Genomic DNA, 112,196 nt, shown 5'->3' on the forward strand with positions numbered 1-112,196 from the left:
CGGCACCACTAAAACTTCTCAACTGTAGTCACCAACCTGCCTCTCGAAATTCTCTGTTGTATACGTTTGTCTGTAGCTCGACATTTCATGGAAATTGTGACATTGATGATTTCCGAAACCTATTTGCTGAATTTACTCATAAATTTCATGTCAATACAAACCTTTTAAGATATCAGGGCCTTAGTTCGTCGCTAAAGAAATTCATTTCTTCTAATAATGTACGTGTTCATGAGCTAAACTTAACTTATCCCTACATACCTATTAAATCAGAGCTTCTTCTTAGAGAGAAAAAAGGTTCTAAATGGTTCTATGACACTTTGATCAAATCTGATCTGACTTCATCAGGTACCAAAAAGTGGAATACAGTATTTTATGATATAGGCAAACCAATTTGGGAGATATCCTATAATTGTTTATTGTAAATAATAACACAAAAGTTCAGTGGTTCCAGTACAGGGTTGTCCATCATATTTTAGCAGCTAACTCTTTCTTGTTTAAGATTAGGTTAGTTATCTCCCCTTTGTGTGTTCTCTTTAACTCTGAAACGGAAACAACTATCCACATATTATGGGAATGTTAAGAGGTGCAAAAATTATTGTATAACTTTGAAACGATACTACTAGATGCATTGCTAATCCCTTTTTCAATGAACATTTTTTCTTATCTTTGGGTTAATTCATAGGAATTATCTTCCTAGCAATCGAGTAGATAATGAAATAATTATAACCATTAAGCAATATAGTTTTAAGATGAGATGCCTGCATAGCTTACTAAATATAAATGCTCTTGTAAATACAATTATAGACATTATACAGTTCAAAAAAACGTATTGCTTATGGTAAAGATGACATATTTAAGTCTTAATTTGAAAAAGAATGGAAAAAATGGCACAGGATTATTAATCTTTAATAAACTTTTCATGTGCACCCTAGCTTTCTGTTTCTGTTTACCTCCACATACTTATGTTTGTGCTTATATTTTTATTTGAAATATATATATCTATACAAATATGTAAGTCCTTCATATAGCCAAAATAATATGTTCTATAACTTGACAATTTGTTCTCTCTTTTTAAATTTATCTTTGCATACACAAACTTCTTGGTTTATCATCTCGACCAACCCTTTTTTTCTTTCTCTTTCCTCTCTTATCTCCTTTCTTTCCTGAAGTTTATTTCTCTTTTTCTAATCTTTGTTTCTTTCATTCTTACAAAAAGCAAAAAGGTACAATGTCCTTCATGACACAGTGACTTGTGTGTTTACTGAGAAATGGATGTTGATACTTGCATCATGTACGTTTTACAGGTGCTTCCATATATTTATGATGTATGTAAGTTTGCATGTATGTACATACAATGTATGTAGTAACATATGTTTGTGTACAAATAAGTATGTTCCTACATGTGTAAGAATGTAAATGAGTGTGTGTATGTATTGTTTGTGTGTATACATACATGTATACATGTAAGTCTATGTATATGTCTGTATGTAAGCATGTACATATGTACTACATATGTGTGAGAGGGTGTGTGTGTGTATGTTTATGTGTGTGTACCTGGGTGTGCATCTGCATAAAGTCTCGAAGTTTGAACATGTAGGTGTGTTCTCGTGCATGTGTCTGTAAACGTATGTTTATTTTTATTCATGTATCTACTGTACATTGTACTAAATGAAAAGATACTACAAAAAAGTTCTGAAACCTCAAAATAACTGCAACATATAAATAACATAAGTAAACTGTACAATAAGTGTGAGTCAGGATTGATTTACAGACCTTGATCTGTCCTCTTTCGCACATATTGCAGTTTTCGGTTGGTTTCTGCAACATATATCTATATCCAAGTCTAGCGATACTGTACATACTGGAATATGAATTTGAAGAACTCAAATGTACCCTGGGTCAATCTTAAACATTTTCTAAAGAAAAACATCGTCTCTTTTTTAACTTTTGTTTTGTTTTCATTCAGTACGCTGGCACACCCCATTCAAAACTATAAGAACACCTTCATTCAATTATAATGAGCGCGTTGTTTCCATACAAATGTGCGTATTTAGTAAACAATATATGGGTATTTATTGACGATTGTTTAAATCCCTATCGAACTGAATCAGAAAGGACACATCTTCATCATAGAACTTTACTTCCAATGCAAGCAGAGGAGCGTTGCCCAAAGCCCTGAGTGACGTGACAAATGATTGGGATTCTTGGGAATATTGCATTAATTACCAATAATATGTATTATTGTTTCCTTGCAAGATGTTGACTGACACTTACACGACAGGGTTTCGAAAGGATGCAGGCTGACGTCATGAAAACCTTGGAGAGGTTTTACTGTCAGCATAAATACACTGGTACCTGATTCTGATGAAACTTGTGTACAACACGACTTTTGTATTACAATGACAGTCAGATATTCAGAGTAGCAAAATACACAACTAGTATTAAAATAAGAAAACGAAACAACAGAATCACATGTCAGGATAAATTATGTATTTAATCAAACATACTGTTAGTTAGAATCAATATGATGAAATGATTGCAAACAGTTCAAAACAGGAGATTAAATAATTAAACACACATATAGAAATATTCTATAATATTAACTTTAACCATTGTACTAAACTACACTGGATCTTGGTTAATCCCATCAAAGTCCTGTTTCTGGTTGATAATGTGTCCATTTCTATTTCAACTTCCATTTGGGAAATCAGTTTCTCTATAAGTAATCCATAAGGGAAAGATTGTAGTCACATTTATTATGAAAATCTTCATCCCAAAATCGTAAATATTCAACGATGATTATGAAATTTGTGATCCGTTACCCTGAAACTGTTTCGTCTTCAATTACAAGATTCTAAGTAGAATGAACTTTTGTGGGGATGAGAAACAAAATATTAATGAAACTATCCCTATCTTTTTTCTATCTTGATATTTCTGCATTTTGGTATTTACATGTACCTGTCTATCAATACTGTAAAAAAGCAACAGAAAATACATAGCAGTAATGACACACTAATGCTTGTATTTCTTGTACCACTAGTTTGTAAAATATTGACCCCATTATTGTCATAATACCACTATTATAATGTTTTTAACAGCTAACTATCACTTTGAATTTCCTTTCAATTTTATTCGACTTGCTTTTAAAAATTTTTCAAATGTATACAGAGACATGCATGTATACAGACAAATAAATTAGTGTGATGTAGTGAATTTGATACAAAGTACATCAACATGATAACCTTTGTAGATAATTCTGTAACTGTGCAATTTCTACCACAGTGCAATGTGATCTATTAAGATAAATAATGTACTGACAATATCAATTAAAACAATGGTTGTACTATAATTGTCATGAATTGACTGAAATAACAATTGTCACAACGTTCACATCGTCTCAAATATGATGATCACTTGTAAACATAATTTTCTTTAAATCTGCACATACATTGAAAAATAATCACATGCATTGTAGACAAATAAATCTCAAAAAAACAGGGAAGTATTTTTACAGTTAAGCAAACTGTTTCATTTCTCTCTCACTCCCTAACAATAGTTTTCTATTAAAATGAATGATTTCCAAGCTGAATTTGGCCTCACCTTTAGTGTGGTAAGTCAATGACCATCCTGTAATGACACGGAGAAAATTTTAAAATAAAGGCACAACCTATGAAGTAAACATGGACAGATTTACCTCCCGTCCATGTGCATGTATGTTATGACTTGTTAAACAAGGGTTAAGGAAATCCCCGTTTTCCACTACAATGTACTTGCATAAATTGCCAATATTTGGAAACCAGCAATAAGCAAAAGGTTGCACTAAACTATAAGCCTTGTAGGTCAGACAGACTAGGTTTGGAGTAGTTCTGTTTACTCTAAATTTGATAAGCCTCCCTCTGTTTGGCTTTCATTTTTCGGTAAAGATGATCACAGAGGAAGTCCCCAACCCAAATTGGAATGTGGGAGAAAAAGAATGGAAACATCTATGTAATCATCAAGCTGAAATTCTTCCTTAACATTCACCCACATCAAGAGGAATCACTAAATATCGCTATACTGCCTCTTCTCCTCACTATACTGCCTCTTCTCCTCGCTATACTGCCTCTTCTCCTCGCTATACTGCCTCTTCTCCAGGTTTAGAAATGCTCAAGATCTGATGGACACTAATATGATTTTCTAATTAACAAAAAGGACATTTCTAATCCATGTGTTACCTTCATTTGTAGGTAAAACAAAATCTAAGAAATGGAATACTAGACTGACACTAAGACCTTATCAACAATAATACTGTGTATGTTGTAGATTATTTATGTTCAATTAGCTTCAAATCTATTTTCCCATTAAGAATCACAACTCACAAGAAGGCATACATTCATACACATCTTGTAAAATGCCAGTTTTGCAAATACAAGTACAATGTTAACAGGAAGGTATACAACTTCACTCTGCTGATGAAAAAGACTAACTTTACTGTTATATTGTGTAAATATTAATCTCACAATATTTGTATACAATATACGATATGGTACAACAGTATCGCTATAGTCGGGGATAATAAAGAATACGAACAAACTAATCACAGAATTTACTGTCCAAATCAAAAACGTAACGAGCATGCCGTATTTACATCAAGATAAATAAAAAATCATTCTAACCAACAGGTAATCACTCAATAGTAAAATGTTTACATATTCAAACAAATCACGGGACATAAAAATATCAACAAAGCACTGTACGGTAAGTAAGAAACAGCCAGAACCTATTAATAAAAATATCACAAGTATAATCCACCAATCAAAATTCAGAACAAAATTAATGAAGGCAAGATTGTAGTATTACCTGTTAAACTTATATCTTTTTGAATTTTGACTGAATCTTTCAACTTTTGCAGTCCAAATTTTTTAACTTTATTGACTATACAAACTAGATCATGGTATCATTTGACTTTCTGCTCACATTTGACATTGGATTTTTTTAAAAAATGAATTACATCAGTACTAATAGGTATTCACTTTTTCTAAATGCTACTTTTATGTATATATACCGGATACATCTGTATTAGAATATGTTTTACTAATATCAAAATGTTCTTCTATAATTATAAAGGTAAATTGGGTGTATATCGTCCTGTGAATACATCAGTATACATTCTATTAAATTAATTATATTTATCTACTATACTCCAATATGATGAAACAATGTCTTTTGAAAATGTCTATGTTTCATAATCAATCATAGAAGCAACTTATAACAGTCTATTCATAATGAAAAACTTCAGAATAGATAACAGGCTTACAGAGACTAGCAAGAAATCAATCAACCCCACCTTACTTAATAGGGAAATTAATATGAACACAAAGCAAAGAACAGCTTAATATACCATACTACATAATAACTGATACACTAAATAAAATACTGTTACAGCACAAAAAATATTTCCTAACTCCATGACCGGGAAAGCACTATGAAAGACAACCCAATACCACATGTAAGTTACATCTACCACAGAGTGGATATACCATTATAATAACTACGATACTGTTCCACCAAACAATTAAACTGATTGATATCAAATGAATGGTAAGAAGACAGTCATTGTAACTAAAGGAGTATGACGTTAATGAAGTATATAGTTTAAGAAGTATAAATGTAGGTAAAAGAAGAAAGGTAGGTTAAGGAAAGAAGGTCATTGTATACAGGTTAAGGAAGTTTGTAGGTTTAGAAAGTATGCAGGTTGGGGAAGAATGTACATTATGTAGGTTATGGAATTGTGTAGGTTAAGGAAGTGTGTAGGTTAAGGAAGAATGTATATTATATAGGTTAAGGAAGTGTGTAGGATAAGGAAGGCTGTAGAGTATGGAATTGTGTAGATTAAGGAAGAATGCATATTATGTAGGTTAAGGAAGGCTGTAGGGTACGGAACTGTGTAGGTTAAGAAGAATGTACATTATATAGGTTAAGGAAGTGTGTAGGTTAAGGAAGGCTGTAGGGTACAGAATTGTGTAGGTTAAGGAAGAATGTATATTATGTAGGTTAAGGAAGTATATAGATTAAGGAAGGTTGTAGGTTAAGGAAGAATGTACATTATATAGGTTAAGGAAGTGTGTAGGTTAAGGAAGGCTGTAGACACGCAATTGTGTAGGTTAAGGAAGAATGTATATTATGTAGGTTAAGGAAGGTTGTAGGTTATGGAAGTAAGTGAGGTGAGGAAGTATGTAGGTTAAGAAAGAATGTACATTACATTATTTCACAGAAATTGTATCTTTGTTAACCTTTACCATTGAAACATGATGAGGATATCAAAACTGAAGCAAGTTTTCTTGTTAGTATTATTTAGCCATTCACAAAATACATGTCACTTTAAACACAGAAATGTAGTTATATTAAATCAATACATTAAATAGAAGAAATAACATTTCAAACAATTTAGTCAATTTGCACTTTACAACTTGGTTTCAATGTAAACCAATACATGAGATTCTTTAGAGAGCTGTATTCTGATTATAACACAACACATTTACTCCCCGAGTTTACAGTTTCTTTGTCATTCCTGAGGACCTCCTTTCACTGAGGACATGTTTTCATTACATTACCTTATTAGTAAGAGTGCTGCACAAAAATGGAAGTTTTATTAATTTTCAAGTACATTTATTTATTCTTGTATGAAAATAGAATTTACAGTAGTAGAACAGATTAAAATCTCACGTTTTATTACTGGCCTATTTGAACAAAACTTCCTACGGACTGCATCCTAAAGTTTCTCTTTTCAGACAAAGTGATAGTTATGATACACTTGTAATACACTCAATAATCAATTATGCCAGACTACAGTCAAGAGCTTCAGTGATGTATCAATACTGAATACATTAATGGCCTTGTTATTTATCAAGTATTTCTGGATATATTAGCATGTAGTGCAAAAGGATATACTTTCAATTCCTCCTTTCTCACATAGGGTAAATCTAAAGGCAAATAACAGTAAATTCATGTGTATATGTAACCTTAAGTCATAATAACAAAAATCAATAAATAATTACAACAACAAAATTGTGATATAAACAATTAAGAAATGTTATGCATATTTCAGATACTAAATTAAATGTGGACAGTAGCTATGAATGTAGTGTGGGCTGTAGATATAAATGCAGTGTGGGCAGTAGATATAAATGTAGTGAGCAGTAGCTATAAATGTAGTGTGGACTGTAGATATAAAGTAGTGTGGACAGTTGATATAAATGTTGTGTGGGCAGTAGATATAAATGTAGTGTGGACAGTAGATATAAATGTTGTGTGGGCAGTAGATATAAAGTAGTGTGGACAGTAGATATAAATGTAGCGTGGACTGTAGATATAAATGTTGTGTGGGCTGTAGATATAAATGTAGTGTGGGCAGTAGATATAAAGTAGTGTGGACAGTAGATATAAATGTAGCGTGGACTGTAGATATAAATGCAGTGTGGGCAGTAGATATAAATGTAGTGTGGACTGTAGATATAAATGTTGTGTGGGCTGTAGATATAAATGTAGTGTGGACAGTAGATATAAATGTTGTGTGGACAGTAGATGTAAATATTGTGTGGGCAGTTGATATAGATGTAGTGTGGGCAGTAGCTATAGATGTAGTGTGGGCAGTAGATATAAATGTAGTGTGGGCTGTATATATAAATGTAGTGTGGGTTGTAGATATATATGTTGTAAATGTAGTGTGGACAGTAGATATAAATGTAGTGTGGGCAGTTGATATAAATGTAGTGTGGGCAGTAGATATAAATGTTGTGTGGGCAGTAGATATAATGTTGTGTGGGCAGTAGATATAAATGTTGTGTGGGCAGTAGATATAAATGTAGTGTGGGCAGTTGATATAAATGTAGTGTGGGCTGTAGATATAAATGTAGTGTGGGCTGTAGATATAAATGTTGTGTGGGCAGTAGATATAAATGTAGTGTGGGCAGTTGATATAAATGTTGTGTGGGCAGTTGATATAAATGTCATGTAGGCTGTAGATATGTTATATGTTCAGCAGAATGTTATGAGAACAAAGATGAAGAAACATTGACAAGAGATTGTTTTCAGCTCATTTGAGCTTTAAATTAACGTGATAAGAATTACAAATGCTATGAACTTAAATAGATCCACTCTATTTATCAGAACTCTGTCATCATTCATTAATTTGTAATATGGAATTAAAAAAATCAGAAAGCACTGGTAATAATTTTCTTAACATGAATTATGACTGAAGGTAAAAAAAATTAGGGAGATAAGTTTTTCATTCCGTATTAAGATAAATTTGTTTTTCAGCAGAATATCTAATTCAAACTCTACAACAGCTTTCAGAAATGGAGTTGAAGTATGATACCTTTACAATACACATGTGTACTGATATAATCGGACAACAAGAGTTGTGCTAATCGTGTATACTTATACATAACCACTGTGGTACATATAATACAGAATCGAATTCCGACTTTAAATTTGTCTAATTCATATAAAATGATAAATCTAGTATGATTCTAAGTGCTTGACTTCTAATACCATACTTCTATTATATCATAACATGTCATCTTCATTTTTGCTGTAACTGTTGTAGGTGTCCATAATTTCACTTAATTCTCTTTTAAACAAATAATTTTAATATTTTGAAATTAAAACATTAACATTTCATCACAGTTCCATTCATACTTCACCAATTTGTACATCTTTAATGCATTTTCATCAAAATTATCTGCATAAACCTAAATCTTAAAATTTACTTTAAAAATAAAGTTGTTCATTACATATGAAAACTATTTTTCCTCCTCTTCCAAGTCATACTGGTCCAAAAATTCAAATTCCTCTCCAATGTCTATGTCACTAGAATTATCATCTTGTTGGTTAGATGGTCTGGTCTGTTGGTCGTTGTTTGAGGTCACATGAAAGTCTACTTCATCACCGGATTGCTGATTGTATGAAACACTTGCAGGAACATTAGATTTATCTCCCTTGTTGGCAGATGTGGTGCTAGGTTTCAAATTTGATATGCCAGATAGAGCAGACCCAACAACAGATGACAGAGTTTTTGACACAAAGGCACCAGCACCAGATGGCATGATGCCTCCTGAGTCTGATTCTGAAGACAAGATGCTATCTGCCATCAAAGATGGAAAATTCAAGTCAGTCTCCCCTTCTTCAGAGTCAGATGTGTCACCAAAATGTTCTGATACAAAGGTCATATCGTCCAGTTTCGGTCGTCTGTGTTTGGAAAGCCTTTTAGGAATATGCTCAAGAAGTTCATCATCGGTGTTGTCTAAAACATCATCAAATGAAGGCATCTCCTGGATCCCTTCCTCAAAATTCACATCAAAATCAACCTGCCGTTCTGTAATAAAAACCACATATATCAGTAATATTAACAAATAAAGATGTCAAAAACTGAAAATAACTTCACACTTACAGGTCAAATTTCTGTTCTTACACTTACCCTTTTTTTGATAATTCATAAGATGTAACAAAGTCTGATCCAAATTACAAAACCACTGGGGTTTGTTTTTTTCTCTATTTTTGTTTACAAAGAGCAAATGTACATGTATTATATATATTTATATATACAAAACAGGAAGAGTTGCCAATTTAAGTAAATACAATCATATACTTGCATATATATCAGAAAACAAAGCTTTTTCCATTTAACAGTACCGGTATATTGTTCTAATGTTGATTATGGGGTTATGGAATTGTAAATCACCACTTTGTCAATTTCTAGACCTCTAGTTAGATGGAAAATTGAACCAACTATCATTGTTAATGTGTTTGAAATTCAATGCCAAGAGACACAATAATTTCTTTACTGTTTTTTTTTTTAAATGTTAAGATTTCAAATAATATTGATAATTTCCTGAATGGTGTATGATCGCAACAAGCATTACCTTTACAGAATTAATTACTCCATCCATATAATAAAAACAACGGGTAACTTTCTCTATCCATTTCACAAAAAACTATGTCTTTGAACCAGAAAAATAACTAACACATGTACCATAATCACTTATCAGACTACGTTTCCACTTCTAGTTAACTTTTAGAAACACCTGAGCATTGGTTTGTGACTGTAAATATTGAACTAAGATAACAAACTTCAAACTTTTGATAAAAGATAACAAAACAAATACATATACAAATGGATGAAGGTTATTTTTGTTCCAAGGAATATCAAGAAAATTGCAAGCAATTTTCATACTATATTTCAAATCACTGCCCCCTGTGTTTTTTAACACATTTCTTTTTGGTTTGTAAAAAGGGTCACTGGGTCCAGTTTTCAAACAATTAGAAAGCAATCTTATAAATATAATTGAAACATAGTTTTGTTTCTTACTATTAGCTATTTTTTGTACAATTCACATAGTAACTAAACTGTACTGGTAATCATAAGCAGGTCACAACATGGCAGCAATATTTGGAAACCAGGGCACAGCAGTTTTAGCTCTTTCTTATACCCTGTTTTATCTCAACAATGGCTCTGCCAGTTGAAGTTTAATAACTGATACTATGCTGTTTACAGAAGTACCCATGTAACAAAGTTGGTAGTTATCGGTGAAAGAGTAAATGGGTAGGCCTTAGAAACTGCGCAAAGTGGATAGGCTGACAGAGTGCAAGACTACATTCCTCTGTATCGTTGTGTATGGGTGACTAATACAAATGAATTCACTTCGTCTACAGCTATAATTTTGTCACATGTTCTGACATTACAGACAGTACATCCTGGTCTGTTTACCTTGGTAATCATCATCTTCCAAGTCAATAGACGGCTCCTTGGACAGGAGAGGTGAAGACAGTGATGGGTCTGGACTCTCATCCTCGCTGTCTGTGATGGCACGTGCCAGCGCTGCAGTGGTAGCAGGGTCTAAGGATGGTGTGAACTCTGTTTCGCTGTCTGTCTCGGATATTTCTACACGGCCAGAAGAACCAACTGATGTGGATGACCGTGGAACTTTAAATTAAACAAAAGGAATGTTTTCTTGTTAGATAAATATGACCTGACTCAAACTCTAATGAAAAAGGAGCTTAACAAAACGTAAAACCTAAACTTGGCAGATTTAGGCCTCAAATAAAATGGTCTTAATAAATATAATAAGAAAATTTGAAACCATGAAAAGACGTCATGATTAGTTAAAATTAACTCTACAAATGAATACTTCTAGCCATTTTATTTACGACATGAAAACATAATAGTATTCTATTTCTCGTCTCATTGATAGACTTTTAGTGAAGATCTTGAACCATATCGAAATATAACATATATGTAAACAATTCTTATTGTAACCAGTTACCATCTGTTTCTGATTTGATGAGAAACACACATAAGCCATACACTGGTGATAAAATTCATCAATATTGATTTTCAGGACAATTATGTGTTCATAAAGTGTTGAGAAAACTGTGCAGTACATAGGACCCTATGTAGTCCGAGAACTTTTCATCAAGAATTATAAGAATGTTGTATAATTTCATCTGATATCTGATATTTATCAATCTACTCAATTATAAGAATCCTATACAATCCCACCTATAATCAAATCTAGATTACCAAAGCAACATCAGTCACACAGTGTCAAAGAAGACATTCAGTACTTTCAAAGAATATGAAATTTGCTTGCATACAGAAAGTTAGCACAACAGTTTCAGTTTCAGACCTCTATGAATTAAGGAATATCCATAATCGATTTCTATTCTGAATATAAAATTAGTATATATTATACAAACACATTTAGGGGGAATATCTCATTTATTTATTTGTATCATTTAAAAGTAATGAGTAAACTGAAACATGTCAGTACAAATATTTCTATCTTATTAATTATAACAAGAAGCAAAGTCAGTATTTTTCTAAATGTGATGATTTGAGAGAAACTATTTATATGTAAAGAATTCTCAGTAAATGAGATAAAGTTAATAAAAAAAACCCAAAAAAACAAACAAACAAACAAACTATTGAAACAACTTACCTTTGAAAGACCACTTATTCTTTAGCTTGATAGAATAATCCATTTTCATGAATATTGGTTCAAACTTGAGGTAGACTCTCTTGAGAAGATTGTGGTAAAGAACACTGGGACACAGCAACGTACTGATAACTGTAGAATAACATGTATATAAACCACGTCTTAAATATACATACTAGTGCATGACCTCCTACAATTTGACAAAGGCAAATCACTGACGATAGAAGTAACATCTATTTTCACATTATGGGGCATTTTTGCACAGCATAATACTTTTGGACAATTCCACTCCTTCACATGCTTTAGGCCCAGTGTATCCTTATACTGCTTTGGAATATTTTCTCTTTGATCTGTGTTTTTCACATTTAAAAATTCAGTAATATTCATAATTTTCAAAAGTTTCCTAATCAGGTTAAATGCTAGACTTCCTATTAGAATAAAAAGTTCATATACAATGAACATACATGACATATTTACAAATATGGGAGATTGGTAATTATTTAAGGGAATTTTGGCCTCAAATACAGGAGGTTTTTGCATAAATCCTTTGCTGACATGTCCACACAGTTTCAAAAGTCAAAATCAATTTGAATGTTATAATAATATATAGTCCATATATCAATAGAATAAACGACTTTCATTTTTTTTTATCAGGCAAAAAAATCATCAACATTTCAAATATTTTTTTTCTTCCAAAAATTTGGTTTTAAATTAAAAACATAATGACATCTTACAGTTGTCTACATATATTGTATACCGTATCAGCATTTGAAGGATAGTGTAATAAACAGAATGTTTCCTTATGGAACATGGAAGTTTAAACATTAAACATTTTAAACATGGAGTTATGCCAGTGATAGCACATGACTTGTTACTTACCTATAATATAGGCTAGCATTATCCCTGGTATATAACGTCCAATCATAGCCAGGATTAAGAAAAATGAGCTGCTCATAACACAAAACTGCAACAGAGACATGATACAATTAATATGTACGATTGTAAACATACAGAGCTGAAGATGTAAAAATATCGGAAAATCAAATTACAAATACTTTTTTTACATACACAGGAAATTTGTATCAATTGTAGCTGTAAAACCATTAAAATGAAATGGTTGTTTCTTAAAAAATTAATATGAAGCTGTTGTTTCTAATGTTTGATTCTATTCTTGTACAGGACGATTCAGAACATTTTCAATTTTCATAGAAAAGAAAGATGTGACCGTCAAACATGTGTTTACATCACATTGATGATTAAGTATAAACTTTTCCGTTCAGTAACAATTAAGTCAAAATTAGTGGTATGGTAGTCTATAACAATACATTCATTTCTAACTTCGAAGGAAAATTTATTTGGATTTTACCATCAATCATGTATGTTGGCTAACAATGAATACTTACCAAAAAAGGGTAAACTCTTCTAAATGTCAACCAGTAATGTACAATATTAGAACACGAGCACCACAGATGAGCAAGATATGTACAGAGTTCTGGTACACTCAACAGGCGGGGATGTACAGGTGTCCAGCTATAATAACAAGGAAAATCAATCAGTTTTACAATAGTAAACCTTGGCTTGTTATTTCAGATTGTTACTAATTTGTACCTAAAGTATAGACCACATTTTAGTCTCTTTAACAAATTCTAATTGCGTAATTTCACAATTCTATTAATTAAGATGACTTTTTATTTTCAAATTTGAATTATTTGTCATTTTAGAAAGGCAAGTAGTAAGATGTGAAAAAATAAACAGCTTTAAAAATAATGGAAATTAGAAAATAAGATGTTGCTTTAGAGACTGAAAAGTCAGTCCAACTTCAAAGTGAAATGGAATATTCAAAGACGTGTCAGATTAATTGAGTAATGAGTAACCACATTGTTAAAATAGAGAATATACTGTATACATGTTTAACCAACAGACTTTTCATCTCAAAATAAAAGTACAATTTTTTGACATACTGATTATGATCTGACAATAAAATATTTCTGATATATCAACTGTCCTTTACGTGTTAATATGAGATTTGACAATGTACTTACCTGTCAGGATCCTCAGGAACAGCTGGTGGTACTACAAAACATGATATAACCTTTTACAACTCTGATCCAGAAGTAAGGGTATTTCAAAAGCTTGGTCTACATACATTCTACATGTATTTTATTTCTGAACAAATTCAATGTCTATCCATCACCAGCTGGTAAATTACTACGTCTTGATTAAAAAATTTCAAATTTTTCAAATACTTTCCTATTAATATTCATACTGTATAACATTTATATCAATGACAGTCCAGGGGGAAGTAACTCTATTCCAGATAAGTACTTGGACATAAATCCAGAAAAGCTGACTAGCACATACATATTTTTTTTAAATTAGTGAATGCCAGATAGAAGACGTAAAATATGGACAATCAAAAATTGAGTTTTGCTATCTTATTTGGTCGGGAATAAGTGCAATTACATATACATCTGAAGTACATCACATCAAATTGAATTCATTTGTCGGACAGCATTCATATTATTAAAATAAAAATTCTTTAAACCTCGAAGTTTAAGCTTAGATATAAGCGAAATTTTCAGTTTCCAACAAACTTTCGTCTACATGCATTTAAGTTAGAGATGTAAAAGAATTTAAAAATTGATCAAATAATGATAAAAAAGATAACACAGAATGTGCAAAAAAGTGTTATTTTCTGATTAATATTTAATTAATATGTTGTTACATAATACAAACACAATGTGTGAGAACCAGACATGAAAACTGTGTTTACATACACATCAATATTTGACATCATGCTTAGCAAACATTCAAAGTATACGTCTGGGATATTAAACCACACATTAATCACTATTCATTACTACGTAATTAGTGCAGTTTTGTGCCATTAATGTTATTTTGAAGTTATCAACAGCCTTTAATTAAAGATATTTGCTGTAACAATGTAATAAACAAGAGGCCCAAGGGGCCTTAACGGTAACCTGAGGAATATATGTCAATAATCTGGGGATTTCAAAATGTTGCAAAAATGTAACAACACTAGTGCAGGACCCTGTGTAAAACATCTGTACCAAGTTTGAACATGATCCACCCAGTGGTTCTTCAGAGGAAGTCCAAAATGTCTTAGCCAAACAGAGGCCAGGGTGGCCATCTTGGATTTTGAATTGCCCCAAAAAGTTAAAACACTTGCCAGGACCTTGTGTAGAACATTCGTATCAAGTTTAGACATGATCAACCCAGTGGTTCTTGAGTCTTGACAAGAAGTTAAAAATGTCTCAGCCAATCAGAGGCCATGGCAGCCATCTTGGATTTTGAATCGAACCAAAAAGTAACAACACTTATGCAGGACATTGTATCAAGTTTGGACATGATCAACTCAGTGGTTCTTGAGAAGAAAAACCATCCACTGGTTCTTGAGAAGAAGTCATTTAAAGGTTTTTACTTATGACCCCTTTTACACCCCTTATGGGCCCCAAAGTGGACATTATCACTTTTTTCAACTAAATTTCATATGTACTTCACTAAGGGATGCTGTCTACCAAATTTGGTTGAAATCGGTCAAAATTGAATTTTTAACCCTTTTGAGCACCCCTAGTGGGACCATTTTTGACCCAATTTTTTTTTTCATTTGCAAACTTTGTAGACCTTGCCATAAGGACCCTAAATATCAAATATGAATTTAATCTGACTGTTGGTTCATGAGAAGAAGATTTTTAAAGATTTACCTAATTTTACCCCCTTTTTCCCCCTTCTGCGGCCCCTATTGGGGCCACACCCTTTTTCTTCACAAACTTGAAGCAGCTTCCCATGGGGATGCTTTGTGCCAAGTTTGGTCAAAATCCATCCACTGGTTCTTGAGAAGAAGTCGAATATTTGAAAAGTTAACGATGCACGACGACAGACAAATCATGATGGCAATAGGTCACCCGAGCCGAAAATGTGTTTCCTTACATCTAATAAATAAATAGAAAGAATGGCATATAGACCTCAATTTAACTTACCTCTTATTTCTGGCCATATCTTATGTTTCCAAGTCTGTACCAAATAAACAATGTAGGTGACTGTACTGACCACAAAATAAAACCGACATCCTACTGCTGCTAAAAACCTGAAAATAAACAATTTTTTTTCATAAATGTTTATCAATCAATATCTTTAAAACATTACTGGGTTACAATGTTAGTGGCTATCTAGAATATTAGATTAGTTCACAAGCAAGGGTAAATTGTTTTTCTGTAGTCAGAGATTTTCGTGAAGAGTTTCCAATTCAATACCACTACTAGGAATACCTATGGAAAAAAATAGATATATTTACAAAGGGGTCAACGAAAATTTCTGAATCTACAGATGCATTAAATAATATACATGTGTGGGTACATATAATTTTGTTACCGATAAATTTTTGGCCAAATTTTATACTTCCACGTCAGAACCAAGTACATAATGAAGAGGGTGGTACTGGCGATGGAGTAAAACTGACATCCTTTCACTGCGAAAAACCTGAAATCAATGAAACGCTGTTTTAATATCACAGGGGACAGCAATATACACCAGCTTTCCTATAACATAAAATAAATCTTTATTATGTGTGTGTATATGTTCACTCAAGATAAGTATCAAACCCAAAGGTTAACATGACTTTGGCTCTTTAGTCACAAAACAAGCCCACAGGTGTATATACAACTGATCTACTCATCAAACTCTCCTTCTTAAGCTCTCTGACCTAGCTAGTCACTTTTCACAACTAGTGCCAATGGACTATGGTAAAGGAGTATTGGAGTTACAGTCCATGATTGCCAAGTGGGGTGTTTGTTACAATGAGTTGGTATTACTAATGTTGCTGAATTGGGAGTTAACTGTTTTTGTTCAAATAAGCTGGAGCCACTGAGATTTCTGAGATAGAGTTGGGGTTATTTGTGAAAATGAGTTTGAGTTGCTGAGAATACTGTGTGGAATATTTGTTCCAATAAGCTGGCGTCAATGAGATTTCTGAGATAGAGTTGGGAATATTTGTTAAAATGAGCTTGAGTTGCTAGGCTTATTAGGTGGGGGTATTTGTTTTAATAAGCTGAAGTCACCAAGATTGCTGAGGTGAGGGATATTACTTTTTTCAATGAGTGGGAATCACTTAGACTACCGACAATGTTCAGTTTGAGTTTGGGGTATTTGCTACGATGAGTTTGAGTTACTGAGATTACTAGGTGTAACTTGTTTCAATGAGTTAGACACTAACACTAGTGAAGTGGGGCATCATATAGTGAGTTGCAGTCACCAGGATTAGTTGGGTGGGGGTGTTGTTGTTTGAATGAGTTGGAGATACAATTATTTTTGAGGGGAAAGGGGTTGTTGTTTCTGAGGCGGAGGAATTTCTTACAATAAGTGAACATTAGTGTCTGTTGATACTGGTGTGAGTAAGATTGCTGAGGCAAGGTATTACTTGTTCAATGCAAAAATCATCAGGAGCCATGATGATGCCATGATGATAACTTCAATGTGTAGCAGACCCTAGGCTCTTGACTAACTCTGTGATCTTTAGATTCAAAATATATAACATTGCATTGTATATCAGAAGTACAGCAGATATTTCATTGCCTTTATTTTCAAACACCTATCACCAATTAAATTTTAAAATTTTTGTCTTCATTTTCGTTGGTTAATACTGGCGACCACAGATTCTACAAGTTGGCTAATAATTATACCCTGCATAAGATTGTGGCATTTGTTTAACTGTGACATCACTAAAACTAAGAATGCAAAAATGTAAAGAGGTGTTAAGCTGAGAGCAGATCAATGATCGATCTGTGAGCTTTAAAACCACATAGATCTAATCTTATCACAAGACCAGTTTCTAGAATTCTACATGTATCTATGCCCCATGGGTCAGCCTCTGAATCAATATCTCTAGCCGCTGTACAGGGACCATATTTTTAGAACAAATGTTGTTTAAAACCAAAACAAAATATCCACAGCTCGCTATGTACCCTAAGCATTATTTAATTACTTACAAATGATTTGGCTGTTGTTGACAAGGATATCAGTCAAAGAAAACGTTGTGAATTGACCTTTTCACAGAAGGCCAGTCTGTACCTTTACAGTACATATTAAATGTCTATATATTCACATTTACTTGCAGGAGGACATTGAAAAAGATGATCATGTGTAGTATATTATTCTAATCAAATTCAATTTTGAAACAAATATAGATTTCCTTCAAATTTGTAGAATATATCAGGGCTCTCACACCCCATTTTGGGACAAATTTGTAGCATTTTCCTTAGAAATATATACACTTTGCATTGGGAATATCAGATGTAATCGAGACCCATAAGATGTAATACCAATCGCCAATAACTAACTACAGTAGAAACCATCTGATACTCTTCCACTGAAAGACTGTGAAACTGGATGTAAAACCCATTACGTAAACACTAGGATGCATGGCATGTAAATAGTCATGAATAACAGTAATTTTCACATAGACCATGTGTATCACATCCCTAATCTTATAAGTTCATATTCATCACAGATATATTAACTCACATGGAGATCATAAGGTATATAAATTACCCATGTAGATCCACACTTACAAACTATTCTTAGGTTTAAGACAATTTATGATCAACATATATGCATGCCATATTTAATGTACAACTTACCAAAATAACACAATATCTTTGGATGCAGACTAAAAGCCTCTATCTATATCAATGAACTTACATCACAAGAGGCCAATAGGGCCTATATCCCTCACCAAGCAAAATTAATTTCTCTTCACCTAAGAATGCTTCACACTAATCTGGTCATAGTCAAATCATTCCACAGAATGAGTAGGATTTCAATGAATTTGCTCCATTGGGCCTTACTGCACAGGGCCAAGATTCTCTGTTTATATAAATGATTCCCCTACACCCAACAATGCTTCAGACCAAATTTTGGCAAAATAAAATGATTCTTCTAGGAGTATGATTTTAAAGAATTTGCTCTACTTCCCCTATTCAGCAAAGCCCCTCCTGCGCCCCAAGGAGCTGAATCTCACCCCTTTAAACAAAATTGATTCCCCATCATTCAACAATGCTTCAGACCAAATTTGACAAAATCTAACCATTCCTACAGGAGAAGTATAGTTTGTTCTTTTTGCCATATTGGGCCCTGCCACTCCTGCCCCAGGGGGTTGAGACCCATCATTTATATGACAAGAGGCCCGATTGGCCTGCATCTCTCACCTGGTACATATACCAGCAAAATATCATACCTCTTGGCCTTTAAGTTTATGAGAAGAAGTCATTTACAAGTTTTAACAAATCTGACTAATGTAACCTTGAACATATGTCAAGGTCATTTCTTTTTGCAAACTTAATCAGGCTATATCCTATGAATATACCAGCCCAATATCATTCCTCTAGGTTTTTGTAGTTCATGAGAAGAAGTCGTTTAAAAGATTTTAACAAATCTGACCCCTGTACCTTTGAACATAGGTCAAGGTCATTTTTTCTCAACTTTGTCAGACTTCATCCTTGGAACATACCAGCCAAATATAAAAAAATTTGGTCCATTGGTTAAAGGAAAAAGTTGATCACTGACGACGCACACAATGCCACAGCTTAAGCTCACTAGCACTTTGGGCCAGGTGAGCTAAAAATGCTGTGATTATAACTGAATAAGTTTTTCTTGAAATTTTCCTTTTTTGATTTTTATTATTCTGAGCTGGAAATTTTAGCCTTTTATATCCATTCTGTACATGTTAAGTATTTAATGTGATTATCTGAATATATAATGCACGTAGGTGGTGAATCGCAACTCTCTGCTGTCCCAATTGCATGATTAATAATGCCACATTTTTTAACTCTGCCTCCATCTTGTTTTTGAGGTTTTGTTTCCTCATTGAGCAATAGCAAAAGTCTTTACCTAATGTTTACCAGTTTTACAACCTGCTCAGTATTACAGAAGACGAACAACTGGTTTGGTAATAAGTTGTCAGCTTACATGTGACTGGGTTGAAGAGCCTGCTAGTGTTGCCTATGGCAGTAGACTTCAGTGTAGTAGCACTATAAAGTCAGTTTCAGTTCCATACTTACATTACATAATTACATTAATGTTCATACCTTTATTTCATTTCACTACATTTCTTATCATTTTATATGATTCAGGTTAAAATTCAAACAGATGCTTTTGGAAACATATCAGTCTCTCTAATGCATAACAAACACAAAACACATTCATTACTTTCACATTGCTAACATAGAAAACATCCTTAAATAACCATATATATAGTAGGTGTTCATAAGTAAGTTAACAGTATCAGACCAGACCAAACCAAACCAAAACTTATCTCATATAACGACACTTTGTGTATAGGTGTACATGAAATCAGATCAGGGCTCTCGATCTGCCAGATTTGGGGCTGATATTCGGCCCCATTCCCAATGCAAAATAGTATCTTTTTTTCCTAATTTAGACCCCAAGTTTTCCCAATTCTAAGGAAAACACCATTATTATTTTTTTAAGGCTAACCAATACATTTTCGGTTAAAACATTAATATTTGCATTATATTCTTATAATAAGTTTATTTATTTTACTCTGTTCATCCGTTCATGATGTCATTGCTACTCAATAACTTCCAAGTCACCTACACTGACAGCTGTTACCATTGATGACGTAACGATTATGTTTACATTCTCGTAGGCCTGCCCAACTGTCAAAGGATTATCAACCAATCAGCGATCACCATTCCTTTCTAAAGAGGAGAACTTCCATGCTTCGTGTTGATAATACTGCGACGCCCTAAGATTGGTGCAATCATTTGTTTGAAAATGAACACAATGAAAGTGAGAAACATTTAATTGTCATGTACAAATGTAATAAGAATTCTGCTATCGAGTATATGTACACACGATCTGTATGCAAATTGCAACCTACCAAAATATTCCATGAACACAAACAAATAGCACTGCGCTTTTCCTCGGATATTCCCACACAAGTAAACTCTGAATTCTCATCACTAAAGGTTCGATAGGATTCAGAATTCTCCTGAACATGTCCTCTGCTCTTTGGACATCATCGTCACTGCTTCGAGTCCCTGGATTTTCCATGACGGACACTTATCCTTCAACACAATCTGAAACTATCAAAGTCAGTGCCCAATATTTTTGTTTTGGATATGACGTCAGACCATGTGACATTGGAGGAATTTAAGGTATGGTCTTTTTACAGATATGTCTATTATGTCACACGCAACGGATGAAGTACTAATATATACAATTTAAGAGACGTAGGATTTGGACAAATCCTCAATATTATCTAAAAATCATCAAAATTCTCGTTTGACAGAGAACAGGAAATGCAATATACTTTCTAATAAAAAAAAACTCTATGCGTGAACTATTATCCGGATGTGTTCTTTTATTTATTAAAAACTAATCGCAATAATGATAACAATAATAGAATATAAACTTGACACAGTTTGATAAGCTTGTATTCAAAAGAAAAAAATACAAGATTTTACAGTTGGTCACTTTAAATTTCGACTAAAATTTAGATTTAACTGTTAATCTATTATAGCATACTGCTGTTTCATCCTTCCATGTAGAAATATACGCGCGTGTAAGTACTAACACAGGACATTCCCAACCAACGGAACATGCTTATATATGATGGTGGCATTAGTTGTAACTCATGACAAGGGAAAACTGAACATATTTCTTTCTGTTTAAAATTGTGGGTATTCCAGGGGTCACATATCAGACTAAAAAGTAAAATATATATAATATTGTAAGTGCGTGTGTGAAGGGTAATGTTAAAGTGGAAGCTTAGTAATCACGGATACCCAAACAGCAGCGCATACATTCTAATAGCAAATTTGAAAATACCTAACGACCATTTAAAATGTTTGTCTTTCTTTTACCTAAGTTTACACTGGGTCTTATTTTCTTATTTGTTTTTCTTTCAGTGGTTATTTCACCTCTGGTTTCACTCTAAAATGTGATAAGTTATTGGTATTGCATACAGCAAATATTTTCATTAATTTAAGTCCGAGACAAAAATAACATAAGATATAGAAGTAGGCCTATTTGAATTGAATGATTTTTTCATTATTATTATTAGAAACGGTCAGTAATTGCTTATAATTATAACTTGGACAATGCGATAAACGATTGTAATATGGATATTTTTTGAATGGATGACGCTGAAGTTGAACACAAACATCTTTCAACTGAATTCCGTCAATATTTACAGTTGTCCGGTTCTATTTTTAATTGTCGCCGGAAGTAAATCTTTGCTCTGCCGCCATTTTTCGAGCAGTATCAACAAGTTTTTGTATTGGGATTCTAGAAAGAATGTGACGCTGTGACGGAATAACAAGAAATTGTCACGATGCCACGCGAAATCATCACCCTCCAACTTGGACAATGTGGCAACCAAAGTACTACACACTTTACTTAATACGTTTTCTGTATTTCAATCGACTATTTCAGCTTTATTGTGTTCACAGGCCGGAGAGATTTTCGGCCGAATAAAATAGAATTTAGCATGTTTACATAGGACATTGGTTGATTGCATATTCCACATTACAACCACTACAATTTTAAAGTATGATTGGAAATTGATTGTTGGAAATTAGACAGGATTCAGTTGGCCTGAAGGCCTAAGTACTGGGCTAATTAATACGAGTCATGTAGTTGGAAATGCGAAGTTTTAATGCCACAATGGCATCCTGGGTTAACAAAAAAATAAAATGGCAACAAATATGGTTTACTGGTTCAAGAAATGCACACAACAGCGACTGGTTGATCGTGCAAATATTTTGACGTTGATATTGTGTGTGCTTTGATAAATTTTGTGACGTAATGATGTTACTTAGCATTACATTACAGAGTCCTTTCAGAAAAAGAGAAAGTTTGAGTTCATGTCAATTTTATTTGTGTAAAATCATCTGTGTGTTAAGTATATTTAAAAGTCCAACAAATTCAGAAAAACAAAAATGCTGTCATTTTTTATTAACATTACCATTATTATGTGTGTTTTGACTGATGATGTTAATACCTATATGTATGTATATATCTATATATACAGCCTCCAATCCATTTTTTGTTCTTGTTTGTAGCATGCTCCAGTGACCTATATATGAATAATCATACCTTTTCTCCTACAACTGAAAAATGTGGCCAATACAAAATGTCTCCTGTGGAGTAGAGAAGCAAGTTTGACACCCTGATTGATTCCAATTTTATTGTAGCCTCATAAATTATAACGGGTACATTTTTGTATTGTGAAAATGAGATGCAATTTATATTTGTATCGATATTGTCTCTTTCAAATTTGGTTTTAAGAAGTCTGCAAGGTTACAGGGTATACAAGATTATTCATTTTAGATCTATATAAATCATGTTTCCTTTAAATCTGATACCAGATTTTAGACATTTTCACAGACATGATAGATGTGGACATAGCCCACTACCATATGTGAAAAGGTGGAATTCTGTGTCACACACATAGGGTTTGGACCAAATAAATACTGAACCAGTGACATCACATGTTACCTTACATACCTACATTGATTAGTGAGTTATTTATTGAAAATCTCTGGCACTTTCCTTTTTTGTCATAAGTACATCTGACACAATTAGAGTATCCGGGTACAGTGAAGAGGGACTTAACTTATCTAACTCTACTCATTTTGTTTTTCTTCTTTTAAAGCTTTAATCAACAAAAAATACATTTATACATCAACAACTTCATGCTAAATGTAGAAAATAAAAAAAAAACATACACACAGTATAAACATATGTTTGACAAAATCTTGCTCTTCCTTTTCTTATGCATGCTGTCCCAAGCTGATTGTACTGCACTGTGAATTCCACAATAGTAGAAGTGTTCTGTCTCCACATTCAGACATCAATGTCATGCAGCTACTTGTGGTGTATTAGCCAGTTGTCTTTATATATTCCAGCTACTTTAGCATCACTGCACTTTATTGGAACAGATTACTTTACTGGAGATTCTGTTAGAAATACCATGAATCAATGCAACAATTGTTTTTTGTTATTTTTTTAAAATTTAGATTGAACCCACTTTATTATTGGTACATTTAGTTTGGCCATGGCAAATCAAGCTGTTATTGCAGTTTACCATAGCTACCATATGCATGTACACCTACAGAAATCTAACATTCCAATGTTTTATTTTCAGTTGGCATGGAGTTCTGGAAGCAGCTCTGCTCAGAACATGGCATCAGTCCAGGTATTGTAGATTGTCATTTATTAATCAGGGTTTGCATTGAGTGTTTGAAAAGGGGTTAGGGTCTTTTTCAGATGATCTGGGACTTTTTGTATTTTTTGACTTTCCAGAAAGTATACATGGGTTCTTTTTTATTTCTTAGCTTCAAAATGCTACAGAAACAACTTCAGTGCAAACTAGTATTGTTATCTCAATACAGGGTATGTTTGAATTATTGTCCTATGGTGTGAAATGTAACATTTATAATTGTTAAGATATTTGAATCAGTGACTGATCTGATCATGCCAAGCTAATTGTTTGATGTATTCTCATTATACAGCAATAAAAAACAATTGATCTACATGTTTTACAAATTATTTTATTTTGCAGAGGGTATTTTAGAAGAATATGCTACAGAAGGAACTGATAGAAAAGATGTTTTCTTTTATCAGGTAGGTAGTTTAAATGTATGATTCTTTTGCAAACTAGGAATTTCAGAACTGTTGTATTATTTGATTCTGTATAAATTTACATGTTTTTTTCAAGAAAAGTAGTATTCTTATTCTTTGTGTTTAATCAAAATTCAAATGATATGTTTTAGAGAGAAAAAAAGCTACAAAACAAATGTAACCACAAAAGTAGTAAACAATTTTGTGTAGAACGGAAATAACATCAAAATTGTAATTCATAACAACCAATGTCATGGTCACCAAGTCCAAAAGTGTCAGACTCTTGTCAGATACTCGAACGGAAATAACATCAAGATTGTAATTCATAACAACCAATGTCATGGTCATCAAGTCCAAAAGTGTCAGACTCTTGTCAGATACTCCCTAGTATAAATGACTAGTATATGCAGCTCCATATTTCATATTTATGGAAGAATATATGAATTCAGAATTTTTAAGTGTTCTTTCCAATGACTATATTCATTCTTTCTTTTTCTTTCTTTCTTTCTTTCTATCTTTCTTTCTCTCTCTTTCTTTCTTTCTTTCTTTCTTTCTTTCTTTCTTTCTTTCTTTCTTTCTTTCTTTCTTTCTTTCTTTCTTTCTTTCTTTCTTTCTTTTCTTTCTTTGAAATTACTTTGTGAACTAAAACACGGAAATGTGTCAGAGATCATAATCTTGTGTTACCATGTTACAGGCTGATGATGAACACTACATTCCCAGAGCTGTCTTATTGGACCTTGAACCCAGGGTCATCAACACTATCATGAACTCGCCATATGCCAACTTATACAACCCAGAAAATGTGTACCTGTCTAAACATGGAGGAGGTGCTGGTAATAACTGGGCCAGTGGCTATGCCCAGGCAGAGAAATTGTATGAAGAAATCTTTGACATCATTGACCGGGAGGCTGATGGCAGCGATAGTTTAGAGGTTTTTATTGATTGCTGTGATATTGTTTTTTTTTCGTTAATATTTTACATTTCTTTAAGAGCTTAGAGTCCCATAAGATTTAACAGCATTGAATTTACAACTCTGTTAATGATGTTCATTTCTTATAAATGTCAAATATCTAAGGCAGAAAGAAAAGATTATTTGTACAGTGTTTAAACAGTATGGTAAAATCACTTAATGTTATGGGGCTCAATTTTTCAGTTTTCTTTTTTCTGCAAAATATGACGTTCTTGTGGACATTTGATGTTCTGGAGAAATATAGCTCTATAGATGTACTTAAACTCATTTTAACAGTTTGGAAACATTAAATTTGTGGATTTAGAGTCCCATGGAAATCAACAAAAATAAAAAAAAACCCATGAAAATAAAGGATTTTACAGTATCTGATATTTCGATACTTTAATGCAGTTTTTTTATGCCCCCGCCATTTATGGCCGGAGGCATATAGCGTTGCCCATGTCCGTCCGTCCCGTCCCAAATCAGTATATACCACCTAACAATTTCATTCGGACCTTTCACTATTATTTCACAGGGGGGGGGGGCATTCATGTCTTACAGACATTTTCTAGTTTTCATATAGTAGTTGCTAAATTTTCTTAATGCTGAAGAAGGGTGTCCTAGTAATCCGTATTATTCTGTGATTATTGAAGGCGTTGATTTTCTTTTGTACTTTGTGTTCTATTTGTATGATATAGTGTATAGTTTACACAAATATAAACAGGATATGTGAAATCTTTTCTATAGTCTAAAATATTTATTAATACTTGTTATACATGTACACTATTTCTTGATTAGAAACATACCTCCATTTAAACATATTCACAATGATTAAGATGAGTGATGTTTAAACTTTTATCCAGACTGATGTTCTATGCTGTTTCTATCTTTTACAGGGATTTGTAGTTTGTCATTCAATAGCTGGCGGTACTGGATCAGGTATGGGGTCCTACCTACTGGAGAAACTTAATGACAGGTAATTACTCTCCCTGTTATAAGAAATGAAAACAAGTTAAAAAAAATTCAGTTATTAATTTTTGAATTCTTTAAATTCCATAGAGATGAATTAAAGAAAAAGGACAGGAAACTGACATTCTATAAGTTAACATGTTAAAATTTTTTGCTAGTTAATTATAAATGATAGATAAATTTAATCTGAAAGATTAACTCCCAAAGCCTTGTTTGGAATGTAGAATTTATATTGATAATGTAGCTTTTTAGGTATTTCAGGGCTAGAAAAAAATATTTTCAGCTTCTCGTCTGTCGGGCAAGTGAAACTTGAAATTCACTTGCCTGAATCCAATATTCACTCACCCGAAGAAAAAAGGCAACAAAACATAATTTATTATCAAATTTTATTATCAATTTCTATATCAAATGTTTAAACTCAACACTTGCTTTTATTCTTTTACTCATACTTAATTCACTGTTAAGGCAAGCGAGAACATTGACTTTTTGACAGTAACTATGTACGCCAACATTTGTGGTGACGTAATAGGTTTTCGCGTAGTCTGGATCAGCCCGAGTCTTGACACATGGTGTAAAGAAGGATACTAAATTGATGTATTTGATCGACTATTAGTGGATTGAAATTATTTTTAAGAGTGTTTAAGTTTATAAACGTCATTTATTATGGAATATCCAATAGTTAGAGCAACAAACTTCACTCGCCCGCCGGACAAGAAGCTGAAACAAATCACTCGCCCGCAAGTAGTTTTGACTCGTCTTGACAAGCAGATGAGTGGATTTTTTTAACCCTATATTTACACTTTTAAGATTTCCAAAGAAACTTATACAGACATACTCTGTGTTCCCCAACATGGATGAGATCTCTGATGTGGTGGTTCAACCATACAATTCTATCTTGACCTTGAAGCGTCTCACACAAAATGCTGACTGTGTGGTGAGTTTTCTAGACTTTTACTACCATATCTGCCACAACAAGAAGTAGTAATTGGTTACAGCTGTATAAAACTATGGCCTCTGATTTTGACAAAAAATCACATTAACTTGATGCGTTGGATGGGCCAGGAACTAATTTGACTCGGCCATTGACGTAAAATGATAAACAGTTAATTGGCAATTTCAGTGTTAACTGATATATCTGTTCCATTTTATATTTTTATGTGTTATGTATTACAGTAAACAGTGTCTTCAGATTTCTTAATAGATTGGATTTGTTTTATTTCCAGGTAGTTTTAGACAACACAGCATTACATAGGATAGCAGCTGATAGGCTCCACATAGATACACCGTCCTTTGCCCAAATTAATCAGCTGGTATGAGGAATCATTTAAAAATTTATAATCCATTTGAGGTTAAACACTTAGGTTGGAGATAATTTCTGAAGCTATTCTTTTTTTTTGGAATCGATTTGTGAACACAGACACATGATTAAATTCTTAAAAAACAGAAATTTGAGGATGCGAACCTAGTGTTGTGCATTTGATATTTTATAGTCTATTATTCGTACTAAGAGTTTAGAAGTCAACATCTTTATTGTTAACACGATCAACAAAATGTTTTTAAGTTGAACATTTTGATTTAGACTAAAGTTTGTGTATTTTTTATTTAAACAGGTATCAACAGTTATGTCCACAAGTACAACTACACTGCGATATCCAGGATACATGAATAATGATCTGATTGGCCTGATTGCCTCTTTAATACCAACACCACGTCTGCACTACCTGATGACAGGATACACACCTCTCACCACAAACTCACAGGTAAAAGACTCTCAAATTATATCTACACACCCTCACCACAAACTCACAGGTAAAGACTCTCCCTCATATCTACACACCCTCACGACAAGCTCGTAGGTAAAGATTCTCCCTCATATCATACCTACACACCCTTATCACAGACTCACAGGTAAAGACTCTCCCTCATGTATCTACACACCCTCACCACAAGCTCACAGGTAAAGACTCTCCCTCATGTATCTACACACCCTCACCAAAAACTCACAGGTAAAGACTCTCCCTCATATATCTACACACCCTCACGACAAGCTCATAGGTAAAGATTCTCCCTAATATCATACCTACACACCCTTATCACAAACTCACAGGTAAAGACTCTCCCTCGTATATCTACACACCCTCATGACAAGCTCATAGGTAAAGATTCTCCCTCATATCATACCTACACACCCTCATCACAAACTCACAGGTAAAGACCCTCCCTTATGTATCTTCACACCCTTACCATAAACTCACAGGTAAAGACGCTCCCTCCTGTATCTACACACCCTCACCACAAGCTCAGAGGTAAAGATTCTCTCTCGTGTATCTACACACCCTCACCACAAGCTCAGAAGTAAAGATTCTCTCTCATATCACATCTTTGCACCCCTCACCACAAACTCACAGGTAAAGACTCTCCCTCATAAATCTACACACCCTCACCACAAGCTCAGAGGTAACGAGTCTCCCTCATATCATGTGTACTCATCCTTGGCTTCACCCCAAAATCACATAAATAGTCTTCCTTCATATCATGCCTGCTTTTTTGTTGACAGTGTCCATTTCACTGATCTAAGAAATAGTTTACATGCTCTAACCTGGACAAAGTATCTTGATCACTGCAGATAACAATTCAGCATTTCTACCAAACTCCTTTAAAGTTGAATACTACATTCTTTCAGACAAGTAGTGGGGATCATGATGGCAGGTATTTTCTCATGGATATTATTTGTAAACTAAGGAGCAAGTTCACATAGATGTCTTACTATATCAAATAAATATTAAGATTTTGATATACTTCGTTATTTTTACCATATTTCTTTTTGTTTCCAGGTTGCTAGTGTTCGAAAGACAACTGTACTGGATGTGATGAGACGATTGTTACAGCCCAAAAACATGATGGTATCAACACACGTTCATCGTCAAGCTAGCCATTGCTACATATCTATCCTCAACATCATACAGGGCGAGGTTGACCCAACACAGGTACAGTGACAGACATCCTCTGATACCTCTGAAACCTTTTCAAAGTGAAATCTCTTTATCAGGATCATTCAAAATGTGCAACTGGAGAAATTAAATTAGAGATAATTTGTAGTATAAAAGGTACATGATCAGTCTTTTGAATTCTTTAATTAAGATAAAAATAATTAAGTTCATTTTCTTCACATTGAAATCATCCATATCCCTATAACATAGATGACCTTTTATTAAGCCCACCATCATCACCCTTCATTGTTTGTCTTAAAGTAGGAAGGGAGGGGCTGTTGTTAATATAGTTATCACATTATGATGCCATGCATCTTGTGATCTTCAGAACTGATTTAATAGTAAGAACAAAATGGTTGCCTTGCAATTTCAGGAATAGAAATCTGAATTTTTCTCATTAGAAATAGCACAAAAAATGTCTGAACTCTTTAAACAGCGAACTGAACATGTTACCCAGGATAAATAAAATCATAGCATGTCTTGTGGAATACAGAGCATCTACAATTCCCAATTTTATGCTTCACTGCACACATTCAAATAGACTTTACCTAATTATTGTGATCACTTACATTTATGTCTACATCATCAACTTTGATTAAATTTTACATTCAATCTCCATCCAAGCAGGTGCAGGAATTCTGCGTTTTCTATGATCTTCAAGAAGCCTTATGATAATAAGACAGCACCTTGTCGGTATTACAACTATAAATATTTATGATGAAAAGCTAGGTTAGATGCTGATTAAACAAAAAATATACCATAGATAGATTTTTGGATTTAAAAGTTAACATAATTCATCAATTCACTGTTGATGATGGAGAGCAGCCATACTGTGAAAAACATTGGGCATTCAATTGAATCAATCTATAATAAAAAAAAAACAGAGAAAACCTTCAGTTTGATGTCTGCTTATCTCTGAAACAGCTGGTTAATTGTTTTTGAGTTGGATTTGTGGATGAAAACTTTAAAAAAAAATTCAACTGTGAATTTTCCGTCATTTTTTGGTGATGGTGGTGAGATTTGGGGATCTTGTTTGTGAATGGCCTGTTTTGATGCAGGCCATTTCTAATAATGTAATGTATCATTAAATGTACAGGTGCACAAGAGTTTACAGCGAATCAGGGAGCGGAAGCTAGCTCAGTTTATCCCATGGGGACCGGCCAGTATCCAAGTGGCTCTCTCAAGAAAATCTCCATATACACAGACAGCTCACAGAGTCAGCGGACTCATGCTAGCTAATCATACAAGTATTTCCTCAGTAAGTTTCAGAAACAATACTGTTATGATTGTGTTGGTTGAATTACTGTGATCATCAACAGTCATTGCAGTTGCATATTGCATTTGCACAAGATAATCAATTTTTAATGACAGATATCAGACTTTATTAATTTAATGATTTCATCCTATTCTTCTCTGATGACGAATGTAATATCAATTTGATTTATCCTATCCAGATAATAATACACAAATTACTTGAAGTACAAATATTTTTAATATGTTCATTGTATCATATCTTCATCTAGAAGCCGACACTGTATAATTGCTGTTCTGTAGAATCAACAAGAAAGTCTATACAGTTGTCCAAAAATAAGGTCCTGATTCTGATAATGTGTTGGCCTCTCAACTGATTTATGAAGAATTATAAATTGATAAAAGGTGTTAATTGCGTAATGTATTGAGAAATGGTATGTAATTGATACCATTGATTTAATTTTTATATTTTCAAAAATAAAAAATTTCAAATTCCTTTATATTTTCAGTTGTTTGAAAGGACTCTAAGACAGTATGATAAACTCAAAAAACGTGAAGCTTTTATGGACCAGTTTAAGAAGGAATCAATTTTTAAAGACAATTTAGACGAGTTTGATAATTCAAGGGAGGTAATTCAACAACTTGTGGAAGAGTATGAGGCTGCAACTAGACCTGACTATCTTTCATGGGGAACACAACAGGTAGAGTTATCTCTAATACTACAAATTTAAATACCCTGTAGTCTTCTTGCCTGGAGATAAATTGACAGGAAAGATTAAAAAGGATATGTGAAGTTTTTTTAATCAATTTTTTCATTAAGCTCAAAGTTGTTTTTTTTTTCAATGATTAGAGCAATATTGATATTATATCCTTTTCATGTCTTGATTGCATATTAACTTATGAAACTAAAAATTCTTAAAGCATAACTTTATAGGATAAACACTTTATTTGAAATCAAGGCGCTGAAAAGGGATAATTGAAAATATAAGGGAAATTGACGGTACATTCATCTCTAAAATCACTAAAAGCCTTAAGTGTCCAGTTACATTTCAATTATTTTATTGCAAAAAATATACATTATTTTTTCGCTGAAGATAATGGATAGATTTGTTATGAAGTAGACAGATAAACATTATAAAATTGTCCAGAATATGTAAAAAGAAAAACAGAATGAATTCACTGATGCAGTACAATATTTCACCAGTTTTTATATTTTTGTTTTATGTACATACATCTTTATTCATATATAAATTCAAATAATACTGTTCCAATGAAGTAATAATTCACAAGATTTAAAAGAAAACAATTTTTTCAATTGAAGCATCTAAATCAAGGTATTCTCAAGAATTGTACTATTCCAACTAATTTGCTTGTCTTCAGTAACTGCCTATATACTTGAGGTGCTTAGAAATCAACAGAACAGGTATGATAATTATACCTGTGTAAACATTCCTGCTAACATGGATGTTCTCTCACTTTTTCAACTGACTGACCAGAAATCTGGCCTCATTCCATCATCAACTAATTATCACTTATCTGAAGTTTGGTATTGCATATTGATGAAATTAATTTTCACCTGAAATTAACATGACCCAGTATCTACAGCTTTTAGATTTTGACGAAATTTTTAATATTTTAATGAAGATTTCATGGTAGTATTGAATGCTGATACTTTTTAATCATCTTCTATTGTGTAGTACAACATTTTGGACTTTAAAACTCGGTCTTGTAGTTATGATTGGAATTTTTTTTCCTATTGCCCATATGATTTCAATTTGTTTATTAAGTACACATTTTTAGGTATGAAACATTTTGTGTTGTGGGCCTGTTTCTGAAGCTTATATTGACTGAACGGACAATTATCATAAGATGTGGTGCACAAAGTAGACTGTTTAATTACAATGAATACAAGACTATAAAAGTTATACAAATGTAGTGAAATATTTTTTTCATGTTTTTCTAGGCACCTGCTGCTGAAAGAATATAACAGACAAATTCTCCAAATTGTCTGCATGGCAGTGAAGTCTGGCATTATGAAGTGAAAAGACACATTTTATTGAAGAGAATGTATCAAATGATTTGCAGAATCTCCATGTGCTAATTTATATATCTGAGATTGAAGGTGGATAATACATGGACTAGTGACGAAATGTCTCTTGAGCTGTGCCTTGACTATTGTACAAAAGTTCACTTGTGATTTAGCGAAGTATCTCACATGTTTATATAACATGTATACAGTAAACATGTTTAAAGTGTCACTGATGAAAAAACAAAAAAATTCTAATGTCGCAATGTTCTGTGATTTCATGCCTCAAATGTTGTATTGAAAATTCCTGCTACATGGAGATTTTTGCTCCGTAAATGGTGTTTTTGATATCAATGTTTGAATTGTAAATGACATGATATGGATAGATGCTGAAAATCATGATAATCAGCTAAAATGATGACGACAGCTATGTATAAAGTATTGACTTCTTGTAAAATTTCTTAGAACTTTAATAATTTCTGAATATGCTTAAGTTGTAAACATGGTAGAACCCACACTTACAAAATAATGAAAATTAATGGCAATATCAAAATGCAGAATGATCAGTTCATGTTTATATCGTAGTTCATTTTAATGTTTGATTAAACATTCGGTTTAACTTTCGTCCTTTTACAATTTGAACATCAGATCAAAAGATAACCAAAAAACTTTTTGTGTGTGTAATAGCTGTATGATGATACATTGTTTGAGAAACTTAAAAATACATGTATACATACTTTAATTCTTCAAGCTTAAAGGAACTTTTTATTTCAGCATGATAGACATTTGTAGTCATTCATTTTATGAATGTATATTAAATGCCCTCTATTTTTCTGGTCACAAACAATGCTTGCTTTGAAGAAAATGACTGTTGTATAGTCCTTTTTAACATTTAATCAAGTGACCAATTACATTATATGCTGATGTAAATAATAATTATTCATCAAATTTAAAGGCGGTTGATCCTTTATGTAGGACTGCATCAGATCTGTTAAAAGTGGGATACACTCATTTCAAATGTATAGTAACATAATTCTACAATAATAACTTTCACCCTAGAACATAGTTCACAGACAGTATAACATTCATGCATGTCCTTCGATTACATTATAAAGAAGCACTGTACTCAGACTTTGATGGTAATCATATCCTGTAGATAATAACCGTATTTATCTTCAATGTGATTTTCAAGACAATTGTTCAGAGATCCTACTGATAAAGAACACATATTTTTCAGAGCAGAAGTGAGTGGCACACTGGTATTGTAAATTAGACTTGATTGTTACGTTTTAGAAAGATTTTTGTCAGTTTGATGCAAATATATAAAAAGATGTTAAACAGTTTTCAAAATTACTGTTTGCAAAACTTTAAAAAGAAATAGAGGAGGGGAAGAGAACTAATATTAAATGCTTAGATATGAGATTGTGTGATGACAACTTATTGACAATGTTAATACCAGTATGCACAGTACCGTTTGTTACAAACTTGTAATAGGTTTTATGGTTAAGTTTTGCAGAAATATTCTATTCTATCTAACAGTTATCATAGCTAAGTTAGTGCTTTTTATACACAAATGTGTTGCTTTAAAGTGCTGCATGTATTTCATATGGAATCACTATTTTTCTGTATGTTGATGAATATTGAAGCTTGATTATCATGATGGATTTTATATAACCAAGGTATGTGAAAATATCTACACAGGTATACACATTGTATTAAGGTTTCTATGTCATTACGTACAGTGCAATTTACCACCATATTGTACATCTCATGTTCTCTTTCGTTTTTTGAGAATTTATTTAAGTTATGTAAATACCAACTTGAATCTTTTCATCACCCTTAACAGATATGTGTAATAATTCTAAAGATGGAGTTGGTTGTATGTTTCTTTCAACATAAAGTCAAAATAAACTTCAAAAAACCATATCAGCATTTGATTCTATTGTTTATTGAGGTAATGCAATCCTTAAATACTTCGATGTTTTGCTTCGTGTTAAACCTGGTTATCGGATGGGTTTAGTTTTATATTGGACTCGTACAGACTGAATTATAAAGAAATAATTAAAGTTAACTCAAAATTATTGACCTTGTTGAATTTTTTTATCAAATAATGATTTATGCAAAGTTACTACTATTTTGTACCATGTGAAAACAAGGAGGAAAGGAGAATGAGAATAAGGAGATACCATCGAAAAGCATACTCAGACAGTATTGGTTTAGTTACAAGTAATATAGATTATGTGATTCTGTCATTGTGTCCTGTACAGTTTGGGAACTTGTGCCTTGGACTTTGTCTTTTTCCTCTAGGAAAACCTTGTTTCGTGAAGTGTTAGGGAATGGTGTCTCCTGTCATGTCAGGGAATTGATGTCTCCTGTCATGTCTGGGAATTGATGTCTCCTGTCGTGTCGGGGAATTTGGATCTCTGTCGTGTTGGGGAATTGATGTCTCCTGTCATGTCTGGGAATTGATGTCTCCTGTCGTGTTGGGGAATTGATGTCTCCTGTCATGTCTGGGAACTGGTGTCTCCTGTCATGTCTGGGAATGGTTGTCTCCATTCATGTCTGGGAACTGGTGTCTCCTGACATGTCAGGGAATTTATGTCTCATGACATGTCAGGGAATCGGTGTCTGCTGGAAATATTTTATCAAAGAAGTTTCTTTACTTTCCATCTATAAGAGTGGGTCATTCGCAGGTTTGCGCTCATTTTTTAACATTTTTGAAAGCAGTTTTATCAGAGGTACTCAGTGCTTCCAAAATTTCTACAGATTGCCAGGATATACCCCATTTCTCATTAAGCAAGTATGGTAGATGTAGTTTTTTCTCCACTTAAGATAGCCCGATAATCCTCCACTTCTAAACCTTCCCAGTTCTGGTTCTTCAACGGCGCCATGTATCTGGTGGAATTCAACAAAACATGGACAAGATATAGTAATTTGATATGATATTGACGGAGTTCTTGTCATATTTGATAATTCAATACCAGTTTATAAAGTCTGCAAAAGATACGAGTAGATAACTACCAAATTTTATTAATCATTGCAAGCAAGACGAATGCGCTTAAAATTCCACTCCTTTTGGCAGAAAAGGATAACAATTATTATAATGACCGTTGGCACGTTTGGAACTTTGTGATATTCATAATAATAAATTGTGGCATGTTAGAAAAACACATTCCTTAAATTTTCTGTAGGTTATTGGACACGAGTGATGTCTCTCATCCATCATCTGCTTCGCAACAAAAACAAACAAAAAATCCAGAGGTTTTCAGAGCGAAACACCCCTATCTAATGCTGAAATACATTTGTTATGTAACTTTATATATAAGGTACTCTCTTACCTTTTCATAATTTCCTCCTTCGTATTGCTCTCTATGTCGGTCAAAGGCACGACAAGAGAATCTAGATTTTTCTTTGCATTTGTTAAACTGTAACAAAATCCAAAAACAAGAAAAAGAAACAGGTTATTTTTTCTGGTCGAATTGCCCACTATGTAAAGAACTATTCAGATTGAGATCCTCATTGATATATAACCAATGTTTCATCTACAATTCTATATAATTTCTATATTTTCCAACTGACTACGAACAAATCTTCTCCCGCTGTTCGATCTAAACATAACTGGAGTCGATGTAGTTGAATTCCTACAACATTCAGGCAATCTTCAATTAGTACAAGCGATGTTCAGCAGTTTAGTTTGTATACAACATACTGGCTTTCTTTATTTTCAGATTACCAATAAGACCCATGTTTGTTCATTGACATAATGAATTGTATATGAACTTTTTAAGTTCATTTAAATAAATATAAAAAAAATTTAACCAGACGAGCGCTACAGTTCCATTAGGCTTATTGTTTCATCAAGCCTGATATTAACGAAACTTTCGAAGCTCTTTAGCGTGTTCACCGATTTTATCTTTTCGCCACATATTCATTGCTTATGACACCTCCTTACAGAGCTGGTTTACAATTCGACGTTCCTTTCAATACAGCTATGAAAAGACAAACACGTACCTTGCTGAACTAAATAGTGTCGTTGCGAGTGGCAGGTCAAGTGAATAGGACAGTGCCAATCGTGAAAAATCCATTCCCAATTCCTGTTAAAAATCACTGCTTTAACGTTTTGCTAAGACTCTATTCAAAATCTTATATAATAATTATGCAGCTAGATTGGCGTGGTCTATATAATGGCATGTACTTAATAAAAATCCTTTTCACGTGTAACACATTTTAAATCTCACCTTGCAGTAAGCAGAGGCTTTGGCACAATTACATCTGACGTTTTCGGGAGCTGGGTGCCAGTCTGGTGGACCTCGATCTGTGAGTAGACCCATGCTTACTGGCGAAGCATTTATTACTCCAACCCCCTTTTCCTGTATCGGTATCACAAGGAAAATTAATATTCTAAGTTAAGTTAGCGTTTGTTTCAATAAGGTTTTTTTTTCTTAAAAATATCTTTGGAACTTAAATGCTTAGCATGGAGAGGAAAACAAGATGTGTTTATAAAACACTATGTCTCAGGTAGCAACAAACGTTAGAAGTGGAACATTTAAAAGGTTCTGTGAAAGGCATATGCTACTTGAATGCACACTTTGGGAATCATTTATGTCTTCACTGTGTATTTTTATTTCGGTTTTTTCAAATGTAAGTCAAAGGTCAAGGTCAATGTCACACGGTGAAAAAGTTTGATACTATCAGAGAGGTCTTGTCACAAGGAACACACATGCAAAATATCAAAGCCCTAACTCTTAAGGTGCAATAGTTACGGGCAAGGTTAAAACAGACAGAACAAAATATTCCTCGATCATTCGATCCGGAGTCATAAAAAAATAAAGGAATTACGTGAAAATACGGCAGGTAGTCTAGTAATGAGTTGTCATGCATACATGCTCTGCAGTATGATAAGATAGTATCCACTTTGACCACACTTTTTTCCACTACCTCCCTGCAAATTAAACAATCACAGTCTACTACTTTACGATATTTGAACTTTTAAAAAAAAATTTCTTCTTATTTCAACGCCTGAAATTGCCAACTTGTTATTTTAGCGCGTTCGTGTAAGACAAATGATATTAGCTTTGTCAAGAATATCATTCATATTTTCTGTTTCAAATATTTTTTTTTTATTTATCTAGTGTTGTGAAAATATGATTTATAAGGTAAAATATTTTGGTTTCGCGTACAAACAGATGTAAGGAACTTACTTTAGTAGATTTAATGGATATCCCGTAATCCCTATGTATCTTGCCTTTCCACTCTCTTTTACTTTTTGAAGTGCTGGCAATGTTTCGTTGATGATTATATCTGTATTATCAGCAAATTCAATATCATGTATCTACAAATCAAAGTGTTTTGTTTTATTAAAAATTAATAGAATATGAAAAAAATATTGAATTATCATTATAAAGTTCGATTTTGAACATACATGCGAAAGTCACAATCATCTTTGAAAATAAGAATGGTATCCTACACAAACACGTTGCTATAGTTTAATTAGAAAGTAAATGTTCAAACGAAGTGTGGCAGAAAAGCCAAAATTCACTCATGACATTAGTGCCTTACCGATGTGCACTTCTTTAGATTGCAAATAACATTTAGTGTGATTGAAATGGAATAGTTTTGAACCTGATATTCCTGGCTTTGAATTTAAATTTTATTTTAATAATCTTATAATTGTAATTTGATGCTAAAGTATTTTTCAATTATTGGTCAAATATACGTTTAGTGAGGAAAGTAAATCGATCATGTTAGTCTTGGGACAGTTTGATAAATTCATTAGAATAAGGATAGAAATTTACCTGTATAAGATCGACTTTGTCTAAACCTAGTCTCGTTAAACTTTCATCTACGCTCCTGATAGTGCGCTCTGCCCTGAAGTCAAACATTTGATCAATGTCCGGTAGATATCGACCCACTTTTGTTGATATGAAATAGGACGATCTAGGTATGTTCTGTAAAGCCTGATAAACAAAGCAACGGGCAGAGTTAAGTGTTAATTCTGTCTACAGCTGCGTCATTAATTAATATTCATGTGTTTGGAAATTATTGCCTTTATATTATGAAGCGGAAATGTTTAACAGAACAAAATGCTGAATTTGTTGGCATACTATTAAGCAATGTTTTTCGTAGTAAAGATTGGAGTGGTGTTCAATACAACTGAATAAAAAATAGATAAATTTGACATTCATAATTCTTGGAAATAACTTTTAATTTTTCATATACTTCAATTTTAATAAAGTACAACGATGGTCAAACTGACCATAAACAACAGAAATGCACAGCTGAAACATGTATACCGTTGTTTCTTTTCTATTGTTTAGGGAAAATATATCTTTATATCCACGATATATAGGCAGACATGACTTGTTACAATGTACATGTTGGTTAATTATTACTACTTATAGTTAAAAGCTCAGACATTGTATAGCTTTAAGAACAGAATTATGGCGATTATCCGTACTTCCAGATATTTACAATTGGAATCTGCTCTATTGAAACACAGATCAATAAATTTGAACGCAGATTTAAATTATCAATCAGAAATATATACCGACCCGACCAAGAACCTTTTCAGCTTTGCCATGACCATACCAAGGCGCAACATCAATGTAGTTCACACCGTTTTTGATGACGTATTCCACAACGCTTAATCCTTCTGCGTCATCAGTATCTCTAAAAACGCTTCCTAAAGCAGCTGCACCTGTTTAAAAATTGTTGCAAATAGCTAATCTCATATTTTCTTTCTTCATTTCTTCAAAATTAGTTTATCGTAATAACCAAAATATACTGACACCATTTGTTATGATAAATCTACATACTAGTCCCGAGTCCTGTACTCATAGAATGTTTATGGGACTCGTAGAATTTCTGGAAATACTTAGATATACAACGTTTGACCCGTCGGTTAATAGCAACAAAGTGGAAAAGGACTCATGACAATAAATTGTAGATTAACAACTGCATTTGATATGACGGGATAGCTAGTGTCAGATATGAAATAACTATGTGCTGTGAGTATGCCTACCATAACTGAGGCTTGATACCTCCATATCAGTTTTCCCTAGTCGGTTATATCTCATTTTCCGAACGGATTCTTCATTGTGGAAACCGTTGTGGAAGGTCGCTGGGAGACTGGTTGAGTAACAAAAGAAGAAAAATAGATAATAAAGTGACAACATGGCAATAAATGTGGAAAAGACTGCCTACAAACTTAAGAAAACAGTAGCGACGACCTTGGTAAAGTCTGCAGTTAACATCCAGATATGTTGATGATACCTTGCCGATTTATCTAGACTATCGTGTTGTTTTGTAGTTGTGATAATGATTTCATTGGAAAATATTCTATTTCCTTTTGCGACATAATCTAAGTTTTTTTTTTTTTTTATGATCGTAAGTATGCCTGGCGGTTTCATTGACATATGGGAGAATGTGACATCACTTCACAAGATTGATTGAATTTTCGGGAAATTTCACCTCCCCATCTGGTTTTTTGATATTCATATCGACCAACATGGATCTTCGTCAGCCTCTTCCTTAGTTTCAATGAAAAGTTCTGAACGACAGATTAGAAGTCCTACTGAACTGTTGTGTGATGCTGTTGAAAACATTATTTGGATCTGCTTTATTTATTTTTTTTCTAAAGCATTATTTAAATCTACATGTACCCAATCCAGTTCTAAACTTGTAATTGAAGGTGTTGCTCACTTGCTGTTTTATACAATAACCAAAATTTGCGTGATGCTATCGTCAATATAGTAGAAAACGCTACCTTTTTCGGAACAACTGGTCTTAATCACCGTGTTAATTTCCAAGTCTCTCCGTGCATTTATTTCTTTTGTTTATATTTTGTCGTCGCTGTGTTTGAATTAAGATTTTGATCAAATGTAAGTAGTTTCCTTGTTTTAGGATAAGTATCATGTATCAATGAATGATTTGACAGCAGCTGAATATTCATGACAATGTTTTTCTTTTTGTCGTTAAATGTTGCAATTATAAACAGCAGAGACTTTTGGGTTTCCTTAATATTGAATGTAGCTTTGTTTTGTTTTTTTTTTTTAATTTAGACTTCCTTAACTATTTCGGAAATCAATGTAACTGTCCATTATGTATATAATTATAGATTCAAGACCTCTTTGTTTTACCAAATGCTGTAATTGTAACATATTTTGGAAAATGATTTCAATGATGTTGTAATCATTTGTTTCCAAGCAGCCTATTGCTGAGTATGTCAATAAAATATGATTCAGTGAAATCAAATCAGTGTAAGTCCTGTATTTAAACCTTATTTCTGGAGTTCGTTCAAAAGATACACCAGAGGATAAAGGATTCCGCACTCAAAGCTGGTAGAGCGACATTAAAACATTCTATGTCATTTGAGCGTTTTAATGAAACTCGGACAGTCAAGCGTCAAAATGAAAATTGTGTCACTGTCGTTATACTTGGACGATTCTGAATTGACAATGTAGGCGATAATATCACAAATCAAATAGATGACATTTAACTTCTAGGTGTTCAGACAAATACTCTCTTTAAGCCCATTTATCTAGGTTATCCTGTGGACGTTTACGGCACTATGTAATACCTACCCTTTGTCCATGTTGTGTCGAGTATCCTGTAATACAGGGCTCCTCTTATCTACTGTTGGTGTTGTGTAGTACATGTAGGCGTCTGTTTCGGTGTCATATCATATTTGTATCCCTCATCATAAAAGTATCCGGACGTTTTTCCCCTTTCATGTATGGAATACCTTTTTTCTCATCATAGATATATATTTATATATATCACTTGTATTCCTTTGGTGTCATGTTACTATTTACAAATTTTCTGTTCTTTTTAATGACTATCATGTTAGCAACAAGTCAGTTGGCCATAGAAACACCACCAGCACTTCTAAATTTGACAAGAAAGCTGATTACACCTAGTCATAGTATCAGTGGGGCAGGGTCAGGTGTCAGTACATATGTAAAGTCACTGGTAGGCATTAAGCTGATTAGGGACTACCTTATGAAGATAAATATGTAACTAGGTGTTGCAAGGGAAGATTGCAATATTAATCATTTGAACATAGGAATATGTGAGTTTTCTCAACATTTCAAAATCAAAGCATGTTATTATTAAAATGAATTTTAAAATGCCATGATGTCGACTAATGTCTCTGAATATCAACCATGGATATATAATATATTGTTATATTGAATGTGACACAACATATAGATTTAATTGTCATGTGTGTTCTGTTTTAACTAAATTTCGACTGTCGGGTATTAGTTAGTGATTGATGAAGTGGTAACAGAAATTCTACACATTATTTTACACAATGGTTTGCATAATGTTTTGTATCACGATTTCAATTAGTTTATTCTTAATATTACACAGAGACTCATGCGAGTGCAAATTTCGGAAAAAATATCTATTTCATAAGCTTGAATTAGTTCTTTTTACAAAACAAGCTCACTGGCTCTAAATCTGTTAAGTAGCAATCAATTACAATTAAGTTTTTGCATTGTTCATGAAAACATAAAAATGTACTTTTAACTAAATCCCTAGAGGAACAAACACAAGAAAATTTTAGGGCAAAATTGATATCATTTGAGAAATTTTAATCATGAACATATAGCTTAAATAGGGGCAGGGTACCATGCGACACGTACTTGTATGAAGGCCTACACAAAAGCATCAGATAGAATTTGTCAAATATATATTGGGATACATCTGAAATAACACTGGATGAGATCAGTCAGATATATAGAAGGTACATATAAGGCGACCACCAGAAAAGTATCATGGAGAGCGATTTATCAGATATTTAAGAGAAAAAATACATGACGGAAATCAGAAAAGTTTGTTTTGGTCGCTGGATTATCGCCATGTGAACAGCCGAGGCCATTTTGAGTTGGGGTCTCCATGAAGAAGCTGGTAGCTATGTCACTGAATCACATACGGGAGGCTCACAGACGAGAATCCCGCTATTCTCTGACTTTTTTACCAACCTGTATCTATCGAAACCTTGTGTTGTGTGTTGCTGCCACTTATAAACACCATAGGCTGTGGTTTCAAGATTGTTGCTCTCTAGAAGGTAAAAATACCACAGGGAAAAGTTTTTATCAGCACGCATATCGTACAGCTTGGTGAAAAGCTGTCCTTGTTGATTTCGTTGTAGGGAAAGATCAAGGAAAGCAGTTGATGTAGATGAGTCCGTCGTGTCCTAGATTTCCAATTCAGGTGGGTTTACACGATGGACAAAGTCAATAGAATTCTTGATTATAAACAACACGCCATCTATATATCAGAAAGTGATTTTGCAAGGTTTTTTACGACAAGGTTTGACAAGTTCTTTGATAGCGGCAACCTCACATGAACACAAAAACAAGTCTGTTGGAAGATCTCCAAACTCGACGAAGGTGTTATTTCATTTAGCCGATACACCAGTATGTTTTCAAATAAATACAATATTTCGAGGAACTGAACATTTTCTACAGAACTAAAACTTTTAAAATTCATTGTAAAAAAATTACATCTCCAATTTACCAACCTAGATCCACATTTTTATGCCAGTCTTATTTTAGCCCTAAGATAATATGGTACCTTTATGAATGTTGCCAATTAATTGGTTTTAATTATCAGTCCTTTATCCCTTACAAAACCGCGCTAATTCAGTCCTTTTATTATATTATTAGTCACTCTATAACCGTTATTTATACCTCATCACTATCATTTATGCCTTTATCATTACATCTGTTTTATTGATGTACATCTTAGTCCTTCATGATTATGCTAGTTTACAGTGATATTTGTGATTTTTATATCATATGTGATGCTGTAATCTTAATGTTGTATATATTGTACATTTTACTGTCGACCACTTGTTAGAAGAGTCTTGTACTCAAAGTGTTATCGAGTCTTAAATAAAGTCATTTATTATTATTAATTATTATTATAAGAAGGCTGAATTAATCACAGCCTAGTCTTCAGGAATTGAAATCATTATCGTAACCTGTATGATAATGTTTATAATTCTATGTATCGTTTTGGACGCACAAAATTATTATTTTAGAGAGATAATGTGTTCTGTAAAGCTCTAAATTACAATCTGAGCAGTGCTCAACCACAAATTTCTATATTCTTATAGATTAGAAGATCCAACACGTTATAAATGTTGCAAGACGAGGTAGCAGGTATAAATGCAGAAACAGTAATAATACCTCAGATTTGTCACTGAAAAGACCGATAAGATTATGACATAACTACCGGTACAGTTTCTTTGTTTGCAAACATCAATTACTGAAACAGAGGTAAAATTAAGTACCAGTACAAATATGTTTCAGTCCTTACCCTAATTTAATTTGGTTTTATTTGTTTTCATGTTGTCAAGTTTTCCTTTACTTTGTTAAAAGTCATCATGATTCTCAGATAACTGTCATTCGTCAAGAACTTTCAGTTAAACATACGATTGTTTTGGCACAGATCAACAAAAATGAAGGTTGAGAGACAAAATGAAATTTTAATTGCTCACCTCTAAAACTACATTACATAACGCCGTGCTTTACATTCACACCATAAAAATTACATGTAAAATTTGCAGTACATATGGTACCTCTACTGTCTGTTTATTTTTTTTTTCGTGTGTGTCAATAGCATTCCTATATTTCCCTGTGATGAAACTTTGCTCTTCTGTCGACCGTCTTAATAAAGAGCAGACCATTGGGGATAGGGGTAAACTTGTTATAACGCTTTTCAAAATGCATAATCCATCAGAAAAAAAATGTCTATTTATAACTTCCAAATAAATTCGTTACTTTAAACAGACATACCTTATAAAACCCTTGTTAATGAACAACGGAATATACTATTCTTTGATATCATATGAGAACGTTAATACTATTCTACATATTTGAATATATAGATTTGACGTCAACAATATCTAGATATTGATACAAACAAGAAAGCAGATATATACAAGTGTGTAAATATTTGTCGAATGATAACCAAAAATGTTTCCATGGTAATCACTATCTTTCTACTGCTTATACATGTACTTATTGTGTTCAATGATGTTTCATACATATTTATAGCTCTATAATGATTTGACACTCCTATCATTAGGATCATGTCAACAGATTTTACGTTATTTCAAATGGATAGTTAACACAGACAATATCCAGTGAATGAATATAACGATTTTTCCTGTTTCGAGTGTTTGTATCCAGACACATACACCTGCAATCTACTATAAATTTTCTTCCCCTGCAGCAATAATCAAGCTTTAATGTCGTGGTAATTTATCTATCAACAAGATGGGAATATAATACGTGTAGATGTCTGTTTATTGATTTAATGGCCGGTCACACCGACTGGTCACCTGCTCTGGGAAGTAAACAAATTAAATACAACTTATATTAATAACCCATTAAATTAATTAGATATAGTAAGTATATATATGAACGTTACTTCGCAATTTACAGAAGTTATTTAATTTTGATTTTATTATTGTATCACTGCAAACAGCTCCAAATCAGGTAAGTTATCAAATTTACAGTACAGTACTATATAGATATATAAAAGTAAGTTTCGTGCATTTTGTACGGCTAGTAGGGCAAATATTTATATCTAAACTTTACATTTGCTATGGCAAATGCAGTAATAATACCAAAATTTGCATTTGTGGCGAAAAAAACTTCCAAATCTACAGTTTTGAAGTTTATATGAAAGTCTTGGTTTTATAAGTCGAAATGGACTACTTAAAGATATATACAATTCGCTGTATTCCGATTGCGGTTTTTCTTAGTGTTAACGTTCATCTGGAGGAAATCGATTGAAACAATAGTTAGGTATAACAAAGTTACAATGTATTTGATGTTTTCCATATCCATTGTACTCTTCGAATTTGTATCTTATTCCACAGCTTGAAAGTAACATTTTTCATTTTTTGAAAACCCGGTACAGAATTTTACATAGAAGTATATAATGACGGACGCACCTGCTTCTATTTTTCAGAATGAGAACTTTTTTAATATTGACGCTAGTAGTAACTGTTTTTGTTTGTGGTAACACCGGTAGTACCACGGAACCTACCACTGGACTTACCGGTGCCGGTAAAGATCTGAGGCATGAATGCTGGTCCCATTGTAGGTGAGTACAACTTTATTGGTAATAATTATTTTAATCAAACACGCATAACCATTAACAGTATATATGATTATGTGTACAAAGCTATCTTACAGGTAAATGGTCAATCCTTTTGAACATAAAACACTAAGCAGACACGCCGTCAGATTAAACAACAATCTTAAGTAACCTTTTATAATGCAAATTATTCCTCTCATTTGTTGTAACGTTTTTCTTGTATGGGCAAATGGGAAATGAGAAAACTGTAAAGTGGACGATATTAACCAAATTGATCAACTAATAAATCTTTGCCCTAACATGATATTGACATCCATCATGAAAATTTGATGATTACAATTATAATATAAACTGTAGATTTCATTATATAAATTCTATTCTTAGTAAACAATACAATAAATTGATCAATCCATTTTTTGCAATATAACATGGATAGCCACTAAAATATATTGACAATTAATATTACACCGTTTATTTATCTCAACTTTATCAACAGTTGTTTCTCCGTGAAAACATTCATTTCTCTCTATTCCTAACAATAAGTTCGTCCTCCTTACAGACGTTACTTTGAAGAGTGCAAGGTATTCTACAAATGCTTTATCCGTACAATGGAAGATGAACAACTGCCGTGCTCCAAGTACTGTATACAGCAAAGTAATCAGTGTTATTCACGGTGTGTTGCCAGATGAACAAAGGAAGCATATATGTGTATACGTGCATATGTATTTGGAGATTTTCTGAATCACATATACGATCCCAGTCAAACTCATTTGCTTACCAACGTTAATCTATGTATCATTGTAAAAAATGGAAGAAATAAAAAAAAAACTTGAAACATTCATAATAGCAATACATTAAGTCGTATATTACGGATGTTTTTTTTTTATTTAATTTTTTTTTTTGCTTTAAACTTTGGATAAAATTGTACAAACAATTTGAATAACGGGAAAAAACTACATCAACAATGAAAAACATAGATACAAAAATATTTAATTCTATCAACTTTCCTATTATGCTTTTGAATATATTTAGTGTAGATATATATTTTTTGATAATACTAAGGCATGATAACACTAATAATGATACAAATCTCTAGTCGGTTATGTTGTTATATACAAACAATAAACAGCAGTTAAGTAAAAAAATGAAAATTAAACAGTACACGGAAATATATGTGCTTGAAATAGAAACTGAAAATTGCGGAATCTTCGATAAAGATTAATTCAAGAACGCAATAAACAATATGAAACGCAAATTTGCATCTACTGTAGTTCAATCAACAGGAATACATATAAAAGGAGATTTCATTTTTGGTGAAGTGCGATCGATATGCTCTAGCATGTTTTTAATGGAAATAAAGCAATTAAGCATTAACTTAATTTGGGAAAAATGTCATGAGAAGTTTTTAAATAATATTTCTTTACAATAGAATAAAATAACTGAATGCAAAACAGATTATTGTAAGTGGAATTCTCATTCCAGTGTGATGAATGTTGCAATCAATGGATGTTTCCCGTAATCCTCAGGCGAACAGCAACCCTACAAGAGTAATAGATAATAACTATGTGTATTTATTATAAGACAATTAGAAAATAGCACCTGTAAAACGTCCTTAAAACTTCTATAATCCATATAAGATTATACAGGAAAAAACATGAACTAATTGTACATTTATCACACACATTTCTGTGTAGCGATTTGATAATGAACTAGAAAGGTAATTACCAGATTTACTATGTTTCTTTGGTTATGAAATTTTATCATGGATCTTGTAGAGAAAATTTGAAAATGCCATAAAAACATACCGGCTACACAAGCGGTAAGGTAGCTAGCTATTGTTCCAGCAATGAGTCCTCTCATTGCCAGTTTTGATAACTCAGCAAGCCGATTGGGAGCTAGGGCCGCAAACGAACCAAGTGATATAGCAACTGATGGAATGCTGGCAAACCCACACATGGCATATGTGGCAATCAGCTCTGAGCGGTCCTGAAATTGTAAGATGAATTGATAATTTTAGATTAATTTGTTATTGATAATGCCCGAATTTTCTTTATTTGCCCTCCCCTAAACAAAAACAACAAAGCAAACAATAGATGATTTTTTTAAAAAGCGTAAATAAAGGTCTACTTCTATGTCATATCGTTTTTGGTCAATATATCTTACCGTTAGAATTCCGTTTTCCAGTGTCGCGTTCCAGTTCGGGAGGAATATATCGCCACCAGGGGTCAGCACGGTATTGTTGTATAAGGCTGAATATTCGTTGTACTTTTCCTTATTATCGAAGTACACCCCAAGCTGTATATAGCTGAGGGCAAGGGTTGCAAACATGCGCACACCCAACATTTCGGCAACTTTCAGACAATCCACAGCATCGATTCCCATGATGAATGCCAGTGGCCAAAGGACATACGAAAATATTTTCTGAAAAGTTAAATTTCGCTTTATGTGAAATAATCTCAGCTTGACCTAGAATATAAAAGAAGGTTTTAAAATGTCAACAAAATATATATTCAAAGACTTTACTCAGAAACGTAGATAAATACAATGTATAGAGCGAGACTTTCGCACCCATTAAAACATATATTTGACCAGTTCTGCTCTTTAAGACGAAGATAGAATTCGACGTTGAAAGTAAAAATATATTATTTAATGTGACGTAGAGAAACATAAATATTGTACCAAAATAAGGAGTTAAATTAAAGGTGAAATATAAACCAGTAACCTTAGCGAATGTTTTATTATTATTGAAAACTGATTACTGATTATCGATCTACGGAAAGATATCAAACAAGGGTGAATAGTAAGACTCACAAGAGGATAGAACATTTCAATACATATTCAGAAGTAGATACTATATAAAATAATAAATAATGAATTGAATTGTATCATACAACAGTTTCGTCTTTCTGGAACTCTTTAATACGCCCTTAACCTCAGAGACGACCGAGAAGACCAGTATTGGTCGAAATTAATGAAAAAAAGGGGGCAGAAAAATCACTGACATGAAAAATTCATTAAAGTTCATAATCATAAATCTTTCGCTACCAACACATTAGGATTACAGTTATGAAAAAGAACGTTAGCAGGAAGAAGAGGTTATCGAAACGAAATAGTTAATAAATGAGAGACTAAACAAGGACTTTCAAAGTACTTGCAACGAGACAACAACAACACTGAGAGGAGACAAAATATATATCACTGTCCTTTAAAATATTTCACATTTAAAACCGTAAATCATGTTTACCTAAGATATATAATTTATACTAGAGTATCGCTGAGAGGAACAATATAAGCCTGAATCAAGCAAAACATAACTACTTAACTCTATGGGAATTAATAAAGATACGAAAATGTCTTATCAAGATGACCATTGAGAAATCGGTCGATAAATGAGGAAGATCATTTTCCCAAACTACTTCAGTTAAAATGCCACGAGCGTGATATGTTTTGATGATATTTTTCAAAACCCGAGTGAACTGAACATAACTAAAGGCAATTACTCGTTCAAAATTTATTGGAGCTTAACAGCGTTCAGGAAAACACAATTGCATACCATTATTTTAAAGAAATAAATTAAAAACTGAAGAATGTTAGAGTGTAGCTAAAAATGTTGGAAGAAATTCACAAGGTTTTGACTAAAATAAAAGTAAAGGAAGTAACACTTCTAAAAGAGTCGAAAACAAACTGCATTTTAACAAAAGCCTTCCGAGTTTAGGAGAGAACGGAGAAAATTCGTGGGAGGTGATTCCCGGACAGGTAAAACACTATGCCATAATACGTTCTGTCAGAAGTTTTGGTGGACGTATACAATCAGCTGTCATTAAAATGTATAGAATGTTTAAAATGTGATATTTATACAAAAGATAGAAATCTTTCTATCAATCAAGAAATTTACGTAATTGACTATGCCCGGCTGATTTGCTCACCTCCAGAGTAAGTTCCTCCACGCCTGCCCTGTCCCCAAACCACGTGACAGCTGCGTTGACGAATGCAAAGAGGGATATGTAAATGAGGAGGTTGACGAGGACGTTAATCATGAGTTGTAGGCCCTGCATTCCGCCTGTTGACAAGGCTTCCATGAAGCTGTTAATACCACTGTAACAGGTAATAAGGCGTACAATTTAAAAGTGTTACATTTGTAAGGACGATATAAAGTGTTCTGTGAGTGGTGAGGAACCATCAAGATCATTCCTTCCAATATGGTAAGTGAGAGATAATAGGAAGAAAGTAAGCCTCTTATAACATGTAATCGAAAACACCGATAGACAATGTATATGATATGAAACATTCTTATGATTTAGATAAAAGAAACTGCTTATAAATATAAATGTAAAATTGAAATTAAGAAATAAATCAAATTCGACTCAGTCAACGCCATATAAACAGACAAATGTGCATATTAAGAACTCACTTTACCACTCTCACCTACCTCTGGTTGCCAAAAACATATTTCTTATCGTCATCTTTGCTCTTTTTGGAAGGATACACCATTTTGGATGCTACCAGGGCGGCTGGAGCAGACATGACTGAAGCTGTTAGTAGGTACTCCACAGGAACCTAGAATGTACATAGCAGATAAAACAGACTTTTATACCGTCTCTTTCTCTTTAAAAATATTCCTCAAATGAATAATTGTAACAAAAGGCGTCGCAGGTCTTCGCCCATTGTTTAGTAACATAACACCTTAATATTCAATTACATTACAGGTATTGTTCAGGCACATTGTTAAATATAGCAATTTGTCTTAAAGATCTATACAAAACCACTACACAAAAATGTATTGGTATATGAAGAAGAACTTTGTCAATATATGTTTTTCTTACCATTCGTTTGTCGATATAAATGTACATTGATCAAATAACATATTTTGTGTACGTTAGTGTAAGCATGGAAAACTTAAAGTTATGTAGACATACCCCAAACGTGGCGAATACAACGAGAGCGGACCCCGCAATGGACGACACTCCATTAGTGTATATACAAAAGATCTGGGACGTCGATAGTGAGTCTATGTAATCATTGATGACCATAAGGGACTCGATCTACAACAGATTTACATGAAAAACTAACTGTAATCCGAACGTATGTGATGTCACATGGTTTATTATGGTATCATCGGTTTAAATGTTTAATTGAACAAATGCATATTGTGTATTTATAGATTGAAAACCAAACTTCATTTATTCTTCTGTAGGAACTTTTTACGATTTTAAGCGATAAAATGTTTGATTGACGGTCAATCAAACATGATTCTTGTTCAAATTCACTTAATCTTTTATTTCAAATTCTCTCCACGTACTATAAGTGGATATACCTACACCACTCATGAATATATTCGTGGCAGCGTTGATTGATTCCACAGGATTTGTTTGTAGACAGTAACCAAGAAAACCACCGAAGTTTCGAATGATGAAGGCCAGGGCGCCGAGGTAGGACAAAACAGCTATGGCGGCACAAAACACAATAACAGAGGGAACAGCCTGTAAAAGAACCAGATTAGTGATCGATATATGCTGAATTATTTCATTTTCTCAAAAGCTTGTTTAATCAAAACGATATAAGATAAGGTATGCCGTGTATATACTTTTTAAATGTTTATCTTGTCATTTAAGTCACATTCTCATAGTCAAGACTGTACTAAAAACAAAAAAGACTAATAACTTTTAATCCTTTCGAAAAAGATACAGAAAAGCCAAATAATAGATTGGAATGCATCATGCAACTCTTTCGTCCTTCTAATAGCCTAATTTTTGTTTAAGTCTAGATGCGACTAAAAAAACAAAGTGATAAGATATTGGGAAATGTTGATTTGCATTCGGTTATCTGAGGAAAAATTGGTAAAGAATTTCTCATTGGAAACATAAAATAGACTTGCCATTTAAGAAGGGATCAATCAATTAATTGAAAAAAAATCTGATTCAATTATTGATTTTCCGATTTCAAAACTATCTAAATTTGTACACCTATCTCATGAACTCATTGCAGAACTAGTAATGACTTGACTGGCTATCATATATCTGTAGTACACAGTAAACGAATAAAGACAAGCAAACTGCTATCAGATAATATCTTACCTTACTCTATCAGATAATATCTTACCTTACTCTATCAGATAATATCTTACCTTTCTCTATCAGATAATATCTTACCTTACTCTACCTTACCTTTCTCTATCAGATAATATCTTACCTTTCTCTATCAGATAATATCTTACCTTACTCTATCAGATAATATCTTACCTTACTCTATCAGATAATATCTTACCTTACTCTATCAGATAATATCTTACCTTTCTCTATCAGACAATATCTTACCTTTCTCTATCAGATAATATCTTACCTTTCTCTATCAGATAATATCTTACCTTACTCTATCAGATAATAGCTTACCTTAAAAATGATATCAAATTCCTTGTATTTTTCGCTGAAAATGAAAGCCGAGCCGTTGTCAGAAAAAGCAATGAATTCAGAAAACCTCTCCGTTATCCAGCGTACAGCCCCGATACCCCAGTCTGTCCGGAGAATGACCAGGGCGAAACCAAACTGGAGTGACAGTCCCCAGAACACGGTGTGCCATTTGATCTATAACAATGTAAAATATTTCATTTCTGCTAGAAACTCGAATTATATTCAATATGCCGAGTGTCCTTTTGATAATGATTAGATAAACGGATACGTTGTATGTTGATTTGTGTTTTGATTCTGCGTGACATTTGCCGGTATTTCTACTGACTGCCAAACATTGGTGAGACTTTAGTGGACCTGAGAACAAGAGTATATCTCAGTATCTCAATGTAATGTAAACTTAATAACAAGTTTCGATGTTCATATATACCTATCCAACTTGAATGTATTCCTGCAGTATAAGACAAGAAGAAACGTTGGTATCTAATGATTAAACATAACGCCATATACAGCGCTGCACGTAGCTCGAGATGGTACACTCTGCCATTCCAAAGACTTCAGTACAGTTTTCAATGTTGATTTAGTGACAAATCCACATATCTACCTTAACTTCTTGTATGTTTTCAGTGGATTCACAAGAAAATCACAAGAACGTTACACTCGAGCAATGAACCCACATCAACCTAACCAACAAAGATTCAAAATATTAGGGCAGGTTTATTGAATATTTGTGAAATATTGATTACGATCACGCTCCAACAAATTTTCGGTACAAAAATTTGCAAAGAAAAACCCATTTGTTTATCAAATCAACACCCGAAACTTCCTCGTCATACGAAATCGTTAACGGGTTTAGCGAGTGAATAATAAGGAGACATACAGACAAAATGTTACGTCTACCTAGCAAACGAAGGTCCCACTATACAACACAACCAGACAGACACAAGAATGCCACCTTCCGTTACATTATTGACAGTGTAAAGCTAGTAATCATGCTACTATTTACTATAGAACAAGTATCGTGCCAGTAATACAGACCCTTATTCGAAAACGGAATACTATTGTGTACCGTTTTAGTATGTATCTATTAAATTATATCACTAATGACATTATAATTCAAATTATTGACAATATTAGATAATTTTGTGATATCACTAATTCGAATTATTGATATCAATAAATACGTTTATTGTTATTATTAGATATACAAAATTATATATATCATTACCTACATTATTAACATCGAAAATTCGAATAATTGATACCACATTTTGAAGATAAACTCTAATACCCCATAAAATACCCAATTAAACTAGAACATGACTTGATAAAAGTGCCATTATTTAAATAAAGATCATTTCGAAGTCAGGTAAACACACCATACGGAACCATATAAACCTTTACTTACAACCGATCCATAGAATTTCTTCCTTTTATCTATCTGTTAAGTATGTCAGAATGTTAAAATTTTATGATACGTGTGATGTTTTAAGCTTTGTAGTACTCGACTCACATTTGCCTTGTTGTTGGACATGAGGAATAAGATGACGATGAAGACGAAGATCCCGCCGAGAGAGATGAGGTTTCGTGGACTCGTTTGTATAACCGTGAGTCCGATGTAGATAATGATGAGCGCCAGCACCACAAAGTACAACACCCTAGTTAGAGTGAAGGTATGGAATCACTTCCAGTTATCGTTTCATAAACATGATCAGGCAACATAAAGCACAGGTGTTTCATCTGCAAGGCATTTTCACTATGTTCTATATGAAGTAGCTGTACAATGTTTAATTAAGCCATATGTAAAATATTTTAAAATGAAATAAAAACATTGTTTTTGCTATGCAAACATATTAAGGATAATGATCGATTAAAAAGAAAACGATTTAAGACAACTTAAATACTATAGTTTGAAAGATGTTGCAACTTTAAGAATATATTCAATGTTCAGGAACAAATCATCGTTAATCTAAAAATAGAAATCTGTAAATGTGGCCAAATTTTATGTGCAAAGGAAACATCTAATTAATTGAAACATGAGTACAAATTGAAATAATTCATGGTTGAAGTAAGTGTACTGTTCCCTACATCATATAATTAAAAATCTGTGCAGTCGAACAAACCGTGATCATACTCAAGTCTATTTTTATCGCCGAATTTTGCCTGGTGGAAGTAAGAACTATACAATGGTATCATGCTTGCAATCAAGATGACGAAACTGTATGTACACTTTATTAGTATATTCACTTAGGCAAAGCTTCACCTGACAGGTCAAATACCTACTTTTTGATATATATATATATATATGTTCATGTATTACTATTTTATAGAAGGAAGACTAAGGTTGGTGACCATGTGAATCTAGCTATGACTTCTACATACATTTCTAAGATTACAATGAACACGGTATTACATGTATATTACGAAATATTTTTAATCAGCGTGTTTCCTGTAAATAATTTTGTATTTAAAATTTGCGAAAACGGAAAAGTAAGAAATACTTACCAACGTACTATTTTCTTTGCTTTAGTAATATTTTCAGGGTTCTTCGGTCCAAGAGATTTTCTAAATGACTGGTACACAGACAATGTCGTGATAATCCTCCAGCCGACGTACATCAGTAGTAATATGGTACAGATCAGAAGTCTCCAGGAACCCTCGTCTCCGAACCGGAAACTAAGGGAGTACACGACATACGCCAGATACAACAGCAGCAAAACGGCGGAAGCGATTTTTTTCAGTATTGTCTTGTGCTTTATAACAGTTGCTTGGATTGTATTAAATATTTTGTCAATGAACAGCACTTTCTCCTCTTCCGCCGGCTCATCGTCTTTGGGTATGGGTTGCAGTTCTATCTCTGTTATTGGTGGTAATTCCACATTTGTGGGAATGAAGAAAGATGACCTCCGTCTTTTCGTTGGGCTAGTGTCATTTGTTGAAACGATCGTCATCGGGGATCCATTTTCAAGGCTGCTACGTCTCGATGAATTCAGATCGAATTCCATTTTATCTGTTGAATATGCCAATATTACAAAAATGAAACGAAATATACCATATCCTCAACAGGCAACACAAAATATACCATAACGTCAACAGGCAGCACAAATATATATTATATCGTCAACAGTCAGCACAAAATATAGTGCATGATAAAGTACACACGTAGGTGGTAAACACAGCTTTACTATATAATAACTAAATATACGACAGCGCCAACACACATCGACAATACAATACAATACAAGAGCGTCAACACACGTGGACAACATACTACAACGTCAACACACACGGACAATATACTACAACGTCAACACACACGGACAATATACTACAACGTCAACACACACGGACAACATACTACAACGTCCACACACACATGGACAATATACTACAACGTCAACACACACGGACAATATACTACAACGTCAACACACACGGACAATATACTACAACGTCAACACACAGGGACAACATACTACAACGTCAATACACACGGACAACATACTACAACGTCAACACACACTGACAATATACTACAACGTCAACACACACGGACAATATACTACAACGTCAACACACACGGACAACATACTACAACGTCCACACACACGGACAATATACTACAACGTCAACACACACGGACAACATACCACAACTTCAACACACACGGACAATATACTACAACGTCAACACACACGGACAACATACCACAACGTCAACACACACGGACAATATACTACAACGTCAACACACACGGACAATATACTACAACGTCAACACACACGGACAATATACTACAACGTCAACACACAGGGACAACATACTGCAACGTCAACACGCACGGACAATATACTACAACGTCAACACAGACGGACAATATACTACAACGTCAACACACACGGACAATATACTACAACGTCAACTCACACGGACAATATACTACAACATCAACACACACGGACAATATACTACAACGTCAACACACACGGACAATATGCTACAACGTCAACACACACGGACAACATACTACAACGTCCACACACACGGACAATATACTACAACGTCAACACACACGGACAACATACCACAACGTCAACACACACTGACAATATACTACAACGTCAACACACACGGACAATATACTACAACGTCAACACACACGGACAATATACTACAACGTCAACACACAGGGACAACATACTACAACGTCAACACACAAGGACAATATACTACAACGTCAACACACACGGACTATATACTACAACATCAACGCACACGGACAACATACTACAACGTCAACACAGACGGACAATATACTACAACGTCAACACACACGGACAATATTCCACGGCGTCAACACACACGGACAATATACTACAACGTCAACACACACGGACAATACACTACAACGTCAACACACACGGACTATATACTACAACGTGAACACACACGGACAACATACTACAACGTCATCACACACGGACAACATACTACAACGTCAACACACACGGACAATACACTACAACGTCAACACACACGGACTATATACTACAACGTGAACACACACGGACAACATACTACAACGTCATCACACACGGACAACATACTACAACGTCAACACACACGGACAATATACTACAACGTCAACACACACGGACAATATACTACAACGTCAACACACAGGGACAACATACTACAACGTCAACACACAGGGACAACATACTGCAACGTCAACACGCACGGACAATATACTACAACGTCAACACACAAGGACAACATACTACAACGTCATCACACACGGACAACATACTACAACGTCAACACACACGGACAATATACTACAACGTCAACACACAGGGACAACATACTGCAACGTCAACACGAACGGACAATACACTACAGCGTCAACACACAAGGACAACATACTACAACGTCAATATACACGGACAACATACTTCAACGTCAACACACATGGACAACATACCACAGAATCAATACACACATGGACAATATACTACAACGTCAACACAGACGGACAATATACTACAACGTCAACACACACGGACAACATACTACAACGTCAACTCACACGGACAATATACTACAACATCAACACACACGGACAATATACTACAACGTCAAAACACACGGACAACATACTACAACGTCAACACACACGGACAATATACTACAACGTCAACACACACGGACAATATACTACAACGTCAACACACAGGGACAACATACTGCAACGTCAACACGAACGGACAATACACTACAGCGTCAACACACAAGGACAACATACTACAACGCCAATATACACGGACAACATACTTCAACGTCAACACACATGGACAACATACCACAGAATCAATAGACACATGGACAACATACCACAGCATCAATACACACATGGACAACATACCCCGGCGTCAATACACACATGGACAACATACCACATCGTCAATACACACATGGACAACATACCACGGCGTCAATACACACATGGACAACATACCACATCGTCAATACACACATGGACAACATACCACAGCGTCAATACACACATGGACAACATACCACGGCGTCAATACACACATGGACAACATACCACATCGTCAATACACACATGGACAACATACCACGGCGTCAATACACACATGGACAACATACCACATCGTCAATACACACATGGACAACATACCACAGCGTCAATACACACATGGACAACATACCACGGCGTCAATACACACATGGACAACATACCACATCGACAATACACACATGGACAACATACCACAGCATCAATACACACATGGACAACATACCACGGCGTCAATACACACATGGACAACATACCACGGCGTCAATACACACATGAACAACATACCACAGCGTCAATACACACATGAACAACATACCACGGCGTGAATACACACATGAACAACATACCACGGCGTCAATACACACATGGACAACATACCACAGCGTCAATACACACATGGACAACATACCACATCGTCAATACACACATGGGCAACATACCACATCGTCAATACACACATGGACAACATACCACGGCGTCAATACACACATGGACAACATACCACAGAATCAATACACACATGGACAACATACCACAGCATCAATACACACATGGACAACATACCACAGCGTCAATACACACATGGACAACATACCACAGTATCAATACACACATGGACAACATACCACGGCGTCAATACACACATGGACAACATACCACGGCGTCAATACACACATGGACAACATACCACAGCGTCAATACACACAAGGACAGCATACCACGGCGTCAATACACACATTGACAACATACCACAGCGTCAATACATACATGAACAACATACCACGGCGTCAATACACACATGGACAACATACCACGGCGTCAAAACACACATGGACAACATACCACAGCGTCAAAGCACACATGAACAACATTATCACATTTAAGATTGTGTTAGATTCGTTATTTGGTTATACTCTAGCTAACAGTACATTTGTGATGAAAGTGTTCTGTCTTTTGTTGTAGTTGATGTAACGCGGATGTTATCTATCCGACCTCAGGGCATTTTCAAGCTGTGCCTATCATTGTTAGATTCATTGTAATGTACACGGATCCCGAACATTTTGTATTGACAAAGAATGGATAGGTAAAGCATAATTTTCCTTATATTAACCTTTGAATGAACTTCACCGAATGTTTCATTTGAATTCAAACGAAACGGGCGTAATGTTATTCTTTGAGTTCTTGCACAAAGCTTTCGTTATTCCCTTTTGCCTCACATTCAATCTATCTTCTTTTTTCAATTCTTGAACGAGGTGATAAAAATAATCAACACACGTCACGAGTTATCATTGTCGAAAACCGGTTGCATTTTATCTATTATAAAAAAACAAAACTTCCAATAATGCTTTTCGAGCTTCCAGAGCTGTTATTAAGAAACCATTTTCAGCCTGTAATTAGAAAATGTGATTTTGCTGTTTTATTTTCATTCAATTATTTTTTTATTTTTGCCTGAGAGTGTGTAAGGCAACACGTAAATAAGATGATGACGTATTGTTTCGACGAACGTTTTCTCCAAGCTTGCATGTTTATGTTGCTATTTTAACATTATTTTGATATGGCTGCGAATATGTTGAACACTGATCTCAAAACTAACGGTGTTCAATTTATCAAATTTTCATTCATATTTATAATAGTATGATCATTGAAACCTCGACATCTGAGATGATAACGCAGATAACTAGATGTTGATTTCGATGTCCGTTGCGGACGCCGTTATTCAAAACTCCGTTCCCTCACAAAAGCATAACAAAACCGCTGATAGAACGTTGGATCACAACGTCGACATTTTTGAAATCTGTAAAACAAGATATCACACTGCTGCACCAGCTATATCGCTATTTGTCGTGCTCTATCCCGGCTTTACTTTACAGCACTTACCTAGTTAACGTGTTGATCACTCCAACCGATGGTTCCTCTTTACAGAACTAACTGAAGACAGAAATCGTTCTAAACATGATACTTTAAAGCATTTGTACCTCTAACAAGTAAACAGGTTGGTTTCTGTGTGTAAAAGGCATAAAAGGGGATTTGTATCTATTGAAAACAAATAATTAAAAAATCATGGAATCACATGCAGAGACCCATTATTAGGGTCCTTTCTCTTTTAAGCTAGATTTGAAAAGCTCTGTCTGTGCATACGTTTTAAAAATAAGATTTATGGAACTTGTTTCGTAAAAGTGAGACCCTTCTTTGAGCCCCATGTATTTATAAATAACAATCATTTAGTACATCAAGGCCTCTCAATACACCTTCTGTCTCCAGCCCGACAGGTCAGTGAGATGCTTTTGTCCCTCCGGCCATATCTAGATCGTGTCCGTCAATACCGGTCGCCAATAAGCTACATAAAACTACATACTAGTGGTCAAGTGTGAACGCCGTTGTGTATCATATGACAAATCGGTCATAGTTTTTGATACGCACGTTTATTAAAATCTATTTTTCTTTTCGAAAACGATGTTTTGGCACTATCACGATAGGGATTAAATTATATTTATTGTCCTTCTATACAAACACAAGTGATGCAACATCTGTATTTACACTTACACTATATAGTCTCTGTATGAAGCCAATCAAATCAAATGTTTCCATTCAACGATATTACGCATGACAATCAAGTACTCGGTCATATCACTTCTTTAATTTTTTTTATTAATGCGCGACATTTAGAAATACTTTATAAATCTGGTTTTAAATATGAAAAGGCATGTTAATTATGTTACTGTAATGTTACACGATATACCTGTATGCGAAAGGTAAATGAAAACATTCTGTAATCCATTAATCATTTGTTATTAGAACAATCTTTTTCTTGTTGGCATTGTCAATGACGCCAAAATGGCGCCATCTACCGCTTCCGGGACAAAACATATGTTAAATAGAACTCGCTGCTGTTCCAAAGTTCTGTAGCAGATAGTCGGTTTTAAACAAAGATTGTTATAAATAATGGTAAGACATAAGCGGAGTGTGTTTAGAATTTAATTTTTCTCGAAACGGTAACTGGTGTTACATCGATGTTAACATCTAAGTGAAGTTCAAAGGTTATGTCAGATCTTGATAAAGTTATTGGAGTGTCAGCGACGTTTACTTAAGAACTGTTTTTTATTTTCTTTACCTGCATCGTAGTGTACACCGCGAAATCATATCTTTTCCTGGGGGCTCTAATTTCGTGGTTTTACAAAATATACATTTTCGTTAGCACTTGATTTCATGAATAAATTTTATGAAACATCCTGTTTAGTGTCTAAACCATGTTTCATCTTGATGTGTTGCTGATACGAATCAAGTTTAGACATCACTATTTCTTTAAACAAAAAGTTTAAATAATTTTCACTCGAAGCGGCCGAACTAGGTGTCCCGAGAAAGCTTATCTACAATATCTCGGTGTCATCACCATTTTCCAGTTGAATGCTATTTACATAAGGAATATTTTCAGCAATGGAATGATGATAAGATATGTCCTCAAGCCGAACCACAAGGTAGGTATAAATGTATATATACATATATGTAGCCAGGTGTAACACGCAGGTATTAACAGAAACTGTGCATACTACACGAGTTATTAACTTTACATTGCGCGCCTTCATTTTGCACGTGACCGTAGAGTTGTCCGTGCCCCCTAAAACTCTCACTTAAGCCTAATATCTACTTGAAAATATCTTGTATGAAAATTCCTCAAGGAATTTCAGGACATCCTAACCGATGACTTGTTGAAAATTTTATACCATCGACTTGAGGAAATCTCAAGTTGAGATGTTTTAAACAAGTGGGGCCTGGTGTCCCTGGTCAGCCAATTACTGTAATCGTAGATTTACATAGATTGGGGAATCTGAAATGATATTTATCCTTTCATGCAATTTAGCATTATTTTTTATCGGCAAGAATATATCAAATAGGCTAAACATGTATAAATGTGTGGATTGGGAGTCAGTCATCTATGTACCTTGTAAGTCGCAAGCCTCAATTCCTACGACATGAACTATTATGACCCACTGTGTTACATTAAATATTATGTTACATATGTGTTATTCATTTGGTTGTCGATAGTGTGTTTTTACTCTTTCCGGTAGAAAAGGTCAACCATTAGCGTGTTACGTTGATTTCATCCTCAAAGCTAATATTTTCTTCAATTATAAATTAATTCCAGAAGATTCAATTTGTAAGTCGAAAAATTAAGTCCTCATTTCAATAATGAAAGAAACCCTTGATGAATTTGGAAATATTTTTTTATTCCATGGCATCTTTGCATTTGAGCTCCATAAAAACACCTCTACCGAATCATCTAGCTTTGCTGATATTGGATTTCAGCTAGTCAAACGTCATTCCCCTTATATGTAACGTGCCATGCGCTGTGAAATGTTTGATATCATTTTCTCTTAGACCTAGACTGGTAAATCAATTTTTTTACGGTGCGAGATTTCATTGTCATACTCTAGGGTTGAGGCGGGTGGAGGCTCCTGTCAGTGCAATGGTATGGCGTCACAGTAGCAGTTCACTGACATCACGTCAACAATTTAACTACGTCTACGGAGCGCAGCATTTGGACACCGAATACATATAGGAGTAACAATTAAAGCCAGCAGGGTGGTTAAAATAAATCATCCATCCTTTGTTGGTGAGATAGAGTGATCTAAACCCTCAAAAAAAAAAAAAAAAAGCCTCGTGTATGCTTAATTAATCATCAATCTACACATGCTCTTTACGCACTCTGAAAACAATTTAAGTGACGTCACTGATGTGACCCGGAAGTAGTTCTCATTTATGAGGCCAGATACATACCCCAGCTACTGAAACCTTTTGTTAAACTGACAAATGAAACTTCTGTGATACAGCAAGATTGAAACTCATCTTAATAAACAATTTGTTTTATTAAAAATACGTCTATATCTAATATCAAGAGTATAATTTTATTTGACGTTTCATTGGCACGTTCACTAGAATTGTATGTTGTGCAAGATTAAATCACAATGCCTGAAGTATCTGAGGGGCGGGTCTCGTCACTTTTCCTACGTGTTTTTTGTTTATACACAATACATTTTATCTTCATTCGGACAAGGAAAACAAGGTAAGAGAAAAATAACCATTCACTCCCTTTAGGGTGAGATACGGAGATCTCAATTATCATTTAGCTATCAAACGCTCAACAAGACTCGTGTTTGACAATTTAATAATCTTTCCTCTCGGGTTGGGATCTTCCTTTTAACCCTTAAGGGAATGAAAACTATTAACACCGATAGCTATCGGCAGGCTAAGACGTTGTGGGGATAGTGAGCTTGGCTTAAATTCTCAACAAAACTTCCAAGGGCATTAATTGCTAAATTTGTTTCTAAAGACGTCGTTTATATTTGTGCTGCAGTACAGCATACTCTACTGCTAAGATCTGGATCATATGCAGCGTCCCTCAGACAAACAGTAATCCTGAAATACCAAATGCAAAGTGAAAGCTTGATATATGTCAGTTTATCACACAACGAAATACATGTAAAAATTGTGTGAAGAAATTTTTAAAGTATGTTTTAGAGTTAAATACGTAGTTTTAAATCCTGAAGTAATTTGCATTAGATAAAGCTATGATCCGTCCTAACCATTTAACACTAATTTGATAAACTAAATATATCAACGTGATTATAACGTGGGTTTTGCACTTAAGGATTATATTCCGCTTGGACGCAATGAGATACGGTATCTTCTCTATATGGCCTGATTCGTAAGGGGTTAGAATGACACCCTTACTGCCTCACATTTTTACTTTAATTGAGCGGTGATCCTTCTGAGGAAGCATTGGGTCCAGTCCTCTTGATAAGATATATAAGGGGTAGTTACTCCTTTCCGCATAAAACCCAGCTTTGTGTTAGTGTCACGAATGAATAGTACAATGTGACCGGATAGGGTGTTCTGCTGGGGACCTTCGTGCGCTTTAAAATTATAGCACTTAATGTCGCTTTCAGTTCCGCTCTATCGCATGGACCGCACACTAGCACAAGTAGCTTACACAAACGCTTACAAAAGCATATCACAGAGTTCTTAAAGCATGTAACGTTATTTTGTAAAATACATTTATATTTCATGTTTAACAGGTTCATCAATCTTTGAAGACAGTAGGAGTAAGTTAAATTGAAACCTACCAGTAACACATCCGGTAAGGTAACTAGCCAAGGTCCCAGCTAATAATCCTCTGATCGCCATGGTAGATAGCTCACTTTGTCGCCCAGGGGCAAGAGCAGCAAAAGAGGCGAGTGACATCACAACAGAGGGAATACTGGCGAACCCACACAAGGCATAGGTAGCGATCAACTCTGAGCGGTCCTGAAAGTAGCAGATGATCAGAAATTATAGGTCACGTTACCATTCCTTGATATTAGAATTATTGTTAAACGACAACAGCTATATTAAAACGGTTAATAAATAATGCACAGTAATATATCTTGTAACCCGGAAAACATTGCTTGCAATTTCTGGGATGTGTCACTTATGAGCAAGTACCATCCATATAACATGTATCCGGTAGTTACGCAACCTCGGAATACCAGTTGAAACCGGTTTCAGTTTAAATGGGAGTGAATGAGAAACTGGAGTTTATTGTATGATCTCAGCGACGCTTTCCTTTTGTGACTACTCATTAACATTATGTGATTGACTTTGTAACACTGGATAAGCTTATATATTGCTCAGAAACAGTATGGTGTCTATTTGTTTCTACTGACGCGCCATGGCACACATTGGTCAAGAATGAGGAGAAAGTACTTTTTTACGCGATTTATTGTAGCACTGAAGCGGATGTGGGCATTAGATAGACAGATTCTTTGATGAAAATTATCACCAACATGTATTTTTATACTGTGCCTGTCTCCTGATCTCAAAACACAGAACTGACTTTGATATCGGTCTTGAAATAGCAAACCATATCATATAACCACACACAAGATAAAGTAATAATTAGATACAGTAAAGCTAAATGTTCCCTCAAACTGCAACAAGCAACTGTTTCACCCTTCTTCATTAGTGGTTTCTTCATCAGCTGCTTACCGCAATCGTTTCCTGCAACGAAACCAACACGGGCAGTTTTCCACCAAGCTGAATGATAAGCGTGATGATTTTAATTTTGTAATTGTGAATTTTCCACTTCTAGAAAGAAACATACCTGCATTCCCAACACATCGCTGCTGATCAAATATTCTAAGGTTTACTTCCGATATCACGATTTTTCGTGCAAAATGTCGGCAACTTACAGGCAAACTCGTTCCGAGAGAGGCAGGTTGATTAAAGATTATGGGGGACGTTTTACAGTCATCACAATGCTCTCTTTGAAAAATTATCTATTTCTTTGTGCGATGGGAAGCCGGACGTGTTTGATACTCGTGAGTATGCTTTTGATTCAATTACTTGCTCTCATTTGAGAACGCGACATTACTTGAATCGGCCAACATTTTCATTGCTAATGTCGTCGATGAAGCAGAAGACGCTTTCTCTTACGGAACGCACGATTCTATTCTCCTTCTCTGTTTCAAGAGTCCCGTTTTCATTTTCCTTTAGTTCATATTTTGCCTTTTGTCACCGCAACATTCGATTAATATGCTAAAACTTGTCGCAGTTTGATCAATTTCATGATGTTCTGCACTAGTATTTCAAAAGAATGTCAAATATTTATGCATATTTTGAATTGTGACCATGTGATTTACGGTAAACCTGTATCATTTTTGTTAAAACTACATGTCTACGAATTTTGAAAAGACCTTTTTCTGAAAATAAGAGAAAGTAAGTGAAGTTTCCTTACTGTCAAAACTCCATTTTCTAACGTTGTGTTCCAGTTCGGCAGGAAGATATCGCCACTTGACGTCAGTACTGTGTAGTTGTATAATGCTAGGTATTCGTTGTATTGTTCTTTGTTGGAAAAATATTTTGCCAATTGTATGTAACTCAGGAAGAGCGTTGCAAAGATGCGCACGCCCATCAATTCCGCAACTTTGAGACAATCTACAGAATCGACTCCCATGATGAAGGCTAGCGGCCAAAAGCAATAAGAACACATTTTCTGAAATACAATTAGGTAAGCACATGCGATAAGGTTGAAGGATGTTGGATACAAAAAACGGGGAGAATTTCTAGAAGATGTTTCGCAAATTGTGACGCGATGAAATATTTATCTTACCATCACTATAAACAGAGTTGTCAGTCCTTCACTCACTTGACTTTTGTAAGTGAGTGTAAGCAACGACAACTCTGTGTAACGATCGGTTAAATCATAGTTTGCAATAATATGTTTCTTGTATTTCTATCTTATATATATATATATATATATCAATGTTATACTGAACATAGGTATAATTTAAGTATCAGATATGCAAATTTATTACATAATGAATATTTATGAGAACTTCAGCGATGGTACCCACTTATACGCTCACCCCAAGTGTGAGTTCCTCCACTCCCGCTCTATTCCCAAACCATGTGATCGTTTCATTGACGAAGGCGAAAAGGGATATGTAGATAAGAAGATTAATGAGGACCTTCTTTACAAGCTGTAGGCCTTGTAATCCCCCTGTTGACAGGGCTTCCACCAAACTCTTCGGTCTACTGAAATAACCATTAATTTGAGTAATAAATTGCATATTTTCATGTGTCGTCATATGTAATACTTGCACTATTGATCTGGTGGACAACGGTCAGTGTACTATACTTTTAAAACGTAGTGGGCTTAACGATTGATGCGACAAATAAATATGCTAGAAAAATGTTGTTGAATCTGTTGACAAATACAATTACATTAGTAATTCTCGTGATGTTTTTCCTTGCAAACAAATATAATTGATTATTGAAATTGTATTTATAAGCAAATAAAAAGCAACAAGAAATAAAATCATGTGAAAGTTTATATTCTGTGCTAGCTTAACAAGGAATAGTTCCAAAATGTAAAATATATATGCATATTCTGGTGACTAGCTCTGAACTCTCTAACAACAGATTAGTGTGATTAATGGTAGTTACCGACTTGTTTCCATGGTTTTAGATAATCGTTTATACAGTACCTAAGATGTAGACGCTGACTTACTTCTGTGTTCCAATAATCACACTTTTATCGTCATCATCGTCTTTGTTCTCGTCAGATGGATACATCATCTTAGATACAACTAGGGATGCTGGTGCTGACATGATAGAAGCCGTGAAAAGGTATTCGATTGGTATCTGGAAAATGTAGGAGAACCAGACATATTGTGTTTAAAGATTGAACAAAAAGACACATGAGTGAATTGCAACAATTGCAAAATTAACATTTTATAATCCAATGGAAAATCCGAAAACATTATTAAAGAGTGTTACTGGCCTGTTGAAAGCAGATTCCATGTCACTTATGTCATTGACGTGCGCTAGGTCATCTTACAATGAACGAATATGTTGCTTTTGTTGCACTTTTTGCGAGCTATACTATTTGGTTACCTTGGCCCTCATGTCATGTATGAATGGTTTTCATATTACGATTTATCACATGATAAGCTTATTATTTCATAAATATATCCATGTGATATTTTTTTGCATATTACTGATCCTGATATAACTTTTTGTTACGTCATATCTAGATAATAATATGGCGCCATAAACTTACAGATTGCATTGTGATGTATTACTAAAGATCATAAATTTGAACGGCTGGAACAAGCTTGACAGAAATGTTTGCTTTATACAATATCTGCTTGAATTATCAATCATGAAATAAAAATATCCTCAATTGGTTTCCTTTTCATGAAATCTGTCACATATTTTTTTTTTCATTTTCAACTGAAACAATATACAATATCAGCTGTTCATCAAGTGCATTGTAAAAATTCCAAATATGTCCTTTGTACTTACTCCAAAGTTTGTGAACACTATTAGAGGGACTCCGAATATCGACGACACTCCGTTTGTGTAAATACAGAAAATATGAGACGTCGATAACGTGTCTATATAATCTTTGACGAACACTAGAGACTCTGTCTACAACAAATATGATAAAAGACATGCAAAAATAGTTGCCTGTAACAACGGATAGTTTTTTGTTTTTGTTTTTCGTTTTGTTTTTTTGTTTTTTATTTGTTATTTTATGAATAAACTTATATAGATGAAATGATAAATGCAGTTTACACGTAAAATTCTCAAACGCATAATATGAAAATCATTGTCTACTACAAATATCTTTTTTTTTTATTTTCATCTTTTGAAACTCCAATTCGCAAAAATCGTTATGAACACAACCAAAGAATCCCCGATATTTACAATCATTGTATTAGCACGAATATGTTTAGAAATATCATTTAAGATATTCAGATATGTATATAGGGACAACGAATCATTCCGTTTCCCCCATTTGTGATATCCCAACACAAAGGGGTGCAATGCTCTCTTTGATTTCCTAGATGTAGTTAAAGTTACATCTATAATATTCCTTACTACTTACTCTTGGTCATCTTGTTTCAAATGAAAATAATGATGGTAAAATTATTTTTTAAGTGACATATCAAAATACTATGATGAACTGAATGCAGTTAATAGAATACATATATCATTTTCAAAGCAGCTGTTTATTTTCGTGAATCTGGTATTCGGTTAAATTATACAATTAACAATCACTTTCGTTAGACTTTTATAAATGCCAATGGCATACTGACACATATAAGAGTAGATACTCTATACACAAGTATTATACGTGCATTATAGAGATTGTAGAAGAATACAGGACCGTATGGGAGAAGGTTATCTGTTTGAGTTAATCGCCCTTGAACAGCTACTGTCATTTTGAGGTAGGCCCTCCTTATATTTGCTTGTGGTACCTAACTAAACAACATACATGATACCTTTAACTCAGGTGTATGGAGCGTCGAAACCATGCACCTCGGATCTTAAAATGAGGTTTCGCGGGGAAACATGTGGGAAATGTCGATTAACCCTTCATAGAGAAACTGTTATACTTGAAAACTGCCATATATCTGATTGTATTGTTTAGCGCAAATTATTATACCTACACCGCTCAGAAATATATTCGTGGCAGCGTTGATTGATTCTACAGGATTGGTTTGTAGGCAGTAACCAAGGAAACCGCCAATGTTTGAGACGATAAAATCCAAGATGCCGAGATAGGACAAAACAGACATGGCGGCACAGAACACGATCGCAGAAGGTACAACCTATAATGAAACATCAAGTTATCAATATATTATTTATTGTACATTGTTTGGTTTTTATTTAGGCTCAGAAACATTCGTTTCACCTTTTTGTCCGGTCGACGCTGGAAGGTAATTGATAAGCCTCGAACGTTTCTATTCGGGCCAGCGAGAGGGTTTGATATGACTTGATTCATTTCTCATTAAATATTTTCCTTAATACGCTGAGATTAATTTGTACATGTATCTGGACAATTTACAATATTTCTATTGTAGAATTGTGAACTGATAACTATATTTATAAACCACAAAGACATATACATGTATTTCAAACCAATAACACCTGCTAACTTTCAACTGACCCTGAATATGACCTTAAACGTTTTGTAATTTTCGCTAAACAGGAAACTCGATCCCTTGTCGGAGAATTCAACGAATTCCCATAATCTGTCTGCTACCCAGCGCACAGCACTACGACCCCACTCTGTCCGCAGGACGACCAGGGCGAAACCGAACTGGAGGGAAAGACCCCAGAATACAGTGTGCCAATTAATCTGTAATAACAACATTTTGATTTGCTATGACAGACACACATGTAAATCAATATGTTTTTGGTATTTTCTTCTGCAACATACGTTTGTACTAAAAGGCAAATACAATCATGCAAGGAACAGTTCTCAGTCTCCTATAATTTGTTCTTTGTTAATATGATATCTTGTGTAATCTGCTCTACACATGACATTAAAATGTGAACAATGTTGAGCAAATATAACTTCCGCTTGTTATGTCAATTTGTAGTAAACGATAAAATGTATAAAATTTATTGTCATTATAATAAACATGTACCAGGAAAACTACAATAAAACACATGTAATCTATTCACTGACCTTCTTCTTATTGTTGGACACGAGGAGTAGGATGAAGACAAGGACGAAGATTCCGCCGAGAGAGATGAGGTTTCGTGGATTAGTTGGTACAACCGTGAGTCCTATGTATGTTGCTATGAGAGTAAGTACCACAAAGTACAGCATCCTTGACAAAATAAAATATGTTAACAGTAAATTTGACATGGATAGATAGAAAATAAAAAAACATAAAATCACACAATGACACTGTAAAGAATCTTTTCGAGGAGTTAAGCTTTTTTCGATGATGACCTTAAACTGCGGAAAATTGATACTCTCAAATAGGGGATAACTATACAGGCCATGACATGACATTCGCGAGAAAAAATCGTTTTGATTCAGGGGGTTAAAATCTTAAAAATTTGAACCAAAAACAGTCTTTCCATTATATATAAGAGAAACTTCAATTCAATTGTCCACACTGTAGTATGTATGTAATATTAAACTTCATGAAGTCCATATGTAACACGAAATTATCTAAAGGTCATTTCATCGTTACTGATTATACCATAAGAAGAGAACTTCCCTGTTGAAACTTTGCGAATCCACACTTGCCCTCTGCTTAATTAGGCATTAAAAATAAAAATGTCTACAATAAGTTAAAAACATTTTTTAAGGACTCATTTCCTTTGTCAAAAATTCACGTTTTATCATTAAAGAAAGGGAAAAAGAAAAGAAAAAAAATGCACCTTGATGAAAAAAATAAGAAAAGGAAAAATGCACCTTGATGATATACTAATACTCGCCATCTTATAATCTTCTTTACTGTAACCACATTGGGAGGATTCTTCGTTCCAAGAATTTTTCTAAATGATCGGTACACAGACAGTGATTTGATAATCCTCCAGCCGAGGTACATCAGTAGTAATATTGTACAAATCAGAAGTCTCCAGGAACCCTCGTCTCCGAACCGGAACAACAGAGAGTATACAACATACGCTAGATACACCAACAGTAAAAGGCTGAATAATATCTGTTGTAATATCTTTTTATGTTCCAAAGCAGTATTCAGGATCAAGGGAAATACTTTGTCAACAAAGAAAACTTTCTTTGTTTCTTCTTTATCATTTTCTGTTGGTTGCATCTCAATGTATGCTATTCCCGATATCGAAGGCATTTCTGCGTCGGGTTGGACATTCATGGGTGATTCTATTCTGTCTTTAAAGTAGAGGTCTTTCATTGAAATATCCGTTTGGACTCCTTCGTCCAAACTGTTCTGTCTGAAATCTGTATCCATATTTATTTCTGAAGAAAAATAAATGGGATATAGTGCATATAATAAGCATAGGACAAATTCATCTCGGCGTTACAGCTTACAAAAAGAAAATATGTGACACCAATGCAATCAAAGGCATTAAGTATATCATAACGTCAGAACAGCATAGAACACGACATACCACTATACCAACACACACTATACCCACCACCATCGACAGACGAATACCAAAGAATGTTGACCCGTATACATACCAACATACTGATTCTTACATAAAATATATTCTTGAATATACATATCATTGCGTGAGTAAACAAGTTTAACATATTTATGCCACAGTGTAAACTTATTTAGGTAAAATTTAAATGAAAATATATTTCAACCTCAAGGCACACGATAACGCGTCACGAAAGTAGGGGGAAATATTCCGAAACGTCAAACAAGCAACACAACACATCATTTAGCGAACTAACACGCCGACTATAGTGTAAAAACACAAGGAAAGAATGTAACAGAGCACTAACATGCACGATTTTCTACTTTCAAGATAAGATATACCACAATGTTAACATAGTAGTTACTAACATACAACAGTGTTTAAATCAATGCCCTTCAGTATTAGTAATCAGAAAGCGTCTTCTGCTTCAACCTGGCATTGCTATGCAAATGGCGGTTAGTTTACGTCAAAGCGTTGACACCTTTTCTGGTATTCTCGTGAAACCACGCATATTCATTTCAAAGACAATCTTAATAATTTAATGCCATGTTCGAAACGTGTTTGACATGTCTGTGGTCTTGTAATTATTGAATCGTCTAAAGACGAGATTTTTTTTTTTTTGAAAGACAGAATAAATAAAATTCTAAGGTCTAGTACATCGGCTGAGTTTTCTTCCTAAACTTTTTGTCTAATGAGCACCTTAAGTTAAATTATACCGGTTTTATCTGTATGTGATTATTGCTTGTCTAAATAGGTCTAAATACCAATCCAAAACGTATATCATAGATCATCCAAATGTATTATATCTAGCCTTTCTCTATACTCACATAGACGAGAACTTACCGTGTTGTGAATTCCAGAAATACATTGCGCAGTCACATAAAGTAAATGGATGTAAAATCATTGCGCTTTCTAACGAACACGTGAAAATAGAAGCTAGGAGACCTTCTGTAAAAAGGGTGCTAGCGCATTAGCTATTCTACTGTTATAACATCAATGTATATGAGGAAGACGCGTGACAAGATAAAAAAACCTTCGCGTAAATACAAATTCACACACATTATCATATTAGAAGTCGTCCGATATTATTCTCCTTTGTCCCGTTTTAAGAGTTCCCGTGTAACTATTGGTTTATATTTTACCCTCTTTGAATTAAGTTTGAATTAAGATAATTAATCTGTTTTGTTCCTTTTTGTGTGTACATTACAAGAATTTCCATTGGTTTTCATCAATTTTAACTTATTGTGCTGAGAAGAAATCCACAACCTCCATGTCTTATCTCCAGAGAGAAGAGTTCTAACGTATTATATTTTCTGGCCCTGACAATGAACTGGCCATCTTGGTACTGTTCAGAATTAAGGATATCTTCAAGTCAAACTTTAAAGAATTGTTTACATAATTTGCTATCCTATATTATATTGGAGCAGTTTGATAAGGACCATTTTATATGAATTCATACAACTTCAGAACATTCATATCTGATGTTCTTTTGTAATATAAACAAATATATATATATATATATATATATATATATATATATATATATTTCTTTCTATTTCATATAAGTTTTAATTAAGATTTATTCTGTTAACATGTCAATATTTTTTTGCGTTTCTGTTTCTCTATCGCAATCTTCAGATTTTAGGAACCTTGCGTCTCTGAATATTGTTAATAATAATATATTGTATATCACAGCGTCGTCGTAACTACCAAATATGCATTCAAGGAATAAAGAAACGCAGGGTAAATTTTGAAGATTATACTAAGCAAGACGTCGAGTATAATGTTGAATATTTTGAAGTAAGAATAAAAATTAATCCCTACAGAACAAACTGCAAAATCAACGATTTGTATCTGGTATCTAGTAAGTGATTTAGGAGTAAATGAGGGGAATTGAAAGAGAACTCTGTAAATCGGAATGGACTGATTGTGGGAGCTGACTAGTCAATACCGTGTATGTCCCTCATTCGCTCTCTCCATAACCCTAATTATCCTAGGCATGGAGTTCATGAGTGAGTTTATCCTCCTCATTGGGATGTTGGCCTATTCTTCCAAAAAGGCTTCTCTCAATTGGCCCTGAGTAACAGTAACAGGGGAGACAGATCCTTGCTACATTGGGTCGAACATTATCCTGCTGGAATATGAGGTTTTTTTTTTTTTTTTTTTTTGCAATAATGGGACAACATGGGGTCTCACTTCTATACCTAGCGGTTACCCGCTACCATAGGTTGTGGTTATTTAACTCCATGTGAGATTCCTCTTCACGCTATAACCGATCCACCCCCAAACATATCCGTCTCTGCTACGCAGCAGTTGGCAAAACGTTCTCCACGACATCGGTATACATGACGTCGACCGTCTCCTCGAAAGGAGTCGAAACGGGACTCATCAGTAAACAAGACCCGCCTCCGCTGCCTCAATGGGGATATTATGGGGCATGTGCCGCCATCCAAGTCATACAACCTTGGCGACGAGCAGCGGTAAGGGGCAGACCTACAACCGGGTGACGTGCCAACAGACCAACTTTTCGCAATCGTTTCCTTACAGTTTTGCTGAATAGCACGGTTATGAGTACCTATGTTATTAAGGGCAGATTCAGTGGCAGTAAGGTGCCGATTGCGCAAGTCCGTGAGACGTATAAACCTGTTATGATGTCACGCGTGATTGTCAGCAACTCGCCCAGTTTCCCTTAGACGTCTAACAAGACATTCTATTGTGCAAATATGGCAACCTGTATTTGCATTTGACCTTGCATAATCACCGCAATGGCCTAACCCTTCTGAACTTCTGTCAGCCGTGTCATTGTTTAATGCCATGAGAAATTAATCGAAAAATGATGTGTTTCTATGAAGACTAACTAATAGCATTACGAGCAGTGTACCTCAATGTTGCAACACTGCCGTGCACAAGATTGTCCCGTTTCGTGCATTCCTCGGAATACATTGTCACGCAGTACCATAATGTAACATTCGGTAACCAAGAGTTTCTTGATATATTCGCATTGGTTTTGAACAACGCGTTCGCAAGATATTGCATATAATATCATCCTGCCTTTCTTTATCCCTTAAGTACATATTTATATATATCAAGAGTAAATAGGTTTTATATAATGTAACCATATAAATGATCAACATTCACGAATAAACGAAGTGAGGTCTATTCATGTGTAGTGCCCGATTAGAACTTCCCGTTGCAATCACACTTAACATGTAGGAGACGTGTGCCACGTTTGAATTCATTCATTTTTTTTTCGACAACCTGCATCTTTTGAAACCCTGTGTTACGCGTTTGTCCGTCAGTTGACGATTTGCACGAAAATCATGATAAAGGAAACAGGCCCTTGAATATCAAATATATTGCGACATGTAAACACCATAGGTTGGGAATGTAGGGACGATTTTCGCACTTCCTATTGCAATGAAATGATCGACTATTATGCAATCATTACTAGAAGAGAATTTGCTGTTAATGAAGCAGTGGACCCTTCCGGAACACCTGGTCAAAGTTGTACTATAAATAAAAATCAAATAAATGGAACGTCAACACAGACACAAGGTAAGTTATAATCAACCACAACTAATACTTCACAAAGTTACTGAATGTGTAAAATATTTTTTTTCATTCTCATTATAACAATAGTTTCAATTGTACAATTATTGACTTCAATTAAAGTAATCTCATCATTAATTGTGTTAGAAATGTAGTCGGTCGAACAACGTAATGTAAAATTTTAACTGTGAAAATATGTTTATTTGATATTTGTCAATATAAAAATCAACACAGAAATGACAACGTGACGCAGCTAAAGCTAAAACATACTTAGTGCTTTCATCCATTTATGCATGCTATCATTTCCGCCTCAAAATTGACACTGGGTACATTCAGTGTCACTTAAATGAAGTCTTACTCCCTCAGACATAACTATTATATTTTGACTATACTGGATAAGCGTCATTTTAAGCAGATAACTTTACTTCGGACAAGATTTGTCAGAGAAAAGAAGTAAACATTTATTGATGTTCGTCCATCCATCAAGTTCAGAAAGTGAAAATATCTCACCGCTTGAGTAAGTACAGCGTCTAAGTATATAAAATTTTATATAGGTATCCTTTAAATTGTAAATGTCGAGATTAGTGGGTATACTTTCATGATAATTTTGATATATCAAATGTATTTGTATATGATTAACCAAATTCTAACTTTGCTTGTAGGGCTTTTAAATGTAGGTTGGTAGTTTTAATGATTTACGTCTGAATTCACCTTTCTCATACATTTTTATCATTTTTATGGCCGCATCGATAGCATCACATGTGGAAATCGTCACTTGAAATGTATGTTTTATAACAGCCTTAAACTTAAAGACGTATGTTTTGAGGTCAAAAATTAGAGCATCAACAATGACAGTTTGGATGGTTTACCTGACGGCTACTGGGCTTGTTGTAGTATCTGGTTTCGCCGTAACTCAATACATCATCCAAAAAGATACACAATCAGACATTAGAAATCCATACACAATACACACACTCGGAATCAAAAGCAACCTGTATATGTGGTGTTTAGTATATATTTACCTGTAAACTGATTAAGTAGTCAATACACGTTTATCTCTCCAGACTAACCAACTGCGACACATTTAACTTCCTGCAGGGTTACAGAACACAGTCGGTCCGGATTGAGGAAACAGGGTAATATCAACGATAAAACATGTTTTTGGTTGGATCGACGGTTGTTTCATTCCAAACACTACAGCAGGCCAATGCCAATTACGAAAATACAGGCAGTTCCAGTACCTCACTAAATCTGGGGGCGGAGCTAAAATGTACCTTTCCGCTTCAGCTGGACTTCATTATACACACATCCGTTTATTGCAATCGACTTCAAATCAAGACCGAGAAAGAGTACAGCATGCATACCGGAAATAAAACTATAGCTACGAGCTCAGTTATTTGTTAGGATGTTGTTTTTTCTCATTGATATGAATGGCACATTAAACAAGAGGCATGCTCATTTTTACATTCAAAGGAAAGTAAGTGTGTTTTTCAGCTAAATGCAAACAACCATTTAATTTTCTGAAAAACCCGAAAACGTATGATGAAAGTTTGTAATTTGATATTAACTAAAACCAATTACATATCAATGAAAAACATTACTTGCAACTCTTAAACAGAAAAAAAAATCTTTAAAAATAGAATTATCAAAAATAATAAGAAAATACCAACATGCCAATGTTATCAAACTAGGGCAAATATGAACAAAAGTGCTTAACACGGAGATACTGTAAAAAATATACAAGGAAAATCAGACCAGGTGTTCCCGAAGAGCAGGCGTCTTCTGCTTCATCGACGACAGTCGCTGTGTAATTCCTGGTCAACGAAAGCAAGAAATAGCACGTTCTCAAACGAGAACAAGGTATACAACAACGAAACCAACAGGCAAACTAATGACCAAAGAAATATAATATTTCTAAATGAGATCACTGGGACGATTTCAATTCTCACCAACATTCAACATTTGAAACCGTGCGTTACGAGTTTGTCCGTCATTTGAGGATATCTTGAGCGATGCATTGATAATAACAAAATAACGACCAACATTGACTATGTAAGTGTTTATACAATCATAGATATTTGAATTAACAATGATATGTATTAGTGTTACAAATCAGGAATCGATATACCAAATAATAAACCATCACGACAGTGATATCTCGATATGAGGCACTGGTACGGCCATAGTTCCAATTACGACAGACATAGTGTACTGTTTTCTTGTGCTACTCAAACATTGTCTTGTTACCCACACTCAAAGGTTTATCTAGGTATGTATATCCCTTCATTTTAAGGAATCACAGCAGTATTTCTTTTTTATTTACATGCATAAACATCTAAGGAACAGTTTTTGTGTTATCAAAAGTTTACTTGCAAAGAAGGGGAAGTAGTTGTACAAGATTTTAAGAAAATTATGGATATTGAATCCAATATGATTTTATTTCAAACAAGTTTAATGAAAAGAGAAAGTTTTATTTTTATTCGTTATTTACAATCTTTACAGATGTTCTATCTATATCATTTTTGGAGGAATTTTGGCTTCTCTATGTTATAGTGTTGTATGTTATCTATGGACTTCACTGTGACTTTATATTGCTATCAGCGAGTAAGTGGCGCCATTTCATCAGTATCTGCTCACGTCATAATTTGATACATTACATGTGTTAAAAATACAAAGAGACAGGATCATTCTTGATTTTCATATTAAATGTGATTTGTCAAATAATGTATGACATATGAGAGACTTTGACAAGCAAAGTTTTACATATGAAATGGAAACCACAGCCAGGTCCTTTTTATCATATGATCAATAATTTTCACTAATACAGCAGAAAACTAACTTTCCCATATCAGATCGACGTCGTTTCCTTGCCATATCAGTGGTCTCCATTGTGACGTCACAACATAAAATGTGAATTTGGACGTCATTTCATTATCTAATTGTGACATCACAATAGGCTGTTTTACATTAGACATTATGCTAAAACATAACACATATATGCATTGTACAGCACAGCAATTTTGTGATAAATAATAAGTTGTATACGATCCATTTAATATGTGACTCCATGAAACGAGTAAAAAAAAAATCTTTACATTGAGCCTTTGGCGAGCTGCGATTTTTTTTAAAAATTATTGTCTGTTATATATCGTGCACACCTCATATTTTTGTCGGCAGATTAAACATTCTAATATTTCAAAACACCGTGTTCTACCAATGAACTGATAAGGTATAGGAATGCGACAAATATGTTCAGATCACTATGGTATCGCTTAACTACTGAATACACATACATATCCATGAATTTTAATTCCAATTTTTTTTATGAACGTATAAATACATATAGTAGACTACGTTAAATACACCATACATTTACAAATGCCATATAATCCTACTATTTACACGTAACATATTTGTAACCGACACTAAATGATACGTGTACTATGCATAACGACATGTATAAACATATTGACTTTTTTGTTAAAACTCTCATCTCATCAACGCTACACGGCTTCCTCTCTTTATTACAACTACTTTGACGGTAAAAGTATCCCGCTTCTTAACCTGATATGTAAATAATACCGCTCGGAGACGTGTCCTTACATTTCTTCCAAGTCCGCCAGGTACAGCTTCACGTAAATAAATATGGATAAAAAAGCTATTTGATATACATATTATCTTTCTGCATGCAAATTTTCGTTTATGTAAATATATTATTTCTATTTCTACCACCAGTTTCCCGTTAAATTCTAAATTGAACACTCGTCTTGTTAAGCGTATGAATATACATTCATTCTATGTTGCATTTGTCTGTATATCAAATATGATCTTGTATACTAGAGTGATTTGGTCGGTGTTGGAATTAATAATTGAATATGTCTCCGAGGTAAACAAAACTGACCGCCGGTCACTTTCACTTCAGCATCAATATACAGTTTACTAATCTATAGGAAGTTGTTATACTTTCACAAAAATATAAGTAGGTTTTACAAAGTTATCAAAATTATAACCGAACAAATTTATCGTCAAACTTGTAATTTTGTCACAATATCATTATTTTCATCATAACACACTTGATTACCAACTTCTTCTGCTATAGTAGCTTAGATGTCAATCTGACAGTCCATATTACAAATGTAGAATCCGTTACAAACAAAATGTAGTCATCTACTCACAGGATTGATTTCCATTGACAATTTCCGTAATTATTCTATCCGGAAAATCGCATCAGCCCGCTTTATGACACAAAAAACGTAAATACTTCCCGAGAAAATACTAGACACATCGCCATAAGAGTTTCGTTAATTCTGACTGTGAACCACGTCACTTTTTAATGAAATATCCATTCGAAATAAACTCCTTTCCATCAAACGAACGAAAAAATGCGACATTCTGACATCATTAATCAAGTAAAATTTGTGACTACACTATTTCATACCATTGCTTTTTATGATGACACACACACACACCCTCACACACACACACACACACACACACACACACACACACACACACACACACACACACACACACACACACTCACACACACACACAATACATACATACATGTATTGAGGTATTAATTTATGTAGCATACTAACGATATTGATTAATCACAGATAACAGACCGAGGATGTTCAATACAGGTTTACCGTGTAATCACATATAACAGACCGAGGATGTTCAATACAGGTCTACCGTGTAATCACATATAACAGACCGAGGATGATCAATACAGGTTTACCGTGTAATCACAGATAACAGACCGAGGATAATCAATACAGGTTTACCATGTAATCACAGATAACAGACCGAGGATGATCAATACAGGTTTAACATGTAATCACATATAACAGACCGAGAATGATCAATACAGGTTTACCATGTAATCACAGATAACAGACCGAGGATGATCAATACATGTTTACCATGTAATCACAGATAACAGACCGAGGATGATCAATACAGGTTTACCATGTAATCACAGATAACAGACCGAGGATGATCAATACAGGTTTACCATGTAATCACAGATAACAGACCGAGGATGGAAGTCCAGAAGCTGACTACAGCATATCTGTAACAGGACCAGCTGTTTTATTCCTCAAGCAAATAGTAATCCTGAAAATTATAATTATATATGAATTAATACGGTGACATAAAGAAAACGATTTATGATGGCGATAACGCTCAAAATATATTCAACAATCGTCAGTTTGAAAACAGTAAGTATGCTAGTAAGAATCAAACACTGCCGACTGTCACAATGTCGTTATATTATTTCACTTAACATCGACTCTGACACCACCGTCAAAAAGAATTAATCACCGCCTTATTTATCAGGATGTAGCGCCGACTGTGATAGTACTGTCATTTATCAGGATGTACCGCCGACTGTGATAGTACCGTCATTTATCAGGATGTAACGCCGACTAACAGTGCCGTCATTTATCAGAATGTACTGCCGACTGTGACAGTACCGTCATTTATCAGGATGTACCGCCGACTGTGACAGTACTGTCATTTATCAGGATGTACCGCCGACTGTGACAGTACCGTCATTTATCAGGATGTACTGCCGACTGTGACAGTGCCGTCATTTATCAGGATGTCCTGCCGACTGTGACAGTGCCGTCATTTATCAGGATGTACTGCCGACTGTAACAGTACTGTCATTTATCAGGATGTACTGCCGACTGTGACAGTACTGTCATTTATCAGGATGTACTGCCGACTGTGACAGTACTGTCATTTATCAGGATGTACTGCCGACTCTGACAGTGCCGTCATTTATCAGGATGTACTGCCGACTGTGACAGTGCCGTCATTTATCAGGATGTACCGCCGACTGTGACAGTACTGTCATTTATCAGGATGTACTGCCGACTCTGACAGTACTGTCATGTATTAGGATGTACTGCCGACTCTGACAGTGCCGTAATTTATCAGGATGTACTGCCGACTGTGACAGTGCCGTCATTTATCAGGATGTACTGCCGACTGTAACAGTAATGTCATTTATCAGGATGTACTGCCGACTGTAACAGTACTGTCATTTATCAGGATGTACTGCCGACTCTGACAGTGCTGTCATTTATCAGGATGTACTGCCGACTGCAACAGTACTGTCATTTATCAGGATGTACCGCCGACTGTGACAGTGCCGTCATTTATCAGGATGTACTGCCGACTGTAACAGTACTGTCATTTATCAGGATGTACTGCCGACTGTGACAGTACTGTCATTTATCAGGATGTACTGCCGACTGTAACAGTACTGTCATTTATCAGGATGTACTGCCGACTCTGACAGTACTGTCATTTATCAGGATGTACCGCCGACTGTGACAGTACCGTCATTTATCAGGATGTACTGCCGACTCTGACAGTACTGTCATTTATCAGGATGTACCGCCGACTGTGACAGTGCCGTCATGTATCAGGATGTACCGCCGACTGTGATGGTGCCGATATTTAACATGAAGTACCGTCGACTTTGACAGTACCGTCATTTAAAATAACGTACCGCTGTCTGTTGTAGTACCGTCATTTAGAATAAAATACCGCTGTCTGTTGTAGTTCCGTCATTTAGAACAAACTATCGCTGTCTGTTGTAGTACCGTCATTTAGAACAAAACACGGCTGTCTGTTGTAGTACCGTCATTTAGAACAAAACACGGCTGTCTGTTGTAGTACCGTCTTTTAGAATCTGATACCGCCGACTGTGATATGTACAATTCATTAGCTCATTTTTAATCTACTCCGATTAATATAGATCTTGCAATATTTCAATTCTACTTCATCAATCAACATTTTGTGATTACAATAACATAAATAAATGACTAAGACGGATAAAGGACATACTCCTAACTGGTACATACCTGCGACACATGCAGTAAGGTAACTAGCTATTGTACCAGCTATTAACCCTTTCATGGCTATCTTCGATATTTCATCAAGTCGTCTCGGGGCAAGGGCCGCAAACGATCCCAGGGAGATACCAATTGACGGCATGCTAGCGAACCCACACATAGCATAGGTAGTGATCAGCTCGGAACGGTCCTGGAATAGTCAGTTTTTGATAAGTAGGAAAGGTCGAGATTGGTGTATATGTTGAAGTACTTACTTACATACAAGTCCAGTTGTTAATCACCGTACGTTTCCAATTCTCTAGTAAAGTCAATATTCTGATGATAATGACAGACAATAACCATTGAATGAATCATGTTTTTAACACTACATCAGATATCATTTGAAAACTTATCATTTAGTACGAAGATCAAAATCAAAACGCGGTGAAGTTTGGAATATGAAATAGCTTCCTGATAGTTTAAAAGCCAAATGCAATTTTGGTAAAAGCGTGATCTTGCAATATTTTGCTGCATGGATCAAGTATTTATAAAACCTGCCTCCCCTAACTTAATTTTTATCGTTTTGAAATATATGAAATCTTAATAACATTTATTTATATAAACTGTACACAAACTAGTAATTTCAGTGTTGTAGTTAAATCGGTAATCCTACGATGAAGGGTCACCAGGTTTACCCACTCGACTTTCCAAGGCACTGTTACTATAAGACCTAGTCACAAATACAGTTATATGCAGAAACACTTTTTATATAATTACAATACATTTGCGGTTTTACCAAAACCATAAAACAAAAAGAAATGATTCTTAATAAGTCGTGAAATGGATTATTCTTTTCTCCATTTATTCTGTTTTTCCTCGGAAAACGCAAAAATCAGAACCCTTAGAAAATAACAAACTGGATAGCATGAGAGGAAAATAAGGAAAACACAAATTTGCCATTCTTTTTGTTTTTGTTTTGTTTTAAACTTTATTTTATTTTGGCAGTGGCATTTCATTCAAAGCATGTTATACAAAAAGGATTCAGAAAGAAATTATAAACTTATGTTTTTGTTTTAACATTACCGTTAGAATTCCATTTTCTAATGTTGCGTTCCAGTTCGGAAGGAAAATATCGCCACTAGATGTCGTCACTGTGTTGTTATAAAGAGCTGTGTACTGGTTGTATTGCTCTTTGTTTGAGAAATACTTCCCCATTTGTATGTAGCTTAGGGCCACGGTTGCAAACATGCGAACACCCAACATTTCGGCAACTTTCAGACAATCTACAGCATCGATTCCCATGATGAATGCCAGTGGCCAAAGGACATACGAAAATATTTTCTGAAATAAAATGATCAGTATTTGACTTTAAAGCATATACTTGATGCCAGTTATAAATGACGAGTTAACGTTAAAACGAATTATCTGCCCAAACTATTAAAAATGCTCATGTCACCAGCAGTTCAATATCGGACATCTCAAATGCATGTTTGTCGTAAACTTAATACTATAACCAGCCATGGCACATTCCACCATTAAATTATGCAGTATGTGAAGTATGAAGAAGTCAAAACAAATAGTATCATGGAATTATTAAAAAATATAATCTCCTGTTGCATTTTCGTAATCATTGCTGTTAATTTGGATTTTAAGTAAAAAAAAAGATTTGAAAAAGTCATTACAAACGTGAGCACCAATTTAGAACAAAAAAGGACATTGCAATCTTGTCGCATTAGCGTTTTATACCCACCTCGAGCGTAAGCTCCTCCATCCCTGCTCTATTCCCAAACCACGTGACAGCTGCGTTGACGAAGGCGAAGAGGGATATGTAAATGAGAAGGTTGATGAGAACGTTTACCATGAGCTGTAGTCCCTGCATTCCACCTTTTGATAAGGCTTCCACTAAACTTTTGACACCACTAAAACGAACAATAGGCCTAGTGGTATGGATTGAAGTTAACGCATTCCTATGTGAAACATTAGGCTACAATATTGATTAACCAGAACTGATACTGCAGAAACATACTTTCTGAAAATAGTGACGAGTACCAAATTTCAAGGAAATTTTCACACAAACTGTTATATAAAAAATTAATCTTATCGATGAAATGACGACTCTTGGTGATAACCTGCTTTCAGGTGTAGATGCTAAATATATTGTAATCTTAAGTAAAACTTGAGTCTTAATATCAAGCTGGGTGATACATAGCACTTCAATCAAAAGCACTAAGCAATATGTTTCTTTTAAGATCTGCAAACTGTTTAAGCAATATGGCTGGTATATGGAAACCGTTTTAATTTTTCTAGATCATATTCGAGATGGAGAAATAACCTACTTAATTAGGTATTTGCCCAAAATGATTCACAAAATCTAACAAATGCATTCATCTTTAACACAGACTGCAATCACAAAAAAAAAAAAGCTTTCTATCAATGATACAAGCCTGCTCTCTATCTCACTTATGTACCTCCGTGTTCCAATAAGATATTTTTTATCTTCGTCTTTGCGTTCTTCAGATGGATACACCAGTTTAGACGTTACCAGGGCGGCTGGAGCAGACATAACTGAGGCTGTTAGTAGGTATTCTACAGGTACCTGGAATATTTATGATATGACACTTTTCATCCTGATGAAAATAAAACCCTTTTTTTTTTTTTGCAAATATCGAAATTTAATGTATGCTTTATTTATCACGTTACAGTGGTGTAGGATAGTTAGAGTTTTTATCCAGCAAACGTTGACTCATTGTTGTTTAATAAAATGGGTTAACGCAGGGTTTCATACATTCAGGTTGATGAAAATTACAGGGCAGTTTAACGGACGTCATACTGAACTCATTGAGGAATAGTCTATTTCTTTTTGTGATATGAAGCTGGATGTGCTTGATGCTCGTTAGACTGCATGTTGGTTCGGTTTGTACATTGTTCTTATTTGAAGAACGTAACATTACTTACTTGAATTGACCACAGTTTACATGACTTACTCTTCCGGAACACCTGGTCTTATTCTCCTTACACTTGTATCTTTTCAGGCTTCTCCGTGTAAATCTTTCTTTTGTTCATATTTTGAATTGTTTTATTAAATCTGAGTTTGAATTACAGTTATGTTGACAAAACTTGGTATTTTCTTGCTGTGTTATAGTCATGATCATAGCATTTCCTGGAAAGGTATAGACTCCGACGTGTTTGTTGCTCAACAGAACAAAATGTAGTTTCGCTATCACTATATAAGTTGTCTTATGATACCAACTTGATTACAATTCTTAAGCATACTTGTTATCTTTCTCCTCCAATATGTGTTTTTTAAAAAAACAATAATACTACAAAATGGGACATATAAAGAATATAGTACAGAGTTAATTGAAAATAATTCAATAGGAATATTTAAAGAGCATAAGACATGTAATAAAAATCAAAATCAAAAGTCTTATTCTTTTGGCAACTTACCCCAAAACTAGAAAATACAACGAGAGCGGATCCCGCAATGGATGAAACACCGTTCGTGTAGATGCAAAAAAGTTCGGATGTAGTGAGTGAGTCTATGTATTCATTGATGATCATCAAGGACTCGATCTACGTTGGAAGTGATAATTAGGTATTGGTAGAATATGAAACTTTATCAAATAATATAAGGCAGTAAAAATGACAATCTGTTTTAACGAGATACTGAATATGAATACATATATGCCTTTTGTCACAAGTTAATTGAATATAATGTTTGAATTAATGGTTTATATAGAAAAAAACTTACACCACTCATGAATATATTCGTGGCAGCGTTGATTGATTCCACAGGATTTGTTTGTAGACAGTAACCAAGGAAACCGCCAATTGTTGAGACGATGAAGGCCAGGACGCCGAGATAGGACAAAACAGAAATGGCGGCACAGAACACGATCACAGAAGGTACAACCTATAATAAAACACCATTTGAAAAATGAGATTTTAGAGAGAAAATAAGATACGAAAATGAAACGTGATTATAAAAGTGATGTTTTCACTTGATTTTACAAATCGGATCACATCTTATTACACTCTGGTAGATATATTGAAAACATAACCCAAGGGAGGCAACTCGTTTTACTGTTAGGTTGTCTTGTGTAAGACACTTTGTACTGAATTATTAGGGTGTAACGCGTGTTGTATTTAGTTATTACATTTTAAATCATTTAAAGACGCGTTTCCTAGATGTGATACAATTTTTTTTTAAATTAAGTAAATAGAATATTCCTTGTATCTTGGTGAATAAGAAAAATAAATGGAAACTTGGATATATTACATTCGTGTTTCACCTACTAGATGAAATAGAGTTGTTATTCGTCAAGAAATAAGGAAAATTCTCTATATTTTTCGAGACTTTTTTTAGCTGATACCTCGCTTATTTATCTATTGAAGGCTGCCTGTTTATTTTGCGTAATGTACAGAAAACTTAGAAAAAACATATTTCATCCACAACAGAGTTAAACTTTGTTTTAGAAATATAATTAACATGGTTAATTGTTTAGGGATATGATATAACATAGTTTACTCGTGTTCAGAAAATGTGATGCCAGTGATTTATCACTGATATGATGGGGATATGATGTAATAGAGTTTATTGGTGTTGAGGGGTATAATGTAACATGATATAGTCATGGTAAGGGATATGATGTAATAGAGTTTATTGGTGTTGAGGGGTATATTGTAACATGATATAGTCATGGTAAGGGATATGATGTAATAGAGTTTATTGGTGTTAAGGGGTATAATGTAACATGATATAGTCATGGTAAGGGATAGGATGTAATAGAGTTTATTGGTGTTAAGGGGTATAATGTAACATGATATAGTCATGGTAAGGGATATGATGTAATAGAGTTTATTGGCGTTAAGGGGTATAATGTAACATGATATAGTCATGGTAAGGGATATGATGTAATAGAGTTTAGTGGCGTTAAGGGGTATAATGTAACATGATATAGTCATGGTAAGGGATATGATGTAATAGAGTTTATTGGTGTTGAGGGGTATAATGTAACATGATATAGTCATGGTAAGGGATATGATGTAATAGAGTTTAGTGGCGTTAAGGGCTATAATGTAACATGATATAGTCATGGTAAGGGATATGATGTAATAGAGTTTATTGGTGTTAAGGGGTATAATGTAACATGATATAGTCATGGTAAGGGATATGATGTAATAGAGTTTAGTGGCGTTTAGGGGTATAATGTAACATGATATAGTCATGGTAAGGGATATGATGTTATAGAGTTTAGTGGCGTTAAGGGGTATAATGTAACATGATATAGTCATGGTACGGGATATGATGTAATAGAGTTTAGTGGCGTTTAGGGGTATAATGTAACATGATATAGTCATGGTAAGGGATATGATGTAATAGAGTTTATTGGCGTTTAGGGGTATAATGTAACATGATATAGGCATGGTAAGGGATATGATGTAATAGAGTTTATTGTGTTAAGGGGTATAATGTAACATGATATAGTCATGGTAAGGGATATGATGTAATAGAGTTTAGTGGCGTTAAGGGGTATAATGTGACATGATATAGTCATGGTAAGGGATATGATGTAACAGGGTTTATTCTTGTTCAGGGATATCCATGTAAGGTATCGATCCTTCTAATGGTATTCGTTTGTTATTTGAAATACTTAAAGATGCATTTGATGTATACTTTGCTAGAACCTGGATTAATGGAGAAATTACGTTTGTGTGTATATGGTGTGACTTTGCATTTATATCGGGAATATCTTACATGAATTATGTCATAAGGTGCTATTAGTTTAATATTTTTTTTTTACAACGGATCTTTTTCTCCTTGCGCTTTTGAGGAACCTCCGTGTAAATTGTTATTTTTTTTATTCTACACATTCTACCGCTGAAGCATAGCAGTACACTTATCAGTACACGAAAACATTAAACAAAAACAACATATTCAGTAAAGTAAATTTGAAAACAAAATGAATAGACTATTTGATGTTAAATAACTTAAATCTTCCCATTTCTCCTTCGAATGTATTCTTGATATCATTACCTTCGCCTATTTCACTCATAACGAACATTTTAACATAACTTCAATCTAAAGGTTGTTTACCTCTAAAGTAATGAATTTGTTTTTAAAAATTCAATGTCATTTAATATGTTATTCCACTTTTATTAAAAATTTAGCGCACGTGCTCGATATTGTTATGTTCATAACAATATGATTCACACCAAAAAATGAATTAAAAAATGAATCGCCATATTTCATGAAGTTTCTTTTTCACAACTCACCTTAAATATGATGTCAAATTCTTTGTACCTTTCACTGAAAATAAATGCTGAGCCTTTATCTGAGAAAGCAATGAATTCCATGAATCTATTCGTGACCCAGCGTACAGCACCGATACCCCACTCTGTCCGCAGGATGACCAGGGCAAAACCGAACTGGAGGCAAAGTCCCCAAAACACAGTGTGCCATTTGATCTATAACAGTGTAAACAATATTTTTGTAACAAGCTCATATTGTTGTTAGTCTTTGTGGTTGTATTATTTTGAATACAAGTACCACACGTGGTTAGGTTCTGTACATTGATTAAATACTTAAGTTTAATGTGAATAAATCCCAAAATATTAATGTGAACAAGTCCCAAAGATTTAATGTGAATAAATCCCAAAATATCAATGTGAATAAGTCCCAAAGATTCAATGTGAACAAGTCCCAAAGATTTAATGTGAATAAATCCCAAAATATTAATGTGAACAAGTCCCAAAGATTTAATGGGAACAAGTCCCAAAACTTTAATGTGAAGAAGTCCCAAAGATTCAATGTGAACTATTGTTCATGGCATATTATAGAGTATTCGTACAGTTTTTCCACTGTCCTAAGTACATGTCTGACATGAGGGGAAGTCATCCTGGGGTTAAACTTATTTCATCCGTACCTAGAGGGTGGTATCTTATTTCATCTGTACCTAGAGGGTGGTATCTTATTTCATCTGTACCTAGAGGGTGGTATCTTATTTCATCTGTACCTAGAGGGTGGTATCTTATTTCATCTGTACCTAGAGGGTGGTATCTTATTTCATCTGTACCTAGAGGGTGGTATCTTATTTCATCTGTACCTAGAGGGTGGTATCTTATTCCATCTGTACCTAGAGGGTGGTATCTTATTTCATCTGTACCTAGAGGGTGGTATCTTTTGTACCTAGAGGGTGGTATCTTATTTCATCTGTACCTAGAGGGTGGTATCTTATTTCATCTGTACCTAGAGGGTGGTATCTTATTTCATCTGTACCTAGAGGGTGGTATCTTATTTCATCTGTACCTAGAGGGTGGTATCTTATTTCATCTGTACCTAGAGGATGGTATCTTATTTCATCTGTACCTAGAGGGTGGTATCTTATTTCATCTGTACCTAGAGGGTGGTATCTTATTTCATCTGTACCTAGAGGGTGGTATCTTATTTCATCTGTACCTAGAGGGTGGTATCTTATTTCATCTGTACCTAGAGGGTGGTATCTTATTTCATCTGTACCTAGAGGGTGGTATCTTATTTCATCTGTACCTAGAGGGTGGTATCTTATTTCATCTGTACCTAGAGGGTGGTATCTTATTTCATCTGTACCTAGAGGGTGGTATCTTATTTCATCTGTACCTAGAGGGTGGTATCGTATTTCATCTGTACCTAGAGGGTGGTATCGTATTTCATCTGTACCTAGAGGGTGGTATCTTATTTCATCTGTACCTAGAGGGTGGTATCTTATTTCATCTGTACCTAGAGGGTGGTATCTTATTTCATCTGTACCTAGAGGGTGGTATCTTATTTCATCTGTACCTAGAGGGTGGTATCTTATTTCATCTGTACCTAGAGGGTGGTATCTTATTTCATCTGTATCTAGAGGGTGGTATCTTATTTCATCTGTACCTAGAGTGTGGTATCTTATTTCATCTGTACCTAGAGGGTGGTATCTTATTTCATTTGTACCTAGAGGGTGGTACCTAATTTCATTTGTACCTAGAGGGTGGTACCTTATTTCATTTGTACCTAGAGGGTGGTATCTTATTTCAGTACAGTTAAATTATGGTCAGTTTAATTTTATTATCTATCAATTTCCTTTAAGTTATGTAATAAAACATCAACATAAATTTTAATGATATTTGTTTACCCGTTCTTTAAATCTGCTCAAAGTTCTGAAAAAATGAATATACCCACACAAACACAAGCATACGTGTGATACATCATGATGTACATTCCCTCAGCAATGAACTATTGATTGACTTACATTCGTCTTATTGTTGGACATGAGGAATAAGATGAAGATGAAGACGAAGATCCCGCCGAGAGAGATGAGGTTTCGTGGGCTCGTTTGTATAACCGTGAGTCCGATGTACACGGCAATGAGCACCAGCACAATAAAGTACATCATCCTAGTTTAAAAAATAAATATTTAATTACTATTAAATCTTTATATTTTCGTGGGGCTTAATTTCCGTGGCTTTAAAAAAAACTAAATTTATTTCGTGAAAACTTAATTTCGTGGGTATATATAGTTTAATTAGTTTATGTAGGCTTGATAACAGTTCGTTGACATATAAATTCGTTAGTGAGTATCCACGAAAACAATGAAAATAAATCCCCGCCGAAATGAAATATTTTGAAGAGGATAATTAAGCAGTGTCAGAATTACAAACATTGGTATATATAAATGTATAATGTGGAACTTTATACGTCCAACCATTAGCAACTTTAGTTTTGGCCTGCAAAATATATCCGATCCATACATTGCACACTTAGCATCAATTAGTATAGAGGTAGCAGTACACAGTTTCTCGGTGTGGCCATGGGTGATTTTTTGTGCTCATTAGATTACCCCATTATAAAGGTTTTAAATAAAAATGAAAAAAAAAACCTTGCTAAAATTGGTCCTGTCATGTTTAAGTGGACAATGTGGGGTTTTATTTTTTTTTCAGTTTAATACTTTAGCTTTGTGTTGGAGATTACTATTTGGGCAGTCTCGAATCTGTGTCTACGCACCAAGAACTAGCTTTACAGGAAGTGAAATTTTCATAGTGTTTACATGTGGTCATGTTATGAAGAATTTCCGAGTTGGAATTTGCTGAAATGCAAGTACTTTGTTACCATTACAGTGTTGTTGATTGTAAGATAGGTGTTTAGAATTAAGTTTCTTCTAAAAAGTTGTAGTGTTAGGTTGGAATTAGCAGTATTTTTGCATTTTTAGCATTTTTTCAGTAGGTAACCATGACAATCAAATGTCATAAATCAGAGGAAAATTTTTTTACACAAATTTCTTCTCTCTACTGTTAATGCAATTGTTATGTAGTTTATAAATATATATACATGTAATGATGTATTTTTCATAACCAATCTGCTATACCTGTATATCTCAAACATGACAAATAATTTCAGGAAAAATGCAAATTTGGCGAGGGATGTCCTAAGTGTATGTGTATATATTTTACATATTTGATTTTATTGATATCAAAAGAAATATTTTTCATTCAATCACCTCTTGTCTTTTCCGTTTGCGGTTTAAGTTGGCCTTGCAAATTGCCTTTGATTTTTTTTAAACAATTGATAATCAGACTGTTTTATAAATGGGGCGTGCCCGGTAAAATGGATGATAATTAATCACATGTCTACCTGTTTATGATTAATGACTGGTAATGTATTTGTCTTTGTTCAAACAGCGACGACTAGCCTTGTGTAATCTGTGGATATTATTATAATTTTACGGGAAAGGAATTAGATTAAAAAGTTCAAAACTGTATTGTAAATCACATTTTCTTTCTTCAGTATTTCTGATGTCATGCTTGATTAAGACTCTTGTCAACAGTGACATAATGGGAGAGTAGACGCGAACAATTCATGTGACAAAAAATATCATTTATTCATACTTCATAGAATAATTACCATTTCGTGTAAACAATTATACAGTCAATGTCAGAGTTAGATGGTAATGTGGTAAAATGTGCAAAAAATATCAAATGTATGCTATCACAAAGGTGTGACAAAGCTTAGCGTACAAACGTTTGTTTGTATGTTTGCTGAAATTATAGCTCGTTAATAGCCAGGGTTTAATAAAAGGGCGTCTTCCTTGTAGTAGTTGGTGTCTGCTTCACTGAACAACATACGGGAGGTCCGTTTCATGCCATCCAGAATACGTAAGTGTCTTGAGTTAAGCGTTCGCCCCTGTGATGAAGGCTTTAGTCTCTGTACTGGTGTCGAGAACTTCCAGAACCTGCTCAACGTTCAGCATTGTGGTAGTGTAACGACTGATTTTCCCGTTGTCAGCAGAATGTGACTAGGTTGTGTGTCCTGATGGTTGCCTTTAGCAGTATACTTCAGTATGGTAGCACTATAAAACCGGTTTCAATTCCGCAACATTATAAGGACGCTAACACGGTCATACCACAGTCTCCCCCAAACACACGATCTCAACACGCACTCACCTCCCATGCACCGGGAGGCCGTCCTTAAATAACCCAAAGTGTTGAAATGACGTAAACAATTTAAACAAACTTTCCCAAGACAAAACCACGTTAGCAAAGACCAGTTCGTTTCCGAGAAACTCAAAATGTCTCGGAAAGAGAGTGACGAACATTGCCCATCTGATCTTAACCCGAGGTTACGTCAACACCTGATCTATTGCAACCCAGGAAATGTAAGAGTAACGTTTAAGATAATGAATCAAGTCATAAAACAGGAAAATATTTCTTTTACTGTTCGTAGGGAAGATAAGACGATCATGCAAAGGTATGATGTAAGAACGACAGAACGTAAGGACGCATTAATAGTGACTAGAAACACATTCTTCAGTCATAGCAACATGACTTGTTTGGCAATATCTAACATAGATGAAATTATAATGTTTCATGTAGTGATAACGATGAAAAATACTTACCATCGTACTATTTTCTTTGCTTTAGTAATATTTTCAGGGTTCTTCGGTCCAAGAGATTTTCTAAATGACTGGTACACAGACAATGTCGTGATAATCCTCCAACCGAGGTACATCAGTAGTAATATTGTACATATCAGAAGTCTCCAGGAACCCTCGTCTCCAAACCGAAAACTAAGAGAGTACACGGCATACGCCAGATACAACAGCAGTAAGACGCTGTATATAATTCTCTTAACTGTCTTTTTGTGCTTTAAAACACTGCCATGAATCCCATGAAACAATTTGTCGATGAAGAAAGTCTTTTCGCCTCCACCTACATTACAAGATTGTGGACCCGATTCTGCTGTTTCTACTATTGGTGGATTTTCCACATCAATATGAGAGTTGACGGAAGAAATCCGTTTTCCATCACTGTCGAGTTTATTTAACGAAATCAAAGCAACAGTTATACCATTTTCAACACGTTGTCTTGAGGCACTCTGGTCGACATCCATTGTTTTCTCGACAGAAAGACGATCACGATGACGTCAGAACAGCGAGGAAACTTAGAAAAACAGAAACAATGTGAGAGTATAATAAAACAAGCAAGTCACCGGGACCCAACATTAAAGTGAAACTACCTGATACGCACAAGGAAACCATTTCAGTGACCCTGCCCTGAACCCTCTAGCCCAAATAAAGAATGGATTGCATGGATGACCTCTTACAACTATCAATGAATGTCGAATGTGCTTTTATTTGGAAATGAAGTTTCCGAACAACATTTTATTTGACAAAACTAATAATATATAAAAATAACTAAAATGGCAAAAATTAATTTTTTGTCAAAAGTAGGTAAAATGTAAAAGTTAATATTGTGTCAAAAATAGGTGTTCATAGTTACCTACAACGCTGAGGTTTTAAATCCACGTACTTGACGACAGGCAATATATCTAATGGTTGTAAAAGTCGGAGAATTATATAACGAGCAGATGTGTAATGTAGAAAATATAAAGGACCAGACTGTATTAAGCCCTCCAGCACTGTGTATTACAAAACATTGCTTTTTCAAATGTCAGAAGAGGCAGCCGACGTCATGAAACACTTTCACTCAAAAAACCACATTTATCATCGTCCTTTTTTTTTAGGTGTAAAGTCACGCTAGTTCATCTAAGAGCTCCGTCTATCATTCTGTGTCACGTGCATTATTTTCCTGTTGTATGCAATAAAACTGACATTGAGAAGAAACACGAAAGTAAACGATGCGTGGTAAGCAAACTTTAAATAATCATATTCGTTCATCAAGGTTACAAATATGTCAAATATGAAGTAAGCTGTCAGCATAATTACAACTTTAATACATCTGTTGCTTCATGTCAAAACCAGTGTTGTTTTTTCTCCATCAAAACAACAAGAAAATACATGTCAACATTATTATACCGAACTCAAACAAAATGAAACTAAATCAAAATGTATACAAAAATAAGATTTACACGGGAACACCTAAAATGTACAAACCTTGGTTAATCCAATTAAGTAATGTCACGTTCTAAAAAGAGAACAAGGTCTACAACAGGCTACCAAACAGGCAAACTAACGGGCATCTAACACATCAAGCCTTAGAAGAAATTGAAAATTTCTCGATGAGATCACACAATGAATGTAAAACGTTCCATCATTTTCATCAACTTGCATTTTTCTTCATTTTTGTTTTGTTTTTAAACCCTGTGTTACGAGTTTGTCTGTCAGTTAACGACTTCCTGCACGAAAATTCGTGATATTGGGAATGGGCCTTTGAATATCGAAAACTTTGCAGCATGTAAACACTATACCATGGAGATTTCAACCAGAAATGGAAAATTCACAAAAGGTAAACTAAAATCGTCACGCTTATCCTACAGCTTGGTGGAAAGCTGTTCACTTCGGGATCGAGATAAGCGGCTGATTTGGAAGAGAATGTTTTCTTGTGGGTATATACGATGGTCGTAGTCGATAGATATATTGCTATTTATAAACAGTTTACGTCATTGTTTGGCTTTACTCTATTTAACGTTAAATTTACAAAAAAAACTATCAAATCTGTGTTAAAGTAGTGGAATCAATTGTATGTGGATTTTAAAGAATCCAATGAACTTTTAACCAATCTTCAAAATCCCTTCTGAAAAAAATTTCCTCTGTAAGAAAATTTATTTTTCTACCCTGTGCATCTCCACACCCAATTCTAAACTGAAAGAACAACATCGTTCCCTTGTTATTTGAGCTTTTTTTCTCCAAGAAAGGTGAACTTGATTCAATGTCATTTCTTTTGCAAACTTTGTTGGGCTTCATTCCAGGATCTACCAGCCAAATATACTTCCGTGCCCTTAGATTGATCAAAAGAAATTGATAAAAGTTCTGACAAATTTACTGTCAAAGTCGGACTCGTCGGATCCCATCCCAGAGACCAAACAGCCTATATCAAGCTTCTTGGACGTTTGGTTATTCAGTAGAAGTTGTTTAAAAGTTATAACCGATTTGTCGTGGCTTTGAATATGGGTCAAGGTCATTTCTTTTCGCAAACTTTGTCATGATTTATGCTAGGAACCTGTCAGCCAAATATCATGCCACTAAGCCTTTTGTTTAATCAGGATAATTTTATTTCAGGTTTTTAAAAAAATTGAACCCTAACATTGAATAAGGGTCATGGTCATCTCTTTTCTAAAGCATTAAGAGGTTAAGAAAGGCCTGTATCACTTCCATAGCATTAAGAGATCTAGATGCCCTATATCACTCCTATAGCATTAAGAGGTCTAGAGGGCCTGTATCACTCTATAGCATTAAGAGTTTTAGAGGGCCTGTATCACTCTATAGCATTGAGAGGTCTAGCGGGCCTGTATCACTCTATTGCAATAAGAGGTTTAGAGGGCCTGTATCACTCTGTAGCATTAAGAGGTCTAAAGGGCCTGTATCACTCCTATAGCATTAAGAGGTCTAGAGGGCCTACATCACTACTATAGCATTAAGAGAGCTAGAGGGCCTGTATCACTCCTATAGCATTAAGAGGTCGAGAGGGCCTGTATCACTCTATAGCATTAAGAGGTCTAGAGGGCCTGTATCACTCCTTTAGCATTAAGAGGTCTAGAGGCCCTATATCACTCCTATATCATTAAGAGGTCTAGAGGGCCTGTATCACTCTATAGCATGAAGAGGTCTAGAGGGCCTGTATCACTCTATAGCATTAAGAGTTTTAGAGGACCTGTATCACTCCGGTAGCATTAAGAATTTTAGAGGGCCTTTATCACTCTATAGCATTAAGAGGTCTAGAGGGCCTGTATCGCTCTTTAGCATTAAGAGGTCTAGAGGGCCTGTATCACTCTATAGCATTAAGAGGTTTAGAGGGCCTGTATACCTCCTATAGCATTAAGAGGTCTAGAGGTCTAGAGGGCCTGTATCTCTCTATAGCATTAAGAGGTCTAGAGGGCCTGTATCATTCTTTAGCATTAAGAGGTCTAGAGGGCCTGTATCACTCTATAGCATTAAGAGGTCGAGAGGCCCTGTATCACTCCATAGCATAAAGAGGTCTAGAGGGCCTGTATCACTCTATAGCATTAAGAGGTCTAGAGGACCAGTCCATTCTTTATGTTTTATAGATGTTATAGATGTTGGTGTCTTGTAACCAGTTCAGCATTCGTTTGTTCATACTTTGTTTTATAGCTCTTATAGTGTTATTGTTGTTATAGATGTTGGTATCTTGTAACCAGTTCAGCATTCGTTTGTTCATACTTTGTTTTATAGCTCTTATAGTGTTATTGTTGTTATAGATGTTGGTCGATTACATCATTAAGATTTTTTTCTGGTTTTTTTCGTTCTTTTTCTTTTTTTTCCCAGTCATTTTTTCCCATTTTAACATTTGTGGTTCAAGATATAGCTGACAAAATATGATATCTACAGATGCATATCTACATTTTATATAGATTAATATTTGTCTTTTGTAGTCACAGATATTTCGGTATCAAAGGAATAGATAAAGTGTTTTGTTCAAAAGTCCAGACCTCTTGAAATATTTGTCCGTTTTAAATCGACATGGGTTGCTTCTTCCGGGTGGACATATAAAACATCGATATTTCATGTTTTCTAGTATTGTGCTTTAGTATATTATAGAAGTAGGTATGTGATCATACAAATGATGATGTTTTTATGTAAACTTATAAATAATTCATTGTTTATCACGTGCTGTTTACAATTGTAAGTTTTTCCAAGAAATATGTAAACTTTAAATGAATTGTAAATCACACACAGTAAACATTCCTTTCATTTTTATTTACTAACATCCGAGTTCGTGTCATCATATTTTGACATGTTTTATATGACAAATGGATTCCTTTTTTCATTTAAATTATTCAAGATATCAATCTCTTGTTTTATTTTCATTATATAATGTTCACTTTACACTGCACACGTGCAAAGAGCGAAATTTACACAACACTATGGGATTCCAGTTATCTTATAAAATCAATTTCCGAAATCATAGTTTGATTAGAACAATAGATAGTTTTGACTCTATAACTGCAGTGATCATTGACGTGTTTTTGATCATTCAGCATTGTGTTTCTCCAAAGCAAGAGTTCCCAACGTGACTAAAATAGCGAATTGTATTCTTTACAGGGAATTTTCCATTGAATTCGAACCACGAGCGCACGAAATGATGTAACGCCAATTTTGTTAGAAAGAGAAAAAATTGGTCAGTTTTTTTTTTTTTTTTTTTTTTAAAGAGACTCACTTTATTTATTCAAGAAAAAATACATCAAATGACACGTTTTGATAGCATTTTTGTGAGATTGTATATACCAAAATCAGTGAAGATGTCGTTTTTGAGCACTGACAGTCAGATATCATGTCTCTCAACGCGAGCTTTAACCAGACTTAAATTAGATTATGTTATATCTCATGCAAAAGCTTTTAAAGAAATTGTTGTTTTAACCGTATGCCATCTCCTATGATAAAATGCACTCAATCCTTTGAGTCTGTTCCAATCATGAGTAAGCATTGTAAGATTCAATAGTAATGAATACCATCAGAATTCCAAATCATAACTAGAAAAAGAAACATGCAAAAATAAATTTGTGTCTTCAACATTTTTTTTTTAATTTCACGTTTACTTAATAAATTATTACAGTGAATGTAAAATCTGTTAATAAATATAGGCAACGATCACAGAATGCAATCCACATAAGAAAGTTTACTAGAGTTGCCTCCCCTCAGCAGCTCTCGTATTTGGAAAAATATAAAAGACAGCTTTGGAAAATTACGAGGGAGAGAAAGAAGATGTATTTAAACTGACACTGTGTGTTTTCTCAGCATGTGTAGTTTGCCAGACATGCTCTGTACTACTTAACAAGATTGTTACCACATTCAAGTAATTTTCATATCATTTGTGTAAGTATCTTAATCGTTTAGTGACAACAAATTTGTAAAATATAAATGGTCTGTGGCGACTTGAAAATCATGCCTGGCGCACGAAGCTGTCGCAGATTCCAAAACAGTGAAATAGTGACAAGGGACCCCGCCGAGTTTTTGCGTTAGCACAGTATCAAACATTGATTTAAATGATGTTTTAGAATTTGCTAGTTAACTATTGAAATGTAAACATAATCTGTTTACCTCTTCGCCTGTAACTACTGTTACATGGTGGTGCGATGTCCTAATATAGGCTATCAATATTTTAGAAAACATTGTTGCCATAAGACACTTAATTTTCACAGTTTATGTTCAGAACTTTCAAAATTCAAAAATTAAAAACCTTAAGTGAAAGGCATTTTCATAAGGGTATGTATTTCGAGATCCTTGTGTCATGTCACATAACAATTTTACCAACTGCACGCACAGATAACCAGTTCAACTACAATGCATAAGGTAATTATACGTTGTACCATATATATTATCATTATGATAATTTTATTGACTAAGAAAAAAATGGATTTTGTTTTTTGATGGACCATGGTCAGATTGAAAATCATAACAAATTTGCAAAATGGTACTGATAATATTAGTTTAGATGTACATATGACCGGTAACCTTGTCTTTCTTCATGCCTCATTGAATGAATATCTATATATCTTATTGCAGCCTAAATCAGTGACAACATTCAGGAAACATGGATTTTAATGGAATACCAGTACCACAAAGTCATGGCTATCCAACCCCTCCACCAATGGGTGGTCCAGCAGATGTAATGGGACATGGAGATCCAATGATGGCTCCAGGCATGCTAGAGGAACACTATGCACCACCCCCACATGTAAAAGAAATATTACAACTTAATTTGATAATATTAATGATCAATTATTTAAAGTTAGACATACCTAGTTACAAAGTAGACTTGTGAAATAGTACAGTATTATACTTTCTGTCTAGTGTGTGCAATGTTTGTAGGGTCTCTGATAATTACTTCCTGCTTAATTGTCTTTAAGTTACAAAGTCCTACATTTTGTGGCTAATTTCACATATATCATCGTAGAAATAATGAATATCAACTTATCATTCTTCCTTAATTTCAAATTTCTGTATAACTGAATATAGTTGGATTTGCATGAAACAAGTATTTGTAGACTACTGCCATGTCTTATTTACATTATACACATAATACAATGTTTGTTGTAACTTTCCCCTCCTTCCTCCCTACATCAAAAACCAATTAATAATAAGACCTGCCATATTTCAGAAGGCTGATTTTTTTTTAATTAAATTTATTAGCACTCACCGAACACATTCATTTTCCAACTTGTTTTATCACTGAGTTTTTCAAAGTCATGCTTCAGATTTTAAAGTTTGAGGTCCCTAGCATCAATAAGTTCTTGAAACAAAAAACAACTATATTTCAAAACCAGTTGATCATTATTTGGTAGATATCGCATCTACATGTACCTGTATTCTGAATTTTTGTTAATAAGTGTTATTAACGCTTTAGCACATGCTTTAATGAAACCCCAAAAACTAAAAAAATTGTGCTGTAATAGAAGAAAAAGGTAAAGAAGAAAAATATCCTGCCCAACTGCAGATTGATCTACCACTTTTCACTTTCAAAACAGAAATGCTACCGCTTGACTTCAGGGAAATTCTCTTTAGCTGTGATTAATAAGGAGACCTGAATTCTCTTCTTCTACATATTCCATCCAACACAGGTGTTTGGGTCATGAATAGAGACCTATTGCTCTTAAAGCAATGAAAAAAGTGCTAAATCAAAATTCTGTGTAGCTAAGAGTTACGATGTCAAGTGACTTCACTGTCCAGCATGCAGTACTCTCAGTTTCTACCTTACAAATTAAAATATCTGGCATACCTGATAACTTGATAAAGTATTACCTTCGAAAGCCATATCTCGTACTATACTGTCAGAACTATGAAGATAAACTTGAATGATCACCATTAAGATTTATTTTGTGTGCATGAATTTGTTTCATAATTACTTTTATTCATTACCAGACAATTGAAATGTTTTAACTGATTCCCATAACCCTGATTTTTTTTATTACATAACATTTTAAACTGATAGTTAACATGTATATTCTAATATACAGGACAACAATATGTACCAGCAAGGACCCCAACACCATGACATTGGCCCCTACTCAGAACTTCATAGTATCCTGGTAGATGGAGGAGACAGGTTTGGAGTTTCCCACTTGTGTTTTGATACTCAGGATCTGCTGTGGATGGGAAATCAAGGAGTAAGGCTTTAGAAGATTAACCTTGTTGTTGGTATTTTTAGGAGTTTAAAGCAATTGCCGTTTTCAAGCTGACATAATACAATAAAAAGAATTCATGTTTACAAAAAAAGAACCATAAAACCAGGTAATACAGTTGCATAGGTAATGGTGGTCATTAGTCAAGGTTAAATACTGGTATTTGAAGACAGTTAACTCTGACTTGATGATTATGAAATTAAGAAAGAGATATTTTATGCAATTACATACAGAATGTGGGTATATCAAGCAACATGAGTTCTACTTTGTATTGTTTTCACTCTCTTATTGGTATTACCGGAGAAATCCATGATGGATCTTCCTGAAATTTCATATGTAGGTTTACCTATGTACCTGTTCCATTTTGACACAAATCAGAAAAAAAAACGTGGTCAACGAGTTGCTGTTTTAGGTTCTTTTTAGGAGCATAAATTGTAATTGGGTCTTTCTCAAATGTCATGCTTGTATGAACGTTTAGATTTCCCTCATGCTTTATTTCGTTGTAAATTTTCAGTTTTGAGATTGTTTGGAAACCGAAATGACCATTTGACTTTTCACGTCTGTTACAGCAATTTCTTGAGAATTTTAAAACAGATCCCCTTGGTACCTGTCTGAGCAAGTTTGATTTTCATTCATATTCGGAATGAAAATTGCTTACATTTAGCAGTCTTTGATTTAGATGTTTAAAGATGTTTTTTTTTTGTTTTTGAGAAATAGTGGATGGATATTTATCAGATTCATTTAAATATTCTGATAAGTCCCTGATGTAAAGATAATGGAGAGGTAGCCATCATCTGTTTCAGTTTCTGAATATTGTTAATAGTGTTATTGCTATTTGTTGTAAAGTACTAGATGAAATGCTCCCTAAAATTTCTTGTAAGTTTCCAATGCTTTGCAATGTAACTGCACAATTCCTATATTTGACTACATAGAATTGCAAAATTGTTAGTCTTGGAAAAATGAAGAGAAAAGATCAAACTTCCTGCAAAATATGAAACTGTTTTTGCAAAGAACAGAAGAAATAAAACTTTATGCAAAAAATAATGCTGTTCTAGCAAAGAGAAAAAATTACACAAATGGCTTCACTGTTAAAGCAAAGATAAAGAAAAGATCAAATATCAAATTAGAATACACTGTAAAAGCAAAGGTTTAGCCATAATTGTTGCTGTAAGTTGTTGCTGTCACCAAGGTACAATGTAGGTGGTTGTTCACTACTAAATGGCTTTATTCTTTTACCAATCCTTTTTTGTTTCCCAGGGTCATGTGACATCTTACTACGGCACAGAGCTGCAGAAGTACACTTCATTTCAGATTCACAATTCAGAGGATATTCGGCAGATTGTTCCTCTGGAGCGTGGCATCTTGTCACTTACCCAGGGCAGTCTTCGTTGCTCACTCAGACGTGGGCTTTCAGTTTTCACATATACGTAAGACATTTCTACCTTTTTTCTGTTTTTCTTTAAATTCTGATGACACATACTTCATTGTGTAAAAATTTCGTCCTTTAAGAAAAACAAAATTTATAGATGAAAATGACTATTAATTAGTCAAATTGATGTTAATGTTAAGAAATATGGTCGGTAGTATATATATATATGTGTGTGTGTGTGATATAATGTATCTTTCAGAAAACAAGCCCATCTCTAATAATAATTATGACTATTCTGTAGAATAGCAAGCAAATACCATTTCATTGTCCTTTAATAACCCTACCCTCACCCCCCAACTCGGAGTGGGAATTTATTTCTTGCCCCTATCCCCACTTGGTTTTTTGCCAGATAAATACAGTGATAACATGTTGACTAATAATAAAACTTACATTGTCAGAACATTCCAAGAGAGCAGTGCCTAAAGATTGCCCATTTAGGCTATGTATAAGTGTTTGGGGATTCATTTTGTAGTGGTGCCAACATGCACAACATGCAGTGTATGCTGATGACGAGTTCTCACTCTGTGCTGATTGGTGGACATCAGACAAAAGCTCTTCAGTTAGACCTTGAAATGCTCAAGGAAATTAGAACGGTATGTCTTTGTCTAGAATAGTACTTTATCTGTGTCTGGAATGGTACTTTATCTGTGTCTGGAATGGTACTTTATCTGTGTCTGGAATGGTACTTTATCTTTGTCTGGAATGGTACTTTATCTGTGTCTGGAATGGTACTTTATCTGTGTCTGGAATGGTACTTTATCTTTGTCTGGAATGGTACTTTATTAAGAACATTAACATATCTTTAGAAAGAACAGTGCTATAGCTTTATGTTGAATGGTACAATATTATTATCTGGAATGGTATGATATCTTTATCTAGAATAGTAAGTGTTTTTTTTTTATCTAGAACTGTTCCATATATTTATCTAGAGGGATACTTTAATAAGAATTGTTATATATCTACAACAGTACTAAAACTTTTTCTACAATACTTCTATATCTTTATCTAAAAACAGTGATAATTCTTTATCTAAAAATTTACTATATCTTTATCTAAAAATTTACTATATCCTTGATCTTTAAAAATATATACTATATCTTTTTGTCTAGAAATTTATATCTTTATCTAGAAATTTATATCTTTATCTAGAAATTTATATCTTTATCTAAAAATTTATATATTTATCCAGAAATTTATATCTTTGTCTAGAAATTTATATCTTTATCCAGAAATTTATATATTTATCTAGAAATTTACTACATCTTTATCTGGAATGTTGTTATATTTTTATGATACTATATCTTTTTCTTCAAAGGTACTATATATTTATGTGGACATTTACTATAGTATCTTTATCTAGGATAGTTCTATATTTTTATGGTACTTTGGTCTTTGTACACAATGGTACTATACCTTTCGCAAATTCTGTCACTCGATTATTCTTAGTTTCTGTTCTCATGGCAGTTTTTGGTTTTAAGGCCTTCAGTTCAAAATTATGTGCTTCATCCATTCATAATGTTAAGAATAAGAAGAATTATATTGTTAGTAGATATATTTCTGAATATGACATAACCTCCAGTCTTTAATGAGAAACTTTTAGTAATGCAAACTCCACTTTATACATTATATGAGAGAGTACCTGGTATGTAAAATACAGCGTTGATGATGTACAGGGCACAAGACTTGAGGCATGAACAAAATGATGTATCAGTCATTTGTTGTAGTGCTAACACGAAGTATCAGCTGTAGAGAGCTAAAAGTTTCTCTGTGTTACAGATTGACATACCAGAACCAGGATGTGCTATCTTCAGAAGTTCCAATAAATTCATTTGTGCTGGCGACACAGGTGGGAAGGTGAGTTGACAAACGACTTGTCTCACATTAAGATTGAATGGTATCCTGATTCTCTTTCTTTAAAATCTTATTGTCTCATGAACAAGATGTTCATAATGTCCTGTGTTAAGCCCACCCCTGACCTTGAGTAAGATTACATATACCATGTAAATTCCTGTGTAGTAAAATTAACATTAAAAATCAATATCATGTTATTGTTCTGTAATAAGCCCACCCATAGATATTGCTGTTTATTAGAATTATAGACAAATATTATTTCATTGTCCTGTAATAAGCCCACCCCTAGATATTGCTATTTTTCAGAATTATAAACCAATATCAATTCATTGCCTGTAATAAGCTAGGGGATGGGCTTTGACTTTGAGTAAGATTTCATGATAAATATATGATATGTGATTTTAATGTATAACTCAGAATATATTCATACGCTACATAGGTGACCTTGTATGACCCCAACACGATGAATGCGGAACATGTACTGGATGCTCATAGTGGTACATTGTCAGATTTTGATGTACAGGGTAATCTGCTAGTAACGTGTGGATTTTCTACACGGTAAGTGTGACATAAGGTCAGCGTGAAAATGATCGTTTTACAAGCATGATCAGTGTATGAAATCCTTGTGTATTAAAATGACTTCCTTTTTGTACCATAACCATGGCGTCTTAAATCAGTGTTATTATTGTAAATGCAAAACCAAGTATGTTTGTCAGGTATGAAATGTATTTGATACCAGATCAATTTCAAAAGTTTCAGATTAATAGTATGATTACTAATTACAAAATGGAAGTCACGAAAAGTTCTTTGAAACACTGAAATTAATTTTTTTAAGATGAAACACTGAAATTAATTTTTTTAAGATAGGTGAAAAAATTTTGATGATCAGTATTTTGCTTAATCCAACAAATTGTTTGTGACTTTTTATTCTTTAGGTTAAACAATATGACAGTTGACCGTTTCCTTATGGTGTATGACATGCGTGTGATGAGGGCAATGTCTCCTATTCAAGTGGTCATAGATCCCATGTTCCTCAAGTTCATTCCTTCCTTTAGTAACCGCATAGCCCTCGTGTCACAGGTAAATTTTGAAATAATTGTTGAAGAACCTCACCAGACACCTGTTGTTGACAGTAAGCATTGTACAGTTATCAGCCAAGACATTTCACACATTGTATGTTGTTAATAGCAGTGGCTAGTTAACAGCTAGCCAAAATATTTCACCAAACATTTGTTGTTGACAGTTAGCTGTGTCTGGTCAACTGTTAGTTATCTGCTGTTAACAGCTAGATGTGTCTAGTGAACATTTAGCCAAGCCAAGTTTTCTTGTTTTCCAACATTTCTTGTTGACAGTTAGCTGTGTCTAGTTAATAGCTAGCCAAAATATTTCACCAAACATTTGTTGTTGACAGTTAGCTAATAGCTAGTTTTTATTTAACAAAAAGTTTCACTACAGTTGTACAGTGCTCACTACATGACCACCAGGTTGTGTTCTTACACTACAATATACATATATAGGGTTGATTTGATTTGTAGGCAGGACAATTCCAGATCATAGAAACTACAGCCATGACCCCTTCAGCCATGATGATGTATCCCATCAACACACAAGGAGGTTATGTCACTAGCTTTGATATCTCATCATCCTGTCAGGCACTGGCCTTTGGGGACACTGGTGGTAAGTTAGAAACTGAAAAATGTCTGATAGCCAGTATTGAATGTTGAAGGTAAAAATGTTTGATTAAATAAAAATAAAGAATACTTCAATTGTCATACAAGCTGGTAAATGTCTTAGGTTGCTTTTGAACTTCTAAATGTGATAAAGAAAATTCTTCATTTGGCATTTTGCTTCTCTTTATTCCTAGGTTATCTGCACTTGTTTGCGACGGGAGAACAAGCAGCCTTCAACACATATCATCATGCTCCTGAGTTTGCTGACCATGTGAGAGTTTATTAGATTCCTTTGTATACATGGAGAAAGGCATTTCTGATAGATTTTATGTATATCTGAATTCCATACTTTGCGAACCTATTTCTTTTCCAAAGAAATTTGTAATCATGACCATCATTGTTTATACAATTTCTTTCATTGTTAAGCACAACATCTCATCACCACCCCTTTCATTAACTATCATTTTATCTATTTTAGCTGGAACCTCTGCAGCATATTTCTTTATCAGATGAACTGACACCTCTATCTATCATACCAATGGTTTATCCTACAAATGGAACTCTGCTCTCTGATTGGCCTGACCACCTGTGTGAGAGGACCTACAGGTGAGAACAGTTTTTCATTAGTCCAACAAGTGATGTGATTCTTTACAGGTAAGATGACAGCTACATCCACAAATAGAATACCTCATTATCTAAAATCACAGGTTAGAGATTTTCATTATCTTAGCTTGGCAATATATTGCATCATAGTTCTGTCGAGATTGAATGGACATGAAACAGGATGTCCTTTGACTACAAAACCTGAAGTATGCTTACATTATCCTGATGGATATCACAACATGTTCGGGATTTTTCACTTGTAATATCTGCTGTTACACATACCCAGTAATTGCATTCTATAGATCAACAATACAATGTTGACATACATCCAGTTGGAATATAGCCTATTAAAGCAACACCATCTCAAGCCATAGGATATATTCAGAATTCATAGGTCATATTCAGGAGCCATAGGTCATATTCAGGAACCATAGGTCATATTCAGGAGCCATAGGTCAAATTCAGGAGCCATAGGTCAAATTCAGAAGCTAAAGGTCATATTCAGGAGCCTATTCATATTCAGAAGCTAAAGGTCATATTTAGAAGCTAAAGGTCATATTCAGGAGCCATAGGTCATATTTAGAAGCCATAGGTCATATTCAGAATTCATAGGTCATATTCAGGAGCCATAGGTCATATTCAGAAGCTAAAGGTCATATTTAGGAGCCATAGGTCATATTCAGAAGCTAAAGGTCATATTTCAAATTCATCATTGCGCTCATCTGTTTAAATACATGTGGTGTAGACTTGATCACTAAATGACTTCTATTTTTACTTATTTATTTGATTAGGAAGCCGAAGAAAATCGACCCTGAAATACTGCGTAGCATGAAAATCCAACACAATGTTGGTTATGCTAAGAATCTGGGAAAGGAATGTCGTAACCAAACCCCGTACTTGATGAAGTCAGAGAAGAAGAAAGGAAAATCGGGTGTCCCAGAGTCACCATTAGGCAGAGGTAATGTGACAACCAGCTCTGAGCTTAACTAGCAATGATCAGGTGTCCTAGAGTCACCATTAGGCAGAGGTAATGTGATAACAAGCTCTGAACTGAACTAGCAATGATCAGTATATTCATGCTGTAATCAAGTTAAAATTTGAAGAATGGTACCTGGAATATGTGTAAAGCATATATGGTATATATCTGTTGAATGTTAATACTTTTTAAACCCCACACTGTCATAAAACAGTGAAAAAGCCTTCAAAACATTCCCTCTGTTCTTGTGAGCAGATATTTATAGATACAACATTTCTTTGTGAGACAATAACATAAATTTGTGATAAAACAAGGTAATTTTCTCGCCCTGTTTAATGACATTACAATCAATACCTGCTTAAAATTAACAGATAACTTTGTATTACAAAAGAAGGAATGGTACATGAACTATTTGTTTGTGTTGAACAGGTGAAGATCCATTCTTTGTGGTGCCGAAACGTTTCAGGAAGGTAGACCTGAAGTACTCTAAACTTGGCTTGGAAGATTTTGACTTCAGACTTTACAATAAAACACATTTTGCTGGACTGGAAACACATATTCCTAATGCCTACTGTAATTGTATGCTCCAGGTATGCTCATTCAAACATTATAGATGTAAAAGTCAAGTAAGATTTTATTTACCGGCTACATATATTGAATGGAAGATAAATACAAATAGAGGATAGTACTTAAGTTTCTTTTCAACTGAAATCTAAGCTTGTGTGCATACTTTTTTAAGCTAGGGAATGAAAAAGACTGATCCTGTGTTTTTTTTTCAGAATTTTTATTTTTAAGTAAAATTAATGGTTTGAAGAAATTTATGATAGAAATAAAGTATTCAATTTTTAGCTAAGATTTATGAAGAGATGCTGCAATTTAAAGAATTCACTTATGTTTCTAGTACAGAATATACTGATTAATGAATGAAACCCTGTTTAACATCTGTCTGGTGCTTTTGGAATCTTCACTGAAAGTAGAGACCAAATTGTAGAAGTTTGGCAATGGTAGATAAAGATAGGCCTGAACAATTAAGAAATGATGAAGAGAAGATGTTAACTTATTGATAATTCAAGAAACCGAATAATTTCAAAAGAATGAAAAATGGATATGCATTAAAATTAGAAATTGGCAAGCTTGGATTTTGCATGACATTGTGATTAAAGAAATTCACCAGCACAGTTACCTGATTCTTGTATGTACTTTCAAGCTATAGGCTTAAGAATTATAATTCTGCATTTTGGTTAAAAATAGAATCATTTAATTAATTTTCTCTATCTGCATGAACTTTGACCTTAATATCAATAAAGAATTCTTATAATCGAAAAATAGTTTCTTTCCCTGTTTATTTTGCATTAACATACGAGGCTAACATATGGATCCAACACAGTGGGTGGGTTTACTCAAGGAAAATGAAAATTGAATTTGTTTGTAATTTTGTTAAACAGTAGATACAAATGTGTTCATTACCAGACTTGGACTTATTGTTGGATAAATACAGATATAAATTTTAAATGATTAGGTACACATTGATATGGTAGTATATGTTCTTATCTCTCTACTTTTTAGGTGCTGTACTTTATAGAGCCACTGAGATGTACATTACTGAGTCACCTGTGTGATAAAGAGTTCTGTCTATCCTGTGAGCTAGGTTTCCTATTCCAGATGCTGGATAAACAGAAAGGCCAAGCATCACAGGTAGATTGTGTGTAATTGTGTGTGTGTTTACAGGTAGATTGTGTGTAATTGTGTGTGTGTTTACAGGTAGATTGTTTGTAATTGTGTGTGTGTTTACAGGTAGATTGTGTGTAATTGTGTGTGTGTTTACAGGTAGATTGTTTGCAATTGTGTGTGTGTTTACAGGTAGATTGTGTGTAATTGTGTGTGTGTTTACAGGTAGATTGTTTGTAATTGTGTGTGTGTTTACAGGTAGATTGTGTGTAATTGTGTGTGTGTTTACAGGTAGATTGTGTGTAATTGTGTGTGTGTGTGTGTGTTTACATGGTAGATTGTGTGTAATTGTGTGTGTGTGTTTACAGGTAGATTGTGTGTAATTGGTGTGTGTTTACAGGTAGGGTGTGTAATTGGTGTGTTTACAGGTAGATTGTGTGTAATTGTGTGTGTGTTTACAGGTAGTGTGTAATTGTGTGTTTACATGTGTGTAATTGTGTGTGTGAAGGTAGTGTGTGTAATTGGTGTGTGTTTACAGGTAGTGTGTGTAATTGGTGTGTGTTTACAGGTAGATTGTGTGTAATTGTGTGTGTGTTTACAGGTAGTGTGTGTAATTGGTGTGTGTTTACAGGTAGATTGTGTGTAATTGGTGTGTGTTTACAGGTAGTGTGTGTAATTGGTGTGTGTTTACAGGTAGGGTGTGTAATTGGTGTGTTTACAGGTAGATTGTGTGTAATTGGTGTGTGTTTACAGGTAGGGTGTGTAATTGGTGTGTGTTTACAGGTAGTGTGTGTAATTGGTGTGTTTACAGGTAGATTGTGTGTAATTGTGTGTGTGTTTACAGGTAGATTGTGTGTAATTGGTGTGTGTTTACAGGTAGTGTGTGTAATTTGTGTGTGTTTACAGGTAGATTGTGTGTAATTGGTGTGTGTTTACAGGTAGATTGTGTGTAATTGGTGTGATAGATTGTCATTCAGCTTCTTGTTTTCACTTTGGAAACATTGAATGAATATATAGATCTCTACTGATAATTTTGTTTTGAAGAGAATATGAGCAGTGCTTGAAGGTTTTCAGCTTTTTATTCAACAAAAGCTACTGGTTGACTTTTGTGATGATTTCAAGTTTTTATTCTCTTCAAACTTATGTTGCAGAGCTCTCTTTCTCCTGCAAATTAACGTTAATAAAAAAAACATATGTTTTAAGTAAAATAGAAATTGTAACTGTAGTGATCTTTGAATGGATAATCTTTAAAATATATAGATATTATGAGTTCTGCTTTAAATACTTAAATTTGGTTCAAAATCGTTTTCATGATAATGATGAAGTCCTCTGAACTTTCTGCATTAACCAGGACAATTTCCATTTTAAGTATATTTTGATATCAAAGTTCATATGTCTATATGGTTCCTATTATGACTCACCAACCAAGTTATTTTCAGGCCAGTAACTTCCTGCGTGCGTTTCGAACAATTCCGGAGGCTGCAGCTCTTGGACTGGTCTTGGCAGAGAATGAGGAAAATGAAGGGCACATTAACTTGTCAAGACTGATTCAGAGCTGGCAACGCTTTATGTTCCCACAGATTCACTCCGTAAGTTTATAAACTGCCTCGTGAAATCTAGCATCATATGCTAAACATGCAAGGGTTTCTCACAGTGACTTTTTGAACAGAGTTTGGATGGTCATATGGCACAGTGTTAATGCACTTAAATTTCACCTAGCCGTCTGGGGTTTGATTCCCGGAATAGATGTGAAAAGGTATAATAGGGTCATCTGCCTGACCATGTGGGTTTTCCCTGGGTACTCTGGTTTTCTTTCATAGTAAGACCTCTTGCGTGCTGGTCATCCAACCTGGTCAGTAAGGGTGATTGATATAAGTTGATAGCTTGTTCTGCAATTTTTGTAAAAGAAATAAATCTATATTATATTTGATAGACTTGGATTCAATTCAAAACTCATATATCAAAATATATCAAGAAATATTTCAAGAAATATCTGTTCTAGTTTCAGCTCTTCTGAACACTGAGTAAATATCAATTGACGTATAAAAATAGCAATTTATCATGAATTAAAATTCATCTAAATTATTTTTGTACAATCAGGAAATTCTTCAGAGAACTTTGATGGAGGATTCAAAAGAAGAGGCAGGGGAGGGAGCGAATAAAACAGAGGATGAAAAATCCTCAGACAAACCCACTGAAACTACACCACCAAAGTCGAGGAAGAAGAAGAAAAAGAAAGGAAAGAAGAAAGGAAAAGAACCTACTGATGAAGAGGATAAAGATAAGGCCGGCTCTCAAGGCGATGAGAAGGAAGTGCAGGAACCACCGTGTGAAGAGATGTATGTTGTTTAAATTTATCAGACCAATGGGTTTTTAGCATGTCTTGACCAGTTACTTGGGATTCATTGATACACTTTAGCTGCGATATGATGCACATCACAATACTCATCCTTTATATAGTTTGATTATTTCAATACTGAACGGTTACTTTTAGCGGTATTTTATACTGACTTCAATATAAAGATACAGAATGTGGTATCAGAACAATATACCAGTGTGAGATAAATTAAAAAAAATCACCAGCCTGGAGAATCTAAAAAATTAATTATGTATAGCCAACAATTTAAGAGAATTATCAGAGGCATAAGCCTTTCTTGCTTGGTGTTCAGACAGGGACTTATGAAAAAATTGACAATATTATGATCAGGAGTTTTACTATCTATTTTAAGTGACTATGAGAAATGTTTCTTACCTTACTGAAATATAGCAAAGAGATATAGTGAAAATTGAATTGGAAGGCAAGCATTGTGATACTGTATATAAGTGTTGTATGGACTCGCATCTATATTGCAGTTTTGGGTTAAATCACAGGAATATGGAGTGTATTGTAACTAGTATTTGCTAAAGTTTTGTTTGCAAATTATAACTCATATAGGTCTAGAGGTGTCTTACTAAGACTGGTGATTTGTCAATAGAGAGGTGACTATCAAATTGTCTTTGGAGAGGTGATGAACAATGAAGTATGCCACAATATATATTTAGTATCCGTACATCCTCAAAAACTCACACAGTGTAATTCATGTATATAACCATTTCAGTTTTATGACAATGTTATATATGTTGTGTATACAGATATGAGGAGACATCAGTTTTGTCCAGTCTAATGCATCTGAAGATGGTGACAACATTAAAATGTCGATGTGGCCTTGAGACACAGAAAATGTCTGACAACGCTCTCATAAACCTTTCTTATCCTGACTGTTCTCCGCCAGGTAAAATGACAATGGTTTCATAATTCTCTCCTACCCAGACCATTCTCGACTAAATATAATTTCCTGGGTAGGGTTTCCTTTCTAGTTTGTGCGGTGAAACTACTCAGCCTTTGTGTTACACCACTGCTAGTGACTCAAAAATAGTCGTTATGACATCACTTCTTGACCTAAAATTCTAGGAAATGAAGTCCAGAGTCTGCCTATAGATTCTTTATCCTTTTGTTACTGTCAAATTATTACTTTGTGTAAAGAATCTTCTGTGTGAATAATATTGAATGGATAAATAGAGTTTATTTGCT

At 34.3% G+C, this 112,196-nt stretch overlaps 7 protein-coding genes across 8 annotated transcripts in view; 2 read left to right on the top strand and 5 right to left on the bottom strand.

Annotated features, from left to right (window-relative positions):
- Positions 1-2,468: 2,468 nt before the first annotated feature.
- On the bottom strand, positions 2,469-21,098 carry LOC132565200 (reticulophagy regulator 3-like). Of its 2 annotated transcripts, XM_060229831.1 has the most exons (9): positions 20,893-21,098; positions 16,368-16,475; positions 15,977-16,083; positions 14,018-14,048; positions 13,379-13,505; positions 12,855-12,939; positions 11,979-12,107; positions 10,748-10,963; positions 2,469-9,355 (listed from the first exon to the last, which is right to left on the bottom strand). In XM_060229831.1, exons 1-9 carry the CDS (start codon positions 21,063-21,065, stop codon positions 8,784-8,786), a joined length of 1,548 nt encoding a protein of 515 aa, XP_060085814.1. In that variant the 5' UTR covers positions 21,066-21,098; the 3' UTR covers positions 2,469-8,783. The 2 variants fall into 2 exon arrangements, with proteins under 2 accessions (XP_060085814.1, XP_060085815.1); XM_060229832.1 differs by lacking the exon at positions 16,368-16,475.
- Positions 21,099-22,271: 1,173 nt separating this feature from the next.
- LOC132565203 (tubulin gamma-1 chain) lies at positions 22,272-34,904 on the top strand. Its single transcript, XM_060229835.1, has 12 exons — positions 22,272-22,396; positions 24,163-24,213; positions 24,580-24,641; positions 25,333-25,569; positions 26,484-26,563; positions 27,364-27,490; positions 27,780-27,866; positions 28,167-28,316; positions 29,391-29,543; positions 30,643-30,804; positions 31,307-31,498; positions 32,761-34,904. Exons 1-12 carry the CDS (start codon positions 22,348-22,350, stop codon positions 32,782-32,784), a joined length of 1,374 nt encoding a protein of 457 aa, XP_060085818.1. The 5' UTR covers positions 22,272-22,347; the 3' UTR covers positions 32,785-34,904.
- Positions 34,905-35,615: 711 nt separating this feature from the next.
- On the bottom strand, positions 35,616-41,479 carry LOC132565228 (uncharacterized). Its single transcript, XM_060229863.1, has 10 exons — positions 41,406-41,479; positions 39,845-39,951; positions 39,375-39,520; positions 38,619-38,780; positions 38,025-38,155; positions 37,663-37,765; positions 37,062-37,193; positions 36,835-36,917; positions 36,162-36,248; positions 35,616-35,718 (listed from the first exon to the last, which is right to left on the bottom strand). The coding sequence occupies exons 1-10, from the start codon at positions 41,477-41,479 to the stop codon at positions 35,616-35,618; spliced, it is 1,128 nt and encodes a 375-aa protein (XP_060085846.1).
- Positions 41,480-47,464: 5,985 nt separating this feature from the next.
- Positions 47,465-55,351, bottom strand: LOC132565229 (solute carrier family 28 member 3-like). The gene is made up of 10 exons (XM_060229865.1): positions 54,852-55,351; positions 53,860-54,004; positions 52,332-52,523; positions 51,261-51,422; positions 50,859-50,984; positions 50,372-50,499; positions 49,869-50,037; positions 48,106-48,363; positions 47,748-47,928; positions 47,465-47,481 (listed from the first exon to the last, which is right to left on the bottom strand). The coding sequence occupies exons 1-10, from the start codon at positions 55,349-55,351 to the stop codon at positions 47,465-47,467; spliced, it is 1,878 nt and encodes a 625-aa protein (XP_060085848.1).
- A 7,998-nt stretch (positions 55,352-63,349) lies between these two features.
- On the bottom strand, positions 63,350-71,225 carry LOC132565230 (uncharacterized transporter HI_0519-like). The gene is made up of 10 exons (XM_060229866.1): positions 70,735-71,225; positions 69,971-70,115; positions 69,446-69,637; positions 68,946-69,107; positions 67,795-67,920; positions 66,998-67,131; positions 66,354-66,522; positions 65,723-65,980; positions 64,074-64,254; positions 63,350-63,366 (listed from the first exon to the last, which is right to left on the bottom strand). Exons 1-10 carry the CDS (start codon positions 71,223-71,225, stop codon positions 63,350-63,352), a joined length of 1,875 nt encoding a protein of 624 aa, XP_060085849.1.
- Positions 71,226-73,682: 2,457 nt separating this feature from the next.
- On the bottom strand, positions 73,683-93,222 carry LOC132565231 (uncharacterized transporter YutK-like). The gene is made up of 10 exons (XM_060229867.1): positions 92,729-93,222; positions 90,089-90,233; positions 88,098-88,289; positions 85,573-85,734; positions 85,269-85,394; positions 84,290-84,417; positions 83,572-83,740; positions 82,905-83,162; positions 81,852-82,032; positions 73,683-73,996 (listed from the first exon to the last, which is right to left on the bottom strand). Exons 1-10 carry the CDS (start codon positions 93,220-93,222, stop codon positions 73,683-73,685), a joined length of 2,169 nt encoding a protein of 722 aa, XP_060085850.1.
- Positions 93,223-98,036: 4,814 nt separating this feature from the next.
- LOC132565207 (PAN2-PAN3 deadenylation complex catalytic subunit PAN2-like) overlaps positions 98,037-112,196 on the top strand; it is a 24,256-nt gene continuing 10,096 nt past the window's right edge. The window contains exons 1-17 of the mRNA XM_060229840.1: positions 98,037-98,122; positions 98,813-98,984; positions 100,264-100,413; positions 101,686-101,855; positions 102,330-102,450; positions 103,634-103,711; positions 104,148-104,266; positions 104,644-104,788; positions 105,244-105,385; positions 105,573-105,649; positions 105,857-105,984; positions 106,773-106,939; positions 107,387-107,547; positions 108,524-108,652; positions 110,065-110,214; positions 110,726-110,964; positions 111,758-111,897. Coding sequence (XP_060085823.1) covers positions 98,841-98,984; positions 100,264-100,413; positions 101,686-101,855; positions 102,330-102,450; positions 103,634-103,711; positions 104,148-104,266; positions 104,644-104,788; positions 105,244-105,385; positions 105,573-105,649; positions 105,857-105,984; positions 106,773-106,939; positions 107,387-107,547; positions 108,524-108,652; positions 110,065-110,214; positions 110,726-110,964; positions 111,758-111,897 — 2,260 coding nt within the window. The 5' untranslated portion in view covers positions 98,037-98,122; positions 98,813-98,840. The remainder of the gene's footprint in view (positions 98,123-98,812; positions 98,985-100,263; positions 100,414-101,685; positions 101,856-102,329; positions 102,451-103,633; positions 103,712-104,147; positions 104,267-104,643; positions 104,789-105,243; positions 105,386-105,572; positions 105,650-105,856; positions 105,985-106,772; positions 106,940-107,386; positions 107,548-108,523; positions 108,653-110,064; positions 110,215-110,725; positions 110,965-111,757; positions 111,898-112,196) is intronic.

Source organism: Ylistrum balloti, unplaced genomic scaffold, assembly GCF_031769215.1.
Source record: "Ylistrum balloti isolate Yb309-2 unplaced genomic scaffold, AGI_CSIRO_Ybal_v1 Utg369702, whole genome shotgun sequence".
In the NCBI taxonomy this organism is placed as follows: Eukaryota; Metazoa; Mollusca; class Bivalvia; order Pectinida; family Pectinidae; genus Ylistrum; species Ylistrum balloti.

Coding starts and splice junctions, on each gene's coding strand:
- LOC132565200 (XM_060229831.1), bottom strand. CDS start 21,065: ATGGAAAATCCAGGGACTCGAAGCAGTGACGATGATGTCCAAAGAGCA. Junction 14,049..15,976: donor GATATGGCCAGAAATAAGAG/GTAAGTTAAATT, acceptor CATGTTTTGTAG/TACCACCAGCTGTTCCTGAG. Junction 9,356..10,747: donor GGAAGATGATGATTACCAAG/GTAAACAGACCA, acceptor TTTTTATTACAG/AACGGCAGGTTGATTTTGAT.
- LOC132565203 (XM_060229835.1), top strand. CDS start 22,348: ATGCCACGCGAAATCATCACCCTCCAACTTGGACAATGTGGCAACCAA. Junction 24,642..25,332: donor AAGATGTTTTCTTTTATCAG/GTAGGTAGTTTA, acceptor ACCATGTTACAG/GCTGATGATGAACACTACAT. Junction 27,491..27,779: donor CACAAAATGCTGACTGTGTG/GTGAGTTTTCTA, acceptor TTTTATTTCCAG/GTAGTTTTAGACAACACAGC.
- LOC132565228 (XM_060229863.1), bottom strand. CDS start 41,479: ATGTACTACACAACACCAACAGTAGATAAGAGGAGCCCTGTATTACAG. Junction 38,781..39,374: donor CTGAAAAGGTTCTTGGTCGG/GTCGGTATATAT, acceptor TTTGTTTATCAG/GCTTTACAGAACATACCTAG. Junction 36,249..36,834: donor ACACTATTTAGTTCAGCAAG/GTACGTGTTTGT, acceptor ATTTTGTTACAG/TTTAACAAATGCAAAGAAAA.
- LOC132565229 (XM_060229865.1), bottom strand. CDS start 55,351: ATGGAATTCGATCTGAATTCATCGAGACGTAGCAGCCTTGAAAATGGA. Junction 52,524..53,859: donor TGTCCAACAACAAGGCAAAT/GTGAGTCGAGTA, acceptor ACATTGTTATAG/ATCAAATGGCACACCGTGTT. Junction 50,500..50,858: donor TTGTATTCGCCACGTTTGGG/GTATGTCTACAT, acceptor TGTACATTCTAG/GTTCCTGTGGAGTACCTACT.
- LOC132565230 (XM_060229866.1), bottom strand. CDS start 71,225: ATGGATACAGATTTCAGACAGAACAGTTTGGACGAAGGAGTCCAAACG. Junction 67,921..68,945: donor CGAATATATTTCTGAGCGGT/GTAGGTATAATA, acceptor TATTTGTTGTAG/ACAGAGTCTCTAGTGTTCGT. Junction 64,255..65,722: donor TAGAAAATGGAGTTTTGACA/GTAAGGAAACTT, acceptor TGCTACTTTCAG/GACCGCTCAGAGTTGATCGC.
- LOC132565231 (XM_060229867.1), bottom strand. CDS start 93,222: ATGGATGTCGACCAGAGTGCCTCAAGACAACGTGTTGAAAATGGTATA. Junction 88,290..90,088: donor TGTCCAACAATAAGACGAAT/GTAAGTCAATCA, acceptor ACACTGTTATAG/ATCAAATGGCACACTGTGTT. Junction 73,997..81,851: donor CCTTACTGCATGTGTCGCAG/GTATGTACCAGT, acceptor TTAATAACATAG/GTACTCATAACCGTGCTATT.